The 139,950-nt window shown below is 45.3% G+C and overlaps 6 protein-coding genes and 1 long non-coding RNA gene across 13 annotated transcripts; 2 read left to right on the forward strand and 5 right to left on the reverse strand.

The window, feature by feature from the left end:
* The first annotated feature begins 6,377 nt into the window (after nucleotides 1-6,377).
* TPP2 (tripeptidyl peptidase 2) lies at nucleotides 6,378-71,295 on the forward strand. 5 transcript variants are annotated; one of them, XM_047756531.1, is made up of 30 exons: nucleotides 6,384-6,637; nucleotides 12,835-12,963; nucleotides 19,532-19,627; nucleotides 21,759-21,884; nucleotides 24,720-24,844; nucleotides 28,673-28,836; nucleotides 30,822-30,976; nucleotides 31,624-31,700; nucleotides 34,085-34,212; nucleotides 36,874-36,973; nucleotides 38,064-38,212; nucleotides 40,302-40,417; nucleotides 40,924-41,092; nucleotides 41,802-41,959; nucleotides 42,486-42,562; nucleotides 44,374-44,480; nucleotides 46,185-46,339; nucleotides 47,642-47,758; nucleotides 47,999-48,099; nucleotides 48,933-49,029; nucleotides 49,526-49,663; nucleotides 50,987-51,231; nucleotides 51,484-51,562; nucleotides 53,404-53,442; nucleotides 58,393-58,544; nucleotides 61,387-61,483; nucleotides 62,417-62,547; nucleotides 66,774-66,981; nucleotides 68,936-69,055; nucleotides 71,061-71,295. In XM_047756531.1, the coding sequence occupies exons 1-30, from the start codon at nucleotides 6,473-6,475 to the stop codon at nucleotides 71,148-71,150; spliced, it is 3,810 nt and encodes a 1,269-aa protein (XP_047612487.1). In that variant the 5' UTR covers nucleotides 6,384-6,472; the 3' UTR covers nucleotides 71,151-71,295. The 5 variants fall into 5 exon arrangements, 4 of the variants coding, with proteins under 4 accessions (XP_047612491.1, XP_047612487.1, XP_047612489.1 ...); XM_047756533.1 differs by having other exon boundaries at nucleotides 21,759-21,863; XM_047756535.1 differs by lacking the exon at nucleotides 53,404-53,442 and having other exon boundaries at nucleotides 6,378-6,637; nucleotides 21,759-21,863.
* Nucleotides 71,296-74,652: 3,357 nt separating this feature from the next.
* METTL21C (methyltransferase 21C, AARS1 lysine) lies at nucleotides 74,653-83,467 on the reverse strand. Of its 3 annotated transcripts, none has more exons than XM_047756352.1 (5): nucleotides 83,422-83,467; nucleotides 81,268-81,477; nucleotides 77,935-78,086; nucleotides 76,841-76,958; nucleotides 74,653-75,775 (listed from the first exon to the last, which is right to left on the reverse strand). In XM_047756352.1, the coding sequence occupies exons 2-5, from the start codon at nucleotides 81,383-81,385 to the stop codon at nucleotides 75,381-75,383; spliced, it is 783 nt and encodes a 260-aa protein (XP_047612308.1). In that variant the 5' UTR covers nucleotides 81,386-81,477; nucleotides 83,422-83,467; the 3' UTR covers nucleotides 74,653-75,380. The 3 variants fall into 3 exon arrangements, with proteins under 3 accessions (XP_047612308.1, XP_047612309.1, XP_047612310.1); XM_047756353.1 differs by having other exon boundaries at nucleotides 81,268-81,480; nucleotides 83,422-83,459; XM_047756354.1 differs by lacking the exon at nucleotides 83,422-83,467 and adding an exon at nucleotides 81,609-81,712.
* A 2,022-nt stretch (nucleotides 83,468-85,489) lies between these two features.
* Nucleotides 85,490-88,119, forward strand: LOC125113356 (uncharacterized). Its single transcript, XR_007131423.1, has 3 exons — nucleotides 85,490-86,778; nucleotides 86,933-87,105; nucleotides 87,561-88,119. It is a non-coding gene; the product is annotated as an uncharacterized LOC125113356 (long non-coding RNA).
* Nucleotides 88,120-109,755: 21,636 nt separating this feature from the next.
* On the reverse strand, nucleotides 109,756-115,365 carry CCDC168 (coiled-coil domain containing 168). The gene has a single exon (XM_047755824.1). The coding sequence runs from the start codon at nucleotides 115,363-115,365 to the stop codon at nucleotides 109,822-109,824; it is 5,544 nt and encodes a 1,847-aa protein (XP_047611780.1). The 3' UTR covers nucleotides 109,756-109,821.
* Nucleotides 115,366-115,369: 4 nt separating this feature from the next.
* LOC125113262 (leucine-rich repeat transmembrane protein CCDC168-like) lies at nucleotides 115,370-119,144 on the reverse strand. The gene is made up of 3 exons (XM_047755825.1): nucleotides 116,151-119,144; nucleotides 115,903-116,093; nucleotides 115,370-115,504 (listed from the first exon to the last, which is right to left on the reverse strand). Exons 1-3 carry the CDS (start codon nucleotides 118,969-118,971, stop codon nucleotides 115,370-115,372), a joined length of 3,147 nt encoding a protein of 1,048 aa, XP_047611781.1. The 5' UTR covers nucleotides 118,972-119,144.
* A 204-nt stretch (nucleotides 119,145-119,348) lies between these two features.
* On the reverse strand, nucleotides 119,349-121,733 carry LOC125113263 (leucine-rich repeat transmembrane protein CCDC168-like). The gene is made up of 2 exons (XM_047755826.1): nucleotides 120,445-121,733; nucleotides 119,349-119,420 (listed from the first exon to the last, which is right to left on the reverse strand). The coding sequence occupies exons 1-2, from the start codon at nucleotides 121,657-121,659 to the stop codon at nucleotides 119,349-119,351; spliced, it is 1,287 nt and encodes a 428-aa protein (XP_047611782.1). The 5' UTR covers nucleotides 121,660-121,733.
* Nucleotides 121,734-121,736: 3 nt separating this feature from the next.
* LOC125113265 (leucine-rich repeat transmembrane protein CCDC168-like) lies at nucleotides 121,737-129,711 on the reverse strand. Its single transcript, XM_047755828.1, has 5 exons — nucleotides 129,563-129,711; nucleotides 125,907-128,269; nucleotides 125,235-125,426; nucleotides 122,429-122,723; nucleotides 121,737-121,743 (listed from the first exon to the last, which is right to left on the reverse strand). The coding sequence occupies exons 1-5, from the start codon at nucleotides 129,709-129,711 to the stop codon at nucleotides 121,737-121,739; spliced, it is 3,006 nt and encodes a 1,001-aa protein (XP_047611784.1).
* Between the last annotated feature and the right edge of the window lie 10,239 nt (nucleotides 129,712-139,950).

The raw sequence follows: 139,950 nt of genomic DNA on the forward strand, positions 1-139,950 counted from the left end.
AGTACTCAGCCTTCAAAAAAGAGGGGGATTCTACTCTTTTCAACAATGCGGATGGAGCCGGAAGGCATGCTAAGTGAAGTCAGTCACAGACCCACAGTGCCTGAGTTCTTCCAGGAAGCATCTAAAGCAGTCAAAGCTATAGACATAGACAATGGGCGGCAGTTGCCACGACGCAGGGAGGGGAGGATGTGAGGAGTTGTTCAAACGCGTAGGAAGTTACAGTTATGCAAAGTAAGCTCCAGGTGTCTGCTGCACAACGTCAGATATAGTTAACAATAAGGCATTGTGTACTTCGAAGCCTGTTAAGACGGCAGATCTCAGGTTAAGTGTTCCCACCACACACACACACACACACACACACACACACACACAGAGTGATTTTTATGTGCTGACTTCTATTCGTCATTCTTTTATCTTTTACTAAAGGAAAAAGAATAATTCTGTGATATTGGAGGTGTATTTACCTTAGTTAATCATGAAGTTCTAAAAATAGCTCCCGCTGTGGTGCAATGCCACCGGAGGCATCTCTGCAGCCAGGGCAGTGCCAGGACTTGGGTTCCATCCCTGACCCCCTCCGGCCCCCACCCCCCGGGGCAGTGGCTTAAAGGATCCAGTGTTGTTACAGCTGTGGTATAGGTTGCAACTGTGGCTCAAATATGACCCCTGGTCTGGAAACTCTATATGCCACAGGGGGGGAGGGCAAAAATATTAAAATTTTTTTAAAAAGTAAAAACAGTGAGAAAAAGTATCTGTCCGTGTTATACTTCACCAGTGATGGAGTAAATTGTTTGATTTACCTCAAGGAAACAGGCTTAAGAGGTCTTGTTACTACACACCTAAACTGGTTTTTAAGAACTGTTTCTTGGAGTTCCTTGGTGGTGCTGCAGGTTAAGGATCCGGCATTGTCACTGTTGTGGCTCGCGTCACTGCTGTGATGCAGGTTCAGTCCCTGGCCCGGGAACTTCCTCATGCAGCAGGTGCAGCCAAAAAAATAAATAAAAGAAAATAAAAAATAAGATGATAAAAAACCATTCCTTGCAAACTAAATAATCCTTGTTTAAAAATTGATTTGCCTGCACTATGTAAGCCTTAACTTTAGGTAGGGGGAGGCCAAATGGTGGGAGAAGCCTCAGTACTTCAATTCCTACTGCACTCCCTCCATGAAACAATAAGAGCAATTTATTGTCACTGGGGAAGGTACTTTTTCTCACTTAACTGTGATCAAACCCTGAGATTGGGAGATGCAGATACAGAGGCCCTGTTAAAGTTCCCGAAGCTAATTAGTGGCAGACTTAGTCCTCAAAGACAAGATCCCTTAACTTCTGAGTGCTTTTCCTCGAATCTTCTCTGCCTCTCTCCTTCGAGTCGGGCTCTTCGGGATTCTCGTTAGGATCAGCGTGTATTTGGAATCCTAAGCCTGACATGTTTTTCTGGCCCTCGGCGTGTGGACAGGACTTAAATCCCAGGCAGGTGCTGCACATCACAACAGCCACGGTGGTTGGGCAGATCCAGGCCCATCCCAGCGAGAGACCCTGAGGCGCTTCCTGCAGTGAAACCAGGGACGGTAGGACTTCCTGGGGACAATCTCTGCATTGCATAATTGGGTTCAGGTCTGTCCACATGCGCGTGATACACTGCCATGGAATTTAGTGGGAGTATGGTTTTGCTAACACACATCAGGAGCTGGGGTGAAACAAAATAAGTCCCAGATGCTGTTCTAGGTAAAGCTCTTTTGATGAAGCCACGCAAAATTCCAAAGAATACCAAGTAAGAGTGTGTCATACAGGGATACAGAGAGATCACCAATCAGACGGAAAGCAGCAGCTCAGTGGGCGGGGCTTTTGCGAGAACGGAGCCGTTCTGGATGAAAGAGGCTTCTGGAGCCCCCAACCCCAAGAATTAGTCTTCAAGAACCTCCCTCTGAGGGTCCACCGCGCACTAGATACCCATCTGCTTTGATCCCACAGAGAAAATGAGAGAGTCTTACGGCTGCTCATGGCTGTTCACCTTCACCAAACACCTGCAATTAAACGCGTCTCACCTCTCCAAGTATTCCCTTCCTTCCAGAGGCACCTTTCTTCCCGATGTGAAAAATTCACACTTCTCCTATTTATGTAACATTGCCTCTGTTTCTCATGAGCTGACAACCCTACCTTAGTATGCTAAGAGCACATGACACCGCACCCCCCCTCCTCCGGCCCTGGGGGACAGTTTAAAACTTTCTTATATTAACTGACAATAAAATGCACTGGTTCGAAATGTTTCAGGTTTTCTGCCCCGTAACTACAAAGGAAGGGGGCTCCGCCCATTCTTTCCTGTGCCAACGAGGAAACTGAGGTCCAGAGAGGCTCACAATCTTGTCTAAAATGACAAACCAAGACAGAGCTGGGACACAAGTCCGGATGTCTAGATTCCTCAAGCCAGCTCTCTTCCACCTCCCAATACCAACTTCTGCATGGGTTAGATACGGCCATGGGACCTGACCTCACCCCACTGGCTCATGGCCTTCGCCTCTTTAATTTTTCAGGATTTTCTTCCCATGGCCCCTTGCCCTGAAAGGCAAGGCTGTCCCAAATGCTAGGCTTAAGTCTTGGAGTTTACACCTGCTCCAGAAATTTTTCACCACACCGTTAGCCCTCTGATGCCTAACAGGCAGATATTTTTCATATGTTGTCCAGTTATCTTCATTGTTCTCAGCAGTGGTCTTTGTCCAAATTGCCTAATTTATCATCTTATTTTTTAAGGTTCAAGGATCAGGGACTGTGTTATACCACTTAATTTAGTTTGGAGGTGGAAAGAATAGAAAGTGAGAGCATAATTTAAATTTAATTTAGAATCATATCTTAAGGCTAAGAGGATTTAATATTAATTATATTTATATTATATATTATACATACATGGGCATAGTGGAAATTGTTATTTACAAATCTCTTGAATTAACAGGCATCTTTTGAAAAGCTTTTTATGTTGATAGAATTTCCCACACTATCAGTGTGCCTGTCCATGCAAGAAGTCAGAACTTAATCTCCCAGCCTCCTTGACAGGCTGGTGACTTAAGCTTTGCCAAACACGGTCGGTCGCCCACCTGGCTTTGCACTGAAAAACGCCTGGGAAGCACGCATATTTGGTAGGGCTGTAGTGACGGCCTTTGCCTCCAGGGGGCAGCAGCGGCAAAGTTTGAAGCATCTGAATCTCAAGTTTCTTTGCCGAGTTATTTTAGTGCAGGTACTCCCAGAAGCGGCTGCCAAGACCCGCTTTAAGGAGCAAGGATTCTATCGGGGGAACGCCTGTGTAAGGCAATACAGTCCAGGGTCCACAAAAGGCTGGCGGAGCCATCAGGTCTCGATGCAAGTCAGTCCTTGAGTAAAGAAGAGAAAAACAAAAGGTTGGGTGCCACGCAGCCTAGAGAAGGTTTGGCAAAGCCAAGGGAGAGTCCCCCGGCCCAAAACTACTGTCAAGGAAGTTCCTCGTTTCCCAGGAACGGATGGGCCCAGCGTTCCTACTTCACTCAATCACGGCCTGGGTGCCACCCGCGGGAGGAGTGGTCGCGCTGCAAACTCTGCGCAGGAGTTCAAAGTCCTGCCGCTGGGACGTGGGGGACGCTTTCACAATCTTTCTCCCCGCACCTCCGCACTTGTTTTCGGCCTCAAACCTGCAGGTGATGGGGAAGGGGGCGTGGGTGGGCGTAGGCACTTCCCGCTCTGAACAATGCTGTGTGGGAGGGTTCGTGCTTCCAGCCTATTACTTTGCCCCAGATAGGATGATGGACGGATGCCGTGGTCCACTGACCCTGTTGCTTCCTATCCTTCCCTTCCTCCTCCTCCCCATTCCTAAGCCCTGGTAGCTATTTATCTGTTATCTTCGTTGTTTACTCCAACTAGCCTCTACTTGTTTCCTCCTGATAGCCAATGAACTGACAGGCTGTTTGTCAAGTTGCGCAAGTGGTGTTGGCATTGAAAGAGATCGCTTAGATGGCAATGGCATTAGATCAAGAGAGGAGGCGGTGTAAACACATACTGTGGAGAATGCTGCGGCCTGAAGACAGAGCAAATGCTTCGTATTGAGGCACAGTGATTTCAGGATTTCTCTAAAACAGTGGTACAAAGTCATGGATAATTTCATTATCTTCAATTTGCAGAGGCGTAAATGTCATATCTACTCTTTCCCAAACTTATCTGCTTGAAGGCATGCCTCTAGTGCAAGGTCATATCTTACCCCCCTTGGCCCCATTTCAGAGCTGGGTCCCCTGCTTCCTGAGGGGGGGCGGGGAGGCGGTTTACTATTATGCACCCCCTGAGAATAGCTTCTTGGGTGTCAAATTAAGGAACAATTTGAAAAACCGTCAGTTAGACCTTTAATCAAAGGCCCCAAATATGCCTCTCACGCATCTTTTTAAGAGCTGCATTTTCAATAAAAATTTTCTTTTTCTGTAATTTTTCATCTTAATCAAATGTTTAATCAAAGCTTAATATTTATTCATGTCATTTTGGTCAACTTTCCAATAATTGAAAGTCGATTCAAAATTTTAATATTTTGATCCCAGGAAAAAATTTTAAATTAAATATTAGAGTATATATAGCTGCAGATAATAAATAACAGGACTTTCCATTATAAATGTGAATTACATTAGGATAAAATTCTGTGTAGAGTGTTAACAAAATTTCAAGAAGGCAGAGTGTTGTAAAATGTCTGACTGCTTTTATTTATTCGTCTTTTTAGGGCCTCATGAGGCTAGGGGTCGAATAGGGGCTGTAGCCGCCAGCCTACACCACAGCCACAGCCAAGCTGGATCAGAGTTGCATCTGCGATCTAGCGATCTACACCACAGCTCAGAGAGTTGTGAATCCTTAACCCGCTGAGGGGGGCCAGATATCGTACCCACGTCGTCATGGACACTAGCTGGGTTCTTTAACCACTGAGCCACAAGGGGCGCTCCGCCTTTACAGTCATTTTTGAGACCTCACGGAGAACCTTCGAATCCTGTGGATTGGAAACTGGTCTACAGAGGATTTCCCTTTACAACAGGCATTCTTGAACCTGGAGTCCATGAGAGAAAACTTTAGGAGAAAAAAAAAAGTCTTTATTTCCACTAACCTTTCAATTAAATGTTTCCTTCAACTACAGATGTAGGCAATGAGCAGAGTGGTATTAGCAGTTACTGTGAGTGTCACCAATAAAAATCAGCTTCTTATCACAGTATAGTCACAAGCATCTCAAGATATCATTTATGCCCTTTACTACTTTGAAATAATGGTAGTTTATTAGATTTGGTGCTAGTTCCTATTATTTAATGTAAGGAAGCATATATATAAGTATATACACACGTATAAATCTATTGGCACATAACAAAGTTAGTTTTAATATTCTGTAACTATCTCAACGTAATTTCTTTTGTAATCCTATTTCATTTTGAGCTTAAAATTGCTCTGAGACGGGGGTCTGTAAGCCTCACCGGCTTGCCAAAGGGGTCATTGGCGGGCACACACGCACGCGACTAAAATCACCCTGGCACGAATACAGACAGAAAGATCATGAAAGAGCTACTAGTGTACCATGAAGCAATTTATAGCCGCCACTGATAATCTGAAAAACTGTAATTTAGGGCTCGATAACTGGGGAACTTTTAGGAGCAACCAAGAACATCAATTTAGGGAGAGGGAGATGGAGAGGGAGAAGAATGTTTTTCAGAAACCCCTGGCTCCCAGCGTTAAGCAGTGAGAATAGGAGGGGCCCACTTCTGCCTGGTACCACGTTACAAGGCCGACAGAACGGACAAACCCACTTCCAGTTGACTGAAGCTTTGGTCCCTCCCCACCTTATTCCTTATTACTCCCCGGCCCGGCTCAAACGGACACACTCGAGACAGGCAGGGGAACACAACCCTTAAACGTCTGAATCAAAGCGCTCTCTCTCAGAAACTTATGTCCCGGCATTTCGCCAATCTCCAACTCCTAGGGGTTTAGCGTGCTTGAGCTGGCTCCTTTCCTCGGGTCACCTGGGGATGCTGCAGCAGCTGACTGAGAAGTTTCTTTCACAACAAGTTAGAAGCCATCGCTGGCCAGCTCGGGGTTCCTGCTACTCCAGACCGGCAGATCACTTCCTTCCCCGTCCGCCGGGGATGGTTTTGATTCAGGACATGCTGACTCTTTGCTTGGCAGCCCCTTTACCCTAAAAATCCTAAACGCGCGTCCCTTTAAGACCCCGGGTTCTAGAACCGAACCCTCCAGCTATGCCTCAAACTCCGCCTCCTTCTCTGCGGCCCGGGCAACACTCCGCTCGGCTCCCGAGAGCGGCGCCTTTGGCTTACGTCGCAGCGCGTGATTGGCCGCCTCTCCCTGGCGGGCCGGGATTGGCCGGCGGCCGGCCCCGCCCCTCGCCCCCGCCCAGGCCCGCGGCCGCCCGGGTGTCCTCGCGCCGCCTGTCCGCGCGCAGCCTGGCAGTTTGCCTCTTCCTCGCCCTCCAGCCTGCGTCCATGGCCACCGCCGCGACCGAGGAGCCCTTCCCCTTCCACGGCCTCCTCCCAAAAAAAGAGACCGGGGCCGCTTCCTTCCTCTGCCGCTACCCGGAGTATGACGGGCGGGGGGTGCTCATCGCCGTCCTGGACACCGGGGTCGACCCCGGGGCTCCGGGCATGCAGGTGCGGCAGCAGCCGAGGGCCCGGGCGCGGGGGCGCGGGCGGCCGGCCGGCCGGCCGGCCGGCGGGCGGGCGGACCGGGGACGCGGCGTCGGAGCCCCGCAGGCCGAAGCCCGCTCTGCGGCGGAGGGGGACCAGGGCGCCGGAAAGAGGTGAAGGGCAGGGCGGGCGCGGGGGCCCGGCGGAGGGCGACGGCCCCGGGCCCGGGAGCCCCGGCTGGGCCGTGATCCCGGCCCAGATAAAAGCTGCGTGCCCCGCGCGGCTGGTGTGGGCTCCCGGGTGCGTCTGTTGCCCGGGAAGCCCCTTCCTCCCAGGCGCTGCCAGGCCAGGGCCCTCAGGCCCCTGTCCACCTCGCCAGCTTCCTCCGCGGGTTCCTCGTGTCTCTGGAACCCACTCACCCCGTGCCTGTTATTTACAAACGAGATTTCACAGTTTTATTATTTACGGGAGGGTGGGGGTGGGGAGGAGATAGGGGCAAATGACCCTTGTGAACTTCCTTTTTTATCGCTGCCGTTCGGGAGATTTGGTTTGGGGAGGAATGGTTTATCTTGAAAGGCAAGAGCCGGCTTTCAAGAAGACAACTCAGTCAACTTCCGGAATTGTTTCCTCTGGTAGTTTTATGTGTTCTATTTTTAAACCCTCTTCTGCAGTGTGCTTGTTTAGGGTCATTGAAAACGCATGGCTTAGTCTTTGTTTGACACAAGAAGAACCCAGTAGAGTTTGTTTTTGGCGAACTCTTCAGACGGCATTAAGTTATGCTTTTGTATTTTTATTTTTCAGCCTCAAAATGTAAGACAGCACTTTATGATTTTTTAAAATTACCCCGTTTTGCCTCAGGCACCTTTGAAATCGCTAGGTCAAGGTACCATCCCAAAGGTCGTTTTAAAACATGTGTCTTTCCATTGAAAGCATTCTCATTAAAGTCTTCAAAGTTTGACTTTTTGAATTCAGCCTCAGCCTTTTACTGAAAGCCAGTAATAAACAGAATCCCACCGCTGTTCAGGATCCACCTCCCCAAATCTAACCTGGGCTAATCCTCCTGTGTGCTGTCTGTCCCTTGTATCAGTCCCTTCATCTGTATTTCTTCAAAAGCTGAAGTTTAAAAATCCCCCCCACACCTCGTCCTCTTCCTGATCTTTTATTGTATGTGCTCTCTAGTAATTGAGGTAGCATTTTGGAAGTTAGGGTGTCATGCAGGGGAAAAAGGGACCCAGTTTGGCTGACTCAGTAGGGAATCCCTCTAGGAATCTTACTTCCTCCTGTTCATTCTTCGAGTCTGGCACGCCTCTTGGTGGCCCTGCCAGACAGCTCTCGTGCCTCAGGAGAGGGGCAGGTGATGGGTCCCTTGCGGCTGGCCCTAGCAGTACAGTTGTGTTCCTGAGACTTAGGGCAGGGCCATCACCTCATTGAGGCTTCATTACAGGGTAGTGAGGGTTTCCATTCTGTTGCGGTGTGTGTTTACTTTTTATAGGGCCAAGTGGGAGGAGAACAGCTGGGATAAGTGGTTCACTGGCTCTTTTGTCAGGATAATAAGAGGCTCTGAAGAGTTGGGAGGAGTACGGTCTCAGAAAAAAATACTCCTGTAGAATGTCCCATACCTGCTTATCAAATAATTCCATTACTCCCCCTGTAAAGTAGCAGAAATTCTCATCCCACGGTGTTGCTGTGAAAATTGAGGCGATTAATTACATGGAACCTCAGAGTGCTCAAGGAAAGTGTTAAAACACTGGTTTTTTTTTAAGCCAGGCTATTTAGCAAAAGGAGTTTATGCTGGATCTTTTAAATCACCAACTCTCTGAAGGATAAATACACATTAGACATGTGCATATAATCAGTGTTTAAGCAATAGCATATTTGAAGTAAAATGAAAAAAATTCTTAAATCTTCTAACACCTTTAACTCAGAGATTGACCTAAACATGGCCATTTGAAAGAAATGTAGTGAGGTGCAAACAGGAGTGAATTTTTAAGGTTTATTTCCCCCCTCTTCCCTCTAACAAATGTGTTTTATAGAGCTGTGCTTACATCATCAAGAGGTGGATAGGAATAAAAAGGAAAGAAAGGCCACTTGGAAAGGCCTATGGGGTCTGAGTAGAGGCCTAGAGGCACAGTGAAAACTTTCAGAAGCAGAGTGGGGAGTCCCATGCTTGGTGCCAGCCTGTTCTCTTTTGTGACAGCTGTGTAGGCTGCTTAAATGTAGAGGGTGGCCAGTAGGAGAGGAGTGAGAATTGAATGATTAAGTCTTTCTTCTGCAGATGGTCAGGCATCTGCTGGGTGCCTACTGTTTTGCATTGAAAGTGATGTGGTCCTGGGGTGCCTATGGTGGCTCACCGGGTTAAGAACCCAGTGAGGTGTCCGTGAGGATGCGGTTTCTATCCCTGGCCTCACTCAGTGGGTTAAGGATGCGCTGTTGACTCAAGCTGTGGCATGGGTCACAGATGTGGCTCGGATCTGGCATGACTGTGGTGTACGCCTACAGCTGCAGCTCTGATTAGACCCCTAGCCTGGGAACGTCCATATGCAGCAGGTGTGGCTTAAAAAAAAAGAAAAAGAAAAAGAAAAAAGATGATGTAGTCCCGCAGACTGTAACTGCGAAGAGAGGTTGGTGGTTAGGGGCCCACTGAGAGCTGGACCAGTTTGGCTTCATGGACAAGAAATGGGGCTTAGATGGGGCTTGGAAATGAACCCACAGTAGCCAAGGGCCTCCCGGCCACTCTTCCGGCTTCACACTGATCGCCAGAATTACTTCCCTTTAAAAAAAAAAACCAAACCCTTCCATCACTCCCTTGCTGAATATAATGCAAAACTCTTTGTGTATCCCACATGTCTTTGTAGAAAACCCCCTGAGTGCGAGCCTTGCCCAGCCCTTCTCCACCAGCCCCAGCTCCTTGGGTAGCCTTGGTCTCATCTCACCTCTTCTGTCCGCATCCACTCCACCCCAGCCCGCCGTTGACCCTGGGCCGTTTCTATTTCGTCCAGCCAGCACCTCCCAGCCTCCCAGCCCAGGTCCCAGATCTTGTCACCTTAGCGCTCCGCATACAAATGGTGCCTTCAGTCCCATGTGACCCTCCTCCTTAAGGATCAAAGATACGGTTCTAACGGTTCCGTTTCCGCTCCTTCTCACAGCTCCTCTACAAGAGTCTCAGCTGGTCTGCCTCGGTCAAACCTCTCCTTCCTAAACCCAAGTTCCCTCTACTATCTTATTATCGCCAGTGGAGCGGTTCCTTTTACCTCAAGATGAAGGAAGAAGTAATGGACAGACAATTGCACATATGAGAATTTTTCATGCGGGAGAGAGATCAGATCCTAGTGGGTAAATCTTGCGGCAAGAGTAGATGGTAAGGAAGCCGCTACGTCCCCTTAGGCCTTCTTTGCTCGCATTCTGATGAGGTTTCTAAGGACAGCAATCTGTGTCTGTCTTGTTAGCCATCTCATGTGATTCTTTTTCTTCTTCTTCTTCTTCTTCTTCTTTTTTTTTTTTTCTTTTATCTTTTTAGGGCCACACCAGCGGCATATGGAAGTTCCCAGGCTAGGGGTGGAATTGGAGCTGTAGCTGCCGGCCTACACCACAGCCAACGCCAGATCGCAGCCTCATCTTCGACCTACACCACAGCTCCTGCAACGCTGGATCTTTAATCCACTGAGCGGGGCCAGGGATTGAACCCACATCCTCATGGATACTAGTTGGGTTTGTTACTGATGAGCCACCACAGGAACTCCGATCTCAAGTCACTGAAGTTGTTTTCTCATTGCGTGAGAAAATGAAGACAAGCGATTTGTGTTCTTAGGCTTGTGGTGTAGTTTTCAAATTATGTACATATTTGGAATACATTTTAAAATAGATTATTTATGTTCTTAGTACATGGTCTAGCTAGTTTTAACTTCACTGGAGAGTATTAACTTTCTCTTAGTGGTTTCTATTTTGATTTTGTTATATTTTCTTATATTTTTCCTTCATTGTTTTCATTTTGGTTTATTTTGAAAGATACTTAGCTAGTCACTTTAAAATCAGTATCTGATTTAAGTTTTATAATCTTATCAGAGTTTGGTATGCTTTCCACAGTGATTTTTTTTTTTTTTTAATTATGATGTTGAGCCTGCTGAGTGTTAGAATACTTGTGACTAGAATGGCCAGCCCCCGAAAAGCAGACATCCAGCCTCAGAATTACAGTACGTGAAAGTAACGGCTGTGTGACCCTGGCAAAGCTGTCAGCCCCGAGCTGGTCAGTGATGGGCCTGAGATGTAGGATCCACCAGCCACCCCCTCGTTTTGCCTTGTGAAGGAAAAAAATGTGTGTCTTTTTTTTTTTTTTTTTTTAGGGCCACACCTGCAGCATGTGGACTTTCCCAGGTCAGGACTTGAATCGGAGCTACAGCTGCCAGCCTCCACCACGGCCACAGCAACGCGGGACCTGAGCTGCGTCTGCGACCTGCACCACAGCTCATGGCAGTGCCGGATCCTTAACCCCCTGAGCGAGGCCAGGGATGGAACCAGCATCTTCATGGATAGTAGTCGGGTTCCTGACCCGCTGGGCCGTGACAGGAACTCCAAAGTGTGTGTCTTTGTTTCCTCCACAGAGTGAATTCCCCCCTCCTTCCGGGAACACCTTAACCACAGAGCTTTCAGGACGTCGTGGCTGGTATTGGGGAGGGGGCTCGGGAGCAGAAAGACGCCTGAGAACAGACCCCGCACCTCATCTCTGAGGGAGAATCCTCCAGATGGAAAGGGAGGCCGTGCTCTTGCCACACTGTGGGCCTTTTTTCCATCCCGTTTCTCTCTGGAGGCTCTGCGTCTGTCGGTCTTCTTTTTGTCTCCACACCTGATTCCTGTTGGTAACTCAGCACATGGGTCTTGGATGGCACAGATGCCCTTCGCACAGCCAGCCCCGAAAGAGCCCCAGGTGGCTTTTCCCGCAGGGCAGGATGGCTTTCAGTGTCGCCGCAGCATCCGTGTGAGCGTCTGGGCTGCTCAGCAAACCGCGGCTGAGGAGAACCCGTCTTAAGTGTCCAGCGGTCGGTGTGAGGCACTGCCAGGTGCAGGCACTGCCAGGTGCAGGCACTGCCAGGTGCAGGCAGCAGACGTAGGCCTCGCCCTCTGGCGCTTCCCTTCTCTCGGGAGGAGTGTGAGGAGGCGCAGCTGTAATTGTGACTCCAGTTCAGAGCCGGGCCCAAGGCAGCGTCGAAGAGTCCGTTTAGGATGATGGGCACTTGGGCGGGCGAGGGCGTCGGGGAGGAAGCCGGGGGGCCCCTGGGGAGACAGAGCAGGCCAGGCCGAGGCGCCCTGGCCGAGAGGCCGTGAGGCGGGAGGCCGAGCGCTGCGAGGCGGCGGGAGCCCGGGGCCCTGGCGCGGTCCGGGCCTGCGCGCCGGGAGCCCGGGGCCGGGGCCGGAGCTCGGGCGCCGCCGCCGGCCGGCGGGAGGCGGTGGTGCGGGCGCCAGTCGCGCAGGTCGGGACGCGGGCTCGACCTGGACCGGGGTCTCCGGACGGCGAGCGCTCCCCGGCAGGTGAGCCGTGAGCAGTGACCTGAAGCGCCCGGGCGGGACTTGGACGTGTCTGGCTGGAGCCGCTGCGGGCGCGTCGGCCTCCGGAGACGGCCGGGCCCGGAGGGAACGCGGTTCGCGCGGAGTCCCACCTTCCGCTCAAGGGCCGGCGCGGTTCCCCATGATGTGATGTTACGAAATACTTTTCCCTTGGAGTTTGCTCCTTGCCCAGCCCGAAGCAGCTTCGTCAGGTCCTTTCTCAGCGAAACCTTTCTCGACCAGCCTCGTTAGAGTGGAAAGCCCCATGTCTTTCACGGTGTCTCCTTTTCCTGCTGGATTTTTCTTCGTGGTGATGGTTACTGTCTGTCGTGTCATGTATTGTATTTATTTGAGTCCATGGAACGCAAAGGGTCTGAGGTCAGGGAGTCTGCGTGTTGATCGTGGCCGGCTTCCCAACACCTCGCGGGTGGCCTCTGGCAAGTGTTTGGTTCCTTAGTCTATGAAAACCCCTGGGAGGAGCCTGTCTTCTTTTCTGTGACGAAATTTTCTTGTTAGCATATGTCAGGCTCTTGGCCTAAAACAATTCAGTTGTCTTTTTGAAATGAATGCAGATTTTATATGATATGTTACACACACGCACACATGTATATGGGGTCTGACATTGCTTTAAGGGTGAAAACAAAAATCTCTAGTTTATATTTGAATGGTCTCTTAATTTTCAGGTTACAACGGATGGAAAACCGAAAATCATTGACATCATTGACACGACGGGAAGTGGTGACGTGAACACGGCCACAGTGGCAGAGCCCAAGGACGGTGAACTCATTGGCCTTTCGGGAAGAGTGCTTAAGGTTGGAGTTTTATTTTTTTACTGAATTGTTTTCTTTTTTTGTACTCTCGCCTCACGGCATCTTAGGTTTTTATCTTACATTTCATGGTATGAAATGTATGGCCTTAGTTACTTGTTCCCATGTAACAAATTACCCCAAAACGTTATGCTTTAAAACAGCAAGTACTTACTGTTTTACGATTTCTGTGCGTCGGGAATCCGAGAGTGACTTAGCTGGGTGCCTCTCTTCGGGATTTCTCCTGAGCTTGCTAACTGTCGGCCCAGGCTCTGGTTTCATCTGGAGGCTCAGCGTGGCTGGGCAGGGGCAGTCTGTGGTTATCAGGAGGATTGATTCCAGAACTCACGGGCCTCTCCATGTGGCTGCTTCACAGCCGTCAGCTGTCTTCCCCAGGATGGGCAGCCTAAGAGAGAGCCCAGACGGAGGCCGTGGTCTCGTTATTAAATAACCTTGGAAGTGACATCCCATCACTTCTGCCATGTTCTTTTCACCAGAGGCGGGTCAGTAGGTCAGCACAGGCTTCCAGGGAGGGGATTTTACAGGGTGTGGGTACCAGCTGGTGTGGACCTTTAGGGTTCACCTCAGTAGAAGTTACTGTTTCAGAATGGCTGCTGGGTCCTAAAAATTTTAAGTTTTAAGTGGAAAGATGAGAAGAGTGATCAGAATGTGGTTTTGCCTTCACCCTGTCCCTTCTGGGAACTTGAAATGTTTAGGCTTTAATTTTCGTGGACTTAAGTGTCTGGCATTGTCTTATTCCATGTACCTGGTAGAAGGGCTGGGGTCTCCTGACATGAAAGGAGATTAGGAAACAAACATAAAGCGATTCGTGATCTACTAGCTGAAGAGTTTGCTAGATGGCAGGAATTTGATTGTGATGCTGTACTCTGTATCTTTTCAAATAATCAGAATTAGTTGGGAAGATAAATTGTGATTACTTAGCTGCCTAAAGAGCTGTATCTAACTCTTCTCATCTTTTACCGTCTCCCTGAATTATGTTTAGACCTTGTCTTCTGGGTGAGATTGGGATGGCAGTGTACTAGTTTTCTGTGCTGCGTAACAGCTTAACACGAACAGCAGCTCACCACGTGCATTCCTACGTTTACCATCTCATGGTTCCTGTGGGTCCTGGTTTGGGCTTCTCTGCTCAAGGTTTATAAGACCTCGGTGAGGTGTTGCTTTGGACTGTGGTCTCAGCTGAGGCTCAGGATCCCTCTCTCCCAAGTTCACACAGTTGCTGGGAGAAGTCATTCCTTGTAGCTGTGGAACTGAAGACAGTTCTCAAGGCAGCAGGAGAATCTCAGTGACCTTGGGGATGGCCCAGTCTCTCTTCTAAATAGTTCATCTGATTAAGTCAGGCCTACCAGGGCACTCTTGATTAGCTCAGTCACCTGATTGGGGACCTTAATTGCATCTGAAAAACCCCTTTACCTTTGCCGTATCACTTACCGTAGCATAATCACAGGGGTGATTGGGGTGATGGCATAATCTCATCTTTGTGGTTCTGCCTCTGTAAGGAGGGAGCACGATGGGTCATCCTAGAATCTGCATACTACAGGCAGAGGGCAGGCAATAATATCCAACTTTTACTTCTTTTTTCATGTCTTAGGGACTGAATGTGTGACCCCTGAACTCATGTTGAGGCCCTGACACCCAATGTGATGGTATTAGGAAGTGGGACCTTTGGGGCTGACTAGTGTTAGAGGAGGTAGTGAGGTTGAGGCCTTCATGGTGGGATGGATGCCCTCTTGGGTGCCCTGCAAGGGAGAGCTTGCTCTCTCTCTGCTCCATGAGGACACAGGCAGAAAGCTGTGCCTGCGAGCCAGGAGGGGAGCCGCCCCAGAACCCCGCTGATCTCGTACCCCTTCAGAACTGTGAGAGAGTAGTTTCTCTTGTTTAAAGCACCCAGTGTCTGGTGTTTGAAGGTGCTTTCAACAGTCCCGTCATCTCATTCCTAAGTCCCCTAGAGAAACTGCAGGTGGGTTCCAGGGGTGCTCTCGGGAGCAGGCGGAAGCAGAAAAATGACTGGAAACACGAAACCTTGCATGGTAAAATGTACAGGCCAAAAGAAAAGGGCGTGAAACGCGCCTGTACAATTTCATGAGGAACTGAAGGGGATACCGTCTTATCCGCTCCCGGATAAGGCAGCATTGCCAGACCTCAGAAGCTTGCTGTGTTCTCCAGGTCACAGCATATTTTGGCCTTTGTGACAATCAGTTCTTTGCTTTCTCTTACAGTTTTACCATCTCTATGTGGATACATGCAATATATTGTTAGTTTTGCTTCTTTGTGAACTTTATGTGAATGGCCTCTTTTATGGATCCTTTCTTGTCTTGTTTTTCTGGGTGTTTGCTAGATTTATGAGACCAGCCACAATGTGCAAGGGGTGGTGATGGGCTCGGTCTCACTGCTGTGCCTGTGCCATAGTTCGTTTGCACACATTCTGTCCCTTCCACTGGTAAACCGCTGAGTTCTTTGCAGTTTGGGACTATCACTAACAGTGCTTTAGAGAACATTCTTGTAAACATATCCTGTGCACACATGTGCAGGTATCTCCAGAGTGTGTACCTAGGAGTGGAGTTGCTGAGTCATAGACATGCAGCTTTGCTAGGTAAAGCCAAACAGGTTTTCTGTGTGTTTGTACGAAAATGCATTTCCACTAGCAGTATGTAGGAGTTTTAATAGTTGCACCGCTAACACTTTTTTTTTTTTTTGGTTGGGCTTTTCAGTTTTTTGCAAGTAGGCTGAGAATCTAGCTGATTCTCATTGTGGTTTAAATTTGCATTTGTCTTTACCATAGAGCATAGGGAACCATACCAAATCTCTTAGGATAGAATACAATGGAAGATAGTATAAGAAAAAAAATATATATGCGTGTACGACTAGGTCATTTTGCTGTACAGCAGAAATTGGCACAACGTTGTAAATAAATCAAATGAAATTTTATTTTATATTATTTTTTGTTTTTGCTTTTTCAGGGCCACACCCTTGGCATATGGAGGTTCCCAGGCTAGGTGTCCAGTCCGAGCTACAGCTCCTGGCCTACACCACAGCCACAGCAACGCGGGATCCGAGCCACATCTGCACCCTACACCACAGCTCACGGCAAGGCCGGATCCTTAATCCCCTGAGCAAGGCCAAGGATCAAACCCACAACCTCATGGTTCCTAGTCGGATTCGTTTTCCACTGTGCCACAATGGGAACTCTTCAAATATAATTTTTAAAAAGTTTTTAAATTAAAAATATAAATGAAAAAATTGCATTTCTCTAATTACTATGAAGATTGAGCACCTTTCATATGTTGCTCAGACAGTCGAATTTCCTCTTTTGTGAGGTGCCTGTTTGAGTTCATTTGCCCTTGGTTTTTAATATTGAGTTGTCTGTTCTCTTAATAATTTTGTGAGATTACCTGCCCTTGGGTCACATGTGTTTCAGGTGTCTTCTCCCACGCTGTACCCATATTTTCACTTTCCAGATGATGTCTTGATGAGAAGGAGCTCTTAAATTTGATGCAGTTGGACATCAATCCTTTGCCTTTTTGATTAGGGCTTTTTGTGTCTTAAATCCTTCCTCCAGCAGGCAACCAATGAGAATCCGTGGCCCTGGATCTTAGAGAGGGAGGGAAGCAGACTCTACCAGACACATCAGCAGTTAAGCTCCAGATGAGAGCAGGGCTCTGGCCAGCACCTGGGTTGAAGCCAAGTTGAGGATCCAGTGAGGCTCTGCTGTAGCTTCTGATTGACAGAATGTGTAGGATGGTAAATGTGCGTTCTCCTAAGGAACAAAGCTTGTGGTGACCTGTGACGCAGCAATAACTAATACACTCAGCAGCGTTGTAGAAGCTGTTGAAAACACTCGTGGAAATTTTCGGAGCGAAATTTACAATAACTGAAATTTTAAGAAAACATCACTGGGTGGATGCAGTAGCAGAATGGAGATGCCAGAGTCAGTGAACTTGAAGATTAGTCAGTAGGAAATATCTATTCTGAATAACGAAGAGAAAAACATTGAAAAATAACTAACATAGCTTTAGGGACTTGTCCTTAACAAATGGCCATTCCCCCCCTCCCCCAAAGAAAGAAAAGAAAAGGAGTTGTCTGCTAAAAAAGTTTTTTGTTTTTTAAAGTAGTGGCCGATCCAAGTTTGGCAGAGACGTAAACCTACCAATTCAAGAAGTTGAATGATAAACCCAAAGAAATTCATGCCCAGAAATAGCCTCATCAGATTGCCAAAAATGAAAGACCAAAAAAAAAAAAAAAGTAGAAAAAAGCTAGAGAAAAATCCCATAATTTCCCCACTAACTTCGTGGGCCTTCTTTTACTCTGCAACCTTCAACATGTGGTGACTTTTGGCTTCTGAAGCCTCATTTCCCATCCTTTGTCCTTTGGGTTTTTGGTATTTTCTTCTTCCGTATTCTAATTTTAGTGTTTTGGAAGGGAGCGCAGTGCTTTTCAAAGTTTTACTACATTTAAAAAAAAAAATCATCAAGGTTTACATATTAAAAAACTGTTAGTCCAGAGACGACGTGCCTTGGCCAAGGCTAGCACCGCAGACGCAGCGGCTGCCAAAGGAGAAGCTGTCGGGTGTCCTGGCAGTGCCCTGAGGCTGGCCAGTCTGAAATACAGCGTTGAGGCAAAAAAACTCAACACGATCTGCCCAAGGGAAACATCAACAATTCCTGACGACCCTTGGCTCATTAAGAAACCAATTCACCAGGCAGCCTCTCTTTAAAAGTTTCAGGGAAATGAAGTGTAATGAGCAGTAAGAGAGGTTCCGTTTCTCATATGAAAATCAGTCTTCCACATCGTAGTTCCCATGCAATTAAAGGTCTTTTAAAGAGAGCGGCTTAAGTGGTCAAAATAAAACGCTTTGATTCTTAAAAGACAGCAAAATAACGTCATTTGTGTAGAATGTCCACATATGTAAAATGGCATGTTCTGTCATTGCCTCAGCATAAAGAGAGCTTTACTCTTAGTTAAGGTTAGCTAGCAGAACCATGGTTGTAAATCATTTTTCTGATTTTTGTCTTTTTTGGTTTCATTTGTGTAAGTAAGTAAGTAGAATGTCCACATATGTAAAATGGCATGTTCTGTCATTGCCTCAGCATAAAGAGAGCTTTACTCTTAGTTAAGGTTAGCTAGCAGAACCATGGTTGTAAATCATTTTTCTGATTTTTGTCTTTTTTGGTTTCATTTGTGTAAGTAACTAGTCTGCTTTTTACTGCGAAGAAGGTATATAGCGGTGGTTTGAGAGGCTCTGGTGTCCTGGACCCTGCAGAATTTGGTCTCATTTTGATTAAATATAAATCATGTCTATTGGGTTATTTTTATTGTATCACACGCATATTATAAGTCATTGTGATTGTCTGAACACCTGATTATTTTGCAGTTTTAATTATTTATTCCTCCCTGGGGAATAATTTGACAAAGAGGGACTTGGGGCTGAGTCGGTTAAAGATCCTGGCACTGGTGAGAATCGGAGGCTCGTGGGCCAGTCCACCAGCTCTGAGTGCTCGGTAGTTCAACCTCGTAACCTGAACACATTTAAGAGCTGTTTTAAGTGATCATGGGTCCTGTGAGGACAAAGAATAGGAATAGTCACTGTTTTTTTGATTGACATTTCAAGCTGGTTGACGTTCATGCATCTTACTGTTCACTCAAATCAGGCAGTAAGGATCATGTCCTTCCTTTTACACGTGAGGAAGCAGAAGCCTCCGGATCCCACTCGGTTAGTGGTAGAGTCTGGACCCACAGCCAGGTCTGTCTGCCTTTAAATCCAACATCCTTTACACCGAGTTCGTGTCTCCATGATGAAACTAGATTCCAGTTTTCTTGCCAGCCTTCCTGTGGTTTGGGTCAGCCTTTTCATTTCTTTTTGCTTCTTTGCATTCTCCTCTTGCAAAGTGGACATGCTCTTGACATCATCCTGTTAATTAAAGCTTGAGGTGTTATTTTTAAATACTCTGGGATAGTTGAAAAGACTAAGATGTTATGTGCAGTCAACGTGATTTTCTAGAACTTTCTTCTTAAGCACTCAGAGCTCTTTTTTTAGTATCTGGGCTTATCCTCGTAGTGTTGCAGAGGAGAGCAAAGGTCTCGTTCTTACAGGACAGCTTGGGGAAAGGGTTTCTGCGAATTACTTCCCCTTCCCCTCGAAGAGAAGGGGAGGTGTTGCTGATGCCTGGGAACGAAGACCTGGGTGGTTTGATGTGCTGGGTTTTGTTTGTTTGGTTGGTTTTGTTTTTTTTAGTATTTTTTTTTAAATTTTATTTATTTATTTTACTTTTTTTCTGAAATTAAAGTATAATTGATTTATAATGTTGTACCTTGATATGCTGTTGAAAGCACTTTATAAACTATGAAGCATTGTATAAACGAAAGGTATTTGGTTAAAGCATCTCATTGGTAAGAAAAAAAGGAGCCAGAGAGATACTAAGTGTGATAATAACTTAGATATTAAAAATACTGCTCTGTGAGCCATCAGGATAGATGTAAAATACTTTTTTCCCCAGTGCTATCTCATAGGATTTGAGATGCATTTAGTGAGTGAGAAATTTTCTTTCTTTCCCTGTAGATTCCTGCAAGCTGGACAAATCCCTCAGGCAGATACCACATTGGCATAAAAAATGGCTATGATTTCTACCCAAAGGCTCTCAAGGAAAGGATACAGGTAACGTCCACTCTGGTACCAGTGACTTCTTTTCTTCCTCAAGCTTTATTCATACTAATGAATAAACGTCCTAAAAATCTCACTACCGTAATTATTCGGGGGTCTGGGAGGCGTCCAGATGACGACTGCTTAAAGAAAGAGTCTGTTCAGCGGAATGTTACCTCTTCATGGTTCTTAGTCCTGGGTGCAGGGGAAGTTTAGGGAATCTGAATACCTCGAAATGACATTCAGATTTTGTGTATCTCGGTTTTTCTGGGAGAATGGGATGGACCTCATTGGGTTTTTGAAGGCCTTTTTTTTTTTTTTTTTTTTGGTTGTTGTTTCTGTTGTTGTTGTTGCTATTTCTTGGGCCGCTCCCGCGGCATATGGAGGTTCCCAGGCTAGGGATCGAATCGGAGCTGTAGCCACCGGCCTACGCCAGAGCCACAGCAACTCGGGATCCGAGCCGCGTCTGCAACCTACACCACAGCTCACGGCAACGCCGGATCGTTAACCCACTGAGCAAGGGCAGGGACTGAACCCGCAACCTCATGGTTCCTAGTCAGATTCGTTAACCACTGCGCCACGACGGGAACTCCTTTTTTTTTTAAATTTCAGAGACGTTAAAGACAGTCGATTTAAAGTCTGGACCACCTTATTTCTTCCCGTCGCTACTGTTTCTGGGGTGATTTGCCCCATTTCCCTACTGTTTAACTAGCTTTCTTGATCCCAGTTCATCATCATTTGCTATTAGAGAAAGGATTACTCAGACCTAAAGCAGCTGAAGTATAGGAAAGAGTCTGTCATTAGAGAGAGAAGAATTATAAATTGAGTGATAAGGAGCCTGCTTTAATAACAGTGCCCTTGGCCTTTCCGTGATAAAGGGAATGCTCGAGATGCTCGTCATTCACCCGTCATAGCAGCCACGGAGAACCTGAAACGTAGGAGTGTGACTAAGGAAATATTAAGGGTTTTTTCCCCCCTTCTTTTTATAGCTGCATCTGCAGCATATGGAAGTTCCTGGGCTGGGGGTCGAATCAGAGCTGCAGCTGAAGGCCTGTGCCACACGCAGTCACAGCAACACTGGATCTGAGCTGAATCTGCAACTTTTGCCACAACTCATGGCATCAAGCGGTCCTTGACCCACTGAACAAGGCCAGGGGTCAAACCCACATCCTCACAGATACTCTGTTGGGTTCTTAACCTGCCGAGACACTATAGGAGCTCCTAAAAGTTGTTTTAATAGCAACATGTGCCTAGTGGCTGCTGTATTTGACAGGTTGCTTTAGAGGATTGATCCTACTAGTAGCCAATACAGGTTGGGGTTTCACCTTTCAAACAAGATGTATCCTTGCCAGTGAGCCTTGTGGATAAGACCTATGGACCTTTTTATCCAGTCCAGTTTTAGGATTTGCTTCTCCAGGGCTCAATGAACGGTAAGAAGTTACTCAGTGTTTTATATATATGACCTTTACTTACTTGTCAGATTCCAACATTTGAAAAAAAAATTACAAAAGATAAATGTGTAACTCAGCTTTCATTGGATACTATTTTAAAACTTGAGGCTGAAATGCACCTAGATATCACAATATTTTTATGCATTATATTAAATTTAATCAACTATGTTACAGTACAAATTAACATGCAAATAGAGTGGGTAAGTCAAAATGGATCCCTTTCCTTGCCCCGGTCAAGTTATTATTTTCCTAGAAAGCATTTCTTTAATTACCTGACTTCCATTGGGAGGCACTCTTGGCTCAAGACACTGGAGATGGTGGCAAGACCAGTTTCAGTAGCAAAGAACCCTATCAAGTCAAAGAGGTGGGAAAGATAAGCTTAGAGAGGAAGGAGGCTGAGGATGCCTGCATGCCCATCAGCATAGATAAAGGATTTTAATTTGATGTATAAAAGTACATTTGGATGTGCCTTGGTAAACTGAAAACTTGGGACTCTTAAAACCTAGGTGCAGTGAATTAACTAATCAATTTTAATAATTTATTCATTGCTTTATGAACTTCATTATAAACAGGTTTTTTTTAAAACTTCATGAGAATTGTGTTGTATAACAACCAAGTTCACATATAAATGACTGTCTAAGTTTTACCTGAGTGTTTGTCAGCTTCATTGTGAGGTCATTTTTCTGTCTTTGCAGAAAGAACGGAAGGAAAAAATTTGGGACCCTGTTCACCGAGTGGCCCTTGCAGAAGCCTGTCGAAAACAGGAAGAGTTCGATGTTGCCAACAGTTGCCCTTCTCAAGTTGGTGCCAGTTGCTTTGATGTAAACATTACCATGTTCTTAGAGAATTAGCAGTACTTGGAGAACTTAGTAGACTGTTTTTTCCAAAAGTTTTAAGTTAATTTTACTAATTTTTCTTTGCTTATTTATCCTAAAGTCAGTTTACATATGATCTATCAATCATTTGAAAGTTCTTAATAAAGAACACACGTCAAAGTGCATAAATCCTCGGTGTCTAGTCATGAATTGTCACAAGGTGGGCACCTCGGATATGCAGCACCACAGCCCCTCTTGTGCCCCCCCCCCCCCCAGCAGCCACCATCCTAACTTCAGACGCTAACAGATTTTACCTACTTTGAATGTTGTAAGATGGAATTATACGGTGGTGTGTGTCCTCTTACGTGTGGCTGCTTTCATAGGGTGCTTTTTGTGAGATTCATCCATGTGTGGGGTGTTGGCAATAGTTCATGCCGTTGCTCTATGATGGATGGACCACAGTTTATGTATCTGTTCTGCAGATTGGTACTTGCTTTGTTTTTGCTAGTAGGAAAAATCCTATTTGAAAATTCTCATGCATGTTTTTTGGTGGGTCATAAAGTGATCACACCAATTCCACAAGAAGCCTATGAGAACTCCCCTCGTTCTCCATTCTCACTGGTAAATTTTTGTGAATCAGTTTATAAAATGAAAATAATGTCTTGCCTTATTATGAAAATAAGTGCTAATTGTGGAAACTTTGGGGCAACACAAGTGTATAAAGTTTAGCAAGTGAAGGGCTTTGAAATACCACCCCCCAGGGATGATTGTTCCTCCTTCTGAATTTTTCTTTTAATGCATGCATTTCTTTTTTGAAAATTAATTAAATTTTTAATCAAACTATGGTTTATTTACAATGTTTCAGGTGTACAGCAAAGTGATTCAGTTATGTATACATATATATGTATATTCTTTTTCAGATTCTTTCCCATTATAGATTATTACAAGATATTGAATGTAGTTCCCTGTGCTATACAGTAGGTCCTTGTTTATCTATTTAATATATGGTACTGTGTATCTGTTAATCCCAACCTCCTAACTTATCCCTCCCTGTCCCCCTTTCCCCTTTGGTAAATTCGTTTTCTGTGCCTAAGTCTTTTTTGTTATGTCAGTAAGTTCATTTGTATCATTTTTTTTTTTAGATTCCACGTATAAGTGATGTTATATATTTGTTTTTCTCTTTCTGATTTATTTCACTTAGTGTAATAATCTCTAGGCCCATTCACATTGCCCCACATGGCATTATTTCTTTCTTTTTTATGGCTGAATAATATTCCATTGTGTATGTGTACCACATCTTTTTTTATCCATTCATCTGTCGCTGAATGTTTAGGTTGCTTCCATGTCTCGGCTGTTGTGAATAGTGCTGCTGTGACCATTGGGGTGCATGTATCTTTTCAAATTAGAGTTTTCATCTTTTCTGGGTATATGTCCAGGAGTGGGATTGCTGAATCATATGGTAACTATTTTTCAGTAGTGTGCCAATTTACATTCCCACCAACGGTGTAGAAGGGCTCCCTTTTCTCCTCACCCTCTCCAGCATTTATTATTTGTAGCTTTTTGATGATGGCCAGTGTGAGGTGATAACTCATTGTAGTTTTGACTTGGATTTCTCTGATAATTCGCAGGGTTAAGCATCTTCCAAGTACCTGTTGACCATCTGGATGTGTTCTTTGGAGAAACATCTATTTAGGTCTTCTAATGCATGCATTTCTTAATCAGAAATGGAATGGTATGAGTGGTTCTCAGCCCTGGTTTCTTGTTAGCATCACATGAGGATGCTAAAAAATTAAAATTCCCAGTGCTTGTGCCCTAGAGAGGAATTAAATCAGAACCTTGCAAGGGGGGAGGCAGGCATTTTTAAAACACTTCAGGAGCTTTAATTAACATGCACCTTGGATCAAGGAGCACTGGCCCATATAATCTGCATACACATTTAACTATGAAAGTTACTTAATCTGTGTACATTATCCTTTTTAACAGCTATATAATTTTCTATTAGGTCAATATTCTTCAGCCTCTCACTGGAGACATATGAAAAGTAGCATTTCAGGTGCTACATACAGACAACTAACTTTATAAAAGATCTGAACTTAAGTATCCACTTTATTTTATACACTAGAAATGTCTATATAATTGTCTTTTTTCTTGGGGGAGAAAATATGGAATAAATTGAATAAATAAAAATGTAGCACAACTTAGGAACATGTGAAAATGAAATTTTTATTCACTGGGACTATTCAGGCAGCTCAATATAGTATGGAGCTTAAAAATGCCCAGGCTGAGGCGTGAATTTCTCACTTTCATAGATCAGAATGGTCAACAGCTTGTATGGATTCGGTCATGAATATAGTACGTATGGAACTTAGCAAATTCTAAAAGAGGTAAAGCTATTTATGGTTCCTATTATTTATCCAGGTTTTTAAGAAACAAATTTGAAGTGGAAAGGGTTCTGATAAAGAAAATCTAAAAGTTGATAAATACAAAAGCAATTTTCGTGTTACTTTTGAAAATGAATGAGAGAGCACACACAAATGCGTGATGAACACTCTTGGCCACGTGGTACCACCAGCATGTAGCACGGTTGCAGCTTTGTCATGAGTGAGTCTGATACAGAGGAAAAGAAGTATTTTTTGTATTGGCTAGTACTTTGACAGTTTAATTGATACCTGCCACTAAGTTGAACTTCAAGTTGCATAGATATAAAAAGAAAATTCCCTTATATTTTTTCCAGAGTAACATGACTTTATTTGGGGGTTACACTGTGTCTTGGGTTATATGTTTCTATCACTTTTCAAGGGCACACAACTTTCTAATATTAAAGTGTGTTCTAATTGCCAGGCAAACAAACTAATCAAGGAGGAGCTTCAGAGTCAAGTGGAGCTGCTCAACTCTTTTGAGAAAAAGTATAGTGATCCTGGCCCTGTGTACGACTGCTTGGTGTGGCATGATGGGGAGACCTGGAGGTAAGCTGTCTGTGTTTTATAGATCTTTATTTGAAAATGTTTTTATCTACTCGGAAGAATATTACATCCTTAGAACTGTCCAGAGGTTGGGTGTACGTGACATTAATATCACTGAGCAAAGATTGGGCTTTTAGGTAGTTTTGAATCAGCCTTTCAAACCTCTTGGAATTTTGGACTCGAATGCTGACCCTTATCTCTTTTAAGGAAGCTTATCTCATTAACCAGAGAGTAGTCATTAAGCAGATGTTAGCAGGTTGATGGTCGGTACATGTGGAGACGTTCCTGCTTGAAGCTGGGTGGTTTGGAAGGTAAGTGCAGAGCGTCTGCTGTGACTGTTCCACCGGCAGAGGAGGAAGGGTGGGCGGCGACTGGCCAGTAGAGACAGGGCAGTGTGATATAGCCTTGAGGAGCTCGGCTCTGGGATGGAATCCTGGCTGTGTGACCTTGAACGCTTTATCTCACCTTTCCAGGCCTACTGCTTCATCTGTTAATTGGGATGATAACTGGGTCTACTTAGAGGGTTTCGTGAAAATTAAATGTGATGTTTCTAGGTACTCAGTAGGTGTAAGCTGTTGCTTTTGCTTCTGCTGCTAATGATGGTGCTTTATACCAGGTTACCCATTGTGCATATTTTCCAGTTTCTCCCTTAAGGAATCATACACTGCACATGTCTTTCTGGGCATTGGCTAGTACGCGTTCTTGAATTATTGTTTGCGTAGAAGCAGGAGTGTGTTCTTAATACAGATATTTAGGCGTAGACGTGTTTTGGGTCCCTGGTTTATTGAAACTTGAGATCAGATAGTGTTTTGTAGTTTGCGTCCCTACGTACATGTAAAGAATTATTTCCTGAGATGTGGCAAACACAGAACAAGATAGTGCGACTTGATGCCTGTCTCCAGTTGTTGAGTATAATGCACCAACTTAGAAGGGGGCCTTCCTCCGGCAGATGTGGGTACTTAGTCATCTTTGATAATAGATCTTAAGATTTTCATTTGGGTAAGAAATCCCTGCTCCATTTGGGACAGAGAACGGTAATAAATTGTTTGCGTGTAACTGTTTCAGTCTAGATGATAGTGACTATTCATGCAGTTGTGTATATTTCTCACGTGTTTTGGTGTGTATACATGCAGATGCATGTGAACAGTTTTTTCCCCCAAAGCTTTGCAGAAGCTTTCGTCACATGTCTGTAATATTAAAAAGTTGTTGAAATATCCAGTTTAACCAATTTTGGTACATACATGTGTTATAACATGATAGAGTCATTCCCAGTGATAAACCTTCTTGAGTTTGGTTGTGGGTGAGGAGGCAAGGTTAAATATGAGGAAAATACTGCATACAAAATTCAGTAGATGAGGAAAATTTCCTGCAAAATATGCAAAAGGACTTAAGGAAATACTTTAAAATCATCAGGGTTTGAGGAGTGGAGCAATGGTGGGTTCGATTCAAGTTTTACCGACCGATGCTGAAAACACTGCAGATTACTTTGTCCAAAGGGAAAGGAATTTGGGGTCGGGGGTCCAGGGTACCGGTATATGTTTCCAGATTCCCTTGGTCTTTAAAGGTGGTTGACAAAGCAGTGATAGAGTGTAACAGTTTGTCAGCAGTGTTCTGAGACATCTTGTAGAATTTTTGTGTTGTTTAACCAAACATTAAGTGAAATAAAATCTGAAAGGACTAGAAAACACTTGAGAAAATGTTAGCATAGTCAAAGAGAAATACAGCAGAATCATGCCTTCAGGTGCTGCTGGAGATAAACCTAGTGTTTTTGCAGAATACTGCATGTTGTGTCGGGCTGTGACTTCCCGACCCATCTCAGAGTTAGACCTAGAATTTTTTGAAGTGAACCTCAAAGATCCCAAATGCCCTAGGGCGAATCTGGGTACTGTCGGCAGGTATTCTCATTACTCCTTTCAGAAATGCCAGCCATTTCTGAGAGGAGGTAAAGTGGCCTGAGGGTCCCTGTTTTCTTTGTGTGGTGACCGAGTCTGCCCACCTACTGGCTGGTAAATCCCGGCCTCTGCACTTTCGGGAAACCTAGTGTGACTGCCCTTGAGTGTTTGTCAGGAAGCCTGGGGTCAAACACTGTCACTCAGAAAACCTGGAGAAAACCTGGTTAGAAAAACACTGTTTATAGAGGGTTGCGTCAAGGGAAGACTGTTAATTGGCTTCTTTGCTATGGTTTTGACCTTGTCATCTCAGGTTTCCTTTGAGAGTTTGATGAAAGGTGTGGATTCTTTCCACACGCACGTGTTCCAGTCCTGCCCACGGGCCTCGTGTTCATATTCTGCTTTCTCCGTGTCCTGACCCCTGTCCCTTGAGTTAGGCCAACCAGACCTTCAGAAACTCACACCCTCGCCCTGTGGTGTTAGGTAGTGACGTCACTAAATTTTGCTTGCATTTTGCTACGGTGCTTGAGTTGTTGAGTCACTCTGTGTCGCCAGTGGTTATAAGACATGCTCTGTGAAGTGTGTCGGTGTTTTTGCTCTGAGAACGTTGTTGACGATGTGGTTTCATCCTTTCATCGTTTGGCCGGTACCATCTCTGTACCCAGCGGCCTCTCTAGGAGCTGCTCCCTGGGCTCCAGCCTCTGGAGGCGCGTATTGGAAAGAGCTGCGAGCAGCCAGGAAGCAGCAAGGAAGATCTCTGCGCAGGCCGGCCAGGCAGTGCACAGGAACGGGGCTGGAGCCAGAAGGGGAGGACCCAGGGACGGTGAAGGGACTGGTAGAAATTCGAGTGGGTCCTGGGCCGCGGGAGAGACGGGGACTGCAGCGCGCTCTCCGGCACGTGCGCGATGGGGTCAGGAGGGCTGCTCTGGCAAATGAGGAGGTTTGGCGGCGTCCATTCCACCTGCTGACCTCGGTTTTGATTCCAGTCACTTGTGTTCTCTTCCTCGCTTTCCTTTAACTGCTCCATGCCTGTGTCTTGCTCCATCGTATGTCTTTTTCCAAGTGCCGTGAGTCATTTTAGGCACCCATTGCAGTACATAGAACCAACTGATGAGTTCAGAGAGTCTTCTTCCAAATCGTTATTTGTTAATGCAGTATACTAAGGCGTGTTAGTTTTCTAATAATGTCCTCTCTATACTACTGGGCTTCCATGAGCACATTATAGCAACCGTGATTGACTGACTTAGCTTGTTAAAACACAGCTCTTATTTACAAAAATGAGCACAAAAGTCTAATAGCTAAACACGTAAAATTGACCCTTAAATGACGTATTTCCTTTATGACTTTTTAATTTTAGTCTCATTAAATCTTTCTTCTACTAAAGTGTTTGGAATACGTATTTTAAAAATTAAAAATTTAACAGCACGAGGAAAGAGCAGGTAGGACAACCATAAAACTATGTAGAAAATGCTTTTCGTGAAAAGTAAAAGTTTGCCTAGGGCTTTTGTAAACAGAGACTGCATATGGTTCACCGAGTTTCAAGTAGCCTGAGCGTGCTGTTGGATTCATGAAGTCACTTCTAAAAGAAGCAGCCGGAAGCAAGGCCTGAACTGTGTGTCAGAATCATCCTAAACTATTCTAAAGGTCTGGGCTAAGCTTTGGTCTGATTTCTTTGGTGGGTAGATGGTTTTCTGCCTGGAGTTTTGCGAGGGACAGTTCCTGAAGCTCTTTGTACGTGGCTTCATTTAAAGGACTGGTTTCTATAAGCTTTTTGAACCTAATCTTTATTGATGACTTTATGAAACAGAGGAATTCAGACCAGGCAGTTACCGTGTTTATTGTGGTCAAAGTAGGTAGACTATTAAGAAGATACCCAAGAAACAACAAGATATGACTTTTAGAAAGATAAATTTCAGTCTCTCTCTCTATTCTCGTTTTACAGAGCCTGCATTGATTCGAATGAAGATGGGGATTTGAGTAAATCGACTGTTTTGAGAAACTACAAAGAGGCCCAGGAATATGGTTCTTTTGGCACAGCGGAGATGTTGAATTACTCCGTGAACATTTACGATGAGGGAAACCTGCTCTCCATTGTGACCAGTGGAGGTATTTCTGTTTCAGATTTACTGACCAGAGACGAGCTTACACAGTGGTAGGATGATACACGCCTCTGGCCCAAGGCAGCCTCCTGGAGAATTCAGCCTAGTGATCCCTGCTAAAAACCAGGTCTGGAGTAGTGGATGGGATTTGATTCCTTGGAAAGGTATTGTTTTTTAAAGTCACAGCCACGACTTCCTGTCGTGGCGCAGCAGAAAGGAATCCGACTAGTATCCATGAGGAGCAGCTCGGATCCCAAGTTGCTGTGGCTGCCGTGTAGGCTGGTGACTGCAGCCCCGATTCAACCCCTGGTGGGGAACCAACTTATGCTGCAAGTTCAACCCTAAGAAGCAAAAAAAGAAAAAAAATTAAAGTCAGAACCATGTAGGATCCATTCCACGAGCATAAGCATGGTCCAACCACAAAAAATACAGCAACGTAACTCCTCTTATGATAATTTCACCTCCAGATTATTAACCCTTGAAAATTCACTGATAAGCTCAGATGGTCCCGTAAAAGGGTCCTCACTGCAGTATTCTGTGTGATTTCAAAAAAGCCGTAAACTTTCTAAATACCCATCTACGAAAGAAGAGATTTTTTAGCAATTACTCATCCTGTGGAATACGTTATGTAGTAATCAAAGCGAATGAATTATATGTACCTGTTTGCATCAATCTCAGATACATAGACAATGAAAAAATGTATTGATGAAACCTTGCGTAGAAGTTTAAACGTGCCAGATAATATTATGTTTATGGGTGTGTGGTGTGTGTGGGTGTGAACAATAGAAAGGTACAGGTGGGGAGGAGATGCCCAGCAGCTCGAGGGTAGTGGTTATGCTGGGGCGAGAGCAAGGGGAGCGAAGCAGGCCAGCCGGCTGTTTGCCTCCCCACCCTGCTCTGTGACGGTGTAGCTGAGGGGCAGGAAACTGCACCGACGTGTACACACACAGTCTGGTAAGTACTGACAAATGCACCCACCCAGGAAACCATCACCCCAACCCGGGGAATGAATGTACCCATCACCCTCCAGATCTGGCTTGTCTTCCTTTGCAGTCCAGCCCTGTCTCCACCCACGTGCTCGTGGGCTGCTGAACTGCTTTCTCTTCCTCTAGATTACTTTGCCTCTAAAATTTTCTAGAGTTTTATGTAAATGGGATTAAAAAAGCTTTGGGATTTTTGCCTGCCTTATCGCAGGGTGATGGATTGAGTCCATGTATTACTGATGATAAACAGCTGGTTCCTCTTGAGTCGTACCTCCTCACACGGACCCACCACGGCTTGTTGATCCGTTCCCATGTGGGTTGTCTCAACATTTGTGTACAGGTCTGTGTGGAAATATGTTTTGGTTGAACTTGGGTCAGTATCTGAGAGAACTGGTTGGGTATGGCAGGTACCTGCGTAACTCTTGAGACACTTCGAGGCTCTTCTTCACAGTGGCTGCCCCCTCTCCAGCCCCAGCAGAGTATGAGGGCCCATCTCCATCCACCCGCAGAGCTGTCATGTCAGCCTCAGAGCTGTGGTAGTGGTGTCTCAGCAAGGCTCTCATTAGCATTTTCCTGGTGACCAATAAAGTTAAACCTCTTTTATACATTGACTTGTCATTCGGTTATCCTCTTTTGGGAAATGCCTTTTCAGATGTTTCACCCACTGTAGGCAGTGAGTTTTTCCGCTTTCCTTTTGAATTTGAAGGATGAGGTTCTGGCTGTAAGCTCTGTGTCAGTTTTATATATTGCAAATACTTTCTCACCTTTGTGACCTGCATTTTTGCTCTCAGTGAACAGGACAGAATCTGGGTGGCAGAGGGTGTATGTAATTGACAGTCCCTTTTTGCGAGTTATTGTTAGAAGCCTTAAGATGATATGAAGTGTTAAGATGAGAGTATATTTCTATTCAGTTATTTTTATTGTGATTATGAGTATGCCAGTGGAATCTTAATGGTTAAAACTAAGTCTCTGAGCACATTTTATCCTTTTCTCCCCTTCTTGCCTCTAGGAGCTCATGGAACCCACGTAGCTAGTATCGCTGCCGGGCATTTTCCCGAAGAACCGGAGCGGAATGGCGTAGCACCTGGTGCTCAGATTCTTTCCATCAAGATTGGTGATACCAGACTAAGCACAATGGAAACAGGCACAGGCCTCATCAGAGCTGTGAGTATTTGTGAGCTATGGGCTGCAAGTAATGATGGATGATGTTGGGTATTTCCAGGCTTTATAAAGTGGTCTTGCTTTTCCAGAAATATGTGAAACTGCATTTGGAGTATAGGACTTTGTTTTAAAAAGCAAGAATGCTTAATTCATTTCAAAATATTTTCGTCAAAAATTATTAGGATAAAGCTTTTTGAGAAATATGAAAGTATTATTTGTATTATACTGCTCACTCAGCAAGCTATGTGGAGGTACTTTTGAAAAGGAAAAAAGATTTGTTGGCCAGCTGGTTCCCATTAACATAAGAAGAATTTATTATTTTACATATCATGTTAACATATGAATTACGTTTTTACTGTAATGAATTTCCACTTCAGTAAGAGCCATCCCCCTCTTCCTCACTCTGTCCTGCAAATGCTGGTTGGTTTTTTATTGATTACCTCATGTCCTCTGTGTCCCCACCTCAGCCCCACCTTTTTTTTCTTTTTATCAACCATATGCCTGGGAGTGACTTACACACTTGGATTTGAATTAGAGTATGACTAGAAATATAAATATTATTAGAAACTATGGGATTCCATGCCTTTATTTTACCGGTTAACCTGTTTCTATAGATTGCTGTCTAAACTGGACTGTTAATCTTTTAATAGATGATAGAAGTTATAAATCATAAGTGTGATCTTGTCAACTACAGCTATGGAGAAGCAACTCACTGGCCAAATTCTGGGTGAGTGTTCTTTGACGCTTATCAGCCGCAGAAGCTTAGCTCATGAAGAGTATTGAATGTTTTTTATAGCTGGATGGAGTATCACCGCTGAGAAAGGGCAGTCGTGAATTTTTGTCTCCTGGACCCCAGCCCCCCTTCCCAGTCACATCTGTGGTGTCGTCATCTCCCCCCCAGCCCCACCCCCAGCTGGGTAGACCAGATGGCCCGTCCAGCATCCGCATGCCTCATCCACACACAGCCTGAGCTCTTGCAGGTGTGCTTACCTGATGGAACCTAGACTGGCGGGAACCACGTGTGTCAGTGGTTGCACGCCTCACCTGCCGGGATCTGCTGGGATCACACTGCTGTCCCACTTCGTGACCACGAGTCGCAGGTGGTCACTCAGCGTCGTCTGTAATCACACCACACGTGCTGTTCCACTCCAGGGTGGCCATTTGATGCCTTCTTTTCTGCTTGGAGACCTTTTCGACCTTCCCTGTCTTTCCGCAGCCAATGTCCTCGCCTCTCTCTTTCCCAGAGAGAATGGAGGGACTGAAAGGGCCATTCCTGTGACGGCTCTGACCCCGCGCCCTGCCCGGCCTTCTGTAATGGAAGACGTGCCCCGGGTCCACACTCGGGTCCGGCTCCCGCCTCCTCTTTCCTTAAGGACTGCTCCCCTCCCCGGGCGGTTACTATTACACAGACGTGTCTAGGGTCTGGTAGCTCTAAAACTAGCCAAAACCCTCTCTGTTTCATGCTGCCTCCACCTTTCCACGAAACTCAGATGTTAGGACTGTTCCTGTTTCCACATCTCGGTCCGTCCATCCGTCAGTGGTCCCCCTGCCCTTCGGGGTCTTCCCGCCTCAAGTCCACTGGCTCAGCCTTGACCTCCTGTTATCGCATCTTTTTGTTCTTCGTAGTGGTAACTCTGAAGGTACCTCATTTGGAGTCTTAATTTATGGTCCCTCTCCCTCTACCCCCACCCCACCGTCCTGTATACCTGCGTCCTGAATACCTGCGTCCTGTGTACCTGAGTCCTGTGTACCTGCGTCCTGTATAGCTGGCGTCCTGTGTACCTGCGTCCTGTATACCTGCATCTTGTGTAGCTGCCGTCAGATTTCTAAAGCCCCCTGATAGAGCTCCTCCCAAATGCAGATCTGGCCCAGCCAGATGCTGCAGGCTACTGCACTGCAGGCAGTAACCAGGTCTTCCCGGGTCCCTGCGAGACGCTCCTCTCCTGCCCTTGGCACCCTGCCGTCTTCTGCCTTCCATCGTTTGATTCGTGAACATAATCTTGCCCCTTCTCTTGCTTCTGTGTCTCGTTTACCTCGGTGTTTTTCTGTCTCCCTTTGACGTTCACTCGTTTAAAGTCTTCTTTCCGGAGGAGTTCCCGTGGTGGTGCAGTGGTTAACGAATCCGACTAGGAACCATGAGGTTGCGGGTTCGGTCCCTGCCCTTGCTCAGTGGGTGAACGATCCGGCGTTGCCGTGAGCTGTGGTGTAGGTTGCAGACGCGGCTCGGATCCCGCGTTGCTGTGGCTCTGGCGTAGGCCGGTGGCTACAGCTCCGATTGGACCCCTAGCCTGGGAACCTCCATATGCTGCGGGAGCGGCCCAAGAAATAGCAAGAAGACCACAAAAAAAAAAAAGTCTTCTTTCCCTGACGTGCTTTCCTTCAGGTTTATGACCTCCGAGTGTCCTTGACCCTGTTCTTCCTTGTGGCCTAACCTCATCTCCTCTAATTAATACCGGTGCATGGTTCTTGGTCGCTGTTAGGCTCTGACCAGAGTTCCTGGATTTTAAATCTTCCTCTCTAAGTTCGTCGGTGCCTCCTTTCCCCACTCGCCTTCGTCACGAGTCACAGCTGTACAGAGGAGCCCCTGGAGTCGTTTGGGAGCACGTTTCTCCGGGGAGGGTGGAGGTGGGGCCCCTGGTGCCCCACTGCCCGGTCGCTGCTGGTGTTTCCGTCTTGGCTTTTGGTCCTTCTCTGGCTTCTTTTCCCCACGTGTACTCAGCGTTGTGTTAGCATTTTCCCCACATTTAGCCTGGCCTCTTGACCCCTTCCCTAAACGAAAACCCAGCTCGAGTGTGTCTCTGGAAGCGGCTGTACCACGTCCCAGCAGTGGTGGGTGTGCCGAAATCTCCTCAGCCGTGCATTTGCACGTGGTGCGGCCCTGTAGACACTTGGGGGATAGATGCTAAGCCCTTGTGGGTGGAGGATGTCCCCGTGTGATGCTGGAGCATCCTCCTCATCTCTGGCCGCCTTTCACTTCCACTCCTTGGAACCCCGGTTTGAGTTTGTTTTTTCACATAAACCATGTTTGAGAATATTTTCACATTATAGTTCTTCAAAAGTGGGGCAGTTTTATGTTTTCAAAGGAATTCTCTCTCTTTCTCTCTTTTTCAGGAGAATTTGTGAAGTAATTAGTGAAGCAGTGTGGAAGCATAATATAATTTATGTTTCGAGTGCTGGAAATAACGGTCCCTGCCTTTCTACGGTCGGGTGTCCAGGTGGAACCACATCAAGTGTGATAGGTTAGTTTCCTGCTTTAGAAATTGACCTAAAAACAAGCCAAAGAAAACTCAGTTACTCCACTGTTAACTGAATCTCTACCACGTGCAAGACACACACACACCCCTCAAGCAGACCCTCAGGAGGTGAAATCTAGTAGATGCGCTGATCTGGAATTTACCATGAGGCAGACTGGAGCAGGTGTGGACGGACAGATCCCACGCTTCAGGCTGACGGAAGTGCGCTTACCTCTGCTTTGGCAATTTGGGCCAGGCTTTCTGGAAGAAGTGTGGGAATGAGGATTTCAGTGGGTAGGGACAAGCAGAGGAAGCGCTTTCCAGACTAAGTGAACAGCAGAAATAAAGATGCTTGCTTCACTTTTTATTTATAAGGTATGACTGCTTATTATAATTTCTCTTGGAACAGGCGGAAAGATTTAGGCACAGAGGAAGGGAGCTTCGTTACTGAGAAAAGCTGTTGAAACACACTTATTCCATGAATGTGGCTTTTCTTCCACTCTGGTCTTTAGGATCTGATGCGAGGTTGTCTGTGTCACTGTAATGAAACGGGAAAAATGCCTGTCAACAAGAGTCGTAAGGGAGTTCCTGTCGTGGCTCAGTGGTTAACGAATCTGACTAGGAACCATGAGGTTGTGGGTTCAATCCCTGGCCTCGCTCAGTGGGTTAAGGATCCGGCGTGGCTGTGAGCTGTGGTGGAGGTCGCAGACGTGGCTTGGATCTGGTGTTGCTGTGGCTGTGGCATAGGCTGGCGGCTACAGCTCTAATTAGATCCCTAGCCTGGGAATCTCCATATGCCACGAGTGCAGCCCTAAAAAGACAATAAAAAAAAAAGTTGTAGGAAATCAAAATTAGTTGCAGTCATAATAAGAAAATAGTAAAACTGTCTTCCATTATACCTACAGAAGCTGCCTTATGTGAAAAAACCCCACAAAACATGAAACCCAACCCTTGCTTTTTTAATATGAGGCATGAATTAGGAGGATGACTTGAGAGATACAGTGTGTAGTAAATGATGCCTAGAATTTTTTTGTTAATTTTTAAATTAGAGATCAAAATTCAGCTTTTGCTTCTTTACATTTATGCTGGAACGCATGACTATGAAAACTGGTCCCAGACAGTTTTCCCGGTATATCCATCAATAACTGCTTGGATGTGTACATATTAGAGGTGCTAGTATAGAGAAACATTTGGGCATCAAAGTTGAGCATAGAAACTGGTCCTTTTAAAGATGTTTTTGTTTTCAAATAACAGTGATTTTATATTTATAGGGACATGCTTTTATCCCTGCTTTTATCTATGGACAAATTTTAAGCAAGGTGTAGCTTGCTTTACGTAGTTTGAAACCTCTCGATGGAGTAATTCTGTGAATTTGTGTTAAGACATCAGTGTCTGCCAGTGATACATCCGTTGCGTGTTGCAGAGCTCTGGATATTTTTAAGGACACAAATTAAAGTGAAACAGAAAATAGATCTGAAAAGTACCTAATGATCAAAGTGCGCCCCTCTGCTGCAGTGCTCAGTATTGTGTCATTTTCTTATCCCCAGATTCACTGAAAGCTTTAAACTAAATTTTACAAAAAATGATTACAGTTTTATGTAGCAGCATTACTAGCCTAAGTGCTCCTAATTTGCTCATTTTCTCCAGCCTCCTGCTCTGAAAATGTGCGAGTTGTAAAGAAGAAGAGGAGCTAGTAGACTTGGATTCTGGTCTCATCTCTGCTGCCCATTGTGTTCAGTGAATTTTTTCAACCTCTCTAGGCTCTGTTTCCACATTTCTAGAAGGAAGGGACTGAGTTTAATCTCTACGTTCTATGTTTTTGGAGTCTAAGTAGTTTGCATTTGCAGATTTATTATAACACACTGTGTTTTTATTTGCTTATTGCAGCTGTTTTTAGAGGAAGGCTACTGCCAACTTTATCAGTAGAATTTTGGATACAGTGGTCTTTTTTTCCTTTTTCTAAATGACTGCACCCAGGGAGTTTTCTCATAGCCTAGCGGGTTGAGCCTTCTGCTTTCTCATCGCTGTGGCTCTTGTTGCTGCTGCGTGGCATCGATGTTTGATCCCTGGCCCAGGAACTTCCACATACTGCCTGTGTGGCAAAAAAAGAAAAAAAAATACAAAAGGAGAGAGAGAGAGAACCAGAAACTAAATGGCTACATCACATCATGTGGAAGTTCCCCGGCCAGGAATTGAATCTGAGCTGCAGCTGCAACCTATGTCACAGGGATAGGCCAAGCCAGGGATTGAACCTGTGCCTCCACAGTGACCTGAGCTGCTACAGTCAGATTCTTAACATGCCACACCGCAGCAGGAACTCCATGATAGTCATTATAAAATGAGGACCAACCAGTTTCTTCTTTTGTTTATGCTGAGTTACAGTTTTATAGTTTAAAACACATTTCTCTTTCTCTTTTACACATACACCCCCTTTTAATGTACATTATTTAGTCTACATAACAATTCTGGTAACACAAGAGCATAGCACCTAGTGTAATGTCTGGCATGTAGTAATCTTGCCCTGGTTATTCTCTTCTCTTTCCATTTTGTCGGGTAGAACTGAGGTGTGGGGAGAGCAGGCAACTTAGTGGGGTCCTACGGCTGCGTGAGTTTAGAGGTAGGGTCCGTATTTTGTGCTGTTTTGTTAATGACCACATCTGCCCCCAGGGGTTGGTGCCTACGTTTCTCCTGACATGATGGTTGCCGAGTACTCGCTGCGAGAGAAGTTACCTGCAAACCAGTACACGTGGTCTTCCAGAGGCCCCAGGTAGGTTGAGAGTGTCCCTGGACTGTTACAGGTACTGTGTATCGACAGCACGCAAAAAGCAAGTGAAAATCCCCCCGAATCTCATTGTCTGTCATATTACGGGTGACATTCTCCTGAACATCCTTTTACTCACTGCTGTCTGAGTAGACAGGGAGCACACGCTACCCAGGGACGTGTGACCTACTTTTGTCACCTGGTTATATGGTGAGAATGCCTTTACAGGCCCGCCACTTCCCTGGCACCTGTTTGAAGCTACTTGCCACCAGCCCATCTCAGGAGGAAGGCGCTGCACCAGGGGGCCCTCCTCTCCCAGGAGCAGCCCTGGCTCAGTCAGTTGGGGGAGGAACTCGGGGCCCTTCTTCTGGGAGGAGGGAACCTGCGCGACGTGTTGCTCCTTTACTCGGGGCCGAGCAGGGCCAGCGTCTGGGGACGACACGCTGGCGATCGCCTCGGGCTCCATCGCCGCCAACCCTGCTCAGCCAAAGCCTGACGAGGCGCCCGGTGGGCGTGGGTCCCTCCTGGCAGCCCCGTGTCACACGACCAGTCTGAACTGGGGTGCGCACGGTGTGCAGCAAACACCAGATTTGCGCCACTTTGTGCAGAAATGGTGCTGATGACCTCATTCTCTCCTATTGATTTCGTGTTGAAATGACAGTATTTTGGATATGGTGGATTAAGTAAAATAGGTGACAAAAATTTCATCTTCTTGTTAGCTTTTTTTTAACGTGGCGTTTAGAAGGTCTAGAATGATGTGTGTGTCCCGCCTACTTCTCCGGGACGGTGCTCTTTAGACCTGACAGACAAGGGTGAGTTCTGCTCATTGCAGACAAGAGGAAAGCCCATCCATTGAGGCCTCTGAGCCATGACGTTCACTTACTGTCCTTCTGTACATATACCTGAGATTCATGGCAGAGGCCGCAGGTCAGCCCAGACAGACAGACAGACACACACACACACCGCTTTTGTCCAGTCACAAGGAGGAAACTTGCTGCGTCCTGGGGAAGTGGCCTTGCGAGGTAGTTGCCCATTGGTTCTGGTGCCCCTGCTCCTCCTGACGCCGAGGTGAGCAGATTTAATTGCTTTCCTCCAGTGCCGACGGGGCCCTGGGCGTGAGCATCAGTGCCCCGGGGGGAGCCATCGCCTCTGTCCCCAACTGGACCTTGAGGGGAACTCAGCTCATGAACGGGACGTCCATGTCTTCTCCCAACGCCTGCGGGGGCATCGCACTGATTCTCTCAGGTGAGCACGCTGCTGGCAGCCCAGCTTCCTGCCGCTTCGGTTTCCCGGTAACATGATCATTTTTGGCTCCTCTGCATGTATTTCAGTCACAGCTTAATTCCTTTTATTTATGTATTTACTTTTTGGCTGCGGTGTACGGCAGCTTGACGTAGGGTCTCAGCGCCCAGGCCAGAGACTGAGGCCAGGCCACAGTGGTGAAACGCTAGGTTCTAACCACTAGAACCACCAGGGAACTCCCTTAATTCCTTTTCCTAATGGGACAGAAGTGGGGTGATAAAATGGATTTTACAAGTATCATTTTGTGCTTCACCTTAGACCTGGTCCTAAAATCCATGACTTATTTATAAGCTTAGCTAAGTAGCTGTTAGGTATCTAGACTATTTCATGTTTATATCGTAAAATAAAGTCAGATTGTGGCCATAAAAAAATAATTGAGGAGTTTCCGTCGTGGCACAGTGGTTAACAAATCCAACTAGGAACCATGAGGTTGCGGGTTCGGTCCCTGCCCTTGCTCAGTGGGTTAACAATCTGGCGTTGCTGTGAGCTGCAGTGTAGGTTGCAGACGCGGCTCGGATCCCACGTTGCTGTGGCTCTGGCATAGGCAGGTGGCTACAGCTCCGATTAGACCCTCAGCCTGGGAGCCTCCATATGCTGTGGGAGCAGCCCAAGAAATAGCAAAAAGACCCCCCCCAAAATTTTTTTTTTTGAATAAATTTCTCTTATTGCAGGTGGTCATTTTTGTTTTCTGAAGTTCTCAGGGTGAGAAAATGCAGAATTGCTAATGTCCTGGCCCTTAAGGTGGAGAATAATTTATGTGATAATAATGATTTGAATGTGTCTTCATTCACTCAGCAAGTATATTTATTGGCAATTAATGAAGCTTTTTTTTTTTTAGCTCTGGGGCCAAATGAATGAATAAAACATCAAAAACACCTGCCTGTGTGGAGTTTATATTAAAGGTGGAGGAGTAACAGACTGTGAACAAAATGAAAATTCACTTACGTACATGTTAGAAAGTTGGGAATGTTGCTGTGGAGCAAGTGAGGCGACAGGGAGGTGGTGTTTCTAGGCTGGCGTGCGAGGGGGCCGCCCATGAGGTCGCGAGGCACCGGCACTGAGGGCCCAGCGTGAGGGTGGCCGGGCTGTTTGCACAGGTTCTGCTTGAAAAGCTGCCCTGTGATCACGTGAGGGGGCTCTGCACCCTCACTCCTGGGCCTCTTCCAGCCTCAGGAAGTGTTTCAGGGTCGCCCCTGCCCCCTCGGCCTGGAGGTCCTTTCTGCCATGTGTTTGCCCCCTCGGCCTGGAGGTCCTTTCTGCCATGTGTTGGCCTCGTGAACACTTTTGTGCCCCCTGAGCCCCAGCTTGGGTATCATGCTTCTGACGGGGCTTCACCTTTTCTTGGATGCTCACTCACAGAATTGGCCCCTGAATTTGCTCTTACAGGACCCCAGTGTTGCCATGTTTGTTTTGCTCGTGTCTTATGCTGTGCTAGTGGTCACACGTTCAGTGAGCCCTGGAGGGGAGGGGATGCCGTTTTACTCATCTTCCGCCTCGAACAACCGTCGTTGCAGAAGGTGTAGAGCCTTGCTGCTCCCTGGCATCGCCTCGGAAGCTTGTCATCAGTGTCAGGGCCCGGGACCCAGTCTCAGAGATGCTGATTTAATTTCTGTGTGGTCTCAGCATCTTTTTGGCTTGTTTTCGGTTTCCTTCACGTTGGTGACGTGCACCCAGATGGAGAACACCTGTCGGTGCCCGTGTTGTTGGACCAGCGGTATTTAAAGAAGCTGTCATTCAAACGTCTCTTGGCACCTGCTTCACACATGTCCATTCCCTGTGCAGAGCCTGCGTTCATGCCACCACTCAGTGGGCACACAGTCATTTTTGCTGAATGGTGTCTTTGTGTTAGACAAGCAGTTTGGGTCAGGCCGTTGAGGTCAGTTTTTTGTTTTTTATCAAAAAAAGATTTTTAAAATGTGTATTAAAACATAGGAGGTTAACAGCAGAAGAGGTTCCTGCTGTGTGTACTATCGAGGGGAAAGGTTTTGAGTAGCCAGCTTCTCTAACACCACTTTCTTGTTTGGGCTTCTAGGTCTGAAAGCTAACAATGCTGATTACACGGTTCATTCCGTCAGAAGAGCTCTAGAAAACACGGCAGTGAAGGCCGACAATATAGAAGTGTTTGCCCAAGGACACGGTATTATCCAGGTACTGGTGTCCGTGTGACGCGTGAGTTGTAAGTCAGTAAGGCGGTGTTTTACCTATTACTGGATGATAGTCCTCCTGTGATGGCGACTGAGTTTATCTGATCTGAACTGTGAACAAAGAGGAGGTAAAAACAAGTTTTGTACTTGAGACAGATTTTGCGGCGCTAAGGTAGAGAAATGTAATCTCTGAGACGCCTAGGGGGTAGAAGTTCAAGGCAAAGCGGCGGAGGACAGACACTGGCCAGCCGTGATGGCACGTGGAGGTGTCTCTCGCTGTGGTCATTTGGGAGTAGAGAGTGGAGTGGAAGGAGAGTCCAGCGACTAGACGAGTATTTTGTCTAAGAAGGTCAACTCGCCCTCTTAATTGGGGTTCCCGTGTATGAAGCAGTGAATGCAGAAACTAACTTTTGCTTGTAGTTTTCTACAACTGAAATGACATTGCTGATTTGCAATAAAATATTTTCTTGATCCAACCATTGCTCTTACTATTCGTATCCTTTTAATTAGGTTGATAAAGCCTATGACTACCTCGTTCAGAACACATCATTTGCTAATAAGTTAGGTTTCACTGTTACTGTTGGAAATAACCGTGGCATCTACCTCCGAGATCCTATTCAGGTGGCTGCACCTTCAGATCATGGCGTTGGCATTGAGCCTGTGTTTCCCGAAAATACTGGTAAGTGACAACCGGGCCGTCAGCTGCGGTGCTCACATTTGCGGTTCAGATGACTAGTACCATACTATGCAAGTGCTGTCTAGGCGAGTGTTCTAAAGCAGAGGGCGTGAGTTGACCATATTATTATCTTAAGTTTTACAGATTTTAGGGGAAATTGATGGCCATTAGGGATCCTGATAGGGCGGCAATTCAGTTGGCCGCGTGACGACTAGAAAAACAGGAGAATGGGCCTTCAGTGGTGTGGGGTTTTTATTAAAGTGTGGACAATAAAACATGAAGTTCCTTTTTCTTCCCACTTTTACTCCTTGGGTGTAAGACAGTTTGGGGTTGGAGAGTGGGAAGTAGAAGCAGCCCAGGGAACCCCAGCTCAGTGAGTGGGAGCGAAATCGTCGTCACCGTCAACCGGGGAGGCATCTTGTTAAGTCAGAGTCTGTCAACTGCACACAGTGAGGGGGAGCAGCACTGAGACGCCTCAGGTTAAGCTTGTGGCTGTGGTGGGTGGGCGCGTGTGTGGAGCGCGTGTGGACCATGAGAGTGGGGGAGATTCCGTGCCTGTTTGACGTGAGCTGGGGTCTGGGAGCCCGTGCCTGCTGCATCTTACAGCCGACCCAGTTCATTTGCTGGGTTTTCTCAAGAGAAGACAGAACATTTTAAAATGGAAGAAAAGGGAAAAATACTAATCTTTACTTTTTGGTCTTTTTAATGCCAGAAAACTCTGAAAAAATATCCCTTCAGCTTCATTTAGCTTTAACTTCGAATTCCTCTTGGGTTCAGTGTCCCAGCCACTTGGAGCTCATGAATCAATGTAGACACATAAACATACGTGTGGATCCCAGGGGCTTGAGAGAAGGATTGCATTACACGGAGGTATTTATTGGCACAGCCTTATTTTCGCTTTCTTTACTCCTTACAATGTGCTAAAGTACTTTGGGTGGCGGTGTGTTTTCTCCATTGGTCGGAGTCAGTCAGTGGTTGTCATGCACATATCTGTTTAGGCTCTTTGCCATTAATTAAGTGGCCTGACATCAGAAAATTGATGCCAGCTTGTGCATGGGACCTTTAAAATTTAATATTAGGAGTTCCCGTCGTGGCTCAGTGGTTAACGAATCCGACTAGGAACCATGAGGTTGGGGGTTCGATCCCTGGCCTCGCTGAGTGGGTTAAGGATCCCGCATTGCTGTGACTGTGGTGTAGGCCGGCGGCTACAGCTCCGATTCGACCCCTAGCCTGGGAACCTCCGTATGCTGCGGGAGCGGCCCTAGAAAAGGCAAAAAGAGACACACACACACACAGATTTAATATTAATCTATTCTGTGACTAGATGCACCTTTTTTCCTTTCATTTTCTCTGAAAGCGTTTGTTTGCGGGCACTGACCCTTGTTCTTTGCTCCAGGTCTGTGGCTATGACACAGCGTCTCCGAACGCAGGCCCTCTGTTCCGAGTCCCCATCACCGCAGTGATAGCAGCAAAGTAAGTGCCAGGTCGCCAGCAGCGTACGTGGACTTACGTAATGGCTGTTTATGGACATGGTGTGATGGTTTGAAGGATTACTAGGCCAGAACCAGGTCACTGGGTTTTAGTTCTGCTTCTTGCTCTGCGTTCAAGGTGGCACATGCACTGTCAGTCATCCTGTCGTTGTTCACGGTGAGAATAACAGATGACATCTGCCACCTGCCCTGTCCCTCCCTCCACCAGGAGGTCAGCACCCTCCTCGCCGCTCTGCAGTGTTTTGGGCGGTGTGATGTGGTTCCACGCACCTCACATCCCCCCTTGTTTCCTGGTTCTTCTGCTCTCCAGTCACCCACTGTTTCCAGACTCTTCCCTTTCCCTCTTGTCTTCCACCTGGAACCACGGAGCTCAGATCAGATCATCCCGCTTCCTGTTTAAATAATTCAGCAGCATGCCGAAGGATCATCCTCCTTAGAAAGGCAGCAGTGACCCTTCAGATCCAGTGTTTGCTGTGATCCGTCCCCAAACCACACGTTTCCACAAGCTCGCCGGCGCTGCGCCTCCCGCTTTCCTTAGGACAGCGCTGATTTCTTTGCTTCGGTTTCCTGTCTGTTAACTTAATGACCAGGCATGTCCTGGTCCTGCCTGGGTGAAGGGCGTCTCTCCTTGCTGCTGCCTGGCACTTCTTACACGCCTGCGGCACAGACCTTAGCCAGTATGTTGTCATTCTAAACTTACCCCATTTGACTGTGAGCTCATGGAAGACACAGGGACTGCATCTTACACGGTCCCATATGGAGTCCCTTGAAGAGAATATACAAACAGACATAGTCGGCTCACTAGATGAAGGTCAAGATTGAGAAGAGAGCCCTGGAAACAGTGGAAGATCTCTGAGTTAACAGTTTCTGTTTGGTTAGTTGCACAGTAAATATTAAATATGCAAGAGGTCAGCCCATATGAAACTGAGATAGCAAGTGACATGCATGTGAAGAAATTGCAGAGCAGTTAAATTCCCCAGAAAGAAGTCCAGTAGGAACTTAGACGAGGTAGTATTTAAGATTCAGGAACCAGCCGAGACCTCTCCTGGCTCAGGAAACTTCCCCCTGCGTGAACCAAGCACCTTGCATCTCTCCCCCAACCTCCTGTCTGCCTGAGCATGTCACGTTAAACCTCTCTGCCATCCTCACTCGACTGGAGCTCCTAGTCACAGAGCCTCAGATGCATTAGGCACTTAGGAATGTTGTCATACTGACTAGAATTTGCCCTTAGTATATATATACTTCAGGTTTCCAGGATGGGTAATTATGTTTCATTGATTTCTTACAAAAATGCTATGAAAGTAGTTTTTCACTGTGTCATTTATGGCATGGGTGCATTTTGAAGCTACAAAAGAGATTAAATTTAACATGAGTCTTAGAGCTACAAGACAGTATCAGTGTCATGAAAAATTACCTTGGATTTTAACATTTAGGACTCAACAATAGTCCAGCTTCTGATAACTGGAAAATCCTGTGAATGTTGTAGAAATCCTTTAACCAAAAAAGAAAAAAAAAAAAAAAGAAGAGAGAGCTTTGTGTGTATCTGTGTGTCTTAGGGACAGGTTGTAGAACAAACTAGTAAAGAGCAGAAAAATAAGCTATTCTGGGCTCCCCAGAGTTTATCTCTGCTAACCTGTTGGAGAAATGAGGTGATAACTGTGCACGGTGTTACCAGCTTTTAACTCCCTGTGTTCATTTCACACGAACTATTAAAATCTAGAGTCCCGGGGGGCTTATAATGTAAAGCTTTTTTAAATGAGAGTACCGCAGTTAATCATTTGTTTTTATTTTCAGAGTAAATGAATCATCCCATTATGACCTAGCCTTTACCGACGTACACTTTAAACCTGGGCAGATTCGAAGGCATTTTATTGAGGTTCCTGAGGGTGCGACGTGGGCTGGTAAGTGAGATTAAAATCTGTCTTGACCGCCTACCCTCATGGTCATCCTCTGCGCTGACCGCGACCGCGGCCGCGGCAAAGTCCCTGTGTCTGCAGGGGACTCTTCTCACACCAGTAGCACAGGTGCCTGGCACCCTCAACTTGCTCTTTGGTGCAGAACCTTTACAAGACCTCGCACTGTTTTGCATTGCCTCATACAGCAATGCAGTCTTAAAGTGCTAGGCCCTCTTAAGGTGCTTTACTAGTCAGGATTTTAATTTAATTTCGAAGGTGGCCTTCTCTGGTGCTGAGAGAGTCAGAGTTCCATCATTGCACAGCGCTGGGCTTCCACTTCTGTAGGGCTCCGTGGCTGTCTTATGTCAGGCTCTGATACAACAGGCACTGATCAGAGCAAAAAATAAAGATCCATACGTAGTCAGTTAATAGTGAATAAATATGCCATCTGCGTAACGGTAAATGTCATTGTGGTTTGTTTAAGTTGCCATTGGAAGTAATTAGTTTTTTTATGTAAGAATTGATCCGATCACCCAGAATTAGAAGCGCAGAGCAGTTAGCAGTCTTGGTTAGGTGTGTACCACGGGGGCGGAGGAGACTGGGGCGATGGCGGCCAGAGGTACAGACTTTCAGTTACAAAATGTGCACGTTTGAGGGCTCTGATGCCCAGCGCGGTGATGCCGCTTGATAATTCTAGATCGTATACTTGAAATGTGCTAAAACAGTAGATCTTATATGTTCTCCCCACCAAAAAAAAAAAAAAAAAGGTACCCATGTGAAGTGATGGATGTAACTAGCCCCATTGTGATCATTGTCTCATGATGTGTATACGTGCACATCACATCATCACGTTGTATGCCCTGAACTTGATCGTATTATCTGGCAGTTGTTTCTCAAGAAACCTGGGGGTTGGAGAAGAGCCAAAGCAGGGGAAAGAAAGAAGGGACTACAGCTCATTCCTCTTTCAAATAGGCATGTTGTCCTAATACCACATTGTATATTCTTAGCGATTGCTGAGGTTCGCAGAGCCCTGTGCCCACTTGACCTGGTGAAGCAGAGAACTAAGCCCTGCTTTAGTTTCATATATCAGAGCCGGGTATTGGTTCGATAAGCCGCTAATCTTGCTTCCCAGTGGTCTTGGCTTCCCTCCAGGTCTGCCTCCGAGCTGTGCTCGGTGTATGTGATTGTGATAATCGTACTTTCTAGAAGCAAACAGGACACAAATAAACTAAGAGGGAGAGATTAGGAAAAGTTATCACTGAAGTTGAATAAATGGATGCTAATAGAATTTAGGCCAAGTAACAAATAGAGGTTTCCAGAATTAAAGTCCTCTTTATCAGTAGTTGATTGGCTTTTAGTGATGGCAAGAGGAAAGGTTGAACTTAGCCTCAGAGGCAGAAGGGCTGTTAGAAATTACCTGTGAGGATGCTTAAGGATCCATCTGTGGGCAGTTGGCTGTTTCATGCTATTTGCAACATAGTGGTTGTTTGTTTCAGTTCCGATTTACTTATTTTCCGTAGCTGAATTTTCTGCTGTCTCATCTTTATTAATATTCTATTGATTCATTGTTTTTAAAGAAAACTGCAGATTTCATTTGAATGTATCCTTTTGTTGATATATTACGCCCCCAAAGGAGGCATTATTAAAACTGTTTCGTGTCCATTTTCAGTCTTAATCCATTAAAATGTCGCTCCTTCCCTCCTCCTGCAGAAGTCACGGTGTGTTCCTGTTCTTCTGAGGTGTCCGCCAAGTTTGTCCTTCACGCAGTGCAGCTTGTGAAGCAGAGAGCGTACCGAAGTCACGAGTTCTACAAGTTTTGTTCCCTTCCAGAGAAAGGAACCCTGACGGAAGCTTTTCCTGTCTTAGTAAGTTTGAATTAACGCTCTGAGATCCTAAAACAATTTCCTTTGGGTTTTGGTGTGCGCCGGCTCCGGTTTGAATTTGGTTTTATAGTTTGTATTCAGAGCACCCTGGGGGTGCCTTTTGTTAATGCTGAAGAGGAAGGCAGGTCGTCTTTCTAGGATACTTGAGCCCAAGTCACAGGTCAAATATCAGTCTCTCTTTAGCTCTGGAATGATTCAGTCAGTGAGGAGTACTGGTCTGCTAGATTTGACGCCTCACAGACTGGCCCCTGGTTGAGATTGTTCTCTCGTACAGATTAAGACGACACACTGAAGACTTTTCTCTCTGTTTGCTACCGAAGTTCTCTTAGTAGTGCCCTGTTGGGAAGCATCTGTGAGGTTAATTTGCTTCATAGGTAAAACTGCCACCGCCTCCTGCAGATCACTTCATGTAGTGTTGGAAGTAGTGGCTGGTCCTTCTTTCTGGAAGGTGACTGTTCTTTTTTAAACTTGCTGCTTATTGTTTTCTGCTGGGTACGTCATCTTCCCTCTATCACTTATCGCTCATGCTTCTGATTACTTTCACTTTAGAGTAATATAACTCATCTTTTAACTTTTAATACCCTGATACTGGAAAACTTAATTTGGAACCTGGAGTTCTGTCATGAGGTAGCAGGTTAAGGTTTCAGTGTGGCCACTGCAGTGACTTGGGTTGATGCTGTGGCGCAGATTTGACCCCTGGCCTGGGAACTTCCACATGCTGGGGGTGCGGCCAAAACAGCAGCAATAACAGCAACAGCGCAAAAGATGCAGTGCTAAGATCGGTTTTTGTTTTTAACTTTTTTAATAGGGAGAAAGATGTGAGTGACCATAATTTCATTTTTGCTTTGGTTGCCAGGTGCAGCCTCTGAGCCCCAAACTCAGCTGTGACTCTTGAATATGCCTTACAAAGCGCTCATATCCCTTCTCTTGTTATTATTCCTAATCGTTTTTCCTTTGGTCCTGTTTTTATTCCAGTTTGTTTGTACCATTATGTGAATGTGTGTGCTTTCAAAAGCTGCCTCAGATCTCTTAAGACAGGCAGTTCAGGATTATGAGTAAAGAACTTTGTGAATTTAAATACCTGCCCTCTATCTCTGCAGCTATGATTGTGTAACTCCAAGCAAGCGTAACTAATAATAAGGTTCTTTGAGTTTTCTTGCTGTACAAATAGGAAAAGTTTGAAAGCAGAGAACTGCTTTGAAATAGCTATTTATGTCTTGTGATTTGAAGGCAAATGAGAAAAGGGGTTTACGCATTTATAATTTATTTCATTTTTCTTTGCAGGGTGGGAAAGCAATTGAGTTTTGCATTGCTCGTTGGTGGGCAAGTCTTAGTGACGTCAATATTGATTATACCATTTCCTTCCACGGGATAGTATGTACTGCTCCTCAGTTAAACATCGTAAGTTTCACATTTCCTTAACTTTTAACGTCAGTTATTTGTGTTGTTATGAAGTGATTTCAGTGCTTGGATTTAAATTTTAATGGGGAAATGACCTATGATTCTAAAAGAACACTAGTCCTTGTTATGGGTGCTTATAAACTGCATTGGACACATTTATTTTAGGTTAAAGTATTGTTTAAAAATGCAGTTTATTTTCAGTGACGTCTGAGCAACTCATTTGATAACTATCCTTTGTAGCATGCATCAGAGGGAATCAACCGTTTTGATGTTCAGTCCTCCCTGAAATACGAAGATCTGGCTCCCTGCATAACTTTGAAGAGCTGGGTCCAAACGCTACGGTATCTTAACTGTCTTAGGGCTACAGATGTTGGGTATTGCTGTGGGGGAGGCGGGGGGAGGGGATCTCTTCCCTCTTTGGAAAGGGTCTTTTCTTAATCCTGTGAAGACTGGAGCTGAAAACTCAGTTCATGATTTTCCAGCCCAGGAGGCCTAGCAGGTCTCCGAGAGGCAGCCCCAGCCTCAGCCCCAGCCCCAGCTTCAAGCCTTCAGTGACACACATATACAGCCCTTGGCATGGCGCCTGGCAGGACCCTCCTGCGTGAGGGCAGGAACATCTGTGGACAAAACCTCACCTTCAGCACTGTTAGGGATGAGTGCCCTAGTGTTGGGATCTGATAATGTCAGGACTTCTAGTTGACAATTGAAAATGCTTTTATCATGAAAAGATTACCTTTAGGAGTTTGTGCTGTGGCTCATCAGGTTAGGAGCCCAGCTAGTGTCCAGGGGGATCCAGCATTGCCATGGGCTGTGGAGTGGGTTGCAGATACAGCTCGGATTTGGCGTTGCTGTGGCAGTGGCATAGGCCGGCCACTGCAGCTCCGATTTGACCCCTAGCCTGGGAGCTTCCATGTGCCCCAGGCGCGGCCCTAGAGAGAAAAAAGGAGAAGAAGAAGAAGATTACCTTTGTAATACTGTAAAATTTAGCACTATGTATTGCTGTGGTTCTGTCAATAAAGAATTATGTTGATGTTAATGATTAAAATATTATAGCATGTACTGCAGAGTGACAGTGTTCATTTGTCACTTACTGTGATATGTTACAGATTTTTCTGATTATAGTTTTGTCTCATTTAAGTGAACTCTTGAATCTTATGCAATTGTCTGATTACAGTCCACTGAGTGCAAAAACAAAGCCTTTAGGATCAAGAGATGTTTTGCCAAATAATCGTCAGCTCTATGAGATGATCCTGACATATAACTTTCATCAAGTAAGTGTTTGTATAACCAAGTATACCCTAAAAAGATAAATAAATAAAGTATATGTACCCTTATAATCACCTTTGTTTTATGATTCATAAAATCCAAAAATGAAAGAATAGTGTATTTAGTGTGTTTGTATACACACATATATGAGATAGAATCAAGTAATTAACACTGATTAACATAATTATTCTGGAGTTCCCATCGTGGCTCAGTGGTTAACGAACCCGACTAGGAACCATGAGGTTGTGGGTTCGATCCCTGGCCTCGCTCAGTGGGTTAAGGATCTGGCGTTGCCGTGAGCTGTGGTGTAGGTCACAGACGCAGCTCGGATCTGGCGTGGCTGTGGCTGTGGCGTGGCCTGGCAGCTGTAGCTCCAATTGGACCTCTAGCCTGGGAACCTCCATATGCTGCAGGTGTGGCCCTTAAAAGCAAAAAAAAGAAAAAATAAAAAAAAAGAAACCACATAAACCACGTCAAGTAATCAGTCTTATTCTTTTACAGCCCAAGAGTGGGGAGGTAACTCCAAGCTGCCCCCTGCTTTGTGAATTATTATACGAGTCAGAGTTTGACAGCCAGCTGTGGATTATATTTGACCAGAACAAAAGACAGATGGGTTCCGGCGATGCCTATCCTCATCAGGTATCAAATGGGCAGTGACTCAGAATTAACAGAACTAGTACACTGCAGGCTGTTGGTGGGGTAACGTCCCTGGTTTGAAATGCTGGTGTGGCTGTGCACTTGGTGCATGGAGCTGCTGCTCGCGGCCCAGCCGTCTGCTGTAGAACAACCGTGACGGCTTCTCAGCCTGCAGTTCGGCTGAATCAGGCGCTGGGCTCGAGGAGCGCCAGGGGCACGCTTGCAGGTGCTGGCCGGCAGAGCTTTTATTTTTAGTATTTCTCCTTCTTACCCAGTGCTTGTTCCCATCTGATCGCTGAAAGCAAATCATCCTGATATATGAGTACCTCGATGCGATCCCATGACTGAACTGGGTCCAGAACAAGGCGACCCTGCCAAGTGTCTACAGTTTATTAGAACTTTGAAATATATTTCTTCTTGGTCAGCTGTGTAGTGAGCACTTAGTGTATGCCAGGCACTGTGCCTGTCACTGTTGTGTTGAAGGGAAAAACAAATCTTTTAATCATGTAATTTATAGAAATCTTATCCCTGATTAAAGTATTATGACAGAAATGAGGTATTTCCTGTGACATTCACAATTTTATGCTAAATAATAGAAATAATTTATGCAGAGTGTTTTTAGTCGTTCGATGAGTAATTTCCTTTTTTCCTCAAAGCGAGGCCCAGTCATGTCTCCTCAGTACAGACTGGATTATTACAGTGCCATTACTACTTTGGTTGCTTGGAAGATCTTGGGAGAAACTGCTGTTGCAGAATACAGTAGTCCATCCTCTTGAGCAGGTTAACTAGATGGAGCTTGGTGGATTTGTATTCCTTGATCCCCACTGGCTCCCTCTTTTTCCTGTCTGCAGTAGAGGGGTGTGGCATTTTGGTTATAATCCAAAGCCTATCAGTCATATGTGTGTGTATGTTGGTCTTAGATACACAGCACCTTAGTTTTGCTAATTTTTGGTGGTGTTTTATACGTGCCCATGAAGACCCCTGAACTAGAAAATCATTGCCTTTATCAGTCTTGAGCAGACAGGGATTTAGCTTGGCGTGTAGGAGTGAGTAGTCTGTTGTGGGACGAATGAGGGCTTGGGAGCCAGAGCTGCCTTCAGCCCCCTTATCTACTCTGTACGTGACCTTGGCCAGGTTACCTGACACCCCAGGTCCTGCTTGCTTCCCTGCAGTCGAGACCACGTGCACGTAGAAGTAGGTGTAGTAACTGGCCCTGAACCTCATGTACCGTAAGCAGCCTGTAGGTGGTAATTCTTACTGTTTATCCTCTGACTGTAATTTTCACTTACCCAGCTAAACTCTTCCCAAATGTTTTTTCTTTTTTAGTATTCTTTGAAACTGGAGAAAGGAGATTATACAATTCGACTACAGATTCGTCATGAGCAAATCAGTGACTTGGAACGTCTTAAAGATCTTCCGTTTATTGTTTCTCATAGGTTGTCTAATACCTTGAGCTTAGATATTCATGAAAATCATAGCCTTGCACTTCTAGGGAAGAAGAAATCAAGTAACTTGACATTGCCACCCAAATATAACCAGCCGTTCTTTGTTACTTCCTTACCTGATGACAAGTAAGTGATGGTAACATTGCTTATACTCGCTATCCGTCTCCTGCTCTGATCTCAGAATGCTAGTTCATTACATCAGCCTAAGCTTACAGGATCTTGTCCTTTGCCGTTTGAGACTAAGGTAATTTTTCCCTGTGGTTTTTGAAATCTCAGCTGTGGGAATTTTTCAGAATGCACGTGATTTTTTTTTTTCCCCCTGGAATTATCTTAGTGAACATTTCCCTTTTGTTCCTTTTCTCCTCTTTTGACTCTTAGGATACCTAAAGGGGCAGGACCGGGTTGCTACCTTTCAGGATCCTTAACGTTGTCAAAGACCGAACTTGGAAAGAAAGCCGTAAGTATCAGGGTTTATTACCCTCAAGTTACATTTTCCAGGATTTTCGTTTCTTTAAAAATGGGAATTAATTCTACCTTTCATAATGGGTAAAAGATAAGATCTTGGGGGAGGAGGAATCGACTTTTCCCAGGTTACTAGTAAAAGTCAATTAACATTCGATTTGTGTTTTTGTATATTTAGTATTCTTTTTCCCAAGCCTAAGTGTTTGGGCCTTGACCATGTCCTACCTTGCATGGCTAACATACTTGAACTTCCCTTGAAACGTGTGGATCCAAATCAGACTTGGCTTAAGTGAGTGGGATGTTTAAAATTAGAGAATTCATAAAATTTTAACTGTCGTAATATTGTGGTATGGGAATAAATCAGATCTTTCTTGGCTTACTTCTGAAAAGCAGGACAGTTATTACTAATAAGCAGTATTTTCCACCTGTACGGATCTTTCTCTCATTGGAATTTTGCATAATTGCATAAATATCTACATGGTATTTCTTTTGGCATTGTGTTTTTACAGGTTCAGACTTGTGCTTTCTGTTAAAATCATGTTTCTGATTGTTACAGTTTAAAGATAAATGTTACAGTTTGATAGTACCTGTTTTAGTTTTTTCATCAGTTTTCATCACAAGTTTACTGTGAGAGTAGTATTTATGTAGACGTCACCTTTCGTCATAATGTCATTCTGGCTCTATGCCCATAAAAGTTATCAATCTTACAGTTTTGCATTTATCTTTAGTTCTTACTAATAAGTCCATCACCTAATTCTGGAGTTCATAGGTGCTGATATCAAAATGAATAGATCTCAGACATCTTCAAAAGTATACTCATTTCTTAGCCCTGTCGAACCAAAGATGGTTTATTCCCCGTCACAGAAACATCATCACTTAGGACTTTTGTGCTTAGAAAAAGTTGTTTGCCCTGATGTTTCTCGAGTCTCATTTGAGTCCATACCATTGACATATACTCGAGTATAATTTATAAATGCTTTAGTATAATTTATAGCTACCGAAGTGAATTAGTAGTTATGATACTGGAATTCAGAGCGGTTAAGAAGTCCTAGTAGGCTTTTAAAGTAGATTTCATTTTCCACTATGGGAAATATTCCTATTGCACTATGGGGCTTCAGCAGTGAGGCTTCTCATCCAGATAACTCTTTCTGAAGTGTCCACTGCCTTGTGACGAGTAAGACAGAAGAATGTTATTCGAAATATGCTTTTAGCAATTCAGAGACAGTTGCTGCTTCCTGGCTGCGTTCTGTCAGAGGCAGTTGTGAAATTATTCACAGGTGGAATTGACTATAGTTATTACTTAGGGTAGATTTTCTTGAGGGAGTGAAAACCTGACCCTGTTGAGTTAGTTATAATCCCCAACACATTATGTATTTACTCTGACCTCAGTCGTGTTGCGCTTATGGTTTTGCAGTTAGAAAGGTGACTGTTCATTTTGCTTCTCTTTGATGTTTCATAGTCGCCTTGAATGACGCTTTTTCCCTAAGAATGCTTAGGCATGTGTGATTGTTGTGATGTCCTTGAAAATTCTCCTCTGCAGACCATCAGCTAAATTTAATGTTTTCAAAACAGTTTTGATAACTAATGATTTTGCTCTACAAATTTTTGAAATACGTTGAAAAACAATGACCCTTAGGGATAACATTTTAATAAGTGGAAGTGGCAGTATTGCTTTCTTTAAAAGCCTGCCATCTTGATGGTCGGTAGTCCTGACCCTTCTGAGTCCTGTGACACATACAGGTGGAATGGAAACTGGAAGAAAATTAGGCAGAGGTGGTATCTCCATCCTGTGTAGATTGCACATGTTTTCTTACAGAATGTCGTTCTAACTCCCAGGGGCAGTCTGCAGCAAAACGACAAGGAAAATTTAAAAAGGTACTGATTGTCAGTTCTTTAAAAGGATGTCTTAAAACCTTATTTGCGTATTAGTTAAACTTCTTTTTCTGTCACTATTACAAATCTTTTTTTTTAAAAGATCTGTCCCTTAGTTTCCTTTCTTTAAGTTCTGCAGAATAGTGCTTTTAGCTTTTCAATATTGACATACTCCTTTCTTAAAGTTTTTTTTCCTACCATTAATCGCTTGAGGACCCCGGTTTATAAAATGTGTATAGAGAAAATTTTAATGCTTCTCATTTCTTACTAATGGTAATGACCAAGTAATAATATTTGAACTTTTGCATATCTAAAATGCTGTGGGGAGATGTATGTGATTTTTTTTTTAAGCCGTGTAGGACAGAACAGTTATTTTTAAAGTTTAAAAACAGTCTTATGTTAGATAATTTGAATAATAAAAAATTATTAAAATATTTATATTGAAGTTTATTTCCTGCCCTTGCATCTTCTTAGTTCTGGAAGGGCAGAGACAAAAAGAGCAGTGGATGTAGCAGGGACAGATATAAGGACTGTCGACCCCAAATTAAAACTTAGAGTAATGAGCCCGAGTAGATTTTAGTACTGGTACTGGTAAGTGACCTAACTTCCCTGCAACTTAGCAGACAATCTCTAATTTAATTTGAAAGTTTTTCCTTCGAGTAGACTTTAGAGAAAGGGTACATGTTCGATGGGCTGTCTGTCGACGATCTGCTGACCTCATTCAGCCTTGTCACGAGTCTGTCATTCAGGCTGAAAGCGCTGCGAGGCGAGAATTAGTATTCTAAGATATAAACCAAAGATAACTCGGTGTTTCTTAAGTCATAATGGTGTGAAACTAGGGTGACTGCTTTGTAGTAGATAAAATGTCTCTATTAAAATGACTCCTGAAATTCCGTATTATTACGTAACGGTAAAGACTTTGTTCAGAGAAAAGACAGCGCTGGGAATCATCCTTCTAGATAAAGATGCTTCTCTGTAGACCAGTTATTTCTCAGCTGAGTGTCTTGACCCATTGGAAGACCCTGTAAATTCATTTAATGGAACATAACCAGCATTAAAGCCAAAAGAGAATGAAACAGAAAATGTCAGCTCATCAGACTCATCAAACTGAAATTTCATTTTATGTATATATTATGTCTGAGTCATTGTGAAAAGAGCTTGAAAGCCACTGTTTTAGAGAATGAGAAGCAGGCGTTCTCGGAGCTTGCTAGAACGAGGGCGCACATCACCAGGGCAGAGTTGGGGTTTTTCTTCCTGTCGTATCGTTTGGTTGCTTTTCGGGGAGTTGAGATGGGAGACTATCAAGTGAATAGGAATGTTACTCTTCCCCGTTAGTGAAGCTTTGTGCTAAAGAGCTGGGCAGCTGGTTACCTCCTGTTTCTCCCTGTCTCAGAGCAAGCGCACATGAAGGAAGCCCTTCTTCGGAAAATAATCGTTACTATACTTCTACAGTCACGATACAAAATATGTATACATGATTTACTGCCCGAACAAAGTACCAACTAACTTTTTGTACATAACCCTCAATGGATCTGTCCTCTGGGTGTCAGTGACTTGGAGTTGAAAATGTGTATTACCCTTTTTTAAGTTCATTGTAATATGAAAGACTATAGTTATTTTTAACATAAATAGCACTCAGATGTGATACTAATTGTTTAAAAAGCAAGCAGCTTTTTTTTTTTTTAACTAAAATACAGTTTGTTTAAAGGTATTAAGAGCATTAACATTTTTGAACTAAAATTTAAATGGTGGTATGTTATATTGTCCCAAAGAATAGTTGTCAGTTTGGCAAGTAGGTTTGATTTTCTAAATAAATACTGTTCAATTCAAATACTGCTGAAATGCTTTGGAAATAGCTGGAGTGCTTTTTTTCTTAAAAAAAAAAAAAGTATGCTTACTGTTAAGTTCTGCTACAAAGAACTTTTACATTGTAGCATTTCTGCTCTGAAGATTCTTCTTGACAATCTTTTGAAATCTTAATCAAGATTTATGATTTAATGATTAATGGTATGAAACCATTTCTATTCATTTGACCCTATGCTAACCCTTGAGAAGTGAGTTGTAAAAATACTTGATTGACGAAAAGGACAGATAACCATGATAAAATAAATGAAAAAAAGAACCTCCATTTTCCTTTTGGTTGGGGATTAAAACTACCATGTTTATAATATTTAGTAATAGAAAATTACACTTGTCCTGAAATGTTTTATAGGATTACATTGATAGTTATAATTACTAATTTGATATATATATATTTTAATATAGAAAATGTTGATGAAAGAAACATGGTTTTCTTCCCAAGGTCATTCATCATTAACTTTCTTTCTTTTGCACTTTTGGTGATAGTTTATGAATTGCTCTTATCAGCTCAAGTATTGCAGACGCTTTACCTTGGCTTAAGCCCAGGGCAGTGCCCACCTTGGAGAGTGAACCTTGAGAAGGAGAGGAGGGTGTGTGGCAGGGACCGGCACCTGCCCACGCGAAGGGCTGTTCTTCTGCCCAGGCTCCCGCTTCATTTAAGATCTTTGCTTGCAGGCCCTGGCTCCTGACCTCAGGCGGAGAAGGTGCCAGCATGGCTAAAAGTCGTGTTCTCTGGTTCTTTCCCATCATCAGTGGTTTTCTCTGCCTTAGATGAGTCACACTGAAATAGTAATTACTACTTTATGTTGGGATATTACTAGAACTATTACAACAGTAGTTCCTTGTTTTTGCTGTTATACCCCAAATAAAGTTTAATTATGAAATTATTAAGATGGACATATTTATGTAGTGTTTACACCTCAGAATCATATTTTGGAGAAGGTGGTGCCATGCTGTTTAGTTTTGTTTTTTTATTTCTTACAACTTTTTTTTTTTTTTTTAGCCACACTTGTGGCATAAGGAAGTTCCCAGTCCAGGGATTGAACCCACACCACAGCAGTTGCCCAAGCCACCCCATTGACAACACCAATCCTTAACCTTCTGAGGCACACAGGAACTCCAACAGTCCTTTTTGACTCAACCTGTCTGGTTGCCTGTCAGGTAATTTTCTGAAATTACCTTAAAATCTCAATAGCGTAATTTGTTCCAGTTTTAGAAACTTTGTTAATTTATAACAAATGCAAGATTTTAATTCAGCAGCCTTTTTGGTATAAACCTAAAGATGGGATTTGAGGGATGGACGTAATAGATAATGATTAGATTGAGGCTGTCCAGTTCCTGTGCAAGAAACGGGTCTAAGCACGTTTAGCAGGTGATTTCACTTCCCAGACACCGAATTACTCTTCAGACGAAGCGGCTTCCCCGCTAAGGAGAGCTGCAAGGAGATGTGGTCATTTACACTTGTCCTCTTGAGGGCAGCACTCCTCGAAAGGCCCGTCCCCACCTTCCCGTTCTCTCGTCCTCACCCCTTGCAGCCTCACCCCCCGGCGCTCTGCTGCAGCTCCGTCACCAGCTGCTCTCTGGTTCTTCAGGCCGCTTTTCTCGGGGCTGCGAGGCCTCAGACTCCACCCCCGGGATGGGCCGCTCCGGACGGGTCCCGGGCGCCTCCACTCCCTTCCCCACCCTCGCTCCTGCTCGTCCCCTCATCGGAACTCCATCAGCAGCTGCCATCGGTCCCGCCTTCGAGGGACCCTCACGTCGTCTGCAGCCTGTTCCTGGGTCCCAGGCAGCACTGGGACACCTCGGTCTACTTCCTAACTTGCTTTGCTCTTTGTCCACTTTGGCCTCTCTCACCCATTCTCCGGGTGCTATCAAGAGTCATTAAAAACAACCCAAATTCTTAGTTCATGCAGGATCCAGAGTTATCTTTAACCATTTTATCACTGTCTTGCATCTGGCTCTTCCTTTTTGCACTGAGAATAAAATCTGTTTTTTTATTACTGTAATCTGTTAGCCCTGCTTACTGTGGCCGCTGCCCACCGCCCAGTACCTGCACCCGTGCTGGCCGAGTACCAAGCCCAAGTTTGCACGTGCTCACCTTGTGCCTTCAGATGCTCCTCCCTCTCCCAGCCTTGGTTACTCGGTTCACACAGTTCATTCGATGAGGTCCCCAGGGTTCCGTGGGATGGGTGTTTCCATGAGGACTTTGTCTGCTCCATCTCCCCTTGCCCACCAGTCAGGCTCTGTCCCGTTACTCTGTTCTGTTTTCGTCACATCTGGAGTTGTCGCTGCCATTACTTTCTCACACATTTGTGGGCTGCCTTCCCCACATGCATGAAAGTCCCCAGAGGGCCCAGGGCTTTGTCTGCTTTGTCTGTCACCCCTTAGGGTCCGTTCTCTTGCACGTCGCAGGAGCTTAGCAAGCCCTGTTGATTGAATGAAGAAAGGAATTCTTTAAACTTCCTGAGAAAAGAGGATTTAAAGAAAAACTAGCATTTCCTCCCCTTCTCAAATATGAAAAAGCTTAATATACTTTTGTAGTTAGTCAAGCGAAGCTAAGAATGCCAAATACGCTTAAATAGAGAAAAGTTTGTTTCTTATTTCCTTTATTTTAAAGGAGATATTAGAAGCATTAATTTCAAAGTTTGGGAGACAATTACTTTGATTGCAGGTTCAAATTTTAGATGTATAGTGACTATTAGATTCTGAAATACAGTCTAGTACAGCTCAAGTGCAGGTGCTTTTCAGCTTCTGAAGATTTTCTTTTTCTTCTTTTTTTTTTTTAATTGTCTTTTGTCTTTTTAGCACCACACTTACGGCATATGGAGGTTCCTAGGCTAGGGGTCCTTTCGGAACTGTAGCTGCCAGTATATGTTACAGCCACCACAACTTGGGATCCAAGCCATGTCTGCGACCTACACCACAGCAGATGGCAACGCCGGATGCCTAACCCACTGAACCCGCAACCTCATGGTTACTAGTCAGGTTCTCGAACCACTGAGCCACAACGGGAACTCCCAGCCACCGAAGATTTTAAAATGACTAAAATTAAGCGTGTTAATCCGAGACTTTCTCCCTGTTAATTTTTCCCAGGATGTAATCCCTGTTCACTACTACCTAATATCTCCACCAACAAAGACCAAGAATGGCAGCAAGGACAAAGACAAAGATTCCGAAAAAGAGAAGGATTTAAAAGAAGAGTTTACTGAAGCGCTACGAGATCTTAAAATTCAGTGGATGACGAAGTAAGTTTTTTGTGGGTTTTAACCCACTAAGTGTTAACTTTTATCTGCCCAGATACAGCAGTACTGTGTGTTTCTGCATAGGCTATGTTCAGAAATGTTAGCAGTGAACGGTGAGAGTACAGGTGCTTTTACAGTTTCTCGTGATTATATGTATTTTTAAATTCTCTTTTGTGTAAAGAATTTTTAAAATTTTATTTAAATCCTTATTATGATTTGCCCTTGGAAGAGAATGTTATTGGGAGGTACAAAGAAGAAAATAAAAATCGCTTTTGCCTACTTTCCCAAGATAATCATTGTCCTGTTATTGTTTGCCTCTGTATTTATACACACAGCAGATGGGTGACTCCGTGTCCTGGTTTTCCAGTTACTGTTTGATTATGAGCATTTCCCTGTGTCATTTACGAGTCCTTTAAAATACCATTTTTAATGACTATGTAGTATAGGAGTCTATAGATGGAATATAGCCTGTTTAAATATCTCTTTGACATATACATGTAGTAATTTTTCTCTCATGCTGTGATGGACGTTTTGATACCTGCAAGCTTTTTTAATTTTTCTGTTAGATAGCATCTCAAAAGTATAATTATTGAATCAGAAATATTAATTTTAAAAAATCATCCTGATACACCTTGCCACATTGCTTTCTAGAGCAGATTGGCAGTTTCTGCCCCATCCAGTGGAGTATGACGGAGCCTGTCTCACCCCCTGTGCCTTTGGCCAACAGCGAGCCGTGTAATTAAAAGTAAAATCTCGCTACCATAGCACGCAAAAAGAAAAGGCCACTGTTGCAGTCTTTTTTTTCTTTCTTTCTTTTTTTTTTTTTGTCTTTTTGCTATTTCTTTGGGCCACTCCCTCGGCATATGGAGGTTCCCAGGCTAGGGGTCGAATTGGAGTTGTAGCTGCCAGCCTACGCCAGAGGCACAGCAACGCAGGATCGTTAAGCCACTGAGCCAGGGCAGGGACCGAACCCGTAACCTCATGGTTCCTAGTCGGATTCGTTAACCACTGCACCACGACGGGAACTCCTGTTGCAGTCTTAAATTGCATTTCTTTGGTTATTACTAAGTTGAGCTTTTTTCATGTCATCTTTTCATTCTCTGTGCAGCTTCTGTCCGTTGAGCATGTGCTTTACCCATTTTTCACTTGAGACATCAGATTTGTCTTTTAACCTTGAAGCAGAAAAGACATTAGTGCTTTGCTCCGTTTGTCACAGATTCTCCCCCCGGCTTCTTTGACTTTTGGCATGCTTGTTTGCATAGTAGAACTTCGTTTTATAGCATCAGATCAGTGGCTTTTCTCCATGTACGATGTGCAGCATTTTTTTAGTCCCTGATTTTCTGTGGGATCCTCAGTCACTGGATGTGGACCCAACCTTCCACTCAGGTCTTGTAGAGAAGAGAAGTCATGATATTGTGAAAATGATCCCCAAGATTTGAACCGTTAGAGTGTTGCTCACATTCAGACCTACTTTCCACTTAAACCTAGGCGGTAGCTCCAGCAAAAATCAGCCTTAGGTCAGTCTCTGGCTGATGGTAGGACGGCATCAACAGCTGAAAACACAGTGCAAGCTGTGAAATTGTAGGCATTACTTACGGCGTGAAATGGGAGGAGCCCCATGAACCTGCTGCCCGGAAAACAACCCTTTTACTCTGGATATGGTCCTAAGGGTCTATACTGCGAAGGAAAAAAAAGCTGCTCAGGAGCATCTACGGAAGTTCAGTAGGAAAAGTGAGACTGTGGGATTTGAGCCAAGGATGTGCTCTTCTTCCCACCCCGAGCAGTGAGAGGAAGCCCCTTCATCGGGCCGCAGCCCGGACCCCGGGCTCCCTCTCCCCTCGGCTCAGTTGGAGGACTTTCCTCCTGGGATGTCAGCACGTGATGCAGCCCCCCAGTTCCGAGGCCTGTGGCTGAGGCCAAGTTTTGGGCGACTTCGGCTGAGAGGCAGGGTCTCCCTCCTGCTCAGCCCCTGCTTGTGAAGTGAAGGGTCTGCTCAGGTGGGCGCTGCTGAGAACATGATGCCCAGTGGCCCTGGCCCAGATGGGGAGCAGGGTCACCAGGCCAGGCCGGGCAAACCGGGACAGAGGCTCCTGCTCCTCCTTCATCTAACCTGGAAGAACAGATGGTTTGCTCCACTTCCCCAGCTGGGGACCTGGAACTTCTGTCTCTTCACTCATTCAAGACTCAGGTTTTTCCCAAAAATGTAAATTTTCCTTCTTTGTGGATCTTAGACATTTTTAGATCTTTTAATCTTTCTTACTGTGGGGTTTTTTGGGTTCGGGGTTTTTGTTTTGTTTTTGTCTTTTTTTCAGGGCTACACCCACAGCATATGGAGGTTCCCAGGCTAGGGGTCGAATCAGAGCTGTAGCCACTGGCCTACGCCACAGCCACAGCAATGTCTGGGCTCGCGTCTGGGACCTGCGCCACGGCTCACAGTGACATCGGATCTTTAACCCACAGAGTAGGCCAGGGACCGAACCTGCATCCTCATGGTACTAGTCAGATTCGTTTCCACTGAGCCACAGCAGGAACTCCTTTCTTACTATTTTCAAATGTTTTTTTCCTCCTTTTAGGAATCTAGTTACAGCTAGTACATAGGAAGGCTATTTTTATCTGGCCATCTTATTGAACTCACGATTGAAATAATTTTCAGTTAGAATTTTTTGGATTTCTAGGTAAGCATGTTTATACTATCTGCAAAGAAATACACTCTGTCTGTTTCAGCTTGATGCCTTAGGTTATCGACTGGACCTCAAAGCGATCATAAGTAATAGGAAAGACGGAAATTATTTTCTTCCTAAAGGAAATGAAGTAACATGTGTTTCTCTCTTTCTCACATATGTAGGCTGGATTCTAGTGACATTTACAATGAATTGAAAGAAACGTATCCGAATTATCTTCCTCTCTATGTTGCACGACTTCATCAGTTGGATGCTGAAAAGGTCGGCTGTGTTCATTTTTACTATGAGTGGCTCACTCTGTTTGCAGTACTAGATGAGGTTTGCATTTGGAATAAAGGTGCAACCTCTGTCTTCTCTACTCACTGACCAAAAACGTGTGTCCTTACATCGAATGTTCCGTGGAGCCATTTTCATTACCTGGCTTAGGACTTGGCCGTCACTGTGATTTAGTTGAGGATTCGTGCCCGTGTTTGCTCAGTGGGAAGAGGAGTAGACAGGAAACCCTAAGGATTGTTTCCTGACCTTGATCTGAAGAGCAGGGAGCAGAAGGCGGTGGACCTGGCCTGCTGGAAGTCAGAGCTCCTTCCCATGAACTTGGCGAACCAGGTTTCTCATTTTTAGGAATTGGCCACAGCTCCCAACTGTCTAACATGGACCGGTTCTCAGCGGGGGTCTTGGCAGCAGAAAGCACCTGTTGCCATACTGAGAAGTTGCCAAGGGGTGGGAATGAGCTAGAGGCTCTGAGGGGGCAGATTGCTGAGCACAGCATGACGGAGGGAGACGCTGTTGGTTATGCTCCCCCTCTCATCTCTGTGATTTCAGTACCAAGTTAGAAAGGGTTTGTCTCATTGGCTCGTGTTTTTTGTTTTTGTTTTTGTTTTTTTTTACTTCCGTTTTCATGTGCTGTGGGGCTGCGAACATAGCTGATCACATTTCTAAACTCCTAAGGCACCCAGAAATACGGCGGCCTCTGTAGGAAACAGTTGATGTTTCTATGAACTTTGTGTCTTGCTCATTCTCGGGGTTTAACACCAGCAGGAAGTACGGGAGGTGTTTTTCTACTTGAGATGCTGACAGTTGTGTAGGTCATACAGGCCCCTGGCCGCACACTACCTGCTGCCCACAGAGCGAGGGCTTCAGGAGACTCGCTGATGCATCCATGTTTTTCTTATTTCTTCTTTGTTTCCTCCCCAGGAACGAATGAAAAGACTTAATGAAATCGTTGAAGCTGCAAATGCTGTTATTTCTCACATAGATCAAACGGCCCTAGCAGTTTATATTGCGATGAAGACTGACCCCAGGCCCGATGCAGCTATTATAAAAAAGTACCTAACCAGTAAATAATCTTTCTTGCATCTCATTTCTTAGTTACTTTTTTGAATTATTGACAGTATCCTCCTCCTCTGGTATTTGGTCCGTTTTTATCATTGATTGGGGTTGGTGGTTTGGGGATGCTCCATCCTTAGAGATTTTATGGTACTGTTCTCTAGTCGTTTAAGGTTAAGCAAAAGAAAAGCCATTTGCTTTCTCCACCGTCAGATCAGGTGCTGTTGCGGTGGAGAGCTCTGAGTGACAGTGCCCCACAGTCCTGCCACCTGCGGGTGTGTGTGAACTGGGCGTGTGGAGAAGGCAGTCATGTAACACCCTACAAAACGGATCTTTCAACTATTGACTGACTGGTATAGCACAGCTAACTCCAGATTAGTTTGCAACGCCTAGTAAAGTGATAAGGAGTAAAATTAGGTTAAAACCATTATCTGGCAACTTCAGTTTTATGGAATTGGATTTACAGTAAAACTTGAGGAGAAGGGGGAGGTTGTGGTTTAACGTTAATAAACCCTAACTAATGTAGTGTGTAAAACAGGCGTAGCTGGGTGTCCGTTTCTCTCCGCTTCCGTTCATGTGAGAGTGGCTTCCATGTGGTGGCCTGATGGTCCCGTGGCTCTTTCACCTTCACCTTCCGTCAGCTCCTACCATCGTCTCAGGGTGACTCTCCCAGTATCACTCTTTCCTCCGTCACTTTGGTTTCTTCCCACCCTAGGGGGTTATTAGCTTATTACGAGGGTAGAAATCTCCTTCTCTTAAGAGTTGTAACCGGCGAGGTGAAACTCTCCAGGCTGTCTGAAAGTCGGGTAATTTCCCTTAAAGATTCCATCTGCTTCAGTCAGAATTTTTTTTTTATACAAAATGTTTGATTCTAAATGGCTAGAACTCTTGGCATCGCATTGTTTATAGTGATGTTATGGGTCTTACAACTCTTACAAGCAGCAGTTGTCAGGCAGAGTAAAATTTATTCAGAACTGGTTATTGGCCATGTCAGCACTTTGTGAAGGAGCCTTCTCTAAACATTGCTGTTCAGTCGTTGTTAATAATGGTATTAAGCAGTGCAGCCACCAAGTTCATGACATGCCCGTTGAGTGTAAGGGATTAATTGGGGCATATCCTTAAATACATTTTCTCATTCAAACTTCACCTTCTAAGTGATGTGCCAGGTGGGGGCGTTTCCACCCTGCGTTTATAGAAAGGAAGCTAAAGCACAGGAAGGTTGTGTTGCTTGCCTAAGAGGGGCAGTGCCAGGAGGGGAGCAGGCCAGGCTCTGTCCCCACCGGTGCCCTTTCTTGCTTGCCAAGCCCCCCCCCCCCCCCCGCTCCCGCCCCCAGGTAAGAGGACCTGTCCTCTGGACTAGCCCGGGCCTGCGCCTCACCTGCCTCCTCCTCTCCGCTTCCCTCGGTGTGTCCGGCGTGGGGAGACGCCCTCCGCTGCCCGGGCCCTCTTCCTCCTCCTCGGGCGTCTTCGCCTCAGCCTGCAGCCGGTGCAGACGTCTCCTGTTCGCCGCGGGAGGGGCCGCCTTGCTCTGCTGCTTCCTTAGTGCCCGTGGCTGTTAATCCCGGTACGGGAGGTCCCCTTTGGCCAAAATCAGTGGCCCTCCGAGGCTTCCTTGAGCTGCCCCCTCTGCTTTCTGGCATCTGTTATTTCTTGGAGTTTGTGATGATAATATGATTTCTTCAAATTCAGGTGATTATGAAATGACACTATTTGTAGCTCATTTTGAAATTTCCGTAAATATTTAGGTTCATGTATCCCTGCTGATATTTTGGCCTGTCTTTTCTAAATTTTACTGTCCACAGGGGAAATTCTAAATTCCAGGTTAAAGCGAGGCAGAAGTACCAGATTAGTTGTGGTTTTTGATCTCATTAGTCCTTTTTTTCCTCACTGTTTTTATCTCAGACACCAACCCTAGTGGCTGTTAGCAAACAACAGTAAGCCAGATGCCTGGCCTCAGAGACGAGAGTGGCAGAGACTTTCAGATACACAGGGACAGAACTAGGAGAGAGCTGTGAAAACCGGGGACCTGCTGGGAGAGAAGCTTGTTGAGGTGGGGGCAGCACTGGGTCGTTTGCCCACCTGTAACTAGGGTGTTTGCTCAGATGAGCTGGGCTGAGCAGAGGACTCTGTCCAGGCTGTAAGGGCTTGCACGCCCGCTCAAGGAACAGTTGGTATTTCTGTTGTTTTTATTCATGGGAAGTAGCAGGTAAGCATTAATTTCTCACTTCCATGCAAAACTGCTTTCATGTAAGTCACTCGTGTCAAAAATAGTAAGATAGCCATTTTGTAATCTTAAAAATATTAGCTTTTTGAGGGTGATCTAATGCCAGGTTTTAGTTGAACTGCAGTTAGGCCGCTCACGTCTCATTGAAGTTGCTTCCTAAAATGTAGCTGTTACCACCTTGAGCAGACCCTAACAAAATTTGATTCTGAGGTGTTTACTGAGCATTATAAAAAGTAATTGTGAAAGCCTCTGGGAAGGAGAGCTGACTTTCTTTTGTGCGGGGAAAGCCTCGTGGGTTCATAGGTAGTGTGAATCTCAGCAGATCAGGTCTAAGTCAGAAGAGGGTAGGAGAAGGATTTTCACGATAGTAGGATTTCGGTTCGTGGATCAGAGAGTACTGAACTAGAAGGGGGTCTGACGGGTGATTCACTCCAGGCCCGCTGAGTCCAGCGCGCTGGTCACCCCAGCCTGCCCTCTGAGCTCTGCACCTTCTGCCTTCTCTGGACAGCCAGGACAGTCAGGCCCGCCCTGTCTGCAGCTCCGTTCCCCAGCCCCCATCCTCCTCACAGAATGAGGGCCGGGATGGTGCCTGCCTCCTAGGGCTGCTGTAAAGCATAAGTGAGGTACTGCTGAGACATTGCAGGTGCTGCCTGGCAGAGCTGTGTGGATGCCCAAGCCCGTCCAGCCACGTGTGCTTCTGTCCAAAGGGGCCAAGCAGTCCCCAGAGATGTTTCCATGGAAAGAGGGAATGGGCTTGTAGAAGCTGCGAGATTCTGCTGCTACTCGTAGGTGTCTTTTAGGCCTAATTTCATCTACAGTGCAAATGCATTTAGGTGGGTCACTTAGGTTGTGACTGGTTGTCCATAACAAGGTGTTGGGTTGTGTGTGTTCTTTTTTTCCCCCCCTCGATTTAATTGCCCCTCGTGCTAACGGTTGCTTTTCTACTAGCAGTGGCTTTCCTACGTGCGCGTTTCACCCCGTGACCTTCAGAGGCATCCCTACGGTTAGACTGTTTGTCATCCCGTATCTGAGGCCCTCACGGTCATCCTCTTGGCACTTTGAATCCTCACCTTCACACGCATCTGACAGGAGTTGAACAGGATGCCTCAAATAAGCAGGATCCTAGAGGCCAGCGCTGTCCCCGGAGTGTAGGCTCTTACTATATTTCATTGAGCGGTGATTTATTGAGTGTTCTGTGCCAGGCCTTGTTCTGGGCACTTGAATACATGAGAAAACAGGGATGCCTCTCGGAGCAAGGCAGGGGCCACGGCGATTGGGAGCAGGGGTTCCAGGACCAGCCACGGGCTCCGAGCCCTGGACCTGCTGCCCCCTCACTGTGGGACCCTGAACTTATGGCCTCCTCCCTTTGAGCCCCGGTTTCCTCCTTTGCAGAATGAGGGTTATTGGTGCTCTCTTATCCATAGAATCATTTTGAGTATAAACGAGTTAATATGTTCAAATGCTAAAACAATTGCTGGCACATTCAGTTACAAGCAGTGTATTTCTTTGCTCTATGCATACATGAAAGTTCATGACTACACAAATAGGTAAAAATTGATACTTATAAGAAGATATTATTGGGGTTTCCCTTGTGGCACAGTGGGTTAAGCATCCGGGGTTGTCACTGCAGTGGCTCGGGTGGCTTCAGTGGTGCAGGTTCAGTCCCTGGCTCCGGAACTTCCACATGCCACGGGCACTGCCAAAAATAAAAATAAAAAAGTAACGGAAGTTGTTATTGTTAAAAGAGTGTTGTGAGAGTTCCTTAGCCGACGGGATTTAGAACCTGCAATCTCACCCTTCGCTGCAGGCAGCCATCCTGCCTCCTCGGCTCCAGGGTAACAGGGCGGCTCATTCGTTGCACGGTGCACGCGTCTGTCCGTGGCTCTGCAGGATTTCTGCATTGTCCATCTCAGCCAAGAATGCATGAGCTGAAATTCAGATAAGGTTGCAGTTTCAAAGCAGTCTCCCTGACGTGTGGCATGTGTTTGGTCTGGCGTGCAGTGACATGGACAAGCAGAAGTCGACGCTCGTGGACGCCCTCTGTCGGAAAGGCTGCGCCCTGGCCGACCACCTCCTCCAGGCCCAGGAGCAGGAGGGGGCTGTGTCGAGCGATGCGGAAGGAAGAGAGGAGGAGGGCGAGGGCACCCTGGACTCCCTGACGGAAACCTTCTGGGAGACCACCAAGTGGACCGACCTTTTTGACAGCAAGGTATGCTTTCTGCCTCCCGCTTTGCCGCAGTTCTGGGGCCGGGCGCGGCCCAGGTGTCTCTGGCTTCTGGCCCACCAGCCACAGAGGCCGGTGGTTGGGACGAGGCTGAGCTGGGCTCTGAGGCTCCCTTCTCCTCCTGGCTTTAAAAGCCCCGGGCTCTTGTTCTGTCCATCTGCACAGCAGCTGGGGACCAGGCTGGTTTGGAAAACAGCGGGAGCATGTGCCTGTCGCGGGCTTTGGTTAAGCCACTGAGGTAGAAGCTGAGGTCAAGGACCTCAGAGGTTGTCTCTGGGCCTCCCCACATCTGCCCGCGTGCTGATTTGTCAGGGATGCAGGTGGGGGTATCCTGCTTAGTTTAGATGTACCTTGCTCCAGACGTCTAGATAATTTTCATCTGACCAGCTTTCATTTATTGACTGATTTGTCTTTTCAGGGCCACACACACATAGCATATAGAGGTTCCCAGGCTAGGGAGCTGCAGCCCGGGCCTTCACCACAGCCACAGCAATGCCAGATCTGAGCTGCATCCACAACCTATACCACAGCCCATGGCAACACCGGATCCTAAACCCACTGAGTGAGGCCAGGGATTGAACCCGAATCCTCATGGATTCTAGTTGGGTTCTTAACTCACTGAGCCATAATGGGAAGTCCTGATCAGTTTTTAATACTCAGTTTAGAAAAAAGTAACATTGATAAAGTTTTGGGGTTTTGATTATAAAAGCATTTTAAATCCCTTGACTTTCAACTGTAATTCTTACCACAGAGGTGATACAACTGCAGGGTTTGTCTGCCTTCCTTTCTTCTGGACATAAAGGAAAATAAAGTAAATGACATCAGTGCCATTCTTCCTACTCAGCACAAACATTTTGTTTTGTTTTCAAGAGGAACTGTGGTAATTGGGAGTAAAGACCTCTGGAAGTAGAAAATTCTTACTGTCCACTTCCGTTTTTCCCACCACTGTCCAGTGGGGCTTTTGTAGAAGGAAACCGAGGGAGTCAGCCCCAGAGGGAAAGAGTTTGGATCTGAACTCAGACCCCTGGAGCTTGAATCCCGCCTCTGCCACTTTGACCCATGTCACCCTAGTCTGGCCATTGAATTCTGACATGGGGTGGTGGTGCTGCCTACCACAGGCTTTGACGAATGAATGTTAGGTACACGGATGGATGTCAGCACTACTTGCCGTTACAGCTAACAAACAGGTATTGCACGTCTGCTGCGTGCCAGACGCTGCACCTGCTGCTGGAGAAGGATGGTAAGAACCTGGTCCCACAGCGAGTCCGTAAGCTCTTGAACGTCACGGTGACGTTGTTACAAATCTGCCCTCGCTGCCGCGTTCCCCTGTTCGGGCCGCCGCCACTCCCTGTCCATTTACTCTGTTTGTAGCAGCGATCGAATCCTTTGTTTGGCTCTAGAATACAAATAAATGTGACACGATTCCTTCCTTTGAGGACAAGAAGTGGAGACTAGAGATATAAGTAAATGGTTACAAGTGTTTTTGACAGATGCAATAATTAAAGGTAGAAAACTTGTACAGAAGGAAGTAGCCGAAGGTAAGTGAGCACATGTTTACGCCATCCGACACGCTTTTTACTCTCATCCCCTTCTGGTTTTGGTAATTTATGGTGACTCTAGACCTGTACTTCTAATCTGCATTTTTGTAATCATAGACATTGGCTCTGCTTTGTTTTTGCACAAAGAGGTATTTTGGTATGGATTCCAACAGCTAGTGATTTATCATAGTAATTGCCTTCCCCCAAATAAATGATCCGTTCTGTGGAACACCAAGCTCTTTTAAAGATGTTAATTGTTTTCTTAAAAAGTTCTTAAAATTCATTTGCTGTAACATGTTCGTTTGAAACACTTCTTTTAAAACCTTAGTTCTTTCATTATTAAAGCAGGCCTTAAATTGTAAATACTTTGTGGATAAGCTGTATCTTGTTTTCCATTGTAGGTTTTGACATTTGCATACAAGCATGCATTGGTAAATAAAATGTATGGGAGAGGCCTTAAATTTGCAACTAAACTTGTGGAAGAAAAACCAACAAAAGAAAACTGGAAAAATTGTATTCAAGTAAGTAACATTTCAGTCATCACTGCTGAGTGACATTTCAATGTCATATGGTGACACGGTAGCTCGAAAGCCTTATGGCAGTGACAGGATAGTGCCAATTCGATCATGACTAATTAGTAGCCCAGTTAACATAATGGGAACCATGAAATAAATGCATGCGAGACCATCGATAAGCTCTTTAAATTTTTAAAACATTTCTCACTCCTGTCTAGAAAACAAATACATATTTAGCCTCAAATGTGTTCAACATAGGCAGAATGCATTACAGATCTTGTATAGTTAGAAGACAGACTTCCCTTATGAAGGAAACTGGTAATTCCTTTAAATACATGTTGGCTCGGTTCTAAGATGGTTGAACTTTTGGAGCTTATGTTTGGTTTTAGTCTTCATTTGAAATGACAGACCATGTTATTTTTACCATGTATTGTATTACATGCAAAGAAATTCTGTGGTTGAGCTTCCTGCGCAAGTTAACTATCAAATATTAAAGCTTCTGCAGGAGTTGTTTTAGCCTCGCCTTGTCTTTGTACACACGAGTGGTTTATGCCCAAAGGGTACACAGAGGGTGGGGTGTGCTCGTTGTGCCAAAGGCGGCAGAGGTCTGCTCTTGATATTTAAGCTGTTCTTCAGATGTGAGGCTCACCAGTAGGCTCCTGTGGCCGTTTTTGGTAGTTAAACTGTAGGGTATCTTTACCCTTAGACCTTTTCTGTGTTATCTTCACCAGTTTAAATTGTACGACACTTGAAATTAGCTTCTTCAGATCTGTGAGGAGGCTGAGAGCTCTTTCTGGAACCAGTTGGTAATGTCTTCCCATCACGTAGGCCATAAACTGGGAGCCCTGCCATTTGTGAGGCCAGCAGTGCCCGCAGACACTCACATCAGGGGGTGTTTCGTAACTTCTCTCCCTGCTGTCTCTTCTCCACACAGCAGCCAGGAGAGATGGCTGTAGACGCCTCCTGGTGAAGCTCCTTCACAGTTAGAGGAAAATCCCAGCTCCTCTCGTGGCCCATAAGGCCCGTGTGGCCCAGCTCCAGCCACCTCCCCAGCCACATGGCACGTCACACTTTCGCACACTCACTCTGCCTCTGCTGCACCAGCCCCCGCTCAGTGTGGCTGACACAGCCGCACCCTTTCCTGCAAAGGATCCAGCTCTTCCTGAGACGTGCTTCCCCAGATTTCCACAGAGTAGACTTCTTGTCATTCAAATTTCAGCTTAAATGTCACCTCCTCAGTCTATATTATAGCAAGTTTTATTTACTAGATACTGGATACATTTCTTTTTATTATTATTATTATTGTCTATTTAGGGCTGCATCCACGGCATGTGGATGTTCTCAGGCTAGGGGTCAGATCAGAGCTACAGCCAGATCCAAGCCGTGTCTGTGCCTACACCACAGCTCAGGGCAACGCTGGATCCTTAACCCACTGAGCGGGGCCAGGGATCAAACCCACAACCTCATGGTAACTAGTCGGATTCATTTCTGCTGCACCACGATGGGAACTCCCCGTTTACATTTCTTAACAATTTACTTATTTACTCCTCTTTTGATGAGCCTGCTCATTTATTATTTGGCTTTCCCGAATAGAACATGAGGTTCCAGAAAGTGGGAATCGAGTTTGTTCAGTGCTTTTTCCTAATGCCTAGAACAGTGTTTGACTCCAGCAGGCACTCAGGAAAAAAATGAAGCAAAGGAAGCGAGGTTGGTAGGAAGGAAAGGAACAGGTGAAGTCGGTGGGCGGAAGGGGCAACAGGAGGGAGGGAGGGAGAGCAGGGAAGCTTGGCGGCGGTGATGATGGGCGTCAGGATAGGCTGGTTGGTAGGAAGCAAGGCTGATGAGTTGATAGGAAGATTGGGAGGGAGGAAGGTGAGTGGATAGGTTGGTGGTGGGTTGGATGGAAGGAAAGTTCTACCTGCCATGACTTTATTATTACTAAGTGGTTGTTATTTGAATCCTGAGCTTAAAAATTCTATTCTTGAATAATACTTTTTTGTGTTTATTATAGCTGATGAAGCTACTTGGATGGACCCATTGTGCGTCTTTTACTGAAAACTGGCTCCCCATCATGTATCCTCCTGATTATTGTGTATTCTAAAATAGGAAACAAGACTTTAAATTTTAAAAAAGAAAGTTTTATAGTGAATGGACATAAAAAGAAATTTGTGGCATTTTTAGTCTAATGCATGTTTTCATCCGCTATCAAATACTGATTATTAAAATGATGCGTATTTATCAGAGAATTTGCTGGCGTGTGGCTTAATACATGTAAGTCTAGCCCTCTGACATCATGGTGTTTTCTTAATGCCTCCCATTGCTGGCAGCGGGCTGTGCCCTGCCTGCCAGCACCAAGGACTTTCAGTTGGGTTGCAGCTATTACATGCATGAGAGGTTTTGAACAGCAACTTTTAACTGCAAACCTGTAAAATTCTATTTTTTATTTTATAAATGAACAGGGTTTTAACATGCTCGACTTTAATTTTTTTCAATTGTATGAAGGCCTTAAATAAGCTACATTAAGCGTAGCTAAAATTATTTATTGGACTAAAAGTAACAGAACTTCATTTCCAGGTTTTCGGGGGGTTTTTGGTTTTGGTGTGGTTTTTTGTTTTTGTTTTTGTTTTTTTGCAAACGTTTACATTCAATTAAGGGGACAAAATAAACCCGGCACAAATAAATACGTGGCAATTGCTGGAGCGTATCTGCTTCAATCAATCTTCATCTTGGAGTTCTTTCAGGCCAATCATTTTTAACATCTTCTTGACTTGCAGAGCATCAGAATGAACTAATAATACATGTATAAGTGCCAGACAGCTTAAATCTGTATCAGGTATTGTAAAGATACACATATGGTATGTTTATTAAAGTTGGAAATAATGTAAACACGTGAATAAATGTGCAAAACCAAGATCCCAGTACACCATATGCACTCTGATACCTTAATTTTTTTTTATAAATAATAAAAGTGAATATTGAAGCTTCTTAAAATTGGTCTTAATTTTTCATAAATAAAATTTGAGGTTAGAAGAGAAATAATATATTAAATCCATAGACAAAAAATTCCAACATGAATTAATTGATTTTATAATGTTTCATATAGGTTGGCAATCATTTGAATGTATCTCTAAATCTTTTTATGTGATTAACTTTCATGTATGTTTAACTTTTTAGTATTTTTATCCTTCTGGCTACTACTCTTATCCTTCCTCTATAAAATAAACAGACACACGTAGACAATATTCAAAAGCCTCCACTCACTTAGAACAAATGTTTCATGTGTATGTTTTTTTTTTTTTTCCTTAGGGCGACACCCGAGGCACATGGAAGTTCCCAGGTTAGGGGTCAAATCAGAGCTACAGCCGCCGGAGTACACTACGGCCATAGCAACGCAGGATCCGAGCTGCACCTGCATTCTACACCACAGTTCATGGCAATGCCGGATCCCCGACCCACTGAACAAGGCCAGGGATGGAACCCGCATCTTCACGGATACTAGTCAGATTGATTTCCACTGCACCACAACAGGAACTCCCGATGTGTATGGTTTTTAAACCTTGTACCCTTAGAATTTCTTACTGTAAAAGGCCTGCTAGAGCTCTGATCTTAGTCATTCATAACTGTTTTTTGAGCAGTTTGACTCCTTTATCTGATAACAACATTGGAACCTTGAAGAAAAAGTGCAGATATGTATGCACACATTTTGTTGTTTCTGAGCCATCTGGAGCCATCCATGAACAGCCATGTCCATGTTATGTCACAAACACATCTTTCACCTACACATATACAGGTGCCCCCACATAGAGGTTCAATCTAATCAGGAAATTGGGAAGCTCCAAAGGGATAGGGCAACTCCCCGAGGTCATGCTGACTGCTAATTAGAGAACGTGTTTTATAACCAGGTTTACCATTTCTGTAAGAACTATCTGCTGCAGAGCCTTGGGCTCAACCAGAAGTGAGATATTGGGTCCTTCTCAGGTCTTTCCTGCGGATACATTCAGCCCCGAGAGATGTGTATAGCTGATACCCAGGAATATGACAGCTTTCAGAGCTCCTCTGAGTGTCTCATTTCTCAGCATTTCCCTTGAAGCTTTTTTTAATTAGTCCCACTGTTATCCGTCATCTCAGGCAGCCATGAAATTATACAGTTGCCTGAAATTATCTAGACAAACACCCCTGGGAAAAGGCTTTTCCGCCTGAGAGAGATCTGAGTCCAGTCAAAGAACAGCCTGGTACGTGGTGTTTTCTGGTGAACAAACTCCAGTGCTAAGATAACCGGGCTGCTGCTTTTCAAGGCTACCGTGGAGTGAGAGGTGGGATGGGGGCAAGGCAGTTGAAACCATCACAAACTGCTCTGTTACCGAGACCCGGCCATTTTGAGTGAACACACCTCAGATTGCTACATGCCTTTGGTTAATTTCCAGAGTTCTGGAAAAGTTGCTCCTGAGGATTTCTGTCAGTCATCTCATGACTTTAATGGAAGAGAGAACTTTTAGAGGTGCTTTTCTCATTGACAAAAAGTTCTACCATTTTCACTGGAATGACACCCGTTTTTTGGAACATGGATTTAACATTCAATTTTAAGGTAACTTGAAGGTTAGAAACTTCCTGGTAAGAGAGTTATTTTGAAGTACTACCTTCTGAGTTATGTCAAGGTATAGTGAATTCCAGGATCCTTCACGCATGACTGCTTTTCATATAAAATTGACATTGTTGCAGAGCTGCCTAATTTCTCACTTTACTCCTCAGGTTTTGATCTTTTCACTGTCTTTTTTAATGTGGAAGGAGAAGCTAAGCCCATGGGGGGCTTGGATGTACTCTTTGAAAAACGTTCTGGAGCCCCAGGCGCACTACGTGCCGGGCCCTCCTGACAGGCCAGGTCATCAGCTGCCCAGCTGTCTGATGCTCTCAGTCCTGATGACTGGTGGTGAGAAGCGATCCAGTGAGGTACGTGCCTGCAGCAGGAGGTGAACAGCGGCGCTTTTTAATAGGAGGTTTCAGTATGGCCCTGAAAGTTCACAAGCTTTTTTTTTTTTTTTTAATCTATGGGCCATGTCTGGTTCTCTGTGATAACAAGGACTTTTCAATCTGTAATTACTACTTGTCTCTTTCAGTGGGGTGTCTTTCTCAGATAATGAAATTTTAGCATGAAGAGTATTAAGTTTGCTGTGGAAACTGGAGGTATGTCCACAAACTGGCACAATCTGCTTTGAGCTGTGATTTCTAGAAAGAACAGTCCATCAACAGTCCCCACGGTAAGAGACGCCAGGATCTGGGGGCAGGTACACACAGCTGCCTTGTGGGCCCTGCTTTCTCTCTAGATCTCGCTGTGCCTCCAAAAGAAGGTGTCCTCCGAGTTCCCGTTATGGCTCAGCAGTAGCGAACCCAAGTAGGATCCAAGAGGTTGTGGGTTGGATCCCTGGCCTCACTCAGTGGGTTAAGGATCTGGTGTTGCTGTGATCTGTGGTTAGGTCACAGACACAGCTCGGATCCCGCAGTGTTGCTGTGGCTGCGGTGTAGGCTGGCGGCTGTAACTCTGATTCTAGCCTGAGAACTTCTGTATGCCACGGGCGCGGCCCTAAAAAGAAAAGAAAAAAAAGGCATTCTCAGCAAAACTTATATTTCTGTGTGATTAAAATGGAACTTTTAAAAGCGGGGACATATCCTCTTTCTGGATATGGTGGCCCATGGCTGCACCAGCCACTGAAAATGACTAGAAGAACCAAGTAGAAACAAAGAGCATCTGAAAGAAGCGTTGGCAATGGTGCGGAGTGTGCACTCAGCACTGGTTCCAGGCCCCCAAGGCATCGTCCGTTTTCTCATTCCAGCACTGTTGCCGTATTTTTCCGTTTTAATCACTATTAAACCTGTCACCGTGCCCTATTATTCACTACCCTCTCCCTTTGCTGCAAATAAAACCTATCCTAAGTAGATTCTTCCAGTTAAGATCCACAGACCCTGTTGAGCTCAGTTTCAAAATGCATGAGACAAAAAGTATATTGACAAGTTTAAAACCATGCTCTCCAGCGGGAATAACAAGGGGGAATCCACTTGTTGGTTACTTTAGTCTTGTAAAATTTGTCAAGCACTTCATTGAGACTCTGGGAAGCCAACAAAGCTACTTCTATGTTTTCATATTTTTCTTTTGTGTGTGTTTCGATTAAGCAGGTAATCCTAAGCAGGTTAGAGATTTGCTGTAATAGCATGTCTGTTAGGTATACATGTTGTTTTTATGCCCTACCTTTGCAGTCTTGTATTAGAAGTCTTTGAACTGCCATTTCTAACGCTGCTCAAAAGACACACTCCTGTTCTGAAAGGCATTTGGTTTAACTTAGCCCCATTTCAGCACTCCTTTGAAAACCTTGACAGATGACTCTGGAAATTCCGCCAAGAGCGTTGTATCAAAAACTTCCTTGAATTTTTCCAAAAATTCATAATCGGTGCTGAATCTGAACTTGTTTGCCCAGAGCAGCACGGTGCCCGGCTGACAGAGGTAGGCCATGGTGGTGAGCAGCTTGTCCAGGAAGTAGTGGTGGTAGACCACGTCGGAAGCCAGCACGTAGTCGTAAGAAAGCGAGGCCTTGGGGAAGTTGTCTTCCAGGCCCTCTCCCCACACCAGCTCTTTGACCTCAGGCAGATGGGCTGCACGGTGTAGTGTGTTCTTTAAAAGATTGAATTGAAGGTTCCCTAGGACGTCGGGCAAGTCTGTTGCTGTGACTTGAGCTCCTAAGAAAGAGAAGGTGTGCTCATGACCCGGAAGCATCTGGGCAGCCACAGGGCACCTGCGCGCTCGGCATGGCGTGGACCTGGGCTTCCCACCTTGCCCCTGTGGACACAGGGGCTGGTACCACCCTGGCGGGCGGTGGACCCTGCCCTGTGCCCTGAAAGATGTTCAGTAGCATCCTTGGTTTCCACCCGCCGCATGCAGGTGGCACCCCCCCCCCAACCCCCAGGTCGGCAACCAAAAATGCCCCAGTACATTGTAAATGAACTGTAATTTTTTTAAAAAATGTTATTCTCCCAGACATTTCCAAATGCCCTTCATTTGGGACAAAAACAAAAAACCTTTGGTTGGGGAGCCCTGAAATAAAATAAGGTTCTTTTAGGTAAACAGCAGTTTGGGGAGCTTCTGGAGTAATTCAGCATCCCAAGCTCTTAGCATTTGCTTACTGTCCTAATTCATAACGGTTCTCCTTCTGAAGATTTTGGGTTTCTCTCACATGAGGCGTCAGCACCCAGTTTTCTTTCCACGAGGGATGATCTTTTTCGTATGACTCTCCCCCCAACTGCGTGCATTAAACTAATCTGCAGGCATTTTAAAGCTCGTGATAAGGGTTGACGAGGCAGATCACCATCTTTCCAGACTGGTTTCGACGGAAAACGATCTGGACTAGTTTTGGCAGAAGTAGCCCACTCTTGCCCAGTGCCCAGGGCTCACGACTGGCATTCGAGGTCTAAATCTGTCTTCATCTTGGATTAACTCATTTTCCTTCAAAATGTTTGTTTTAATATGTGTAACGAAAAGCAAGAGACAGCATATAGCATAGTTGTTCACAATGAGTTTCTAGAACCACACCGTTAGAATTTGGACAAGCCAGTTAACCTCTCTAAGGCACGGTCATCTTATGTCTGGGATAACAGTAGCCATTCTAGCTCTGGACACGGGGAGGGGGATTCTAGAGTGGGATCACAGCCAGGCTCCTAACCCACCACCCTGTTATATGGTCAGTAGGCATCATTGTCAGCACAGGAAGCCTCTTTTGAAACGAAGCTGGGAATAAACAGACAAACCTAGAATACTGGCCACGATGGAAACCAGGCCTGGTCCCGCACCAATTTCAAGTATCTTGGCATCTTGGAAATTCAGTTCCTCGGCATGTTCCTCCAAATACTGGCACAAAGCCATAGCCTGAAAAACATTCACAGTCGTCACCCGGATGCTGTTGAAACATTAAAAACCAGTGACCCGGTTCCCCACCACAAGTTAAATCCCGAAAGACACAGTCACAGTTTCTGTTTGTTGAGAGGGTTGTTAGAATCAAGATACACGTGCAGTGCCACAGTTAGACCTGGGGAATGTGAGCATTGCATCAACGGAGCTAGAGACGGGCTTGTTAAAGCCCCTGTAAAATCAGGAGACTCGATCGGGTCCAGGAACAGGAAGATCAGCTGGGCTCTTACAGAGCCTCTGATCACGGCTACTCCCTGGACCTGAAGGTCTGGGTGGCCTGGGAGTGTGTCAGAAACGCAGGCGCAGTACCCCCACCCTCTCACCCTGACCTCCTGAATCAGAATCTGCCTTTAGCAAGATCCCAGAGGGAGTCCCATCCAAGCACAGGCTGAGAACCTCTGTGTGGAAAGCACGACGGTGCTGGGCTCCCCCCGAGGTTCACTGGCCCCACCTGGCAGAAACGGTGCCCACGGCCACAGCAGGGCGGCGCTCTGGCTGTAAATTCAGTGTTGGCCCCACGCCAGTGCCATCTGCTCAGGACTGAGCATGAGATGAGGCCCTGCTTCCTGAACATTCCCGCAGGGCTGTCCACACCGGAAAAGGGAAAAGACTCTCCAAGGGCTGGAGGGACTGGCCCAAAGGCGCAGCTGCCAAAGCTAAACTCACAAGATTTATTATTTCTTAGTAATAATGAATTTTTCATCCTACTTCCCAGTATACTCAAGTTTACTATAAAAATGCTTCGAGAAACACCATGGAGACCATTGCTTCTCGGAGAGAGGTGGCACTTGCAGAATCTAAGTTCACCAGCGACACGTCTGGGGCGCAGAAACGGACCGTCCGCCTGCAAAGCACAGGACGTCACAGCCCTGGACCACGCGGATACCCGAGATTGTCCAGGGACCCCGGCACCATCATGAAAGGGCTCCCTCACCGCTGGCCACACCACCGCTCCATAACTCTCTATGGATTCTCGAATGACAATCTTCTTGCCTGCGAACCGATAGTACTCCTGGGTGTAGCTGGCGTAATTCGCCGGAACAAATTTCTGGAGGCTCTGAAGTGCTTGCCGTATCTCGTGAGAATCTGTGGGACAGAAAATAAAATAGGTTTCCTGACGCGTGGCTCCAGTGCGGACACACCCTTGGGATGGTGAGTTACACGGGAAGAGGTTGAGGAGTCTGCCCCCAGCAAGGGTGATGGCATGAGTGACAGTGGCAGACGAGCACGCATGGAATGATGCGGGGTGCCAGGGATGTAAATCCCAATTGGACGTTCTGATCAGGGGGCGCAGCGCTCAAGGATGCCCTGGGCCCTGCCCTCTGTTCAGGAGAAGACAGAGCCGTGTGGACCCTTTCCCCACCCCACCCCCGTGTCTTGAGGGGAGGAGGCAGCTAGGCCAGCGGCAGGACGGCAGGGGCGAGCCGTCTGCCTCAGGAAGACCTCTGCGGCCATGGACCCGACTATTTTTAGGTCTTGAAGTAACATTCCCACATGTTGGCTGGGACGAGCTCCTTAAATCCTTCCTACAACTGGCCCTCAAAAGGTGCAGGTCACCCAAAGATGAGCCAGAGCCACAGTCCTGGGGGAGGTTGTCAGATGAGCTCCAGCTATTAAATTACTCTTCCTTTAAATACTCCTTTGCACGCATGACCCACTCGAGCAGCTCTCAGCTATCATATAAAATGAGAGGAAAAGGGCACCTGATTGCGGCTGATGTCACCGGAGCCCAGAATGACACAGGTTTTGCAGGGGCTTTCTGCGTGACAAGACGAGTGAGTAAAAGGCCAGAGGAGGATGCTAAGTGCACGGAGCAGGGACGGGCCAGGCGCAGAAGCTGGGGTGGGGGGAGGCTGGCACCCACAGCGAGAAGCCATTGGCAGCGAGGGGTCTGTGGGGGAACCTGCCTGAGACCTGCCTTGGCTGCCCGAGCTGCGCCCGGGACATGCATAACCAAGGATGGAACACGGGCTTCGGGAAAGGGCGGGAAAGTGCCGTCAGGGGCCAGCAGAAGGGCTCGAGTCAGAAATGCACGCTCAAGGTGGAGGCGAAGGGTGCGTGCAAGGCCTTTGACGAAGCCTCATCAGGGTCTACCCATCGGAGTTCAGGCATCACTCACTTCCACGCACCCCGGACAGGTCTGGGCCAAGCCTCTGCAAACGCTTTGTTCGTGTTAAGGGGAGGACGGAAACGTGAAGGAAGCTCTTAGAAGGTTTCCAACAGCTTGACCGTGTGTGTTGAATTGGATTGCGAGAAACCAAAGCTTATATTTCGTAGATCTGTGTACGTACTTTCATTGTGTTCTTCTAGAAATTCACCCGTGTTGTGTCCTACAAAAGTGTCAAAAGGGTCTCTGACCCAGAATTGACTAGTCTGTAAATGAGCAGGAGGCTGTGGGTTCTGATCTAGCGTTTTCCAGCCCTGGAAGGAGACTTCTCTGACCTGGCCGCAAAGGCGAGCTTCCCGGGACCTGGATGTCACCAAGCTAGCGAGGACCTGCTGGTGACTGTTGGGAAGTCTGTCCTGGGATGTCCCTTCCCATTGGGTGCCCCGGAGAGGCTGTGGGGAGGGAAGGAGACCTCTGGTCCCCACCCACCTTCTCAAGGAAGCTATGGACATTTAACAGCGTGAGCCCAGCAGAGAGGCTTCTCCCATCGGCCCAGAGGCTGACTTCAGAGACAATAAGAAGGCAGAGGAACAGACCAGGTTGTGCTGGCGTGGCCGCTTCCACCACGGTGATTTCAAAGGCCCAAGGCTGTCCTTAGGGAAGAAGGGCAGCCACTCAGCATCACGGGCGTCTCTGCCACCGATGTGACGCCCATCAAAGCCTCAAGAGCACAGGCGTCATAAAATGTAGGAAAATAAGTGAGTGACGACACGTGAGTATTTGCTACCTGTTTTTTCATATCCCTTTGCCTTTTGCTTAATCATCTCATTGTACGTTCTTATAACTTAAATTGTAACAATGGCCTGTTTAACAATGAGCTTGCAAAATTCCTGAAATTCAGAAACATCAGGTATGAGCGGCTACCCTTCTTCCCTCTAAGCCTGTCATTCCTGGAGCACATGCCCCATCAGGGATCCAGGTCAGCTCCTGCACGCTTCCCATCTGCTCGATGTCACCCAGACTGTCCCTTCACCCCTTCCTCGCACAAATCACTAGCTGGAGGCTAATTTTTCTATCCAGATGGTAGGAAAAGTTGATGCACTGATTTTAAGTGGCTCATCCTTTTACACGATGACAAATAATAAGCTGATGGTTATACTTTCTGAATCAACATTGGAAGGAAACGTGGACTTTTAAATATTCTCCCGTAAGACCCTTTTCCATGCTATAAAGATAAAGGAATTTATGTTCATTGCACTTGATTTTTTTTTGTTTTGTTTTTTGGGGCCATACCCACAGCATATGGATGTTCCCAGGCTAGGGGTCCAATCAGAGCTACGGCTGCTGGCCTATGCCACAGCCACAGCAATGCAGGATCCAAGCTGCATCTTCGATCTATACCACAGCTCACAGCAATGTCAGATCCTTAAGCCACTGAGCAAGGCCAGGGATCAAACCTGCGTCCTCATGGATCCTAGTTGGATTCATTTCCCCTGTGCTACGACGGGAACTCCCTGCACTTGATTTTTATTTACTGTTTCTATGCTAGTTTTAGGGAACCTGAGGGTTTTAGGGAGCTCAGATTTCCGAGATAGGCAGAGTTCCATTTTTATGTAAATAGTTTAGTAAAAATAAATAACATTCTGGGTTAGCAGAGCTGGAACGTGACTTTCCACATTCAGGGATCGTAAATGTTTTGACTGTTGTATCTTGGCTCTTATGACATCATTTGCTATGTTATTTATTTACTACTGATTCCCTGTCCAGAAATACAACCCTAAATGGTTACAGCGTCCTAATGGGAAGATACACTTGACTTTACAAGGACCCAGTGTCTGACGCAGCTGCCAGGAATACTTTTGGCAAAAAGCGGGAAGGAATCTAGATTTCATTTCTTTTTAAACGTTCTGGTTATAAAAACCTAACTGCCTTAGATTTGGACCCCGGATAAAACAAAGTCGTGTCTTCCATAGGTCAAGAATGAAAACGCATTACCTTCAGTGCTGGCACAAAGGCATTTTTCTCCTAAGCTTCATGATAGGAGAAAAAAAAATCTAGAGGTAAAAGGAAATGGCCATTCTTGTCCCTGAGGTTCCCTGGCAAACGCCATCAGCATCAGGAAAAGAAGCAAGACGGTGCGGAGGTGAGGAAGGAGGTTACCTTCCAGGGGTCTGTCTGTGCGCAGAGCCTCCTTGTCCCCCTCTGCCCTGCTGTCCCGGAAGCTCGGTCCCTCCTCCAGGTGCTGGGGCTGCTGCCCGGGGTGCAGACACGCGTCCATAACGGGGCCGCCACGGAGGAGAGAGCTGGCCAGGCGCTCAGCCGGTTCTGAATCCCAGAGCCTCTGCAAGGTGCAGCTTATCGCCTTAGCATCTGCTGAGCCGGAAAGAACACCTGCTTTTCAGCTTAGTTCCCTGGGCGAGGAAAGCAGCCCCCCTCCCCCCCGCAACCCGGAGCTGCCATCCTGGTTTCTTGCAGCCAAGTGGGAGACCATGAAACATTACCCCCGTCTGCATGGAGAACTGCAAAAGCGGAGCCTCTGAAGCCGAGGACAGGCACTGCCTTGCCTTGCTGTGGTCTGAAATCCGCTCCCAAGGGCTCTTGGAACTCAATCTTGAGAAAGACGGTCGGATCCAGCTACACATACCTTTGAGGGTACCTTGTGGACTGAGGGCTAATGACATCACGGATTTGGCCCAAATGCAGGGCTGCTCCCTTTTCCTCTAAGGTTTTAGTGCAAGATAGTAGAAAGCGCTGGGGGCTGAGAGCCAGGAGGCTGGTCGTCTCCCCACTCTGACTCTTGGCAACTCAGTTCTCTCTACGCCATTTCCTTGTCAGCAAAAAGGAGTGGATAATACCCGCCTGCCTCCTAGGGCTGCGGCGAGAGACAGACAATTAGTGATCCGTCCAGCACAGGAAAAGTCTACCGATGGGGGAAAAAAAAAGGACCAAGCTATCGGGATCATTGATCAGCAAGCATCAAGGCAGTAACATGTGGCATTGCTGCAGGACTTAGCGTGTTGTTGCCGAGCACCGTTCTCGTGCTTTTCGTGTATTGATTCATCTAATCCTCACAACAAACCCTGTGAAGTAGATGCTATTATTATGCCTCTTCTCAGATGAGAGAAATTCAGGCACAGAGAGATTTAAAAGCAGCCCAGGAGACGCAGCCGGCCACTGGCAGAGCCAGGAGTCAGATCCAGGAGGTCCAGCTGCAGAATCGACATTCTTGACCATGAAGCAGGACACAGCTTGAGTTTGCTGCTTCAGCTGTGGGTTTCCTGGCTGAGTTTGCCCCAGAATTACTAAGACTGCTAAGTTGTCACAACGACATTTTCTAGTCTTTTTTGTTGTTGTTGTTTAAACAAAATGCAAATAGTTTTCCTTATTTGTTTTTACACATCAGAGTTGTCTCATGTTGTTTCAGCCACATGGGGAGAGCAACCTGCCACACCAGCCACAGCAGGACTAACGACTCCACGCCTGGAGGGTTGCATGCCCCCCACATGAACACACAACAGAATTTCGAACAAAGGAGGTTGCCCTGAAAGTCAGGTAGCATTTTCACTGGCTCTAAAATCAAATATTTATCCCAATGCGCCAACTCAAGAAGTTTGTTCTTCTGCAGATACTTAGTTGCTCCTTTTCAACTTGGCCCCAACTCCAGGAAGTTCGTTGTTCCCTAAACAACAGCTGATGGGTTGTGAGCACACCTCGGGCATCTTCGGGGCAGACCTCTCAGCCCGGTGGTGAGGGGTCCCCCCGTTTGAATCTTGGCTCTGCCATGTGCAGTCTTTGTCGAACACATAGATAAGGTGATTCCTCCCTCACCATTGTAGGAATTAAGAGAATTAAGCTATGCAGAGCCTCTCATAACACAGTATCAATACAAAATTAATCACCATACAGTAGCAATTGTTATTTTCGTCTCCAAAGCCAGTCAGTCGTCAGGTAATACAACACTCGGGACACCCCCCCCAACACCCTGGGACTCTGAATTCCGTGTGAGACATTTCTTCATTTTGCACACAAGGAAAGGAGAACTGTTTTCAGCTCAATGACACGTAGTACTTTTCCTTGTGAAATGAAATGGCTCCCTCCCCCCCTCGTTAGAGCCGACGTGAGAAACTCGTTTTTCCCCCAGAGCTACTTAGGCAGCAACTACAGTCACCTGTCTAGTGTCGACTGTTAGCACAGCGCAGCGCATGATCTGTATCAGAGGTTAGTATTGGGCAAAGAACTGGGGAGTTCTGAGAGTGACGCCTTCTTAGTAATCTCAAAGTAATTCCAAATTGTTAGTTTAAACCCTATCTTTACCTTAGGCGGCAGAAGAGATTGGCGGTCTCTGTGCACCCTTTAACCCTCAGTGTTTTATATAGATCTGCACCTGAAAGGCTTAGCATTTTATGACCAAAGGCCAGCCAGTGGAAGTTCAAGTTATTTAGAGTAGCATTACCCACCAGGAGCCAGACACACGCTACTTTGCTAGAAGTTCCTCTCTCTCTATCTCCTTCCCAATTCTCAATTTTCTCTCTTACACACACGCACGCACACACACACACACCATTCTTGTGACATGAAATGAAATCGCTCTCAGTAGATCCAGAAGATCGCTCCAGCAGAACAGAGGTTGTCCTCTTTGACAGCCAGTGGCTGTGATGTGGTTGAAATGTAAACTTCTTCTACTCTAAAGGGAAGTGGGGGTGGACACCTGGGGTTTTGTACAGACTGACACACTGTGTTCATTAGTGCAACTCCTGTGGCCGAAGGCAAGGGCATGCCAGCCGTGGACTCTGCCCTGGACCCTGATTCTAGCAGCCAGAAATAACGTAAGACTCTCCGGAGAAGAGGACCAGAGAAGGGCTATCTATCCACAGAGGCGATGTGAGCCAAGGGCTTAAAGTCACACATGGGGTCTTTAGTTGGGCAGCAGTGAACAGGAAACCAGAAAATGCCACCCAGGAAAAAAAAGCCAGCCTTCGTAATGGACTCAATTGAAATGAGGGGCAGTTAAAAATGAAGGAAAATTGGATGCTCATTTGGGAAGTCTTGAAACCGATAAAACAGAGTATAGGCATGTAAATTAAAGCCTTAGGCAAACGAGATTTAAATAATCCTTTACACTGATGAGGGACCATGCTTACCCAGTGAGCTGAGGGAGTGATTTAGCCTGAGCAGATATAAGAGGCTTTTTTTAAAAACCCAACTTTGGGGCTCTCTTCTCTGCTGTCTTTTTTTTTTTTTTTAGTTCTTTCTTTTAACTCTGTATCTTTTTTTAAGTTAGAGTATAGTTGATTTGCAATGTTGTGCCCATTTCTGCTGTGCAGCAAAGTGACCCAGTCATTCATATACATACATTTCCTTTCTTACACTATCTTCCAGCATGGTCTATCCAAGAGACTGGATAGAGTTCCCTGTGCTGGACAGCAGGACCTCATTGCTCATCCATTCTAAAGGTAATAGTTTGCATCTACTCGCCCCAAACTCCAGGCCATCCCTCTCCCTCCCCCTTGGCAACCACAAGTCTGTTCTCCACGTCTGTGAGTCTGTTTCTGTTTTGTAGATAAGTTCATTTGTGCCATATTTTAGATTCCACATGTAAGTGATATCATAAGGTATCTGTCTTTCTCTTTCTGACTGACTTCTTTTCGTTTTTTAAACTCTAGTTGCAGCCAAGCCTGCAAATGGCATTGTTTTGTTCCTTTTTATGGCTCAGTAGTATTCCGTCTTGTAATGTACCACACTTCTTAGTCCAGTCATCTGTGGATGGGCACCTAGGTTGTTTCCGTGTCTTGGCTATTGTGAGGAGAGTTGGTATTTAACTCCAGATCTTCACCTGGGCCTGCTGGGGCCCCGGGACCATCTTCTTTCCCACTCCTTGAAACGAAGAGAGGTGGCCGGGAGTCTTTTCCAAATCTGTCATTCGAATGCTTTCTTATTCCCCCAGCGGGCCAGTCCTGTGACTGTGGCCTGCACTTCTGACTCCTTTCTGCTGGACGTCGTCATCCTCATGAGAAACAGCGGACAGATGGTCGGCAGGACACTTTCACCCAGAACTCTAGCAACAGATTGCAGTTCATATGGATACATGTGTGTGTGTTTACACACACGTACATTCATTCTGTATGCTTTAAAATGGAGAAAAGGACAAAGAAGAAAAATGTTGTTTTGTTTTGTCTTTTTGCCTTTTCTAGGGCCGCTCCCGCAGCATATGGAGGTTCCCAGGCTAGGGGTCGAATCGGAGCTGTAGCCGCCGGCCCACACCACAGCCACAGCAACGCAGGATCCGAGCCGCGTCTGCGACCTACGCTGCAGGTCACAGCAACGCCAGATCCTTAACCCACCGAGCAAGGCCAGGGATCGAACTCGCAACTTTGTGGTTCCTATTTGGATTCGTTAACCACTGCGCCACAACAGGAACTCCGGAGAAAAATGTCTCGATTCTCCTTGCATCCACTCTCTGAGGAAGGAAGCCTGACCAACATTTCTGGGTGTCAACTTCTAGGCTTTTTTTGGATAAAGCTTATAAAAGCTATTTGACTGAAAATTAAAGTGGATAGAAATGTGTATCTCTTTGACCTACTGTGGAATGTTCTATTGTTTTAAGGGTTTCTTTTTCAGACTTTCTTCAAAAACCATCCTTTCGGTTGCTGCTTTAGGAAATAAATCAGAACTCTACTGCCTGGACCTGGCGTAAATGAATCCGAGGTTCCTAAATACCGTACTAGAGACAGGCTACCTCGGAATTCCTTAGAAACTTTAAAGCAGGCAGACTCCAGGCCCCTGAAAATTCTTGTTCAACGGTCTAAGAAAGAGCCTAGAAGTTAGAACACCCCCGACTGACAACTGTTAGCTGTGTGTCTGCAGCGCGTGGCGTTAGTGGGTGTCCATCTGGAGGGCGGGGGACACGGGAGTGGCTGTCACATTGTTGGAATGCCATCCCACGGGGAGGGGTTAGCGCTCGGCGGGCTCTGCGGGCCCGGCTGATGAGTAAGCTCCCAGGAGGCGGATTTGGGCACAATAGGAAAGAACTTTGTAACAGGCAGAGCAGCGGAACAGTTGGTCGCAGGGATGATGGAACGTGGGCCAGATTTGGAGTCAGAAGATGGCAAGATTGGATCAGAGGCCTCTGCGGGGTCAAGGAGAAGGCCACGGACGTGCCTCGGCTCGGCCTTTCTCCATCCGTGGACTCTGAGATACCCCTGCGCTTTCCCCCAGCTGGACTTAGCGCCCTCGGCTAGTGGTCCTCAGCAAAGGGGGATCCTCCCCTCCTCCCAGGGGGGTTTGGCCATGTTTGCTTGTCGTGATTGGGGAGGGTGCTATTTGCATCCAGTGCCTAGAAGCAGGTGCTGCCCATCATTCTACGTTCACCGGGACGACCCCCCAGCAAAGAACCACCCAGCTCCAAGTGGTAGCAGGGCAGGTTGAGAACCCGTCTAGGCGACTCACGGGGGTTGTCATGCAGGGTAAATTCCAGTTGCCACCCTGCCCTTCCCATCTACCAGCAGGGTGATCCCCGCCTCCTCTGCCTCCACGGTCTCGCCCCTCAGATGGGTGGACTTGAATTTACAGAGCATCAGATACGCGCCAGACTCTGAGCCACATCCTCGCGTTCTGTCCGCCTTCTCCCAGGAGCCGCCCCAGAGACAAGGAGCTCGTATTTCACTTCGGCAGGTGGGAAAGGGAGAATGATCCAGGGAGAGGGCGGCCGCCAGCAAAGGGTGTTCTGGGAAGCCAGGATCTACCGCAGGGGGCGATACAGACGGAAGCCCCTGGGGGAGGCTGAGGGATGAGGCGAGACACACACCTCTGTACTCTTTGCCTGCAGGTTCAGGGGGCTTCCGGGTGTCTACACCAACACCTCAGCTCGGATGCAGAGCCAAGCCGCTGGAGCACTCAGGTGTGTCTGAGGGATGTGAGCGACCTGGTACCGTTTCTTTACACAAGGCTGAGAAGTGAGACATCTGGCAGAGCGCCTGGTGCCAAGAAGGTCATCCATCAGTAAGTGCCCTGTATCAAATCATAGGCCATTCAGGTAGCGGCTTGGTTCTTTGGAAGGGCTCTGGGTCTTTCCCTGAATCAAATGGAAATGGTGAGCTTCCGGGCTTGAGAAATAAAGGACCCAAGGCGGCTCTGGCCTCCAAGCAGGAGAGCATGGCCTGGTCTTTGAACAGTGCTGTGGGAGGCCTCCGCTGCGGTCGCCTTCGCCTCGTGTAACTGCAGATTCAAGATCTGGGGGACATGTTTCTGACTGGTCTAACTTGGTCACAAGCTCTGCCTCGTAGACAGGGCTGGTGGGTGTGAGGGAAGCATGGGACCAAAGCATGCGGAGTAGGGCTGGCAGGTCCAGCTGAGATGCTGGGCCCCTAACAAGCAAGAGCGGGGTGGCCCTCCTCCCCTTCCTGTCCCCCCCGCCCCAGCGGGGCGTACACACCTTCTTATTTTCATAACAACAGTTTCGAAATGGCAGCCCATCTGCTCCACAAGGGAAGGTGACCTCGGCCTCACCGGCCATGGCCTCTGGAGAGAACAGAGGCTTCCTTCTCCAAGTGGAGACCCCAACCTGATGGCCTTTCCTCACTAGTTCCAGGGCTTCCCCCTCAGTGGGCAGGCGTTCCCCGGAGACCACGACGGTGACTCGATTAGCCGCTTCATCACTTCCTACCACGTGTTGGAGCCCGTGGAAGAGCCGACTCCCCAGAGGGCAAATACGTGTGGAGGCAGAATTCTAAAGTACAGCGTCCCCTTCAAAGACCAGATAAGGGACTTGTGCATTAACCATCTTCTTCTGTAAACAGCAGCTCTGTGTCCTAAGGACACCCCGTCGTCGATATCCCTAGAGAAGATAATCTCATCATTGCCTATGCCAGTCCCTGCCCGCGAATCTTGTCACCTTCATTAAGGCCATTAATAATAATCTCATCACCTTCCTTAATAAAAATCATGTGGGCTAAAGCCTAGGCCCTTTGTTCTGCAGAGCAGAGGGCCTCCTGGTCCCCCACGTTCGGGATGTAAGAGTCTTGTGTGTTCTGTTACACCAGGCCGTCCCTCTTCCAGGAGGCCTCGCTGCCCTGCAGCGCTGGACGTGGCAGCCACGGGCCACTCGTCTCGTCCCCGCCTATGAAGGAGCCTATCACTGCCTTTCACATGACCTTCCCCCAAACTTCTACAAAGGAAAGGTTGCTGATCAGACAAATGCATGTCCACCATCCTTCCTTAGAAACGAGACTGATGGGAGCTCACTTCCAGGGGGTGGGGTCTCCGTGGGGAGCTGGCCATTCTCTCGTCCTGGTACCCCGAACATTCACAAAGTGTGTGGGTTTCTTTTTTAATATTCTTTTCCATTATGATCTTTTATAGGATATGGAGGGTAGTTCCCTGTGCTATACAGGAGGACCTTGTTCTGTATGAAGAAAGTGTGTGATTTGCCGTGTGTTCTGCAGAACATTTGGTCACAATTTGGCCATGGTGACATGCAATTCCGGAATTTCTGGTCCCTCAACTATCTGGTAACACAGTGGCTCAAAGTGCATGCTCCGCTCTGTCAAATGACGGAGGGCTGCTGCCAGTGCCTCTCATTGGCCAGGCTTCTGGGGGTGCCAAGGAAAGGGGTCCACTGATGCTGCCGTGGAGACGTGAAGATTTAGATCCCCTCGCCCTGGGGAGGAGCAGACACGGGAGGCTGAGCAGCAGGATCTAAAAATGGGACTCTTCTTGGGAGTTCCCCAGAGGCCTACTGGTTAAGGAGTCAGCCTTGTCACTGCTGTGGCTCGGGTTCAATCCCTGACCCAGGAACTTCCACACCTGTGGGCTCGGCCAAAATAATAATACTAAAAAATAAAAATGGAACTTTTCTTGTCTTGGTTTCAAAGGAGGGTGGTGGCCTCCTTGTCATGTTCCAAAGAGTCCACCATCATAAATTTTAAAGTAAGGGCACAGAAGACATTCAGGCCATGCTTAAATGCGGTCAAGCGTGTGGATATAGAAGAACTCAGGTGCTTCATTCTGAATGCCTTTTCTTTCATTTCTTTTCTTTCTTTCTTTCTTTTTTTTTTTTTTTGTTGTTGTTGTAGTTGTTTTGCCTTTTATAGGGCTGCCCCCGAGGCATATGGAGGTTCCTAGGGTAGGGGTTAAATTGGGGCTGTAGCCACAGGCCTACGCCAGAGCCACAGCCACGCCAGATCCAAGCCACATCTGCGACCTACACCACAGCTCACAGCAATGCCGGATCCTTAACCCACTGAGCAAGGCCAGGGATTGAACCCGAAACCCCATGGTTCGTAGTCGGATTTGTTAACCACTGTGCCACATGGGAACTCCCTGAATGCCTTTTCTATAAGGACAAACTTTAGCGGTGAGGACGGAAGGACAACTACAAGTGAAATAACCCAGTACGTGTGGAAAGAGCAAGGCAAGTTAGCGTCCTTTCATTTTAAAAATAGCACATGCCTGGTCCTAAGCATTTGAGTCCACACTTAACCACATGGAAAAGCCTGGCTCCGCATAAATTATCTGCCTTGTAAAGTGGCTCTGACAGGAAGCCATGAGTAGCCTTGATGGGCTTACGTGCATTTGGGAGAAGTGATGTACTTGGTTGTTTGTTTCTATTTTTAATTTTTCTCTCCAGCCAGTTCTTAAAATGGAATTCCCCTCAAAAAATTTCATTGCTATTTGAGAAGAATCTTTGACTGCAACGGTGTGCGGTCTTTGACTGCACGTCAGAATTGGAAATGGCCAGTGTTTGTGCCGTCAAAAATCACTAAATGTGCTTCAGAGCTTTCAGCCTGGGGTGTCAGTTACAGGGAGAAGCATCTGCTCAGGAAGTGGGTTTAGGTAGGAAATTCTGACAACGAAGGGTCTCTGAAATAAGGGTTCGTTTGCTAATCCCATTCCTCTTCATTTAAACGCTGGTAAAGGATAGCTTTCTGCGGCTCCTCTGAATCCTGGGGGAGATGGAACCAAAGGACTCTAGCAGTGCGGGGGGCGGGGGGGAAAAAAAATCCCTTCACAGTAATTCGGCTTTGAGACTGAGGATGAGAGATGCTGGATCAGTTCCAAGTTCATCGTCAGACCCCGGGAGCAGAAATGACTACAGCAGCCCTCCCAACTCCCCGCCAGAAGCAGATGCCTCCAAGGCCATCACTTCTTTCCATAGCGCCATCAGCTGCTTGGGAATGGCACTTTTTAGAGGGGCTTAGCGGTACCCAGTCATGCTCTGATTTTAGCAACAGCAGTTGACCCGTGTTCAGAAAGATAATAATTTTTTCCCAACAGATTTCTATTAGGAAAGAATGTTTACCTGGTGGGACTATTCTGGGATGTGCCATAAGGGAGAATTCCTTTCATTCTTTCCCCTCATTCCAGGCCAGACTTGGTTTGAGAAGCACATGTTCGCTTCCAGGGCTGGGCTGTCGGGATGGAGGAGATAACGCGGAATGGTTTCATTACTGATCCAAGTGAAAAGGGGGAGAGGGCCAGGGTGGAGCGAGAGGGACAAGCCGTCGCCTGGATCCCTAGCCCTCCTGTTTTCCAACTGGGTGATCTCAGGGAAGTCACCTCCCGGGCTCCGTTTCCTGCATCGGTTAGAGGTGACCACACCTCTCACACACTTGCTCTGTGCGTCCTTTTAAGGGTAAAGTGAGACCAAGCGTAGGAAACAGCTTTGAAAATGGCAAGGCTTGTGTAAGCATCATCATTCCTCCTTTCAGGAGGCATTCAGATCCGACGATGCAGGTGCATCAATCAAGTTACCAAAGAAAGTATGTGTCCCCCTCCGGCCTCACAGCTGCAACAGTGGGGCAGGTGGCATTGCTTTCCACTCCCAACATGTAAAGTACCAAGTCGAGTCTTTCCAAAGATGCTTTAGAAATGCATATCCAAACTTGAAAGAAAGGGACATCCCTAGATGCTGTAAATGACACTGAAAATCAGAGGCACAGCAGGAAGTGACCCAGTTCCTGCCACCACAAGCCTGGGTGTATTAGACTTGGGTGCAGGCCCGGGATTCACAGATTTTGGGGTTTTGAGGCATTTGGAGGACAGTAGATGTGTCATGGGCAGACAGGGTGTGGGGGCTGGGACTAGGATAAAGCCAGGTTTGGGGCAAGGCCTGATGTTACACAACCTGGGGGGAGAGTCTTTTTTAAGGAAAAAAGTTATTCATTACAAATACAAAATTCGGCACAAAAGTAATATTTATTTATTTAAAATGAAAATCACCCAAATTAACAACATTTTAAAAGATGAAAAATAGAGTACTTTAAAAATAATGTAATAATCATGATTCACTAGAATAAATACAATGATTATAACTGTAATATATTCTATTGTATAATTTTAACTATATAATAATTATATATATGTGGAATCTAAAAAATATAACACACTGGTGAATAAGGCAAAAAAAGAAGCAGGATCACATACATATACCAGTGGCGAGGGGCAGCACAGGGCTAGGGGAAGAAAGGGTTATCGTGGGATTATATAAAATCATGTGGGTGAAACTCTTGAAAATTGTAAAGCACCATAGAATTTAAAGACTTTAATTCAACAAAACATTTTTAAAAGATTAAAAACAGAGTATTTTAAAAATAATATATTCATCATGATTTTATATATAATTAATATCATTATTATAACTAGGTACTAGGTTGTATTATATAATTATAACTATATAATTATTATATAATGCTATATTAAGTACTTTATCAACTAACTTCCTGCAACACTTTAAAAATATTTCCTAAGTTTTTGGCTGCCTACTTTTTTTTTTTCTTTTTGGTCTTTTTTTTTTTTTTCTTTTATGGCATGCAGAAGTTCCCGGGCCAGGGATCACACTCTCGCCACAGCAGCAACCTGAGCCACAGCAGTGACGACACCAGATCTTTACCCTAATGAGCCACTGGGGACTGTCGGCTGCCTACTTTTTGATTACTTTATATAATCTTTATATAATCTGGGGAAATGTTGCCAAATCACAAGATAATTCTTGGTGCTTCCAGAGGCAGAAGGAGCACTTGAAATGGACCTACTCTCCCTTTGGCAGAATGAAAGTCGACAAGCTCTGGACTTAAAGATGACATTTGCTGCCTCTTAGCTCTTAGATTCCAAATGGTATTGTCATCGTAGTGAAAACTTGATCTTTTTTTCATTGGTATCATGAATACGATCCACTAGCCAAAGAAGAAATAAAAGTGTGAGTGTGTGAGTGTGTGTGTGTGTGTGTGCGCACATGCACTATCAAGGGACTATTAATGCTACCTGACATGGGCACACGTGCTTTTCACTTTTTCCAAACCTATTCATAAACGCTATTTGATGCCGCCAGCAGTTTTGTGGGACCCACAGAAACAGCATCAATACCAGGGGCAGGGGAGGAGGCAAGTTTCAGTTAATCGTCTCCACAAGGGCAGCAGGAAACTTAGAGGACAACAGTCTTTATCAGAGCGAAAAGGAAAATAGTGGGTCAAATAAAAACAAACTTCATCATGAGAGAAATAATCGATAAGCTGGACTTCATCCAAACTTAAGACTTCTTCTCGGAGTTCCCGTCATGGCTCAGTGGTTAACGAATCCGACTAGGAACCACGAGGTTGCAGATTCGATCCCTGGCCTCGCTCAGTGGGTTATGGATCCAGCGTTGCCGTGAACTGTGGTGTAAGTCGCAGACGCAGCTTGGATCCCGTGTTGCTGTGGCTGTGGCGTAGGCTGGTGGCTACAGCTCCGATTCGACCCCTAGCCTGGGAACCTCCATATGCCGCCAGAGCAGTCCTAGAAAAGACAAAAAAAAAAAAAGACTTCTTCTCTGCAAAGGATGAATATATATCAAGAGAACAAGACAGGCAGATTGAGGGAAAATATTGGCAAAAGATATATCTGACAAAGACTGTTACCCAAAATATACAAAGAACTCTTAAAATTCAACAATAAGGGAAAAAAAAAAACACCTAATTTTAAACATGGGCCTGACACTTTCACAGACACCTCAGCGAAGAAGATACACAGGTGGCTGATAATCATATGGACAGAGGTTCCACATCCGATGTCGTCAGGGAAATGCTAATCAGAGCCACAGAGAGGTACCACGGTCCACCTGTTAGAATGACCAAATGCCAGGACACAGACGCCACCAAATGCTGGTGAAGATGTGGGGCCACGGGAACGCTCGTTCCCGGCCAGTGGGAACGCGGAATGGTTCAGACTCCTTGCAAGACAGTTTGGTGGTTTCCTGCAAAACAGATTCTTACCATGCCATCCGACAGCCTTGCTCCTTGGTTTACCCAAAGCAGCTGAAAATTTACATCCACACAAAAGCTTTTATATGGACGTTTGATAGGAAGCTTTCCTCACAAACTCATGGTTGCCACAACGTGGAGACAACCAAGAGGGACTTTGAGGTAGATGAATGGATAGACAAATTGCGATTCATCCAGATAATGGAATATTATTCAGTGCTCAAAAGAAAGGAGTTAAAAAAGACATGGAGAATCTTAATGGCTTATTACCAAGTGAAAGAAGCCAATCTGAGAGTTATATGACGTCTGGAAAAGGAAATTATAGGGACAGTAAGAAGATCAGAGGTTGTTAGGGGTTAGGGGAGAGGTAGAGATAAGAAGGAAAATTAAGCACCTAGGGGTTTTAGAGCAGTGAAACGCTGTTGTATGATACTATAATGCTGGGTACATGTCATATATGTCAAACGTGATAGAATGTGCAACATTAAGAATGAACTTGAGGGACGGGGGTACAGGGGAGCTCTGTACTTGCTGTGAACCTAAAAATCCCCCCAAAAAGGTAAAACGATTCATTACAAAAGTAAATGACGGCCAAAAGCCCCAAGAGCTAACATTTCAGTTGAGGTTTTCATGGCAATCGGCAGGGTGGGTTCCATTTTCATTTTCTGCGAGAAAAAAATGTCACAAGTCAATGCTTTACTAATCCCTCCTCTCGGTGTTAATAGAAAACCCTGAGTAGAAATCAGAATTCAATCATCAAGTCAGTGCAAGTTGAAACCCCGAACCGCAGGGCCGCTTAAGTGCTTTACACGTGTGTCAAAAGACCAGCTGATTTAGTTACAGTCCTGGTCTTGTGCCCAGCACGGCAGTAACGGTGGCATTATCAGTGGAACCGGTTTGGGAATCATGTTTTCATTCCAGATGTATGAATCACTCTACGTATTGGAAGAACAACCCAGTGACTTCTCCTGGAGGGAAGGATTGCAGGATGCCTCAACACATAGACAATAAGGTCGGAAATACCCAATTACACATACATGGAAAACAGCGATCCTATCTTGCAGCATCGCTTTGAAAAGCCCAGGATAGACAGCACAGGCAAATGTTCTTTCACAGACAAGATGAATGTGACAAAATGCACATTTCTTGAAAGACGTATGTGCTACCTGTCCCAGGATGTGTTGCTTCTAGTCTGAAATGCATGCTGTGTTATTCCAATCATTTGAAACCGTTGGCATTGCAGATAATCAGAAAACTGATGTAACCCAAATAGAGCCCCCCCCTTTCTCTCTCTCTCTCCCCCCCTCGCTCCCTCCCTCCATCCTTCCCTCCCGACCCTCTGTCTCTCTCTCTCAGCTCTTCCGGCACAGAGCTGTAGAAACATAAAACATTTATCAATGCTTCAACTCTATCAAACATACTACCCCTTTTATTTAGAACATATCTCATTTTTATACTTTTATAGATGTTTCTTATCTAGCGTACACATTTATCCATGCTCTTAGTTTAATTAATTTAAATTCGGTCACACCCACAGTATAAGGAAGTTCCCGGGCCAAGGATCGAATCTAAGCCAGAGCTATGACTTATGTCACAGCTGCAGCAATGCCAGGTCCTTAACGTGCTGCACTACAGCGGGAATTCTTGGTTTAATTAATTTATAGGTGAAAATTTGAGCTCGACTTTTTTTTTTTTCAAACAATTGTTTTTCTCTCAGACATATTCTCTCCTGGACAATTCGGATGATTTCTTCCAGCACAACTCGGGCCTCACTCTCCCAGGGGACCTTTCCCAAACTTCTTCTGTGTATAAACCTTTCTCAGTGATGGTCCAATTTAACCATCCAAGATTTTGGCTGTCGCCCGCTGGATGTGAGGAACTTGAGGCTTGGGACCCGGGATGGTTATTAGCGTGGAAAAGAGGCTCTTCAATGTTTAATGAATAAATAAAGTTATGAACAAATGATGGGAACAACTTCTTATTTCGTCCACAGAACTCAGACCACACATGTTTCCAAAGTTGATGTCGATCCGTGTTGTTAGATGTAGAGAAATTGATCCACTAGCTCAAGGCTTCTCAAGCTCCAGGAATAGATCAATCACTTTTTCTCACCAAGACTTTTCTTTGCTAAAGTTAAAATAGCTAGAAAGTTACAAAATGGATATAATAAACACCCAAAGTTCCACCGCATTTTAACCTAACCTTTTATCGTGTGTGCTTCTGGGGTTTTTTCAAGATATCAATACAAGCAAAGATCCCTTTCAACAGGTACACCGCGCCAATCGTGGACTTCCTGCCTTTCAGCTCCACAGTCAGCCTTTCTTGTTTGCTCTGTGAAAAGAGAAGTGGGTCCTTTAAACATCCTGGAACTATTTTTCTTGTGCCAGCTGAAGCAATGCTACTCTTTGTCTGTAGAGGGCACAGGAGGACAGGTGTGCCCCCTCAGCCCTGCCCCTTCCCCAGCTGAGGCTCCTTTAGAGCAGGTGGCTTCCCCAGTTCCCAGCTTTCCCAGTGCTCTTAGCCTGCAGAGCTTGGCAGCCAGCAGCACCCGTGGCAATGCGAGGGGACCACTGGCGAAACTGCCCACCTTGGCCAAGACAACCATAGCCACTTGTGTGACTTGTCTCACAGCAGGAGCCCCTGACAAGGGACAGGATGCTGCCCTGAAGGCTCACCGGGAGGATTTGGGAAGGGCCAGTAGGAGGGAGGAGACCACCAACCTCCCAGGATCCTTGGCGCTGGAATCCACATTGGCTGAGAGGTGTACCCACCACCAGGAAGGACCCTGGGCCAGACCAAGGACGGGCCGAGCAAGACGACTGGTCGGAGACAGCCAGGAAACGAGCCCCAGTCCCAGAAAGCCTGAGACTGCGAGCCCCGTGGCGGAGCAGTTCTCCTGGGTTCCCTCGGCCTGCTGCTCTCCTCCTGGGCGCCCCGTCCCAGGAAAGTCTTTTGCTTTGTCAGCATGTGCGTCTCCTCGGACGATTCATTTCCAGCTGTTAGACAAGAGCCCACGCTCAGGGCCGGGAAGGGGTCCCCCTTCCTGCAAGAGGGGGAACGCACCCCCGCCTCCGGCACCTTTGGTCAGCGTGGTAGCTCAGTCCTTCCCCATGAACGCCTTTCCCGGGCAGCTTCTGGGGAACGTTTGCAACAAACAGGACCAGCACGACCCCACGGCAGCCTCTCTCCTCCAGCAAGCCACGGCCCTGGCCTCTCAGCAAGATGCGGACTGCAGCCCTGCTGGCGGGGGTGAGTGGGAAAGAGGAGTTCCCTCTCAGCCCTAAGTGTAGTGGCTTCTCCCTGTTCCTGCTGCTTCTCCACTCTTCAGTGTTCTTCTTGGTCGCCTGGGCCTTGTTACGCCAGTCTCCTGTTCAGTTATGCATTCTTTAGGTTCAGCTTCCCTGGTAAGGTGCGGCTTCTTTCTCTTGATTGGACCCAAGCAGAAAGATGCCCGCATATTTCCCTTTCCGCAAGTATGTTCAATTTCTATTTCTCTAATAGGGTGGAAAGTTAGTGCATATTGCTGGTGTCACTGCTGTTATATCTGGATGTGTGGCAGGACTTGGTGTGTTAGATGCTTGTACTTGCTGTCCCATCAGTGCCAGAGGGACTGTTTCTGATCGTGTGGAGAAGTACGGGTACCCTTGGGGACTCCCCTCCTGCCTGCTCTGAGCTCTGAGTCACTGTGGCTACTGATTCTAGTCCTCGGAGTCTCGAGACAAAAGAGGCAGGCTCTACTCAGATGCCTTCCGAGAGGTCGAGAGGCTTCACACTTGTCACCCCTTCATGTGACCGCCAGGTACCCCTACCCCCACTTTTGAAAAGCAGCTGCTGCTGACTGGCTCTTTTGCTCAAGTTGAAACTGCACACCTGAGGCCACGTGACTCTCCAGCCTGCTCTCCCCATTCGAGGTGGGTGACCTCACTGCAAGGTGGGGAGAACCCAACAGGGCTTTTGCTTGTAAAGGATTCAGCCCACCTGGCCCCAGCAGCATCACAGCTTTTCCAGGAGAAGTGGCTGCCAGCTCTCTGAGGGAAATTTAATTCCCACCTCATCAGTGAAGCAAAGCTGCAGGCTCGAGGGGGCCCTCAACTCACAAAGGGGCACAATTGGGGGGTTACAAGAAACGTGTATTCATTCCATTAATTTGACCAATTAAATATGTGGGAGAGGGAAAAATAGAGAGGCCCCAGCTGATTGGATATCACTGGAAGTGCCAGGGCTCCAATTTCTTACTCTGAAAGTTGGCAATTAGAAGGAAAGAAAGATGCACTTTAATTATGCCTTTTGGGCTAATTAAATAGCCTTAACTGAAGAGTGATGGTTTTTATTTCCAGAGGCACTTCAGCTAATACGTACATACTTTGCCGCCCCCAATGAAATAATTGAGTCAGGCGGCAGTCATCAGGGGATACTATCACTTGACCAATGATTGGTGGGGAGCTATAACGAAGGGATCCGGCTGTCACCACCCACACCCTTAGATCAATCTTAGCATCACCAAAAATAGAAAACAGACGTTAGGTGTAATGCAATCTGAAGAACAGGGCACCAACTGTATTCTAGCCTAAACAAAGTTAAACTTTAATCGAGCCTCTAGGACAGGCTCGAAGACCCACAGGGCATTCAAACGAAGTTAAGTCAAACCAGAGATACAAAGAAACAAATCAGAACCTGGGACATTCTTTGGGGACAACGGGTCTGGCTGATTGAACAAGCCAATGGCAGGGAACGGGGGAGCGGGAAAGTCTTCAAAAAGCACAACCGCCAAACGCAACGCATGGGCTCTGACTCATCTGCATTTGAATAAACAATGTGTACAAAAAGTTTGAGACGATCAGGAGAACTTGATCCCTGTCCGATTGTAAAATGGTTCTGCAGAATTACTGCTCATTTTCTTAGATGTGATAATGACGTTGTGGTTAAAGAAGGAAATGCTTTTTCTATCTGAGGGACTGAAGTATGCTGAAAGGAAATGAGCCGTTGTCTAGGAGTCTCCTGAAAATACTTTCATAAAGAGAAAGAAAACAGAAATGAATAGATGAGATGAATGCGGAAAAATCTCGGTAACTGTTGAATCTGGGGAAATTGTATGCAGGGATTCGTTGTCCTGTTCTCTGAAATTTGAGGCATATTTTATAATGACTTAAAGTCTTTTAGATGATTAGATTAAACAATATAACAAAGTAGAAGTTATAAGCCATTAAAATGAGAGCAAAGGAACTAAATATCAAAAACATAGGGATGTATCAAAAATATTCACCCCAAAACTTGTAGCCTGAAATGTATTTATAGTTTTTTAAGAGTGACAAAACAAGAATTTAAACTTAAAAAAATTAGCAGTTCCCACTGTGGCTCAGCGGTAAGGAACCCGACTAGCATCTATGAGGATGAAGGTTTGATCCCTGGCCTTGCTCAGTGGGTTAAGGACCCAGCGTTGCCGTGAGCTGTGGTATATAGGTTGCAGATCCGGCTTGGACCTGGCATTGCTATGGCTGTGGTGTAGGCCAGCACCTGTAGCACAAATTCAACACCTAGCCTGGGAACTTCTAAATGCTGCAGGTACAGTGCTAAAAAATAAATTAATTAATTAAAAGATAAAAAAAAACTTTTAAGGACTTCCCTTCATGGTTCAGTGGTTAATGAATCTGACTAGGAACCATGAGGTTGTGGGTTCGATCCCTGGCCTCGCTCAGTGGGTTAAGGATCTGGCATTGCCATAAGCTGTGGTGTAGGTGGCAGACCTGGCTCAGATCTCATGTGGCTGTGGCTGTGGCGTAGGCCAGCAGCTGTAGCTCCAATTCGACCCCTAGCCTGGGAACCTCCATATGCCATGGGTGCAGCCATAAAAAGCAAATAAATAAATAATAGAAAATATTTAGAGAAAAAATAAAATAAAAAACCTTTAAATTTATCCATATGTATAACAATAAAATCTGATCCATACCTGTCACCATATACAAAAGTTAAATCAAAATTCATCATAGATCTGAATGTAAAACCTATACCTATGAAAACTTTTAGAATATGAGAAAATATTTTTCTTATATACAATACCTAAAGCACAATCGATTAAAAAGAATATTGATCCTTTTGATTTCATCAAAATTAAAAAATTCCAAGTTCTTGTTGTGGCACAGGGGAAACGAACCCGACTAGGAACCATGAGGTTGTGGGTTCAATCCCTGGCCTTGCTCAGTGGGTTGAGGATCCAGCGTTGCTGTGGCTGTGGCAAAAAAATGTTTTGCAAAAGAAACACTGTCAATTATCCAAATGGATAATTGGAAGGAAAATATCCAATTATCTCACGTAAGCTGGTAGGTCAGGAAAGGCTGGGACCCACAGGAAGCAAAAGATTTTTTTCTGCCAAGAGGGAAATAAGGGGAAATAAAAAGAAGAAAGCGTGGAGTTCCCGGGTGGCTCAGCAGGTTAAGGTCCACTGTTGTCACTGCTGTGGCTTGGGTCACTGCCCTGGCCTAGGAACTTCCAGATGCCTTGGGTGTGGCCAAAAAAAAAAAAAAGTAACAAAGCATTAAAGGAAGGTCGCAAAATTAATACTGCCTTCAGTTTCCCGCAAGAGATGCTCTGCCTACACGTCTCAGGGAGCCTGGCTTTCTTGCATCTGGAGCCCACCTTCCAGGTAAGGAGTGTGCTCGAACCAGGAGGTGCCCACCCATCTTCTGGACTGAGCTGTGGGTTTCTAGGGTCCAGAACACCCCATTGCAACAGTTCTGAGCCAACTGGTAGGGTCTGAATGTGTTTGTTTTCCCAATTTGTTCTCCAGGGAATGAACAAACATGGCAGGACCCAGCAGTGGGCAAGGGACTGCTCTGTGTGGGTGTGGGTGTGGGTGTGGGTGTGGGTGTGGGTGGGTGCCGCTGTGTCCACACCCAGAAGCATGCAGTTCTCCTTCTCGGCGGGAGCACAGCCAAGTTGGAAAGGAAAGGGGGGCGCTGTGGGCCAGAATCCTGACCAAGAGCGGCCCTCTGCACTGTCCCTTCTCCAAGCAGATCTCCAAGAGCTCCGAGGAGTCTAAATTTGAGCCCGGGCTCCCAGTGCATCATGAAGATTTATTTGTCGCCCTGAAAGATAGAACATGTTTTATATAACGGCTCATTAGTTTGATTTATAACTTTTACAGATATAGAAAAATGGTATGTGGGTCTCCCTTGCGTTCTCGCCCTGGGCCCTGTGCGTGTCAGGACAGCCTTTTATATGGCAAGTGTTGGGCCATGAATTCAGAAGAGGAGGTGGTCACGGTGGGCTGGTGTGAGCCGTTAAGAAAGGCTTCATGAAAGAATTCACTGCAGGAATTCCCGTCGTGGCGCAGTGGTTAACGAATCCGACTAGGAACGGTGAGGTCGAGGGTTCGATCCCTGCCCTTGCTCAGCGGGTTAACGATCCGCGTTGCTGTGAGCTGTGGTGTAGGTTGCAGAAGCAGCTCGGATCCCGCGTTGCTGTGGCTCTGGCGTAGGCCGGGGGCTGCAGCTCTCCGATTCGACCCCTAGCCTGGGAACCTCCATGTGCCTCTGGAGCAGCCCAAAGAAATAGCAAAAAAGAAAAAAAAAAAAAAGAATTCACTGCAAATCATCGTACTTTAGGCTAGGAGACCGCTGAGGTCATGCTCGCAGGAAAGTCAGGTTATCTTTTATTTAGGCTCCTGGAGAGACATAGGGAAACCATGAACCTAGCCCAGGCTCTTACTTTACAACAAAAAACCCAGGGAGGTCGGGCAAATAGGAAGAGAGCGGGGCCTGAGCCAGTTTCCTGGCTGGCAGTTTGGTGCCTCGCCACTTTCCCATTGGCTTCAGCTGCCCAGTGGGGTTGGGGGTCAGGGGGAGCAACACTTGGGATAACGCAGGAGTGCAGGGAGTTCAAAGTGGGACAAGAAAGGAGACCCAGGCTCCGGAAAGGGGGCGGAAGAGGGCCTCCCCTCTGTGTCTGGAAACATAGCCTATAACAGCTGCCTTTGCAATCTCATGCTTGATCTTTAAAGGTAATGCGAATTGTATCTTCTGTTCTCTAAGGAGGATTTGGAATTAAGCTGGGGCTGGAACTCAGATGCTGCTCCTTCACTGGTGACTTTGGGCAAGTTATTGAAACCCGGAACCTCCGTTTCCACATCTGTGAAATGGGAGTAATAATGCCACAGTCTGTGTGTGGAGTAAACTTGACATCACGTCTATCGAGTGTGCCTGGTGCTTGATCACTGCTGGCTGCTGACTCTTCCTGGCGTCTGTGGGAACAGCAGTTCCCTAAAGAAGTGGCGGCTCGTGGTATTGTCACATGGTTCTGCGTTGTACATCAGGATGGTATTATTTGGTGTTTAGAATGTATGTCGCAATTTATTTACTGTCTTTGGAAGATGATATGCCAGCAACAGCTGAGTTTTGAAGAATTGATGATGTGTTAACTTAGAATGAACACAGAGTCATGCTGAGTCCTGGTAAATTCACAGTGCAGCAGCTCACAATCAGTTGAGATTCTTGGATGAAGGGCAAGCTTTCCTTTCCAGAGTTCCAGTCTATTTTTGTCAGCAAGGAGAGGTGATAGGGCTTATTTTGTAATAATGCTTGTAATCCTATGATCGTCTGCATGTTCTAAATCTAAGGAGTCGGCTGAGATGCGGTAGTAGGCTTTTCTGGATATTTAGGGGAAATATCTCCCTGAGCTGCCAGGGTAGCCATGAGGTTGTTTATATGCTGTGCAGACAGGATCAGGAAGAAGTCTTGGACAGTGTTTTTTTAAAACCAGTGAACGTCTTAAGTATGAGATGTATGAGTCTTCAAATGAAACTGGTAAAAATATAGGAATTGGTGGTAAGTATGTTCTCCTTGTAGGGACCAGGAGGTTTAGAAGAAATGAAACGTTAAAGTGAGTCAAGCCATCCATCCCTGGTCGCTGCAAGCAGCAGAACTGCTTTCCCCACCTCTCTCTCGCCCTTCGGAGTTTTTCTGACCCCTGTCCAGCCCACCCCTCAGACTCCTCACCGGTCTCTTCTGTGTGTCCATCAGCCTGGCTCTTTTGTGTGTGTCTAGAGTCCACATATAAGTGAGATCATATGATCATTATCTTTTTCTATCTGACTTATTTTACTTAGTATAATGTCCTCAAGGTTTATCCATGTTGGCACAAATAGAAGGATTTCATTCCTTTTTTATGGCTGAAGTGTGTGTGCGTGTACATAACATCTTCTTTACTCATCAGTGGACATCTGGGTTGTTTCCATGTCTTGGCTATTGTGAATAATACTGCAATGAACATAGGGGTGCATGTGTCTTTTAAAACTAGTGTTTCCATTTTCTTAGGATAAATATCCAAGAGTGGAATCGTTGGATCATATGGTGGCTCTATTTTTAATTCTCTGAGGAAGTCTCCGTCGTGTTTTCCACAGTGGCTGCACCAGTTTACATTCCCACCAATAGTATGCAAGTGTTCCCTTTTCTTCAAATCTTTGCCAACACTTGCTATTTTTCTTTCTTTTTTTTTTTAGGGCTGCACCCACAGCATATGGAGGTTCCCAGGCTAGGTGTTGAATCGGGAGTAGCTACTGGCCTACACCGCAGCCACAGCAATGACAGATCCAAGCCGTATCTTCGACCTACACCACAGCTCAGGGCAATGCCAGATCGTTAACCCACCGAACGATGTCAGGATTCAAACCTGTGTCCTCCTGGATACTGTCAGACTGGTTTCCACTGGGCCACGACGGGCACTCCTATTTCTTGTTTTTTGATAATGGTCATTCTAGCTGGTGCGAGGTGATATCCCATTGTTGTTTTGATTCTTATTTCCTTGATGATTACTGATGTTGGGCATCTTTTCATGTACCTGTTGGCCATATGTTTGTCTTCTTTGGAAAAATGTCTATTTAGATCCTCTGCCCATTTTTTCAAATTACTCAATGAATTTATTACATTTATATTGTACAATGATCATCACAATCCAATTTTATAGGAATTCCATCCCACAACCCCAGCACATCCCTCCCACCCCCCAAACTGCCTCCTTTAGAAACCATACGTTTTTCAAAGTCTGTGAGTCAGTATCTCTTCTGCAAAGAAGTTCATTGTGTCCTTTTTACAGATTCCACATGTCAGTGATAGCATTTGATGTTGGGGTCTCATTGTCTGAGTGACTTCACTTAACATGATAATTTCTGGGTCTATCCATGTTGCCAAAGATGCCGGTATTTTGTTCGTTTTAATGGCTGAGTAATATTCCATTGTGTATGTGTACCACATCTTCTTGATCCACTCCTCTCTCGATGGACATTCAGGTTGTTTCCATGTCTTGGCTATTGCAAATCCTCTGATTTTAAAATCAGATTGTCTCAGGAGTTCCCGTCGTGGCGCAGTGGTTAACGAATCCGACTAGGAACCATGAGGTTGCGGGTTCGGTCCCTGCCCTCGCTCAGTGGGTTAAGGATCCGGCGTTGCCGTGAGCTGTGGTGTAGGTCGCAGACGCGGCTCGGATCCCGCGTTGCTGTGGCTCTGGTGTAGGCCGGCGGCTACAGCTCCGATTTGACCCCTCGCCTGGGAACCTCCATATGCCGCAGGAGCGGCCCAAGAAATAGCAACAACAACAACAACAAAAAAGACAAAAGACAAAATAAAATAAAATCAGATTGTTTCATTATTTTGCTATTGAATCGTGTGAGTTCCTTACATAGTTTGGGTATATTTTGGATATTAACCCCTTACAGATACATGATTTACAAATCTTTCTCCCACTAGGTAGGCTGCCTTTTCCGCTGATTCTTTTCTGTGCAGAAGCTTCCTGATTGGTCTCCTCCTCATATCATTGTCGTCGTCACCACCCCTGTCACTCTTGTTTTCTTTCCTTTCCATGTCAAATCCGAACGATCATTATCAAGCTTAATGTCAAGGAACTCACCACCTATGTTTTCCTCTAGGAGTTTTATGGTGTCAGATATTAAATTCAAATCTTTAATCAATTTTGAGTTCGTTTCCGTGTATGGTATAAGATAGTGGTCCAGTTTCATTCTCTTTGCATGTGACTGTCCAGTTTTCCCAACACCATTTACTGAAAACACTGAATTATCCCTATGGTGTATTCTTGCCTCCTTTGTCATAAACTAATTGACCATGTGTGCGTGGATTTATTTCTGGGCTCTCTACTCTGTTCCATTGATTTATGTGTTTGTTTTTATGCCAATAGCATATGTCCTGATGACTATAGCTTTGAAGTATAGTTTGAATTTCAGGGATCTTGATGTCTCCAGCTCTGTTCTTCTTTCTGAAGATGGCTTTGGCCATTTGAGGTCTTTTGTGGTTCCATATAAATTTGAGGATTTTTTATTCTAGTTCTGTGAAAAATGCCTTGGAATTTCGACAGGGATTGCATTGACTTTGTAGATTGCTTGGGGGTGATATGAGCATTTTAACCATATTTGTTCTTCCAATGCAGGAGCATGGACATCTTTTCACTTACTTGTGTCTTCTTCAATTTCTTCCATCAATGTCCTGTAGTTTTCAGAGAATAGATTTTCCACATCCTTGGTTAAATTCATTCCTAGGTATTTTATTCTTTTTGATACAGTTTAAATGGGATTATTTTCTAAATTTCTCTTACTGATTGTTCATTATTAGCATACAGAAACACAACAGATTTTCATATACTGATTTTGTATCCTGTAACTTGACTGAATTCACTTGCTCAAGGCCCATCTTGCTCTCCTTGGCCCAACACTTGGCAATGACTACTTCTAAAAAATCTTACTAGTTGCTGTAATTGAATGATAGCACAAGGTATTGTAATCTGAACACAAGAAGGTAACACCGGGGAGTTCCTATTGTGGCACAGTGGGAACAAATCTGACTAGGAGCCATGAGGTTGCGGGTTCAATCCCTGCCCTCACTCAGTGGGTTAAGGATCTGGTGTTGTCCTGAGCTGTGGTGTAGGTCACAGATGCAGCTTGGATCCTGCGTTGCTGTGGCTATAGTGTAGGCTGGCAGCTATAGCTGTGATTCGACTCCTAGCCTGGGGTCCAGAGGTATTGCTGCCAACCTACACCACAGCCACAGCAACTTGGGATCTGAGCCGCTTCTGCGACCTACGCCACAGCTCACAGCAACACTGGATCCTTAACTCACTGAGTGGGGCCAGGGATTGAACCCACATCTTCATGGATCCCAGTTGGGTTTGTTAACCGCTGAGCAACAAAGGGAACTCAGAGCTTTTTTTTTTTTTTTTTTGTCTTTTGTCTTTGTTGTTGTTGTTGTTGTTGTTGTTGTTGCTATTTCTTGGGCTGCTCCCGCGGCATATGGAGGTTCCCAGGCCAGGGGTTGAATCGGAGCTGTAGCCACCGGCCCACGCCAGAGCCACAGCAACGCGGGATCCGAGCTGCGTCTGCGACCTACACCACAGCTCACGGCAACGCCGCATCGTTAACCCACTGAGCAAGGGCAGGGACCGAACCTGCAACCTCATGGTTCCTAGTCGGATTCGTTAACCACTGCGCCACGACGGGAACCCCTCAGAGCTTTTTAGTTATATTTTCCAGCTTGAAAAATTCAGTTGGTTCTTTTCTTCTCTATTTGTTTTCTGTGACTTTTTCATTTGTTTCAAGACTGTTCATAATTGCTCGCTGGAGCATTTTTATGATGGTTGCTTAAAATCTTGCACAGATTCTCCTATTTTTTAAAAAATAAATTTTATTGAAGTATAGTTGACTTATAAAGTTGTCTTGCACAGATCCTTTTCTCATTCAGGTGAGATAAGATGTTCCTGATTCTTGGTGCGATGAGTAATATTTGATTATAGTCTGGGCTGTTTTAGGAACTATGAGAATCTAGTTCCTCTTTGTATCTTCCAACTTGGCAGCTGGTTCCCCTATTTGGTGAAAGTTTGGGCATCACTCACAGTCTCTGTGGACACCTTAACCCTGGACTGGTAGGGAGGGGGAGGTGTGTCAGCTTATGACTAGAGGACGAGGATGGAGGTGAGAGCTCTGCGCACACTGTGCTGGGCCTAGGACCCATAGAGAGAGGAAAGGGCATGATTTATTTCTGGTATTTGGCTTAGGGCAGGTATTGCCAAAAGTGTTCTGTCCTGCCCAGCTTCCCCTTTCCTGGTGCTTTGGCTACAGAGGGTGGTCTCTTCCTGGGTCTTTTATTTGTTTGCTCTTTTCATTAGGGTTTCCAAACCTATGCCCTTGCAGCCACGTGGGATTATTTTAATTGTGAGGGAAAGACAGTGACCTCTGTGGGGTACAGCATGAACCACTAGCTTAGGTAGTTCACAATTTCATTACTAGATGGTGTGACATTCCTTTCCATTATGTAATTTCTTGGTGAAGCTAAGTTTTCCAGCTGTGGCAGAAAGAAAAGCAAGTAATGCACAAAAATGCGTGCGCGTTGTCCAATCTGATTCCCAAAGTTTGAAAAGTTGTGCAGTGACCAACAGGCACAAACGTCCCACTAGTAAGTAAGTCTGGTTATTTAAGAATGAAATAGGAGCTCCTGTTGTGGCTCAACAGGTTAAGAACCTGACTAGTATCCATGAGGATGTGGGTTCGATCCCTGGCCTCACTTGTTAGGTTAAGGATCTGGTGTTGGTGTTGCTGTGGCTGTGGCTGGCAGATGCAGCTCTGATTCGCCCCAGCCTGGGAACTTTCATATGCTGTAGCTGTGGCCTTAAAAAGAAAATTGGCATTGATTTCTCACTCTAAATAAATATTCCCTTTCATATCTAATTTTGTATTCAAATTTTTGTAATTTTTTTCAATTGACAAATAGAACATTTGATGTCTCAGTACAATTTCTTCACAATGCAAATGCTAGTCACTTAATCTCTCCCTATTATTTATGGTAAAAACTTTGCTGTTTCAGCCAAAACAGCTTTAACTACATAACAGCTCTATATAACATACAACAGACCTATATAACATGTAACTATATAGCAGCTCTACATAGCATATAAATATGTAATAGCCCCATAGCTGTAACAGCTCTAATTTGCATTGCCAGAAGTGACAGGCAATCTTCTGAAGCAATATATTTTATTCTAAATGCTGCATATGTGTCATCTATTTGAAACCTTTTTAAGGAACAAGTAGGAATTCAAAGTTAATTTCAATCAGGAAAACACAGGCTGTAGGAAACTACAGAGAAAAACAACCTGTTCTGTTTTTTTCCATTTGGAAAAGCTGTAAGAAGAATAGTGGAATGGGAACTATTAGAAAATGAAATGCATAAAAGATAGCTGGAAATAATCTGACTGAAATATTTGATATTAAGCAAGTATTGTTACTTCTTAGATATGAAATGGTTGTTAAAAATAGCTTGGAGACATATGTATTATATTTATAGATAAAATTATGTATCTATAGGAGTCTCGTTGTGGTTCAGTGGTTAACGAATCCGACTAGGAACCACGGGGTTTCGAGTTCGATCCCTGGCCTCGCTCAGTGGGTTAAGGATCCGGCATTGCCGTGAACTGTGGTGTAGGTTGCAGATGTGGCTCGGATCCCGCCATTGCTGTGGCTGTGGTGTAGGCCGGCAGCTACAGCTCCAATTAGACCTCCAGCCTGGGAACCTCCATATGCCGTGGGTATGGCCCTAAAAAGACATGCACACAAAAAAATTATGTATCTGTGATTTCTTCAAAATACTAATGGAGGAGTTCCCGTCATGGCACAGTGGAAACAAATCTGACTAGGAACCATGAGGTTGCAGGTTCGATCCCCGGCCTTGCTCAGTGGGTTAAGGATCTGGCATTGCTGTGAGCTTTGGTGTAGGTCGCAGACGAGGCTAGGATCTGGCCTTGCTGTGGCTGTGGTGTAGGCCGGCAGCTACAGCTCTGCTTACACCCCTAGCCTGGGACCCTCCATATGCCATGGGTGTGGCCCTAAAAGGATAAAAAAGACCAAAAAAAAAAAATACTAATGGTAATGGAGAAGTGGAGAAGGTGGGCGTGACTATAGGTGAAAATGTGACGGCTGATTGAGGGGCACATTAAGTCCATCAAACTATTGTCCTTTCTGTGTGTATGTTCAAAATTCTCTATAATGATGTCCATTAAAATATTCAATCTGATTGTCCGACTCAATGGATATAACTCATACAAGATGCTAAGACCATCAGAGTTCCCTTGTGGCACAGCAGGTTAAGGGTGTTGTGACTGCTGTGGCACAGGTTCCATCCCTGGCTGGGGAAATTCTGCCTGCTGAGGGCAGGGCCAAAAAAAAAAAAAAGGGGGAAATAATTTCATGGCTTCTATTACTTAAATTAAAAGTTGTGTGTAAATTGTATCAAATTAGATACTTTCCTTGTTAAAAAAAAATTGGAATGTTTTATAATTTTGTATTTTATTAAGCACGCCACCACACATAGAAATCAAAGTCGGAGGCATTGTTATCCCTAGCATGAATGTAATGATGATGCAAAAAGTATATAACAAAATGATTAACCTTATGGGATTTTTATGAGCCTCCCCCCCAAATTTTTTTTCCCCAAATGAGGTGAATGCTCTATTTGCAAACTAGAAATAAGCCAGTAATAAAATGCATTCTAAAAAATGCACTTGGTACTGAAAATTTTGCCCCCCAACCCCCCAAGCACACACATCTGTGTTCTCCTCTCACAACCCCTGGGTCAACCCAGCTTTTCTGGGCCTCCTGCAAGAGTCTAGGGATGGGGGTGGGATCACCAGCCCTGAGGGCACAGGCCGGGGTGCATTGCTGGTAGTGTCCAGGCCACACTCCGGCTCTCTATCACCTCTGTCAACAGGTGGACCGGCTCCATCCTTTGCCAGGGGTCTCGAAGCCCAGGGTGGCAATGTGCACGTGCAGGTTAAGAGGAAGGCAGGCAGTTCAGAAGCTTTGCAAGGTGGCGCCCTTCACCTGGCGGCACCACGGGGAGGCCCCCTGTCCTCCCAGAGGCTGTTCCCACGCAGCAGCAGGTGCTATGGGCTGAGGTCCCTATTTGATGCTCTGGCCACGGCAGGTGGCGAGTGGGCAGGGGTCCCAGAGAGCCTGTGGGTTCCACTTGCGCTTGGGGGTGAGGACAAAGACGTCAGAGGAGTCTGGGCTCTCAGACCAGTATTTTGTGGCATTTGATACTGGTGAACCCTCGCTGCTACTTGAGACTGTCTCCCTTTCGTTTCTATATCCTCTTACCTTTCTGGTTATTCTCCCTCAATCTCATTGCTGGGCTGCAGTCCCCCTGACTCACCCTTCAGTCCTTGGGGGTGGGGTGGGAAGGGGGCCTCAGCATCTGTGGGCTTCTCTGGGAATTACAAGGATGCAGCACAAACTGAAAGGAGATCTCAGGTGGGGTTGGACCAAACCCCAAATCATCGAGTTTCCCCTCCCTCCCTTCAAGAACTACTGCAGAAATGAAAGGTGTCAGCTTAGAAAACACTTCGTGAGGAAACCATCTGACTTTACACGATTTTATTTTTTCAAAGACTGTGATGGCAACCAGCTCTCCCCTCCGAGACGTGTCTGGATGTGACAGTATCACTGTTGATGAACTAGGCTGAAGGACTCTAACAATGACCCCAGCAGCTTTTTGGATGAACTCCATATGCTGCAAGAACTTGAAATCTTGGCCACCAGTGGAACTCTGAAGTTTCTCTTCCTCAAAGTTTTGGGGGGAACAGTCCAGCGAACGGTTTGGGGCGTAATCCCCAGGGAGTCTGCTGGTACACAGGCATAAAAAAACGGCTGGTTTTGCTTTGTTTCGGAATAGAAGTCGATGTCCTCTTGAGGAGGTTTCGATGCTGATTTACGTTTGCTTGGGACACAAGCTGATCTTTCTGACTCGTAATCCCGCCCCTTCTTCTTCCTTGTGCGTTTCTCTGTGCTCTGTGTATAACTGTGGTCATTTTCCCAAGGACTCTTGTCCTTTCTAAATAAATCCAGTTTGGCCTGCCTTCCTTCTTTGCTTTCCAAATGCCTGTGAGGTCTGCCTTGGCTTTTTGCAAGATGCAGTTTAATATTGGCCTCTGTTAAGGGAACTACAGAATAACTTTTTCTGCTCCTAGTACTGGGTGAAAGGTTCTCTTCACTGAATGGAATGGCCGATGATCCAGATGGATTGTCTATAGTATTTAAGGAGCTGTCACACCTCGAGTCAGGAGGGCGATGGCGCATTTTGGAGGATGACCTGTGTTTCCTGCTTTTGTGGGATTCGTAAGAAGGTAGTGTCACAACCGAGGACAGTTTTTGACGGCCTTTAACATGATGGGAACCTGAATCGTCCCTGTAAAATGGTTGTAAGTCAGTGTTGACCTTTTTCTTCTTGTAGAGGAATTCCAAAGGCAGGCCTTCCTGTAATTCAAATAGAATATTCTGTGACTCCTGACTTAAATAAGAGTTGGCATCTAAAAACAGACATTCTTCACTCTCATGTGCACGGAGAGCTGAGCATCCCTCCAAATTATCTGAACTCACGTTATTTGTCTGACTGTCAGTAAAATCTTCAAGACTCTGAACTGACCGGGCAGCAACGAAATCATGATCCTTTTCTTTAGTCTTTAAATCAACAGATTCACATGTGTGTGTGTCTTGAAACCACACATGGCATTGTTTCTCTTTTTCTGGAGCCACGTGAGAGGTTAACTTTGGAAGAGCTGTAGTGTCTCTTTTCTGCGCCGTGCTGTGTTGATCAGGGTCAGAAGTGCCCTCCCGGGTGGGCCCCAAGCATATTCTGATTAAGGATGAGTTTTCACGGAGCCTTTGCTTTTTGAACGAGCTGTGTTGTTCTAACGGTTCTGCATCAATGGAAAGACCAGCCCTTTCTCCACCATCATCCACTTTTTTACATAGGGCCACTGTCTGTAATTTAAGAATATGTTGGGGGAGTGCCTCTGGCTTAGGGAACATACTTTGGGCTGGAAGGCCCAGGAGAAAACGAAGGTATTTGTATCGCAAATTAAGATCTAGTTGATGAAGAGATTTTTCCTCAAAAAGTAACACAGTTCTATTTTTTTGTCTTGGTATTTTGACATCTGAATGAATACACTTAGATAAAGGTTTCTGTCCATCCTGAGCATTGGCCATTGTGTAAGATTCTCTCATAATTTGGGGAAAGGCTTTCATCTGAATCTCCAATGTTTTCATAGAAAAGTGAATGAGAAGTTTGTTTTTTTCTTCTACTGAGTAGTTTTGGAGAATATGAGGTAATGACATCTCTCTAGCAGAGGTCAATGGAGATGTTTTCCTTTCTAGCTCATTTATAGTCTTTGACTTTGTAATGATATCCTCACTGCCACTTGAAACGTTAACAGTCAGCGACTTCATATGGCTGGCAGGAGGTGAGTCTTTTGTGTATTTGTGTTTGAGGTTAAAGTCTATGGTATCAATTCCTTCCAGAGACAAAAAGCACATGTTTTTATGTTTTGGATTGAGCCTCCAACTGTTATATTTTGAAATAGCCTGATGTGGATAACAGTTGAACTCTTGGAAGGATCGTTTTACCATCTCTGGTATCAGATTCTGATTTATTTCAGGTGCTTTTGATGCTAAATGACTGGTGAGCTTGTTTTTTCCTTTGCAAGTCAAGTTTTCTAAAATAGGTTTGGGCTGCAATTGGAGATGTACTGTCGTGGATGTTGCAGCTGGACCCCCTGCAAAAGCTGGCGACTTCCCATCACCGGGTTTGTTGTCCTCTCCTTCTTCCAGGGGATCAGCAAAAGTTTTGCCCCGGAGCATATTTTTCACCTGTGACTCAAAGACATTTTGAACGGCTTCATAGAGAGGACGTAAACTTTCTGCACTTGGACTATCTATCACTATTTTTATTTCATTACTTTGAAGTTGGGCTGGTACAGACACTGTTCCTGGAGAAGTCTGTTGCTGCTGGACCTCTCGTGTGGTTGTGTCCTGGCGGGGTTCACCGTCATCCCTATGCTCGGGAGACAAGTCACACTTCACGGTATCAGACAGCTGAGTCTCACGTTGTGGTGCTTCTACCCCTGGAGGAGAAATATTCATACTTAGGGTATTTTCCGTGTGAGTGTCCACATTTTTCTTTGAGTCTTCTGACATGGATGCACACTCCGTAGGTGTCTGAATGGGTTTGGGTGCCTTTTCTTGCTCAGTCATAAGCAAGTCAGGTTCTTTTACAGCTCTTGAGATAGCATGCTCTGAAGCAACCCTTCCTTTTGTTTGTGGAGTTAAATTTCTATTGCTTTCGCTGCTGAGGTTTGCTTCTGATTTGACACTCAGAAGTTTGTGTGTTTGCTGTCCATCTGTAACAAAGGGCTGAGAATCCCGTGGAACTGTGCTTATAAAATTCTGGTCCCCTTTTCTTACAGTGCTTGAGTTGTCCCTCTCAACAGTTTCCCTAGTATTTGGTGACTTCTCCTGGAATTTTGAAAGACAGGTTCTCTTTGCTTGTTCTTGGATTGTCTCAGATTTTACTGTTCCTTTAGGCTGAGATGGACTCATGGAAATAGAAAGCCTTCTGATAAATATTTCTGAGGCTCCTTCGCTCCATGAAGCTGTCTTTGGTTTGTTAAAGTTATACTCTAATTTCTTTCTATTGCTTGGAGTACTATGTCCTGTGTTGCCTAGAATATGTAGAATTGGATGCTTTGGGATATTCATATTTACATGTTTAGAGCTCAATTCTCTTTTCAAATCTGCTACTGTTAATCTGCCTTTCTGGTCTCCAAACTTGGAAGGTAGAGGAATATAGGCATAAAATGAACCCAGAATATGTTTTTGAAACATTTTTTGTAGCTGAATATTTTGTTTGGCACCAGACACTTCTCGTTCCTTTTTATGTTTTTGCTTGATTGGGCAGCTGTTTCGCACATGAGTGAATACCTGGGTCTTAACTGCAGGTTCCTCTGCCTTTGGAGACACAGAGCGCAGATTTATTGTATTGCTTGTGTCCATTTTTATTTTGTCCTTCTCCAGATTAACAATGGTTTGTTTGCACATTTCTATTTTGTCCTCTTCCAGATGGATAGCTATGTTTGTATTTATTTTTAATATTCCTTCTTTCATTTCTAATTTATTTTGTTTGAAATGGATAGGAGGGCTTGTGTCCATTTTGGTTTTTTCCTCCAGATCTCCAGACTGAAGTGGAAAAGTAAAGCAGGAGGAAAAAGACTTCTGGAGCAGGTCTAAATTGCGTGCCTCTTGTTCTGGAACAATCGGTGCCTGCTCTTTTTTCCCGTTTAGGGCATTAAACTCTGTAACACCCATGTCTGCGCCTCGTAGTGTCTGTAGTCCAGGGTACACTGTAGTTTGCTTGTGCATATCTATTTCCAGCGGCGTCCTCTGCTTTCTGTTTGGAAGTGGAATCTTCAGAGAAAGGCTAGAATCCAGCCTGGTCTTCTGTCCACTCCCAGACCGCAGCACCACTTGCTTTTTCAGGAAAATTTCTTGTTCTGTATTTGGGGAGGCATTTGAACGTGTGGTATTCATTTCCTCAAGGGATTCCTTTGTCTGTGGGTCTAACACGTTGGGCGGGGACATTGTGCTTATTTTTTCATTATTCTGTCTGTCTCCCTCGGGTCTGTCAAATTTACATGCACCTTCAGACCCCGGAGATGCTCTGGATAAAGTGTCACCCTGGTGGGCACCTTGCTCTGCAGCAGGACATCCTTCTGCACTGACTGGGGGGTCCAGGGGGGCATGTATGTCCTTGGGTGTTTTCCTTGGTAGTGAAACTAACACCGGAGGGCTTCTTTTCTGGGTTAACTTAGTCATTATTTCCGTTTCTTTCTTCAGATTTTCGATTTTAGTTAGATCCATGATGGGGAAGGAAAGAAAGGTAGTGAGAGCTTCTGCTTTGTATTTTTCTTGTGGATCCTCTGGCCCTGTCAGGAAACATGCCAGCCTCTTCTCACTTCGGATGGCACCAAAGCCTGTGAAATAAAAGTCCTCCTGCTGTGAATTGAAAAGAAACCGACTCAAGTCTCCTTCGGATCTGACTCGTGGAGGGTCTTTCCTGCGCTGTACACTGACCATGAAGTTGGAGGTCCACTGTCGGACCTCTTCTGGCACCGAGGGTTTTGTATGAACAGTTTCACCCTTGCCAGCAGCCGTCTCTCTCGTGGCCGTTTTCCGGGTATCTGCTGATGCCTGGAGATTCCGCTGTGCACAAGAGGATCTCCTGATTCCTGATGCGTCCTTGTCTGTTTTGCTGCCTGAATCTAGATAAAGGGGAGGTGAAGGGATGGAAAGGAAAGTCCTTGTCAGAACCACACCTGGCCCAGCTGGACCTTTGTGCCTTTTTTCCTCCGGCTCTTTAATAACATTCAACACAAACTCCCTTGTCCTCAGGACGTTGGAAATCAGTGAGGCTGGTGCCTCTCTGCGGTACGTCTTGAGCCGCAGATCTACTTTGGTCACAGCATCCTTTTTTTCTTTCTCTGACACGTGCTGTTTCCTTTCTATTACATTCCCACCAATTCCCTTCGTACCTGCTCTCTCCTTTCTTTCTGATAATGCTGAAAGCATTCGTGGGAGGAGAGAGGGCCTTTTAATTCCAAGCCTTCCTTCGTCTACCTGTGTACCTTTATCCAATTTCGGCTTAGCTGGAGGTTGGGAAACATAAATTTTTCTTACCGCCAAGCAGGGTGGTTTCCCTGGGCCTTCAGGTGCCTTGGGCCCTCCCCCCGCAACGTGCAGATACAATTCTGTTCTGTGGAGCGTATGCGAAGGGGCAGGTTTCCTGGGCCCCAACGTCCTGTCTTTGGTTTGTGTTGCACGTCGCGGGTCTGCTGCGCTCGCTCTGTCCCTCTCTGCTTTCCCAGGCGTAGGTTGCTTCTCGGTTTGAACGTGTCTCACGACATCACTACTAACTGACTCTGTATGTCCGACTGCTGTTGCTAGTCTCGGCAAAACAGGCCTTTCATGCATGGCTGGCATGTCGTCACCGACCTGTACTTCTTTATCTGACTTGAAGGTGAAGGGAGACAGTGATGAAGACGTGGTCTGGGTTTGAACATCTCTTGTGATGTTGCCCCAAACTGACTCTGTATATGCAATTTCTGCTGCATTTGATCTTCTTGGCAGAACAGACCTTTCATGCACGGCTGGCATGTCATCACCGACCTGTACTTCTTTCTCCAATCGGAGGGGGAGGGGAGACAGTGATGAAGACGTGGTCTGGGTTTGAACCGCTCTCGTGATATTGCCTCTGACTGACTCTGTATGTGCTATTATCTCCCCTGCATTTGATCTTCTCGGCAGAACAGACCTTTCATGCACGGCTGGCATGTCATCACCGACCTGTACTTCTTTCTCCAGTCGGAGGGGGAGGGGAGACAGTGATGAAGACGTGCTCTGGGTTTGAACCGCTCTCTTGATATTGCCACTGACTGACTCTGTATGTGCAATTTCTGCTGCATTTGATCTTCTCGGCAGAACAGACCTTTTGTGTACACCTAGCATGCCACCACCGACCTGCACTTCTTTCTCCAGTCGGAGGGGGAGGGGAGACAGTGATGAAGACGTGGTCTGGGTTTGAACCGCTCTCGTGATATTGCCACTAACTGACTCTGTATGTGCAATTTCTGCTGCATTTGATCTTCTCGGCAGAACAGACCTTTCATGCATGGCTAGCATGTCACCACTGACCTGTACTTCTTTATCCAGTCGGAGGGGGAGGGGAGACAGTGATGAAGACGTGGTCAGGGTTTGAACCGCTCTTGTGATATTGCCTCTGACTGACTCTGTATGTGCTGTTATCTCCCCTGCATTTGATCTTCTCGGCTGAACAGACCTTTTGTGTACGGCTGGCACGTCGCCACTGACCTGTACTTCCTTATCTGATTGGAAGGGGAGGGGAGACGGTGATGAAGGAGCCCATCTGGTCAGAACCCTACCTGGTTCATCTTTACTTTCCTGCTTCTCATTTTCTGCACGTTTGGAGGACTTGAAGTTTCTTCTCTCCGTTCCACCCTCTTCCTCGCTCGGGGGCAAACGTGGTTCTTTCTGCGGACTGCTGACAGTGTGACTGGCAGTTGGGTCTGCGTTCACCTCTTCCTCAGAACCCAGTGGTTTCTGGGCGTTTACTGGGGGGAACGTCTGCGTGCCCTCTTCCCGGACGCTGGGCTTTTCATTAGGGCGGGGAGGGAAAGCGGCGGACGTGCAGGTCTCAGCGAGCTCCCATTTACCTTCCTGAACTTTCCCCTCTGGCTCTTTAGTTTTCTGCTGCAGGTCCCTTAGATTCTGTGTAAGTAAAATAGGTGATTCCTTTGCTTTCAAATCCAGGTAATGGGGGTCCGGCCTACTGCGGGAGTCCACATTTCTCTCTCTGTCCGCCCCTCCTCTCTGCAGAATGTGTCCTTTCGATTGTTCTACCTCTGTGGCAAGTTCTCCGTCAGGGGTTTTAGCATCTTCTGTTTTCACTGCCGGCGATGACTGCTTGGACTGCTCTTGGGCAAGAGGCACTTTTGTCATTCTTATCATGTACCTCTCTCCCGGTGAATCAGGTTGACAGTATTGCAGAGTCAGTAAAGAAGTACAGATGTTTTTCAGTTTTGCAACTAGTTCCCCGTCCTCTCTCTGCACCTTTTTCTTTGGCTCTCTGATTTCCCCCCGCAATTCTTTGGTATCAAGTAGATAGGAAAGTGGAAATTCCTTTGTCTTCTGATGCACAGGTACTGGGGGCATCTTCTTTTCAGTAGCTGTTTTGAGTCTCTCTTCTTTTAGCATAAAACCATCACAGGACTTAGGATCTGCTTTTGTGCTTGGAGTGAACGGATCATGGATCTTCAGTGGTGGAAAACAGGATCGTGTTATTCCTCCAGTCTCTTCCTTTCCACGTCTGCTAGGGTCCCATTTTAGGTGGGATGAAGGAGGTAAGGAAGCACATGGTTCCCTCGGGGCCGCTTTCGGCTCACCTCTGCCCTTCTGAGCCCCCTTCCCTTGCTCTCTGACATCCAAAGGTAGCCTCTTTCTACTGTGTGGATGGCTAAGTGGGGATGTGTGGGCTTCCAAAGTTACTGTTCTGGGGTACAATCCATCGTTCCCGTCTTTTGTTTTTACACCGACCGTTGCCTCTTTATATGGCGCAAGTCTATTAGCATGTATTATTACATTACATGAGCTAATACCGTGACTGGAACCGGTACACCTGATGCTTCTTGCCCCTGAGGACTCAGGGAGCTGAAATGGTGAAGGAGAGGATCCAGCTGTTATGAGCAAGTCCTTGTCTCCTTTGGCTCCTGCATCCCGTTTTCGGTGAGATGGAGAAGGCGAGGAAGGAGGAGTTTTTGTTGGAGCCACATCAGGGCCTCCTGCTCTTCCCAGTCCCTGCCCTCCTCTGCCCTCGGTGCATGACTCTGCTTCCTTTCTCCTACTCAGAGCACCGTGCTCAGCGTCACTGAGCACACCGGGAGGTGTGGGTGTCTTTGCCTTGAAATCTCTGCCACTGGGGCACAGTGAGACGCTCAGGGCTGCTGTTTGCACTCCGTCCTTTTCTTTCCATGGTGGATACCGTTCTCCTTTCTTTCTGTGGCTATCTGTCCACTTTGGAGGTGCTGTTTGCACTGAAAGCAGTGGGTCTTGGGGCTCAGGAGGTGGCACAAGATTCCTTAGGATTCCTGGTTCACCCTCCTCTTCTTTTATTGTGTAAAATTTAAGATGAGTGGAAGAAGTGGCAAAAGGACAAATTTTGCTCAGAAGCACAACTGTGTCCTTGCTACCTTCCTGCCCCCTCTTCATCTGCTCTCTGATGCTCACTTGAAGTTTCTTTGCTTTGAGTATTTGGAAAAGGGGTGATTTCTTTGCCTTCAAAGCTAGGCACTTGGGATGCATTAGGTCTTCCATGAAAATATTTGCTTTATCCTCTTTTTTCTGCCTCCCGTATTTAGTTCCTCTTGAATCTCTTGAGATGTGATTCACAGGTGACACTGGATGGGTGAACTTCTCTGCGTGTGATGATTCTCTGAGCCAGGAGGGTGGAAGATGGAGTCTTATTATTTCCTGCCCCTCTTGCTTGCCTTCTGTATCTTTGTTTACTGGAAACTGACGCAAACAAGGTGCTGTCAGAACTTTTCTTTCCTGTACTTCTGCCAAGTTTTTTCTCCCGTTTGTCTGTACTTCTCTGACTTGGGGGTCCCGCGTCCCAGGGGCACTGGGTTCACGTGGATGCAATGATATCTTTGCCTTGGAAGGTGTCCCTTTGGGGTGTATGAGAGAGTTCGTATTGATGGCTTTTCCTCTACCCTCTCCTTTCTGGGGCACATGTTTTTCTGCTTCTTGCACAGCACTTGTGATATCACCCTCAGTGGACTCCTTGTTTGCTTTTTTCACTACAGCTGGTAATTTCTGGTGTAGCAGTTCCGGAAGAGAGCATCTTGTTGTGTCAGCTCTGTAGTCTGCTTTTTTAATGCTTTTATCCAATTTTACAGAAGTAGCAGGTATGGAAGTACAGGTCAAAACCACATTTGGCTCACCTTTCATTCTTTGTGTTTTTTCCTTGTTTTCTTTGATGTCCAACTGGATTTCCTGTGAATCTGGTGATTTCTTTCTCCTCAAAGGCATGACTTTTGCCATTTTTCCTCTCTTCTCTTCTTCCTGTGTTATATGTTCTTTGGCTTTTTCTACACCATCAACAGACTTTTCACGTGCTACTTTTCCCAGATCCGATGGCTCCTGGGGTTCTGGGTATAGGAAAGGGGGTCTTGTGCTTCTGAGCATGACTGCTTCTCCTTTTCTTCTTGGGTCCACTTCAGAGGAAGGTGGAGAAGAGGTGGAATCACGAGATTTTCTTTGAATCCCAACTCGTTCATCTTTATCTTCCTGTACCTTTTCCTCTTTTTCTTTAATGTTCAACTGTAATGCCTGTGTAACTGGAGACTGGTTCGCCCCCAAAGCTATTCTTTGGGGAGGGCTTCTCTCTTCCAAGGCCCTTGCCATTTCATCTTCATTCTTCCATAGCCTGTATTTTGCTCTTTTTATACTGTGTAAAATAGCATCTGTTGGCCCCTGGCATACTGTCATTATATCTGACACTTCCTGGAGGGTCAGCGGTGGAAGGCAGAAGCCCGTTATTCCCTGCACGCCTGCCTCTTCTCTCAGTCCGGGACCTCGTTGTTCCAGGTGAGGGGAAGAAGGGATGCAAACATGGGGCTTATTCCGAACGACATCTACGTCCCTTTTATCCTCCTGCATCATTTTCTCTTGTTCTTTATTTTTCCACTGTGGTTCTTTTCCATGGGGTGTATGTTTAAAAAGTTTTTTCTTCCTTTTCAAAGTGGCACTTTTGTGGCCCCTTAAAGCTTTCATATATACTATATTGTCCCCATCTTCCTCCTTTTTCTGTGGCAAATGTTCTGAGTCTATTATGTTGCTTAAACTTTCTCTATTAATTGACTCTGCAAATGATGCTCTCCTAAGATTTGATGACGCCTGGGCCTTTAGGGGTGGAAGGCAACTCCTTGGTATTCCTGACTCATCTTTTGCTAATTTTATTCTTGAACTCAGATTAGAATGCGCTAGAGATGGTACGTTTGTCAGTTTCATACCTGCCTTACCTTCGCCTTTCTGCACCTTGATCTCTTGCTTTTTAACGTTCAACAGAATTGGCAATTCCATTTCACTGGGTATAGGTGACAGCGATGATTGCTCTGCCTTTAAAATAATGCTGGGCTCCATTCTTCCTTTCATATTGATTCCTTTTAGTCTATCATTTTTCTGGGATATAGGTTGTTTTTTTCTTTTTACATTATTTGAGAACCTCTCATCAATTGTCTTTTTATTCAATTTGAGGTGAGGTAAGCAAGGGATGAACTCATATATATTTGTCACAACCAAATCGGGTTTGACCTTTCTATGTTCCACATATGCCATTTTCTCTTTTATGTTCCATTGATGTTCTGGTCTGTTGCCTGGGGTACTATAGTCAGCGGTATCAAATATATTTGAAAATACCGATTTCTCCAACATCAAAGTTCTCTGGGGGCATGTTATACCTTTCTTAACTCCTTGTTCTACCTTATTCTTCCGTCTTTTACTTCCAGGCCAAAAAGGCATATAGATAGGAAGAGAATGTAAAAATAACCCAGATAGATATACCTGTTTCTGTACTCTTTTTTGATATGCTTTCCATAATTGCATCTTCTTTCTAACTCTTAGCTTGGGAGAGATACCATTGGATATTGAGTCAATTACCTGCTCCCCACCCGATGACTTCTTTCCTTTCAGAACTGAGACATTCTGATTTTTTACAGTGCTGATTCTAAATGATTCTAAAGGAAGCCTTAGGTTTTGGTTTTTTCTTTGCCTTGGAGGAATCAAGGGTACAGTCCATTCCAGGCCATACTGACATCTTGTATTTAGCTGATCTTCAGAAATCAAGTCTTGCTTGAGCAATCCTCTTGTCTCGCTTGACACATTACCCATTTCTGATAATGCTTCCTTTGTCGGAGGTGTCAAATGTGATGGGGGCCAGGGATCATTTTGAGGGTAAGATGTATGCTCCAGAAGATACTCAGAGGGAATCCATAGGTGCTGCTGTTTGTGTTCTATACTAGGTAAGCTTTGTCTTTTTTCACTTTTTTGACGATAGCCAACAATAAGGTCCTTTCCTTTTAATGCTTCCTTAGTCTGTGGAGTTGAATATTCAAAATGCATCATCCTCAGGTCATCTAATTTTTCTTGCTGCACTGGGGTAGTAACTGGAAGTAGACAAGCTTGGGAGTGAAACGCAGACTTTAGAAGGGCCTCAAATGTACATTTCTCTTGCTGTTCTCCTTGTCTAGTAACAGGCGAACCAATTCCTTCTGCACTTGGAGTGTAAGCCACAGTGCTAACTCCTTTTTCCAATGCCTTCTTTTCATACGGCATGTTACTTTGAAACACAGTTCTTGAAGAGTGAGAAGTAAGATTTGGACAAATATGCTGTGTGCATTCTGGTTGCCCTCCTTCTTTTCCTGCAACAGGCAAGCCCAGTCCTTCTGTGTTTGGAGTGTGGTATGTTAGATCACATACTTCCTTTAGTGCTTTCTTTACCCTTGGCAATTTAATCTGAAGTGTAGCCATCAAAGAATCAGAAATAGGTGTTGGAAGAGCCTGGCACATACTTTCCTGTGGATGTACTCTTCTTCCTCCAATAGGCAGATTAACTCCTTCTGAGCATGGAGGTTGATCCACTGGATTATCTGCTTTGCTTGATGCTTCCTCTACCACTGGGCTCAAAACTGTCGAACTCATTCCTTTTGCTGAGCCTTCTTCCTGTAGCGTTTCAATATGGAGTTGATGCAATATGCAAGAGGAGATGGATTTGAGAATACTTTCTGCCTTCTGGTTAGAACTCCTTTGTTGTTTTGCCCTCACTTTTTGGAGAAGGTTTATTTTCTGTTCATTTGATTTCGATAGAATATCCATTAACTTTGATTTCTCTTTTCTCCATGGATTTGCATTTGAAACAAATGGGATGCTGACATTTTTTTTCCTTGTTGCATCTACTGTCTGTTTAACAAGGAGAGGTTCCCCACTGGGGCAAGATACAGAATCTTTCTGTGCTGCAGAAACATTTTGCTGGACCTCTACATTTGTACAAAGAAATGTCTGTCCTTTTGAACCCTGTAAGATATCAGTTTCTTTTAATCCTTCTCTTCTCAACAGATGTGAAACACTTTTTCTCTCAGTGTATGCATCTTCCTCAGGGACATTTCCTGTGTTTTCTGAATGAGGAGTTTCCGCAAGGGGGAAGGTACTAGGCTCCAGATATGAAATGCTTCTTTGTTTTAGCAGTTCCTGCTTCTTGCAAATCTTCAGTTGGGAAGCTGCCAACTCTGGAATTAACATAGTCTGTCCTTCTGAACTTAGTGACATGTCAGTTTTCTCAGATACTTCTCTCCCCTTTGGAGCTGAAATGGATCCTTGGACAATGGCCTCATCTCCCTTCTTTGCTCTCTGTGCAGTAAGGAATTCATGTTTTGTATGCATTCTAATATTCGAGATGTCAGACATAGCGCAACTGGTTTCCCTCTTTTGTGAGAGGACATCAGGATATACTTCTCTTTTCAAGTCTACTGTGAATTTGACATGGTCCGTTTCTTTTTTCAGTTGCTGGCTAATCACAAATCGGTATCTACACTGTGGGAGAAGGTCTGCTGAAGCGACTTGGTTTTCTTTTTGCTCTCCAACATACCGTCTCAGTGTTTTACTATTTCTTGATATAGCACTCTTACGCATGGACTGTGAAAATGCCATCTGTCTTTGGCTGAGGGATTTCTCCAGCGTGGGCGGTGGAGGGCTGTGTACCAGCTTTGGTGGCTTGCCTTTTTCCCTCTTCCTTTCCACCAACTCTCTAATTTTAGATGGAATAAGTCCATAGTCACAAATAGTGTTCAGAACCAACTCGGCCTCAGCTTGAGCTTGTCGGATCCCCTTCTGTTTCTGGATGTAACGTCTCGTGTCCTCTTTGTTGCTTTGGCTTCCATATCCTATGGTGTTACACGTCAGAGAAACAGGTGGTTTCTTTGCCTTAGATTTTACCTGCTCGGTATATGTAGTGTTTTTCATGCTTGCTGTTTCTGCTTTAGCACTATGTTTTATGATTTTAGGGTATTTAAGTGCATAGGCATAAGCAGAATCCTGGCTGGTTCCTGGGATGCATGGTTCTTGCTGTTTCTTTTGCCCTCTTGGCGCCGTGTCTTCTCTTGGCTGTAATGAACCACTACACTCTCTTACGTTAAGATAACGCATCTCAATTAATGACTTATCTGCCTTCGGAATCAGTATCTTGGCCTTTCTTACGAAGTCATTTTGATTCCTTGCCTTTTCCTTAGAAATAGGACTCTCCCGTTTCCTCCCAGGCTTACCATCCCAGGAATCATCACATTGTATGGAGCCAGTCTCTGATTTCTGGGCTTTTGGCAATGGAGTCTTTGGATCTACCATGTATTGAATTCCCCCCTGATTATGAAGACTTGTCTTCAATGTCTGTACTTGGATAAAGTTCATCACGTTTCTAGAAAGCGGTTCCAAGATGGTTTCTCTAACATGCTTTTCTTGCCTCTTCTTTTGCATTGCACAAGACAAATTCCAAGTCCCTCTGGCTTCTGAACTATGCATTTTAGATTCTGATTTGCAAGGGTCAAGATTTTTCATGTGATGAGAACTGAAATGGAAGCATTGGCTACTCTGTGGAACCGATTCTGCTAATGTATCTGGGGTATTTTTCTCTTCCTTTTCACAGGGCACGTGTGTGTTCCCTGTGTTGCTGGATCTGCTTTGTGTATCCATCAAATCAGCCTCCCACGCTCCCCCATCACATGGTGGTTTCTCTAGCTGTGGAGAGGTGTGGCTGTGCATTTTTCCTCTTGGTGGATCCATCCTTGGTTTGGGTGTGCCATCCGTTTCAACATCTAGTTTGTTGTCAGTTGAAACAGGTGTGGGGGATGAAAACGCCTCAGTCATGCTTTTACTGTGCGGCACGTCTTTTATCATAGGTTTTAACTTGCCTTCCTGTCCATTTCTACAGCACAGGTTACCGTGCGTGGTGCTATGAAGGACCTGTGAACAAAGAGGTTTCTTTGCCTTCATGGTTCTACATTTGGCACCCTTGAGATCTTTTCTTTCTGGAAATTTGAACGCCTTTTCCTGCCTTTCAGATTCAGATGAAAAAGATGTCATGGACAGTGCTAGTAAATCCCGTTGCAGCTCCTTATGTTTCTTGGCAAAATGACCATCCTCGTTCCTGCTGGAGCTTTCGTCATCTGGATCTTCAAGCACTGAGATCTCTGAGCGTGGGTATTTTATTACTTTTTGAGTGTCTGTGTTTTCCTCCTTTTCTTCACGCTTCAGGGAACCTGCCCCGGGAGCATCCAGCTTCCTTGCCGGGGCCCCATCAGATGTAGGGCTATGCTCTGCCTCGGCAACAACAAGGCCATCAGACATGGCTTTCCCTCTTTTTGGACAGGAGATCTTTTCACTGAGTCTGGGTAGTACCTCTGTTTGTGGTGGGATAATCCTCAGCTTTTCCGTTGGAAATGGAATTCTCAGAAAAGAACGGGGAGACTGTAATATACTTTCTGAAACCAGTGTGTGTGGCTGCACTTGTCCCTCTGTCACAAGCATAGTCTGATCTTTTCTACTTCCTGTCCTAGGCAGTAATTTTAGCTGTGCTTTGATTCTAACTTCATCGCCCTCTTTTTCATTCTGCCGTCTGGATTCCGACGTGTCTCTCGAGGTGCTCCACTTACTAGAGGAACGTGTACATAGTTTCTTTCCTTCGTTTCGTTTCAGCTCTATAATACTGCTTTTTTTCCTTAATGGGCATTTCTCCGCTTTCAATTTTTTGTGTGTTCTGAGGGCAGGTGGCCCAGGCGTAGGTGGGAAAAGGGTGTTCACAAATGTGCCTGGCATACTCTGAGAGAGTCCTTTGGCTGTGTCACCCAAGATATAGCTCTGTTTCTTTCCATGGGGTGGGGCACCAGACCTAGTGGTACTCATTGTCTTGAAAATCACTGCCGTCTGTGCTTGTCCAGTTCTGGACTTAGGGGTCTGTGCGGCACTTCTCAGCCCTTTAATTTCAGATGAAGCTGGCATGGAGAAGCCAAAAGACTGCAGGGGTCTCGCTTGCAAATCCTCTCCTAACCTTATCTTTCCCTCCGGAACGGCGCTAGAAAGCTTCTTCCCAGGCCCTCTCCCAGATGGGACGTCACTCTGTGCTACAGCAATGAAAGAGCCACGGAGTGACTTCTCTGCCACTGGAGATAAAACGCTTGCACTCCCTGCATCTTGTAAGCCTTTCTGTGTTTTTGTCCTTTTCGGAAGCTTCTCCAATGGAGGGGAATTCAAAGTAGAGCCAGAAGCCGAAGGCGCTACGCCTCGTGTGAAAAGCGCATATTGCTGCAGCTCCTGAGCAATGGTAAGCGATTCTGGGGGTTTTCCCTTTGCTGAATACTTCCGTTCTAGATCTGATTTCACAAGGCGAGGCTCCTTCATTTTACGAGCGTGGACAGTGAACTGCTGAGAATTTCGTGGGCCTGCTTCTCCACTGTGGCCTCTGATTTCCTCCCCGAGGCTTGAGGCCCTGCCCTCCTCACCCGTGGAACCGTCACACCAGGTTCTCTCACCACCTGACGACTGTTCTTGCTGTGGCAGCTCACGACTGAAGGTTGTCTTCCAGGGCATCCCCGTCTCTACGTTTCCAGATGCGGGAGAGGAGATGGCGTTCGGGATGGTATCTGCCACAGGCTGGCCTCGTTTCATCATGGTTTTGAAGTGGTGTTCAATTTGTCTGCTGTGGCATGGCACACCACGCTTTGTGACATCAGACATCTGGGAAATTGGTGCCTTCTTTGCCTTCCAAGGTGTGCGTGTGTGACTCATTCTATTTCTCTTGTCTGTAAGTTTTAAGTCCTTTTTCTTTCTTTTTGACACAGGTAAAACAAGTGTGGGTATAACCCATGCTGGTGATTCATGGGTTAACCCTTCCTTTCTCTCTAGAGTAAGATCGTCCAGTACCCCAGAGTATTTTGCATGAATTAAAAAGTAAACAATCTGTGACTTCCGAGTTTTGGGAGGTAGGGTTTTTAGACAACTGTTTCCAGGGATGTTAAATATCTGAGAAGTGGGTGCCTTCCTTGCCTTCATGGCAACACCTCTGGGACTCATTTTACTTTTAAAGGCTCTACACGTAAATGTCTTTCTCTGCCTTTTAGATCCAGATAGATCGGGAGCGGAGACATCCAAAGACTCCAGGACAGTTGCTTGTAGATCTTTTGGAACCGCTGCCTTCCCCTCGTGACTCTGACGGGGATGGTACAGTTCCCCTGTGTGGCTCCCACGCCTTGGGACACTGGGTCTCACTGTATCCATTGAAACACGACCCATTCGTGATTCCTTTGACGTCAGAAGAGGAAAGTCTGAACTCGCCGTACGCGTGGTGCCAGTTTCGGACTGGTGGCTTCTCTTGGGCTCCCCTGCCTGCACTGGATCTGCAGGCTGCGTCTGTGGTGGGATGTCTTGTTCTATAACAAACAGAATCTTCCCACTTCCTTTGTTTTTGGATGTGTGAAGGGTGAGCTCCTCGGCCTGGCCCGAACAGAAGATAAAATGTTGGCTGTGCTGGGGGATTACGTTTAATAACATCTCCTGCTCCCTTTCTTCTTCGTCCTCATCTTCAAGATTGGTTTCTTCGGTGTCATCTGAAGTCACAGTCCCTTCCTCTGGTGATATCTCTTGCTTTACTTGTTTAGAACTGAGTCTTTTTTCTCCCAACATGTCCATTTCTCTTTCTCTCTTGCTATACCTGTGAGCATCAGGCATGAAATTCCGGAGGGAGTACATGCCGTCTTCCGTTTTTCCCCTTTGGTCTTCCCCTTTCATTTTGGTTGTCCAGTCACATCCCAGTTCTTTTCTATGGTTTGGGCCGGCACCGCCCTTGATATTGAGCATGTATGATATTGACGGTTTCTTTGCTTTCAAAATTCCACGTTTGGGATTCATGAAGATTTTCATGTTTGCATGGTGTTTGAAGTTTCTCTTGCTTTTGGATACAGATAAAGCAGCCGAGCAGAGATCTAAAGTCACCCTCTCTCTCTTTTCAATGTCACTAGCGCGTCCCTCCTGATGGTTTACACCAGAGGGGACACCACATTCTCTTGCAGAAAATACTTTTTCATCAAAGTTTGCTTCTCCTGACATTGGAGGTGAAAACCTAGCAGAGCTATCTAGCTTTCCAAACTGAAATTGAGCCAATGCAGGGCATGGAGCAGAACTCAGAAGAGTCTGTGTACAGTGTGTTGGTGGTTGTGCCTGCATGTCTGTACTTCCTGCCTCTTCCGGTTCCTCATCTGATTTGACAAAGGCATGATCCTTCTTCTGATACACACTGAATATGAAGCCTTGGCTGTTCTCTGGAGCTGGGAAATCTTCCTGTTCCCCTGGCTCCTCCTTCTCATCTTTCACATGGTTACATAAACTACTCCTATCAAGAGAATCTGGGCGACATACTTCCCTTCCATTTGGTGATTTCTCTTGCATTAGCTGCATATGACTAGGTCTTGTTATCCTCAGCATCTCTCTCTCCACATTTAACCTTGGTACTTTGAAGTGAATGATATCCAAAAATGCAGCTGCTGTACTCTCATTTTGCTGTAGGCTTTTCATCTTTGCTTTAAGGCTGCATTGCAGTTCCTTGTTCTGCAGGCCATTAAGCACATGCAAAATTGACGATGGCTTTTGTTCCCTCATGGTTCTATGCCTACAATTCATTGTTTTTTGCTTCCTTGCTAATTTTAATGTGATTTTCTTTCTTTTAGATTTAGAAACCAAGGGCTCAGCAGAATCAGAAGACTGCAGGAATGTCACTTGCAAATTCGGGGCCAATTCTGAATTTTTTCCCACAAGATAAGCTTCTGGTTCCCTTTCAAGATTTCCACCAGATGGCAAGCCACGCTCTGGGGTAGTGTTTAAAGGTTTCTCAAGTGATGTGTTCCCTGTCTCAGGAGGTAGAATCTCCAGACCCATGGGAGCTATTATACCATCTTCTAGTCTGCTGGTCTTCAGGAGTTCCTTAGTTTCTCTGGGACACATCTGGAGGCCAGCCTGCAAAGCCATTTGTGGAAAGCATGTTTGGCGCTGTCTATCTTGCTCATGAATGGGTGGCTCTTGTGTTAAATGGTCTGGTGTTGAGACGGGTTTGGTAAAGTGGGTCTCCTTCCCTTGACATGCATCGATCCAGAGGTACTGGGAAGGCTGTGCAGCTGTTCTTAGCAAAGGTTTCTGCTCCTCTCTGTCTCCATCTTGCAGGTTTTCTTCTCTGTCACAGAATTCACTACTCCTGTCAAAGAAGTCAACATACTGTGGTCTCCCCACATCTGTGAGCCCATGGAGCTGAACCTCATCGTAACAGCTGTCTGACTCTCCCTGTAACCTGTTCTGCAGGGGACAGTAAAGGGTATTGAGATATTCATACACCAGTCCATTAGCTTGGTTGATCTTTTTAAACTTGGCCTTGAAGCTGGACTCCAGCTTCTTTCTGTGACGTGAGATATTACACATACGTGAAAGGAATGGCTTCGGTTCCTTCATATGCACAGACTTGGGCTTTACTGTACATCCTAGGAATGAGAATCTTACTCTGTTTTTCTTCTTTTTAAAGTGAGATGAAGCAGGCATGTGGCAATTCAAAGTCTCTCGGAAAATTGCTGCTAATTCTGCCTTTGTTTCTGGAAAACAGTAACCCATTTCCCTTGTATCACTTCCATAATCTGGAACGTCACGTCCTCTCGTTTGGTTTAAAGGGTCTCTAGCCAGTGATTTTTCTGATGCCGAAGGAGGCATCTTAGAATCTGTAGTGCATCTTGTACCTGTTTGTGTTGTCAGGCTTGTCTTCACATTCACAATGTGAAATGGATCCACTATAGTATAGTCAATAGGCTCCACCATGACTTCTGCAACTGTGCTTGGTTGCTGCATTTCTTTCTTTGTTTTAAGCTCTTTCTCTGGATATGCATCCAATCTGAGGTTCCAGCTATCCTGAAGGAAGGCTTCAGGTGAAGCTTTTTTGTCCCCTTCCATTTCATGTTGCAGTTTAGCTTCTTTGGGTGCGTTTCCAGAGTCACTTCCCTCATTAATGGTGTCTGAACACTCTTCTCTTTTAACTTCTGCTTTCTCTTGTTTCAGCTTGCTAAGACCATGATCATCTGCATTTAATCTGCTCTGCGTTCTGACATGAGGCAAAACAGACAGGCGAGGCTCAATAACGTTCACGAGCCTCTCTGCCACAATTTGATCTTGCAGTCGTTGCTTCATCAGGATTTTAAAACTGCCTTTCAGTCTTCTTCTGCGAAGTATTGGTGGCTTCTTTACTTTCATAATTACACTTTCGGGACCAAGCAAACTGATTGTTCCTGATAATTTGTTTCTGATTCTCTTCCTTTTAAAACCTGATAAAGGAAGCATATGCCTATGGAAAGACTCCAAGGCGACTTCAGGTAAAACTCTCTTTAAGTCTTCCTTTTCTTCTGCAATCTGTTCATCTAGGGTCTTTCTGGGGCTTCTGCCAAATGGGACGCCACGTTCTGCTGTTTCAGTTAAAACTGGTAAGCTTGCTGACACTGGAAGAGGATGCGCAGGCTCTGCAGTCTCCCCATCGGTAGGTCTGTCTGCACTTGGCTGCAGCTTCTCCACCTGACATGGAGCCATTGTGGAGGATGGCCTGGTCCCCACAATTGTTTCTGTAGAAAGAGTTTGTGGTTGTACTTCTAGCTCTTGATTAAGACTTCTTCTGCTTTCTGAACTGCTCTGTCCTATTTCAAAGTTGACATACTTGGGCTTCTGCGTTGGTTGTAGGCTGGACCTGAAACCGTGTGCCAGCTGTGGAACTGCTTCTTGCAAAGCCTGTTCTTCCTCTTTGTCATATTCTTGTGGCTTTTCAAATATATATCCCTTTTCAACATATTCCACACTCTGTATCATCTTGTCATCTCGTAATTCATCTTGCTTTACCACTGAATGGCTGAGCCCTATTTCTGATGAATCTGCCTTGGTTTTGAATCTGCTGTGCACTTCCACATGAGGTGGTTCAGAAAAGGCAGTGTGGGTGGCGTCGTGGAATGCATTAGGTATTCTTTTATCTTGCATATTTTTTATATTGCTTCTGGTGTCGCGTTCCAGTTCCTCACCTTCGCGTCGGTCAACACATCCTGTGACACTAAGCATTAAGGGTTTCTTTTCCTTCTCACTTACATATTCTGTACTCTCTTGAATTGTTATACCTGCTGATTGTTCACTGCTTTTATGCTTTTTGGTTCCTGGTGAAACGAGCAAGCTGACATCTGAAGACTCCAGAACAAGTTCCAGAAAATCTTTTTGTTCTTGTGTATTTCCCTTTCGAAAGCACCTCTGCCTTTCTGAGGTACTGGTTGCTAAACCCTCTCCATTTGAAAGTGGAAGATATGAATTCTCTGTACTTTGTAGGTCCTCCCATGTTTCCATTTTTTTACCCAAGTCCATGTGGGGAGAGGAAACCACTTTCCACAAAGGTTCTGGTATAGATGCCTCTAAGGGGGTCTCATGCTTTGTAACATGCAGGTCAGCTGTTTTTCCACTATTTGGGACACAGGACGCTGCAGGATCCATTTTCTGTGCTTGTATAACTGGGTCTTTACAAGACTCTTTATCCTTCCAGGTTGTTTTTATTAGTGGAGAACAAGGTGCTTTTCGCTGATAGGTGCTGGCCATGAAAGACGGTTCTGGCTGAGGTGGGATTTTTGGTGAAATGTTTTTTAGCCCTGTAGTCTCTCTGCCATGTGGCTCTGTATTTTTAGTACTCTCCGAGGTTCCTCCTTTCTCGGTAGACCCTGCATGGCTGGCTTGCTCTGCATGTGGTGACTTATGTTGCTTCAGCAGAAAATGGCCACATCCTATTAAATCCGGCATGGATCTCACCAGTCTTTTCCGGGAATACTTCCTGCTATAAGGAGGAACAAACTTGAAAACATAAATAAGACGCAACACGATACCTGGTATACTTTTTCTTTGATGCAACGCTTTCTTCTTAACGTACCTGTGTCTTAACTTGCTACGTTCTGAAGTGTGACACGAAATACCTGTGATTTGAAATACCCGTGAAGTTGGTGTTTCCTTTGACTTCTGAGGTGGAGCTCTGAGCCTAAATTTGCTTTTACAGTGTAAGCTTTTTCTTCTCTTTTTCTGCCTGTTCAAGGTAGGTGCAAGAGGCACTGAGCCGTAAGCGTGATAGCGCTTTAATTTCGAGGAAGCAATTTGTTTCCGGCCCTTTGTCCTTATACTCTTTAGCTGTGGCGGGCCTTTAACAACCGACTTTGGGTTCAGAGTTAAAACTAGAAACCTGGCATTCTTAAAAATAGTATTTTCCAACTGGATTAAATATTTAATCTCGTTTGAATCTTCAAACCAAACAGAATATTGGGCCTCATCGAAGTGTTTTTTATCAGAGTCTAGGCCCTCGATGGAATCTTTGGTCTCAACAGAATGTGAGACTTCAACCGGCAGTTGGTTCCTGTCCATTTCTTTTGTCTGGAAGGAAGCGTGTGTGCTGCTGGAGAGTGGTTGCTTCATCAGCTCTTGAGGCAGAGCAAAGTACCTGGCCTTGACATCAGCATGGCTGCTGATTGATTCCTGGTTGTTAACAGACTCTTGGGCTTGACTAGTAAATTGTGCTTCAGAAAAACTTTGATACTGAGTATCGCTTTGTCCTGGAAAAGAATCTTGTGCTTGGGCAAAAATGTCCATTCTAACAGAATGCTGATTCTGAATCAAGGACTCTTGAGAACTTGAGTACAGATGGGTAGCTTTACTCTCTAACGAAGCTTTGGATTTTAAAGGAATTTGATTTCTCACATTTTCTTCCAGGAGTCTGACTTGGTCTCTAGAAAGAAATAAATGGGCAGGAGGGAATGGTGCCACATCCAGATCTTCACTTTCTATAATGATTCTAGAAGTTCTTGAAAAGTTAAAGTCAGAAGAAAACATTACATTTTTATTTTTGTTGGTTTTCATTATGGAAAATAATTCCTTTGAGGAAAACTGTATTGTCTCGTGTTCACTTTCGGGATAACCTCTACTCCTGAGAAAAACTTCCTGTACTTCTGAATGAAAAAGGGACAAAGACGAGCTAGTCCCATTTGACGATGTCACATGACTTTCACTAAAGCGACTGACTTGATATCTGCCTTCCCCGGGACCTGCCCGCCCCGTTTCATCTGCCGGTAAACCTCCGTCTTCAAAGTTACCTTCATTTCCTTCCGATGTAAGTGATGAAGGAATTGTCCTTTCTGAAAAGTCATCAATTCTGAAATGTATGAAAACAGTGTGAAAATGAACTGTCACTGAAGGTCTGTGTCACACGAGCACTCTCTTCTAAAGGCAACCTGTGCTCAGTATAGAGGTTAGTCAGAAAGTCATGAGCCACGTTACAAAACAAGTCATTGCCTCGTTCCATTCACGTAGTACATCAATCCACTGACAAAGTGAAGTAAATTATTTTCATATCTAGGAGAAGGAGGGGTTTTTCCTCTAATACCTGTCCAAAAGTCTACTTTCAGCTGTCTTGTTTGACAGTCAAAGTTGCAGGTTGAGATTATAGCCTTTCACAAGGAATGCCGGTTGGTTTCGGAGAGAAGCCTGCGTTTTCGGGTAGTGCCTCGAAGCAAAACTTCGGGTGGAAAGAATGACCACGGAAGTGGACCCTCTGATACCCATTCTGCCTCCAGTGATAAGGCGCAGCCTGACAAAGCTCAGACCAACAGCAGCAGCATCACTTGGAAGATGATCAGAAATGCCAACTCCCAGGCCCCACCCTTGACCTACTGAATCAGATGCCCTGGGGAGTGGGGCCCAGAAATCTGAGTCTTAACAAACCCCCCAGGTGATGCTGATACACCTTAAGTTACCTCAAGGTAAAGCCAACACCAAGAAAGGCAGAGGGAGAGATACAGAACCTTGGTGAGGTACCTGGGCCACTGTATCAAGAAATTTTGAAGCAAATTCTACTTCAGGGTCTCTTACTATATATCATAAAGTCTCTTTTCGGTATGCCAATTTGAATTACAATTTTCTGTTACATAAGAATTAAAATATCCTAACTGATACAGGTAGGATGCATAAGCATTCTGGGGTATCCAGGTGACCCTGACAGGTTATCACAGTATCCAGACATAATTAGGATAACATTCCACCAGGACAGGAGTCTTATTCACTTAGGAAAAATATAGAGGAAAGCTGAAAAGAAAAACCAGTATTTTTTCAATTTAATATTATGATTTTAAACACAATAAAACAGTGCTAGATAATTTTCCTATGTGGAACCAATCCTGCATTCTTGGGAAAAAAATCCCACTTGGCTAGAGTGCATAATCCTTTTAATGTGCTGGTGAATTTGGTTTTCTGGTATTTTGCCAAGGGTTCTACATCTGTATTCATCAGGATATTTTTCTGATCCTTAACTTGTATGCCTTGTATAGCTCTTTGTCTTTCCTGCTCTCCGTACTCTCCACTTGGAGAGCTTCTGGATCACATATCTCCTGGTTTTCCTTCTAACTCACTGGGGGCCCTTATCAGTCTTTGCTGGATCCTCCTCTTCTTCCTGACCTCTTTGAAGTGCCCCAGGGCTCAGTCCTTGCTCCTCTTCTCATAGTCCCTTTGTAATCTCACCAGCTCTGTGGCTTTTAACACTTCCTCTATGCCAAAAACCCCCAAACTCATTGTCTCGACCAGGCATCGTTCCCAAATTATACATTTATATATAAAAGAAAGAACATATTCTCCTGTGTGAAATTCTGCAACGATCCCCTCTAGGAACTCAGAGTGAACGCTGCTATCCTTACCAGGGCCTGCAAAGCCCACCCATGATCTGCCACCTGTTCTCGAACCTCACTAATATTCTTCTACCTTATCTGTTAACCCCCATCCCTTCAAGGCTTCAGTCAAATCCCACCGTATATATTGCACCCACCTCTCCTCCTCTACTTCTAGCATCATGAGTCCTCTTAGTCTGTTCTATTTTTTTTTTGTCTTACCATAAAACCTATCACCTTCTGACATATGTTTTATCATATTATTGTTTATCATCAGATTCCCCCGCGACTAAAATGTCAGGTAGGAAGCAGTGTCTGTTCTGTTCACTGATGTCTCTCAAGGGCTTGCAGCACACTGTAGGCCCCCCTCAACAGCATCTGTTGAATGGTCATCATAACTCTGGTCTCTTCTGCTAACTCTTGTCCACAACAAGCTGACCCAGACATAAAACCCAATCCTTTCTTCAAGTTCAGTGAAAGGGGGAAAATACGCATATACAAAACACCCATAAATGTAGCTGATTTTAATGAAAAGTTGGAGGCAGATATAGAAGGAAGTTAACTACAGCAATACAAACAATTCCCACTTAACTTTTAGGTATGTCTCTCCATTTTTAAAATGTTCTTTGGCCTCTCTCCTCCAGAGAATTTCAACTGGGCCTTTGAAAATTTAAAAAGAACTCCCCAAACTCCTTGGAAAAGACTGACAGCTCTATAGCCATGGCAACAAGTACTAGAATTGGCTGAAAATCAGTTAAATCAATCAATGGCATACAGCCATAATATAATCCTATAGTCACAGTAACAAACACCAAATCTGCTTTTATTTATTTATTTATTTTGTCTTTTTTTTTTTTGCTATTTCTTTGGGCCGCTTCCGTGGCATATGGAGGTTCCCAGGCTAGGGGTCGAATCGGAGCTGTAGCCACCGGCCTACGCCAGAGCCACAGCAACTCGGGATCCGAGCCGCGTCTGCAACCTACACCACAGCTCACGGCAACGCCAGATCTTTAACCCACTGAGCAAGGGCAGGGACTGAACCCGCAACCTCATGGTTCCTAGTCGGATTCGTTAACCACTGCGCCACGATGGGAACTCCCCAAATCTGCTTTTAAACAACTTTATCTATCAATGATAACTTGCTTTGGGAAATATGCTTCTGAAACCGTCAGTGACAGCTTTAATCTTTGAAAAGATTAATCAGGTAATCGGTGGCAGACTTTCCCAGGGACACACTTCCAAGGCTGAGGTCAATCCTGAATCAAACCATTTGCCCCAAACCAATGGATGCAAGGTCAGCAGTTAGCTTTGCTCACTGAGACTCTGCCTGGCCAGCACTGCCCTCCCTGATTTCAGATACTGAGTGGTGGTCTTTTATGCCATTCAGTCCTGAGCCTCAACCATCTCCCCTGCTCCTCCGTCCTTCAGTGGTTACCATCTACCAAGCTTCTTAACAGGGTATAGAAAGTCCCCCAGGACCTGCTCCAGCCTGTTTCTTTACATTCATCTCCCTGACCCATCCCTGGCATTGCAGCAACTCTGAAACAATCATCATTTACCGCACAGTTATCATTTACCTGCTGTTATGTCCTTGCCTCCCATACATGTACAATACCTTTCTCATCCTCCTAACTCAGTGTCTTTTTCTGACTAATTGTCACTTATCCTTTAAAACTCAGCTTCAGTGTAACCTTCATGAAGCCATCCCAAGACCCCTTTGCTGGCTTAGGCGTCTCCTAAATGTTCTCATAATATTTCCATCACTGTGTTAACATGTTGCAAGCAATCATCCTTCATGTACGTCTCCTCCACAAAATATAAGGTTTTTGAGAACGACTATCTTATTCGGATCCCAGAATCAAACACAATGTTCCCTGTATCCCTCTAGACAGAGATATCGAATGATTGCTATGAATGGATTTTGATGAAAACAAAGTACTGCTGGCAAAAAGACCAGTGATGTCAGTATGTGCTCCTAGCACCTTTATGTCCTTAGGATGCGGATGAGTTCTGATTACATAAACTCCTTTCATGTCATTCTTGCAGCTCAGGGTTTGATCAGTTCACAGTAGGTGCTGAATGAATATTTTTCAACTGAATTATCAGAACTGGCGGTTATTACTTCTTCATATTGGAAAGAGGCTAGGGTAGGGAAGCAAGCCACTTAATCTCTCTGAGCTTTATCTTTTTCATTGGTAAAAACAGTAATGATACTACCTCCCTGGAAGGATAATTTTAATATATTAAAAGCCATTAATGCAGTTTGGAAAAGAGCAACCACTGAAAAATCAAAATTAGATTGAATTATGATGTTGAACAGCTGTCATCCCTATACAAATGGGACAGCCCTTTTCTGTAATTCAGATGTAATTCTGAATAGAACAAAACCAACCTGTTTCATATAATTTCAAAGTATATCACTTACCTTTCTTCTGAAGATGAATGAATTGACCACTTATCTAGAGATAAATGGGAATTAAAAAAAAAAAGTCAGAGCACCAATGGGAGAAGCTCAGGCTGAACAAGTTTTATATTAAAATATGAAATTATAAGGATATTTACCAAGCCTTGGGCTTTTCAGGCAACTGTCTTCTTTCTATTTCAAGAGAGATAATTCAATGTGAGAGGATTAATCCAAATATGAATAGTTATAAAGTTTCACAATTTTAGAAGTCATTCATCGGTGTTATTTCAAAAATAAGGGAAAAGAAAATCAACCATTTGTTCTTACCTCATGGGCATCCGGATTATCCTTTTCTGGAAGTGCAGCCTTCTTCCGAAAGCAGGTACAAATCTTTATAAGTATAATCTCAAAAATAATTCCCAGGAAAATGATAAAGAAGATTGCTATCCAATTATTTTGAGAAGCCCAGGACTCTAGGAGGTCCCATAATGTCAAAATTGTTTCACCTTCCAATCCACCCTGCACCACTTTTTTAAAGAAATAAAACTGCTTTGACATTTTTATGTAATATGTAAAATAGACTGATGCCTTCATTCCAAAGTCCTCAATCCTGGATGCCCCAAAACACAAAAAGGTGGTTTTCCCATCCCATAACCACATGCAACCATGCCAGAAAAATAATGTCCAGTGCTGCGCAGTGTCTTGTCAAGTGCAGCAGATTGCTTTAGGCTTAGATAAAGTGAGGTACGTGTCATAGTGGGTATTGAACTGAGCTCATATCAACTTACTTTAGCAATAATGAAAGCTCACCAGTGAGACATTTATGATGCTATCAGTAGTTTTTTGATTAAAATTTAAAAATAATCCTCCATTAATTTCTCACCAAAAAACCACAATTCTATAAACATTTCCTTAGCACAACTGGATGATCACTACCCTGTAACTTTAAAAATGTAGAACAAATTTGAATTGGACATAACCATTTTCTTTTATCACCAGGAATGGTGTATTTTAGGCTTTAAGGAAAATATGAATGTAAGGTGGCCAGATTTAGCAACAAAAACAAAACAAAAAACCTTCCAAATATAGATGCCCCGGTTTAATTTGAATTTCAGATGACTACCAAATAAAGGACATATGACAACTTGTCTTGGGGGGGGGCTGCCTATATTTATTTTGAAAATAGAACATGTCATTTTACATTTCTTTTTGTTAGAGGGGCCTGTCAGCAATGTTCCCGCTCAATAATCTACTGTTATGTTGAAAAACAAAGTTAGATTTTGTAATGGTTTCCTGGTGAATTTCTTCTTCACCTGTTTCTGGTGATTCCGAGGAGCAGAGGAGCAGCTACCTGTGATGCTTGCTAATGTCAGAATTCAGGTTGGGCAGAGCCAGATCTAAGTACCACCCATTTTTCCTCAAACTCTAGAGAGTAAAGTCATAAGTACAAGAAAGTCTGGACTATTAATGAAAATATTGACTACCTTGGATTTGGAGTACTTTCCCTTTGAAGATGTAATTAATAGCTCCTTTTTCTTCATGTATTCAAGGTGGGTTGAGGAAAGAAGTATAATTCTTTACACCAAATTAACTGTTCAGGCCTCTTCTATCCCATAACCTTGAGTGCAAGGAAGATTTATTGAGCTCTTTCCTCAAGTATTAGAGAGATTGAGATCAATAATACATCCTAGGAGTTTAGTTTTCCAGTCCACTGGACCATAGCCTACAGGTATTTATAATCTTAATTCAGGTTTAACTGTGATCATGCAGTTTGTCTTTGCAAAGTATAGCTCTCCAGAACACATGGTTGGCATTCCTTAGTTCTAGAAGAAACTTGAGCAATTCCTCTGGATTTTTCTAGGCTGAAGTACACCCTTCTGACTCCCCATCCACATACACAATCAAGGTGATTTTATTGTACTGGGTTTTTCTAGAATATTTAACACAGTTGGCAAAATGCTCAATATCTCTTTCCTGATTTGGGGGGTGGGGGCATTCTCTAATTCATATGATGTTAACTATCTTTGAGGGGATTCAACTTCTTAACACTAAGGGAACTCTCTATAGTTGCTTAGATCTTTTAGGGCTTGATGTACTGAATCCCTAATTAGTATACTGCAAATAGAAGTGAAAAGGAACTTCTGTGTACCACTCCTGTTGATGCTCAAGTCTGCATAGAGGTAAAGAGTATCCATCTCCAGCGCTTTGTCATGCTTGTCACTTAAGCACTTACTACTAAAAGAACAATTACCTATTTTTCAGCATACACACTTCTGTCCTTTGCAGAAGAAACCTCTTATGTTAATCTCAAGTGAACAGCATAAAAAGTAACTGCTGGATTTTTTTAAGTCACAAAAACAATAAAAAAGAGAAATCCCATTTACTAACAAATAAAGACACTGAAAGAAAACACTCAAATTCTATTAAAGTTTAAAAAAAAAATGTTAAATCTACCAATGTCACATTCTTTGAACTCTTTGGGCATTGTGAACTAGATTTTTTTTCTTTATATGTAAAGAAAGTGCCAATAATAGGTGTATAAAATAGCAATATAAAACCAGGGATGGTTTATGATGGCTAGAAATGTTCCTTCTTTAAATATTTTAGTTCAATACAAGTATTTATTGAAAAATGAACATATAAGGCACTAAGCAAGTAATACAAAGTGCTTTATGGAGACGATGAGTAAAAACCATTCCCTGACCTAAAGCAGTATGTTAAGAAGTGATATGGGGCAAAAATATCAATAATCTCTGAGAAGGCAGAGTGTGATTAGCAACAGAGAAGGAAGGTATTATGTGGCTTTGAAGGAGAGACTCGAGGTAATTCCAGAAAAGTTGTGAAGTGGGAAAGAGAATTTAAAGGTCTTATAGAATGATTAGGATTTGGTAGCTAAGTCTAACAAAGAAGAAAGTTTCAGGAAGAGAAGACAAAGACTTTTTCTAAAATTCTGGTTAGTCCAGGTAGGCTGGAGTGTACGGGTTGGGTGGAAATAAGGTTAAAATAGCGATAGAGCTTCTTGTGGAGAGCCTTGAACTAAGGTCCTTCACGTTACCACTCTCCTCTGGAGGGCCACCAACAGTTGGAGGTGTCAAATGTTTTATCGAAACAAGGAGACAGTAGGATAGTAAAATGAATTAGGCCACTGTAATTATACAGATGAGAACTGATGAGAGCCTGGCTTAAAGTGATGGCAGTATAATCAAAAAGGGGGATGAGTCAGCCTTTTGAGAGTGAAAACCCAGGCTTTGGCAACTAAAAGGAAGCAAATGGATTCAGAAGTGGTATAAAAAAGCTAAGGTAGAGGAGAAAGGATCTAAAGATAATCCTAAAACTGGTTTATCAAGGACAAGGTTTCCCAACCAAGGCACCACTGACCTTTTGGACCGGATACTTCTTTGTAAGGGCTGGCTGTCCTGTGCACTGGGCGATGCTAGCAGCATCCCTTCCTCCTATCTGCGAGATGTTAGCAGCATCCCCACCGCAGTCATGACAACTAAAAATGTTTCCAGATGTTGTCAAATGCCCCCTAGAGGGCAAAATTACCCCCGGTTGAGAGCCACTGGTCTAAGTGAATGGTTGTGCCATAATTCAGGACCTACCAGAAGTGACGCCAGGACAGCTCTTTGACTATAATCTCAAACTTGAAGGAGCAGCACCTTTTCCCTGCAAGATGCATCAATTCTGTGCAGAAGAGCAGATGGGACCTTTTCACAAATGTTTATTTTGGTCTTAGACAAAGCGCTCTTATCTCTCTCTGGGAATTACATATTCTCCACAACATGCTATTTCATCAATCAGGAATAGTAGCTTCTTACAAATTAGCTCAGGGAAAAGTCAACTTTATTTTTTTTTATTTTTTATTTTTTTGTCTTTAGTTATTTCTTGGGCCGCTCCCGCAGCATATGGAGGTTCCCAGGCTAGGGGTCGAATCGGAGCTGTAGCCACCGGCCTACGCCAGAGCCACAGCAACTC

Source organism: Phacochoerus africanus, chromosome 13, assembly GCF_016906955.1.
Source record: "Phacochoerus africanus isolate WHEZ1 chromosome 13, ROS_Pafr_v1, whole genome shotgun sequence".
Lineage (NCBI taxonomy): Eukaryota > Metazoa > Chordata > Mammalia > Artiodactyla > Suidae > Phacochoerus > Phacochoerus africanus.

What these genes read in the sequence shown, in the direction of transcription:
- LOC125113263 (XM_047755826.1), bottom strand. Translation starts at nt 121,659, where the DNA reads ATGGATATTCTATCGAAATCAAATGAACAGAAAATAAACCTTCTCCAA. An exon ending in AGTCATCGGGTGGGGAGCAG is followed by an intron (nt 119,421 to 120,444) that starts GTAATTGACTCA and finishes AAAGGGACGTAG; the next exon opens with ATGTCGTTCGGAATAAGCCC.
- TPP2 (XM_047756531.1), top strand. Translation starts at nt 6,473, where the DNA reads ATGGCCACCGCCGCGACCGAGGAGCCCTTCCCCTTCCACGGCCTCCTC. An exon ending in CATCGCACTGATTCTCTCAG is followed by an intron (nt 38,213 to 40,301) that starts GTGAGCACGCTG and finishes TTGGGCTTCTAG; the next exon opens with GTCTGAAAGCTAACAATGCT. An exon ending in ACTTCCTTACCTGATGACAA is followed by an intron (nt 51,232 to 51,483) that starts GTAAGTGATGGT and finishes TTTGACTCTTAG; the next exon opens with GATACCTAAAGGGGCAGGAC.
- METTL21C (XM_047756352.1), bottom strand. Translation starts at nt 81,385, where the DNA reads ATGGACGCGTGTCTGCACCCCGGGCAGCAGCCCCAGCACCTGGAGGAG. An exon ending in GAGCGGTGGTGTGGCCAGCG is followed by an intron (nt 76,959 to 77,934) that starts GTGAGGGAGCCC and finishes AATGTTTTTCAG; the next exon opens with GCTATGGCTTTGTGCCAGTA. An exon ending in CATCGTGGCCAGTATTCTAG is followed by an intron (nt 75,776 to 76,840) that starts GTTTGTCTGTTT and finishes TCTCTTTCTTAG; the next exon opens with GAGCTCAAGTCACAGCAACA.
- LOC125113265 (XM_047755828.1), bottom strand. Translation starts at nt 129,711, where the DNA reads ATGATACAGAGTGTGGAATATGTTGAAAAGGGATATATATTTGAAAAG. An exon ending in TACGTGTAGAGCCTTTAAAA is followed by an intron (nt 125,427 to 125,906) that starts GTAAAATGAGTC and finishes CTGGAAACGTAG; the next exon opens with AGACGGGGATGCCCTGGAAG. An exon ending in GCAGTTCACTGTCCACGCTC is followed by an intron (nt 122,724 to 125,234) that starts GTAAAATGAAGG and finishes GTAACACCATAG; the next exon opens with GATATGGAAGCCAAAGCAAC.
- LOC125113262 (XM_047755825.1), bottom strand. Translation starts at nt 118,971, where the DNA reads ATGCTCAGAAGCACAAGACCCCCTTTCCTATACCCAGAACCCCAGGAG. An exon ending in GGAAAGTAAAGATGAACCAG is followed by an intron (nt 116,094 to 116,150) that starts GTAGGGTTCTGA and finishes CCTTCCAATCAG; the next exon opens with ATAAGGAAGTACAGGTCAGT. An exon ending in GACTGGATAAAGAAGTACAG is followed by an intron (nt 115,505 to 115,902) that starts GTCAGTGGTGAC and finishes TCTGCCGAGAAG; the next exon opens with ATCAAATGCAGGGGAGATAA.
- CCDC168 (XM_047755824.1), bottom strand. Translation starts at nt 115,365, where the DNA reads ATGCCAGCCGTGCATGAAAGGTCTGTTCTGCCAAGAAGATCAAATGCA.